We start from the raw sequence: 141,283 nt of genomic DNA on the forward strand, positions 1-141,283 counted from the left end.
AGGCTATGCCTCTTTGTTTTGAAAATATGATTATTTAATTTTCAACTCTAAAAAATTTGCAAGTTGAACTGAAACACATGAGCAAACTGCTTAAAAATGCAAGGCAAATTCCAAGGTCAAGGTGAAAAATAAACAGATCACACTCAGGAGAGTGTGAAGGGAGAGACATTTGCTATAGTCCAGATACCCATCAAAACTCAGAACTCTCTAAGGAAGAGACATTCAAAAATGTAACATGCTGGAAATTGAAACAATGGTTGACACACCCAAAACCTAGAAAGAGATTACAAGTGACACAGATGGTGCCAAGAAAGTCTTCAGGAGAGAAAATAGGCTGTGGGCTGCTCTCACGAACTCTCTCTTTGGAAACAAGTATATCACCTGGTTTGAGGATCCTATTCTACCAGAAAACTACCAGCAAGCCCACTGAGAGCTCCTAATAACTGCAACATCTTCTACATCCGAACGCATCCAAGAAACCAGCTAACCTAAATTGGCTGCATCTTTTAAAATCTACACCTCAAGGATAATCAAAGAACACCTAACTGTATATTCTTTTACCATTTTTTTACTTGGACTCTAACTCCTCTTATTTCTGGTGCCCATACATATGGGCCTGAATCATCATGGAATCCCTACAGTGCAGAAGGATGTCATTTGGCCCATTGAGTCTGCACTGACCACAATCCCACCCAAGCTCTTTTCCCATAACCACATATATTTACCCAGCTAATCCCCTGACACTAGGGTCAATTTAGCATGGCCAATCAACCTAATCCTCACATCTTTGGACTGTGGGAGGAAACCGGAGCACCTGGAAGAAACCCACACAGACACAGGGCGAATGCGCAAACTTCACTCAAACAGTGACCCGAGGCTGGAATTGAACCCGGGTCCCTGGCTCCGTGAGGCAGCAATGCTAACCACTGTGCTCCCATGCCACCCCTGTTTGCATGAATGTTTTATATTGCCTTTTTATTATCTTTCTTGGATTTAGTGGTTAATAAATTTACTCTTTCTTTGACTCAAGAAAAGTTTGTTTGATTGGCTCCTTATTGAACCTTAAAATAGTTAAATATATTCTGATTTGGAAAAGGTGAAAACCTCATGAAAAAGAAACTTAAACCTTTGTGATGACCAATTGAGGAGGTTGAATAGAGGGAAGCCAGTACACCCCTTCTCAATTGGTCATAACAATTGCAATACCAAAGGCAACAAGAGATGAGAGGAGGAAAGTAGAGTCTGATGAGAGAGTAGACGGGATGATAGAGAAGGATTTTATTTTTAAAGTGTTCGAAGGATGTTTTAATCTTTGGCAGACCAGCCTTTATTATCCATTTAATGGCCCTTGAGAAAGTGGTGGTGTATTGCTTTCTTGAACTACTGCAGTCCAAGTAATTTAGACCCCATCTCTATTAAATTGTGGAAACCATTACAGAGATAGAGAGTTTCAATTGAAAGGAATCACAGGTACAATAGCACAGACTTTTGAAAAAGATGGATAGGAGTTTAAAAAGAGACTGTCTCCAAAATTGCAGTTTACATAGGCCCAAATTCAACTGAAATTTCAAGACCACCTTGAATAAACCTGCCTTAGCCATGAACACAGTAAGAAGTTTAATAACACCAGGTTAAAGTCCAACAGGCATCTCCACATCATGATTAGCCATGAACACCAGTAAGGACACATAAACAGTGAACTTTTTTTTGTCTTTTACCATGGAATTTTAATTTGGCTAAAAAGTAACCTCTTCTTCTGCAGAACCTGCAATTTTGCATGCTTGTGATCAAGATGTATGTTTACCTTTCAAAATACGTTTTATTTCTTTATGGGCAACATGGTGGCACAGGGGTTAGCTCTGCTGCCTCACAGCGCCAGGGATCCAAGTTCAATTCCAGCCTTGGGTGATTGTCTGTGTCGGGTTTACACATTCTCCCCGTGTTTGCGAGAGTTTCCTCCAGGTGCTCCAGGTTCCTCCACTGTCCAAAAATGCGCAGGTTAGGTGGATTGACCATGTTAAGTTGCCCCTTAGTATCCAAGGATCTGTAGGTTAGATGGATTATTATTGATATTAAAAAAAGTGCGGGGTTACAGGGAAAGTGTGGAGGAGAGAGGCTGGGTAAAATACTTTGTCAGAGAGTTGGTGCAAACTCAATGGGTCGAATGGCCTCTTCTGAACTGCAAAAGTTCTACGATCTGAGTGGGTTTTTCGCACAATAAAGTGAGCCACTGTGTATTTAAACTCAATAAAGCCTATTGGACTGAGTTCTTTGCAATCAGCACATGAATGGTGAAGGACTGATACTGAATTAATACCTCTACCTTTATAAATTACAAAACCCTAATACAATCAATCATGGAATAGGAGAGAAAGCTTGACTCCGTACACATGTCCTCACTGATCGTGACAGTGCTCTCTGTTACCCTTGCCTTTCTAGATGGTAAAAGTGTAGGGTCTGAGGCTTCTTCTGAAGAAGCCATGGCAAACTGTTGCTTTGCATTCTATTCATGGTACACAATGCAGCCAATGTTTAATGTGATTGATGGGGAGCTGATCAACTAGGCTGCCTTACCCTGAATGCTGTTGAGTTTCTTGAGTGTTGAAGCTACACTCATCAGGCAAGTGGCGAGTATTCCATTTCATTCCTGACTTGTGCCTTGTAGACCGTGGAAAGGCTTTGTGGAGTAAGGAGGTGCATTATTCACTGCAGAATACTCAGCTCTGCAACTACAGTATTTTACTGGCTGTTCCAATTAATTTTCTGCTCAGCAGTAACCCCTCCTCCCAGAATTTTGGTGGGAGATTTAGTAATAGTTGAATGTCAGTACAGGTGGTTGGATTCTCTCTTGTTGGAGGTGGTCATTGTTGCATGCTCGTATGACACAGATGTCAGTTGTCACTTTTCAGCCCAAACCTGGATTTTGCCCAGGTTTGCTGCATACAGATTCAGGCTCATTCTATGAGGAATTGCAAATGTTGAATCAACAATGATCATACTCACTTCTGATCTTGCAATGGAAGGAAGAATAAAGCCGCTGGATGGTAGGGTGAGCAAATTGTTGGAGTTGCGGGCTGTTATGTCCCCGGGTCCTGATGGACTTCATCCTAGGGTCTTAAAAAAAGTACCTAATGAGATATTCGATGCATTAGTTTTAATTTTCCAAAATTCCCCCACCTTAAGAAAGGTCCCATTAGATTGGAAAATTGTCTTTATTCAAAAAGAGGGAGACAGAAAGCAGGAAACTACAGGCCAGTTAGCTTAACATCTGTCACTGGAGTTCTTGGAAGAACTGATGTGCTGTGGATAAAGGGGAGCCAGTCAATTAGCTGTACTTAGATTTCAGAAGGTATTTGATAAGGTGCCACATCAAAGGTTATTGCAGAAAATAGTAGCTGATAATGTAGGGGGTAATATATTGGCATGGACAGAAGATTGGTTAGCTAACAGGAAACAAAGAGTAGACATAAATGGATCGTTTTGTGGTTGGCAGGATGTAAGGAGTGGTGTGCCACAGGGATGAGTGTTGGGGCCTCAACATTTTACAATTTATACAAATTGACTTGGATGAAGGGACTGAAGGTATGGTTGCTAAATTTGCCTATGACACATAGATAGTTCGGAAGGTAGGTTGTGAAGAGGAGATAAGGGGCGGGATTTTCGGGTCTCACTCACCCAGAAATCGGAAAATCCCACCTGAGGTCAATGGACCTTTCCATGGTCCTTCCCTTGCCTGCTCTGATTCCTGTGGTGGGCGGGACGGTAAGATTCGTCCCAAGAAATCTACAAAAGGACATAGATGGGTCACGTGAGTGGGTAATACACTTCTTTTTATTCTTTCTGCCAAAATGATCAATTTCACGTTTTCTCACTATACTATTGAATAAAAAGAAGTGTATTATCTAAATGGTGAGAGATGGTAGAGCTCTGAAATGCAGAAGGATCTGGGTGTCGCAGAGCATGGATCACAAAGGTTTGTATGCAGGTACAGCAAGTCATAAGGAAAACTGATAGAATATTATTTATTGTGTGGGGAACGGAATGCTAAAGTTGGGAGGCAATGCGCCCAGTATACAGGGGTATTATGAAACCACATCTGCCATTCTGTATATAGTATTGGCACTGAAAAAGTTTACTGGACTAATACTAGGAATGGGTGGGTTGTGTTATGAGGAAAGGTTGGACAGGATAGACTTGCATCTGTCGGAGTTTGGAAGAGTAAGAGGCAACTTGATTGAAACATGTAAGATCCTGAGGAGTCTTGACATGGTGGATGTAGAGAGGATGTTTCCACTTGTGGGAGTGTCTAGAATTTGGGGTCACTGTTTAAAAATAAGAGGTTGCCCATTTAAGAGATGAGATTTCTTTATGCAGAGGGCCATGAGTCTTTGGAACTCTTTTCCTCAAAAGGTGGTGGAAATAGAGTCTATGAATTTTTTTTAAGGCAGAGTGGGTGAAAGGTTATCGGGGTAGATGGGGACGTGAGGTTGAAGTTACAATCAGGTCAGCCACGATTTTATTGAATGGCAGAGCAGGCTGGAGGGGCCGAGTGGCCTCCTCCTGCTCCTAATTCATATGTTTGTATATAGATAAAGAGAAGGAGGAGGAAGGTAAAGTGTGAAAAATGTGACAGGTGTCCCAGGACAGGAGGGTAAAGAGATAATTTGGGGGAAAGGGGAGGGAGAGGAAGATTGAAGGAGGAAAAAGAATGAGATGAGAGGAGAAGGAGGGAGTGTGGGGCGATAAAAGTGGGAATGTGAAAGGGGCAGGTGGGAAAGAGAAGGAGGAAAGGGAGAGGTGTAAGCACAGTGAGGTGAAAGGTCAGGTTGGTGACAACAATGATTAAGGGGGAGACTGGTAGGTGATAACATAATAAGTGGGGATTCAGCTGGATGCAAACAAAACAGTGAGTGGGAGGTTCAGATAGGTGACAACACAGTCAGTGGGAGAGGGGGTCTCACGTGGGTGACACTGCAGTAAAGGGGAGGGTTGGTCACCACACTGAAGGGTGTGGGGAATAAACATTTGAGGCAGCAAAGCAGGTGAAGCACAACAGACGTCCCAATAGTGGGAAATAGCAAGACACAGCCAGGGCAGGAGTCCTGGCCTCAGATCCATTATCATAAAAAATTACACTGATTATACAAAACAGCTGTTACATTTTTTAGAAGATTACTGCTGAAATCCATTTGACCATATGATCAAGGAAAGCTCTGGAAGGTCTAAAATGGGGGAAATGTTTTTTAGAAAATGTAAATGACTTAAGATTTCAACAAATTAAAATAGGGCGGCACAGTGGCACAGTGGTTAGCACTGCTGCCTCACAGCGCCAGGGAACAGGGTTCGATTCCTGCTTGAATCAGTGTGTGTGCGGAGTTTGCACGTTCTCCCCGTGTCTGTGTGGGTTTCCTCCGGGTGCTCCGGTTTCCTCCCACACACCAAAGATGTGCGGGTTAGGTTGGTTGATTGGCTATGCTAAAGTGCCTCTTAGTATCAGGATAGATAGGTAGGGTTATGGGGATAGGGGCTGGGTGGGATTGTGGTCAGTGCAGACTTGATGGGCCGAATGGCCTCCTTCTGCGCTGTAGGGATTCTATGATTCTATCCTATGAAGTCAAGATATACTTTGACATAAATTGTATTTTAAAAGTGTAATGGTCCAGAAACTAAGATGACATCTGAGCTGACAAAGAAAGTTAATATTTGCTCCTCAAAGTCACCGGTGGTCAGGTAGTGCCAGTACAAATGATTCCAGTGTCACAGCCTGTCATATCAATGGGAAAATCCTGTAATAATGAGACAAAGCAAGCATCATGTGTTGTAAAATCAATGTGAACACAATTTTGAAACAACACAGGACTGTTCACACAGGAGTTTTTATTGATCCAGATTTTGTAGTCAGCTCGCCAGTCATTGCTTTGACAGGTGGCCACAGATCATTTGGGCATTACGTTGGTTGATGAAAATGGCACAGCATCCTCTACAGGGCGTCTGGAATTCTCCTCCATCTGCTTGAAAACCACTCAGGCACTGAGGACTGGATTTTGATGAGATCATTGGGACCCCTGATATGTTGGGGCTATTTCTGGCTCCCAATCATGTTCGAGGTTGGAGTTCAACACGTGTTATCACTCTGCAAGAGGCTGCCACTTAGTGGATCATCGCCAGGAGATCAGTCCAATTATGGATGGCAGGCATGACCAGGAAGGCGGAAGATAGAAGAGGTGGGCCAATTTAAAGCACGGTTTTCAGCCATCAAAGTAGATGCGGCCGGAGAGCTCCAGCCCTGAAGGAACATGCTTTTTGAGCATTAACATGGCAGTCTGTCATGGTAGGGCAGCCCGTGGATAAGCAACGCATTCCTAGAGGTCAGACTAGAGCTAGTGACAGCCAGGAAGATCAATTTATTTCTGAAGAGAGGCCAGGTAAGCTAAGGAGACATGGCTGGAAGTAATTAGAGAATTCAGCAGGTACAATGGGGTTAGCAGGACAAGGGTTCAGTGCAGGAAGCACATCAACAACCTTCTGCAGTCTGGGAAGGTGGATTTTCGTGTAAAGCCAGGTTGTAAGCCATGAGGATCTTAAAGGGATGGCACGCCTCCTTAGCTAGCAACCTTCAAGGCAGGCAGTGTATATGAATCCTGAGGAGGTGTGTGCCGAGTGGCAATCCGCACTCAATCAAAGCAATGTAGATTGGGAAGGATGATCACTTAAGCTCAAGGATCTGCAATACCAGGATCATCACATCTAAATGGGGATCATGATGGTCAGATGGGAAGATTGACTGTAGCTGAACTCTTAATCCTCACTTCGCTTGTGAGGAGAGTTGTTCAGGGGTTGGGGTGTCCAGTTTAGCAATATTGAAGCCTATGAGGAGGAGGCCTTGACTTTGACACCATGGTAACAATATAAGCTGCCTCTGACCGTGAGATTGATGTTGGTCCGAATGGTGCATGCACTGCCAATCAGAGGTTCTCACACCTGCTCAGAATGGACGTGTAGCTGGGCAATGAAAGGACTGAGGCAGGATGGGACGATGTCAATGGTGCCATTACCTACGGGACTCCATTTTTTTGAAGTTGTCCCCTCTGCCACTCTGACTGAAAGACATGTTAGAAAGTTCAAGGACACTGTCAGCTTGATAGCTACTGACATATGGTGTCCCCCCTTATGGCCTAAGACCATCCTCCAGCAATGCACACAGCTCAGTCACCGTCTCTCTGGAAAAATTGCAGATGTAGAAACATAGAAACATAGAAAACTACAGCACAAAACAGGCCCTTCGGCCCCACAAGTTGTGCCGAACATATCCCTACCTTTTAGGCCTACCTATAACCCTCCATCCTATTAAGTCCCATGTACTCATCCAGGAGTCTCTTAAAAGACCCTATTGAGCTTGCCTCCACCACCACTGACGGCAGCCGATTCCACTCGCCCACCACCCTCTGTGTGAAAAACTTCCCCCTAACATTTCCCCTGTACCTACCCCCCAGCGCCTTAAACCTGTGTCCTCTCGTAGCAGCCATTTCCACCCTGGGAAAAAGCCTCTGAGAGTCCACCCGATCTATGCCTTTCAACATCTTATATACCTCTATTAGGTCTCCTCTCATCCTACGTCTTTCCAAGGAGAAAAGACCGAGCTCCCTCAGCCTATCCTCATAAGGCATACCACTCAATCCAGGCAGCATCCTTGTAAATCTCCTCTGCACCCTTTCAATCTTTTCCACATCCTTCCTGTAATGAGGCGACCAGAACTGAGCACTGTACTCCAAGTGGGGTCTGATGAGGGTCTTATATAGCTGCATCATTATCCCCAGACTCCTAAACTCAATCCCTCGATTGATAAAGGCCAGCACACCATATGCCTTCTTAACCACCTCCTCCACCTGCGGGGCCGATTTTAGAGTCCTATGGACCCGGACCCCAAGGTCCTTCTGATCCTCTACCGTACTAAGAGTCTTTCCCTTTATATTGTACTCCTTCATCCCATTCGACCTGCCAAAATGGACCACTACGCATTTATCTGGGTTGAAGTCCATCTGCCACTTCTCCGCCCAGTCTTGCATCCTATCTATGTCCCTCTGTAACTTCTGACATCCCTGCAGACTATCCACAACCCCACCAACCTTTGTGTCGTCGGCAAACTTACCAACCCATCCCTCCACTTCCTCATCCAGGTCATTTATGAAAATGACAAACAGCAAGGATCCCAGAACAGAACCCTGGGGCACACCACTGGTGACCGACCGCCAATTAGAAAAAGACCCATCTATACCCACTCTCTGCCTCCTTTGAGCAAGCCAGTTCTGGATCCACAGGGCAGCAGCCCTTTGGATCCCATGCCCTCTCACTTTTTCGAGAAGCCTTGCATGGGGGACCTTATCGAACGCCTTGCTAAAATCCATATAAACCACATCTACCGCTTTCCCTTCGTCAATGTGTTTAGTCACATTTTCGAAGAACTCCACCAGGCTCGTAAGGCACGATCTGCCTTTGACAAGGGCATGCTGAGTATTCTTGAGCATACTAAATCTCTCTAAATGCTCATAAATCTTGTCCCTCAGGATCTTCTCCATCAGCTTACCAACCACTGAGGTTAGACTCACTGGTTGGTAATTTCCTGGGCTATCCCTATTCCCCTTCTTGAAAATAGGAACCACATCCGCAATCCTCCAATCCTCCAGCACCTCTCCCGTCTCCATCGACGACGCAAAGATCATCGCCAGAGGCTCTGCAATCTCTTCCCTCGCCTCCCACAGTAACCTGGGGTACATCCCATCCGGACCCAGCGACTTATCTATCTTGATGCCATTCAAAGATTCCAGAAGAACCTCTTTGTTAAAGTCCTCATACTCAATCTTTTCAGCCCACCGCAAGCCCACAGTACATCCACCCATGTCCTTCTCTGTGAAAACCGAGGCAAAACACTCATTAAGCACCTCTGCCATTTCTACTGGTTCCGTACAGATTTTCCCGCCTTCACCTTTTATAGGCCCTATTCCTTCACGTCTCATCCTTTTACTCTTCACATATTTATAGAACGCCTTAGGGTTTTCCTTAATTCTACTTGCCAAGGCCTTCTCGTGACTCCTTCTGGCTCTCCTAATTTCCTTCTTTAGTCCCTTCCTACAAGCCGTATACTCATCTAGATCCCTATCTTCGCCAAGCTCTCTGAACCTTTTGTACGCTGAGGTAATAGACCACTCAATTAGATTAATAAAGAGCCTAAATGATGCTGTAACACATCCCAGCGGGCAGCCCTCCTCCCCAAGATGCTGCCTCTTGGCAGAGAGGTTGTTTGGCAATAATTAAGGCTTATCGCATTAAAGATTCACTTACATCTGAATTCACCACCCTGACATTTTGTGGCAGTTTAGTGGGTTTCTAATGGGTAAGTACTTTGGATTTCTTTCAATACCGGGTCTATCACTGGGATACTGGTGTAACAAGGCCTGTGGAAGAGCAGGGTGAATTGCACAACAGTTTGCTGATTACAATGTTTTACTGTTCATGTGTGGACGCTGGAAGTTGTTGTTCGATTTAGTCCATAACAGGAAGCACTCGTAGCATCAGCATTAATCTTACTGCAAAGTCTAGACCAATGAAAATGATAAAACATACTCATTTAATTTGCGTTTCCTTTTAACTTCATTTGATATCAAGGCCAACTAAAAAAATTTCCTTCTCCCATTATCTGCTCTGTTCTCCTATAGGTGCTGATTCATGCTGGGGTATGGTTCTCGTGGGGTTAACTTCCTTCTGGTACCTCATCCACATGACCATATAAGCTTGAGTTTTGACAGTCTATGTTATTGTAGGGCTGGATGGAGAAGAGACATTGAGTATCTTCTCAGTTAAAATCCAAACACAAATGATTAGATACTGATCAGCAATTTAAACCTTGATTGTTATTATACTGGTTCAACTCAGCCAAATTAGTACAAACACTTCAGAACCGCCCGGACTACTGCACATACCCACTAAGCTACCAGGAGAACAAAATAATTATTTATTAGTGTCACAAGTAGCTTTACATTATCACTGCAATGAAGTTATATGAAGATCCCTGTGTTGCCACACTCCAGCACCTCTTCGGGTACACTGAGGGAGACTTTAGCATGGTCAATGCGCCTAACCAGTTCACCTTTCGGACTGTGGGAGGAAACTGGAGCACCCAGAGGAAACCCATGCAGACACGGGGAGAACGCACAGACTCCACACAGATAGTGACCCAAGCCAGGAATTGTGTCCCTGGCATGTGAGGCAGCAGTGCTAACCACTGCGCCACCGTGCAGAGTGAAAATACAGAATAGTTGAAATTTGGACCAAACACTTGCATTTCCAAAACCAAAAGAGAAAATGCTGGAAAATCTCAACAGGTTTGGCAGCATCTGTAAGGAGAGAAAAGAGCTGACGTTTCGGGTCCAGATGACCCTTTGTCAGCTCTTTTCTCTCCTACAGATGCTGCCAAACTTGCTTAGATTTTCCAGCATTTTCTCTTTTGGTTTCAGATTCCAGCATCCGCAGTAATTTGCTTTTATACTTCCATTTCCAAAATGTGGGCTTATATTTATGTCATTACTAAGCTCCCTGTCAATCCTTCATGTACTTAATGGCAGTGATGGAAGATATAACTTAGGAGAGAGTAGGAATCAACTCTAGGCTGCTGGTCAAACAATCAATTTTCACCAGCTTTGCGTACTTCATGTTGCAGCCTATCAACCATCATTAGAACCTAATTAGCACATTCCTCCTCGATGGGATTCTGGCATTTCAGAGGTTAAAAATAAAACAGGCAAGGTAAAAACAGTTGCAAACCATAACTGTGCTCAGGCCAGCGCCTGCTTGTAATGTCAAGTTAGGTGACAATGACAAGCAGCCAAAAACAGACAAGACCATAAAAAACCTCACACTGCACTGCAATGAAGTTACTTCACCATGGTTTAATTGAAAGGGAGTTTATGAAATATTGATTCATTTGTAACCTATGCATGAAATGTTGTTTGGGGATCGGTGACACAATGTAAGAGGACACTGCTCCTTATTGGCAGGATAATTGACATTAATCCTCAGCCTTGCATTCTGTGATATAGCGTTATGTATATTCTATACAACTGGGACATTGTCCTAACACCGCTACATTGTCCCTGCTAATGAACAATATGCAGTACCATCACTTTATTTTCCAAGCCATCAACAGAAATGACATTTTCGTATCCCAGTTGTACAGTAAGTAAAATGCTAATTTGATGCTGTGCTGGATGTTGGATTCCCTAATCTGCAATTCAGATACCTGAACACTGAATACAAGTACTGTCCCTCCCAGAAGGGAAAAAACAGTTTAACCGGAATGCTTGAAACAGCAGCCAAACGGTACGGGAGATCAGTTGGTGGCAGTTGATCTTGGTCACCGATCCATGGGCCTTTGCCAGTTGGAAACGTTGGTGCTAGTTGCTAGCCGGGTAGCTGTTACCATTGGAAACGCTGGTGCTGGTTGCTAGGCGGTTGGCTGTTACCATTGGAAACGCTGATGCTGGGTTGCTCGGCGGGTGGATGTTACCATTGGAAATGCTGGTGCTGGTTGCTAGGCAATTGGCTGTTACCATTGGAAATGCTGGTGCTGGTTGCTAGGCAGGTGGCTGTTACCATTGGAAACGCTGATGCTGGGTTGCTAGGCGGGTGGATGTTACCATTGGAAATGCTGGTGCTGGTCGCTAGGCAATTGGCTGTTACCATTGGAAATGCTGGTGCTGGTTGCTAGGCGGGTGGCTGTTACCATTGGAAACGCTGGTGCTGGTTGTTAGCCAGGTGGCCGTTACCATTGGAAATGCTGGTGCTGTTGCTAGCCGGGTGGCTGTTACCACTGGAAATGCTGGTGCTGGTTGCTAGGCAGTTGGCTGTTACCATTGGAAACGCTGGTGCTGGTTGATAGGTGTTGATTGTAACCATTGGAAATGCTGATGCTGGTTGCTAGCTGAGTGGCTGTTATCATTGGAAACACTGGTGCTGGTTGCTAGGCGGGTGGATGTTACCATTGGAAATGCTGGTGCTGGTTACTGGCCGGATGGATGTTACCAGTTGGAAACAGTCATTGCCGGCCAGCTTTTCCAGCTGTTAAAAAGTTAAGAAAGGTCATTAGTGAAGCCACCTCCGTAAAGGCCTTGCACATCAGCATGCTGATGTGTGCTATTGTAAAAGCCCTGACCTTTGCACTGACAAATAGGCCACCCCCCCCCAGCAACCCCCCACCATCCTGTCCAAACCCCCACCCCCCAACAGAAATGGTAATCCCCCTGCTGATCAGGGGGATTACTACCAACCCCTTATCACAGAGGGGCATCCTCACTCCACACCAAGCAGGCATGAGGGTGACCTGACCACCCACCCTTCACCAGCAGAGGCCTGTACACCCCTCCCCCTCATGACCCTCCTCATGACCCAGGACACCCAGGACCGCCCCTCACAAGCCCCCCCCCCCCCCCCCCCCCCTCAAGACACTCTCCCTCAGGACCCCTTCCCCTCAGGACCTGGCAACCGCTCAGGACCCGCCCATCCCTCAGGAACCCCCTCCCTCAGGATCCCGCTCCCTCAGGAACCCCCTTCTTCAGGATCCCCATCAGGATGCCTCCTGCCAAGCTTGCACTGGCCCCTGGCACAGTGATGTCCTGACCTGGCACATTGTACTCTGGGGAGGGTGTGAGGGGGGGGGGGGGGGGGGGGGGTCATGGAGGTAGGTGCAGTGCCCATGTGCCCCTCTGTCACTGCCATACTGCAGAATGAGGGTTCCCCAAGGGTCCTAGTGTTTGGGTGAGCTTGAGCTGGGGGCAAGGGGCTGACCTTGGCACTCTCCCCTGGGATAGGAGTCTTGTGGCTAGACTGCCCCTTCTTGCCCTGGGAAACATAAACATCACTCTTGGCGTGGTGCTTTCAGGCATCTCTCTGATAAAAGTCTTCATCATGGCTTGTGGATTGTAAAATCTCTGAAATGGCCTTTAATCTCCATGCTCCTGGACAACTGACAGGCTTTCAAATCCAAGCAGCACTCCATTCTGTAGAAGGGATTCCCTTTCCCCCTTCCCCAGAAGCTGCAAGTATGAGAAGACTCCTTTCAAGTCCTCTGACTGACAGGTGGAATCACTTTCACTGGGGGTGGGGGGTGGCATTCCCTTCTCCACAGCTGCTCACAGCCTCTTTACTAACACTGCATGTACTCCTGTGCCGGTATTTTACAACCTTGCTCGTGCGAGGCTCGTAAAATCCCACCCAAGGCGAACAGAGAATTCCGGTCTGCGAGCCACGCCCACCCCGGTTCCGGAAAATTCACTGAATCTATAGAGCACCCTTATAAATAAAGATAAAAAATTTGTAGTTTAAAAATTGCACCTTAAAATCTTCTATAAAACAAGGTCACAATCCAACAGCAGTCAGCCATGGAATTGGTTAGCAGCAGACTTCAAGTGTTTATGAACAGTTCAGTCTATCTTGGCATTTAATAAGATCAGTGCTCCACTTTCATCCTACAAGAGAGTTCAATTTTCATCCTTCAGTTTGCCTTGAAGTGCATGAAGAGGCAGCTCAATGAGGGAAACTCTCATTGAATCGATTCTGGGGTGGGTGTGGCAGTAAAATTCCGGCATTAGTCTCTGAGCCTTCCTAGACAGTACAAATACTTGGAAATCCTTTGAAGTCTTTTGTTTTCCTTTGAAAACCTTTGCTTTCATTCAATTTGATAGTGCAGCCTAACGAGCCTTTAATTGACAGCCTAATGGTTTTTGAACAGCATGCAGTGTTTATCTTTTCCTTCACGGTTGAATGCATCTGAATTACCCCACACATTCGTTGTGGGATTTCGATCCCACGCAATAATTGTATCTGTAGGTGCAGTCAAGAACAGATCATCCATCTAAAAAATTCATTGCCACGCACTAGTTATATAAACACTGCAGTCAGTGCTGTTGCCTTGATAAACTTCAACACAGAGTGGTTCTTAACACCATAATTCAGGTGATGCAGCACTCAGATGATAATATCCTGAGAATTATTGCCGATTAAGCTCCTTGCTGCTAATTGCAAGATCGTAGCTATGGGCGGAATTTTCCTTTTTTTTTCAAAGTGTTAGAGGCAAGTCCCAACCATCTCTTTGGTGGTGACAACATCGGCCTTCCAGAGATCGGGTGCCCAATCTAACAGAACTCAAAGTTTATACAAATATCCCCCTCACAGAGATGGAGACCACCACAGACAATGGGAAATATTCCCTCACCATGGACCATTCCCCCACCATGGACACAGGGAATACTCTCCCCACCATGGACACTGGGAACCCCGCCCCTACTACAGAGATGAGGAACCCTCACCACAGACTTGGGGAACCCCCACCCCCACCACAGACATGGGAGACCCCCACCCCCACGGACCACCCCCAGAGGAAGCCCCTCAAGCACTTCCCCCTGGCACTTCCCCCTGGCACTCCCCCTGGCACTTCACCCTGGAAGTGCCCCACTTGCTGTGGGTGTAAAAGGTGACAGGGATGTAATATCTTCCCATGTCTCCTAAGTCCAGAAGGAGTTGGGAGCCACTCCGCCTTAGGGATCTGGGTGCTGCTGCTGAAAATGCAATGTTGGAAAATCATCAGTACCATTCTGGGGCCATCACAAATTTATGGATCAGTTTCCCACTCAATGCTGCTTGAGCCACAGAAGCTATTTCTGTTTATTCATTCAAGGGATGTGGGCGTCACTGGCTAGGTCAGCATTTGGTGCTCATTCCTAGTTGCCCTTCAGAAGGTGGTGGTGTGCTGCCTTCTTGAACCAGTGCAGTCCATGTGTAATAGGAACACCCAAAGCACTGATAGGAAAGACGATATAGTTGCAACTCAGGATGATGCATGGTTAGGAGGGGAACTTGCAGGTGGTGGTGTTACTATGCATCTGTTGCCCTTGTCCTTCTAGATGATAGAAGTTGCGGTTTTGGAAAGTGTTGTCAAAAGAGTCTTGTTAGTGCATCTTGTCGATGGTACACACTGCTGTCACTGTGTGTCATTGGTGGAGGGAGTCAATGTTGAAGGTATGAATGGGGTGCCAATCAAGCAGACGGCTTTGTCCTGGATGGTGTCAAGCTTCTTGAGTGTTGTTGGAGCTGCACTCATCCAGGCAAGTGGAGAGTATTCTATCACACTCCTAACTTGTGCCTTGTAGATAGTGGACAGGCTTGGGGAACCAGGAGGTGAGATATTCTCCACAAATTCCCAGCCTCTGTCCTGCTCTTGTAGCCACAGTATTTATATGGCTAATTAATGATGTTGATATACAAATAAACAAGTCACCTGACTCTGAAAGTGCATTTTCAAGCTTCATTTTCTGCACTTTGAGCACCTCTATCCTTTGATGTAGAGCTGCCACATCTTTCTCCATGTTCACCATTTATATAAATGACATTGGTGACTATGTGGGAGGTAGGATTAGTTAGTTTGCGGATGACACAAAGATTGGGCGGGTGATTAACAGTGAGGTTGAGTGTCTTGGGCTACAGGAAGATATAAACGGAAAGGTCAAATGGGCAGGTGAGTGGCAGATGGAATTTAACCCTGCAAATGTGAGGTGATGCACTTTGGAAGGAGTAATTTGACAACAAAGGGTTCAATGAATGGCATGACACAAGGAAGTTCTGTGGAACAAAGGGACCTTGACATTTATGTCCATAAATCTCTGAAGATGGAAGGGCATGTTAGTAAGGTGGTGAAAAAGGGTCATTTGCTTTTATCAATCGAGGCATAGATTATAAAAGCAGGGAAATCACATTGGAAATGTATAGAACTTTGGTGAGGCCACAACTCGAGTACTGTGTGCCACATTATAGAAAGGACGTGATTGCACTGGAGAGGGTGCAGAAGAGATTCACCAAGATGCTGCCTGGGATGAAACATTTAAGTTATGAAGAAAGGTTGGATAGGCTTGGGTTGTTTTCATTGGAGCAGAGAAGACTGAGGGGTGACCTGATTGAGGTGTACAAGATTATGAGGGGTATGGACTGAGTGGATAAGAAGTAGCTGTCCCCCTTAGTTGAAGGGTCAGTCACGGGGGGACACAGGTTCAAGGTCAGGGGCAGGAGGTTAATTTGATTTGAGTTGATTTATTATTGTCACATGTATTGCAGTGGAAAGTATTGTTTCTTGCACGCTATACAGACAAAACACACCATTCATAGAGTACACAGGGGAGAAGGAAAGGAGCGGGTGCAGACTATAGTGTTATAGTCATAGCTAGGGTGTAGAGAAAGATCAACTTAATATAAGGTAGGTCCATTCAAAAGTCTGATGGCAGCAGGGAAGAAGCTGTTCTTGAGTCAGTTGGTACGTGATCTCAGACTTTTGTATCTCTTTCCCGACAGAAGAAAGTGGAAGAGAGTATGTTCAGGGTGCGTGGGGTATGCTGGCTGTTTTTCCGAGACAGTGGGAAGTGTAGACGGAGTCTGTAGATGGGAGGCTGGTTTGCATGATGGACTGGGCTACGTTCACAACCCTTTGTAGTTTCTTGCAGTCTTGGTCAGAGTAGGAGCCATAAAGGATACTTTCTACGGTGCATCTGAAAAAATTGGAGAGAGTCGTAGCGGACATGCCAAATTTCTTTAGCCTCCTGAGAAAGTAGAGGTGGGTTTTCTTAACTATAGTGTCAGTGTGGAGGGACCAGGACAGGTTGTTGGTGATCTGGACATCTAGAAACTCTTGAAGTTCTTGACCATGTACACTTCTTCACGGTTGATGTAGACAGGGGCATGTCCTCCACTATGCTTCCTGAAGTCAATGACTATCTTTCATTTTACTGACATTGAGAGAGAGATTATTGTTGTCGCACCAGTTCACCAGATTCTCTATCTCTTTCTTGTACTCATCTTGTCACTGTCTGAGATCCAACCCACTACTGTGGTGTCATCAGCCAACTTGAAAATTGAGTTGCAGGGCAATTTGGCCACACAATCGTAGGTATATAAGGAATATAGCAAGGGGCTGAGGACACAGCCTTGTGAGGCACCGGTGTTGAGGATGATCGTGGAGGAGGTGCCGTTACCCATCCTGAATGATTGCGGTCTGTGGGTTCAGAAGTTTAGGATCCAGTCACAGAGAGAGCAGCTGAGCCGTAGGCCATGGAGTGTGGCGATGATTTTTGTTGGGATAATGGTGTTGAAGCCTGAGCTGTAGTCAATAAGTGGGAGTCTGACATAAGTGTCCTTGTTATCCAGGTGTTTCAGGGTTGAGTGTAGAACCAGGGAGATGGCATCTGCTGGGGACCTGTTGCGGTGAAAGACAAACCGTAGTGGATTCAGGCAATTCAGAAGTCCAGAGTTGACATGTGTCATGACTAATCTTTCGAAACACTTCATAATAATGGATGTCAGAGCCACTAGGCAGTCATCATTAAGATTCGCTGCCTGTCTTTCCTTTGGTACAAGAATGATGGTCGTCTTCTTGAAGCAGGTAATGTCCCCAGATCAGAGTAAGGAGAGGTTAAAAATACCTGCAAATACCCCCATCAGCTGGTCCGCGCAGGATCTGAGTGCTCGTCCAGGTCCCCTTCTGTGGAAGGGTCGATAACCAGAGGGGACAGATTTAAGATCATTGGCAAAAGATTTGGCAACATGAAAAAAACATTTTATACATTAGTTATACACCAGTGTTGAGGATGATTGTGGAGGAGGTGTCATTACCCATCCTTACTGATTGCAGTCTGTGGATTAGGAAGTCTAGGATTCGGTCGTAGAGGAAGCAGCTGAGCCTGAGGGCACGGAGTTTGGAGATGATTTTTGTTGGGATTTGTTGAAGGCTGAGCTGTAGTAAATAAATAACAGTAGTGGATTCTGAGAGGGGCTCTCAGAGGGCCAACACATTTGTGACAGGTTGAATGGCCTTGTTTTGTGCTGTAATCATTCTCTGATCTCAGCTGCTTGCACTAGGACAGAATGAGACAAGAGCATTAACAACATTAATCACCTCGTTGCACTTGGGTCTCACTGAGTGATATTGATTGCATCATGGTAAAGGTTTTATCCAATAAAAGCAACATTTTTCTTCAGCTAAGGACTCGAGTGCTCATTTCAGCACCACTGGGCTGTCACCAGTGTTGTGAAGGAGGCCAGGAGAAGGTCTGCATCGCATGAGTGTAATGCTGAGTGTACATCTTGTCATCCAGTCATAACAGGTCAACTGAGATGTTCAGGACATTCTCGGAAAGGCCAACAAGTTTGGGGTAGGGAGACAAATGAAATGCGCACAGAGATGTTTAATGTGTGGGATCAGGGGAAATGTTGAGTGATTCACAAGTTTCCCAGACACAAATGCTGCTGTCCATTGACATCCCGTGTGTATTGGCATTGTCTACCTAGTCTGGAGTCCTCTCCAGAGCCTCCTCAGAGGAGGAGGATGGGTGCTCCTGATCCTCATTTTCCAGGCCTATACCTCTCTGGAATGGCAGTTGTTGCAGAGCACAGCGTGCCGAGATATGTGAGACCCTTTGATGGTGCGTGCTGCAGGACTCCACCTGATCCATCCAGGCACAGGAACCTCATTGTTAACAGGCCTATCTATGCCCTGTTCAATGGTTCCCTTGTTATTGTAAGGCACCAGTTGAAGATGCCCTCTGCCTCCGGTGCCACATAGGTGTAAGAAGCCATGTCATCAAAGTGAAGCTTTCGTCACCCAACATCCATCCACAGAGTTGTTTAGGTGGTCTGAGAAGCTACCTGGGACTGTCTAAGGATGTAAGAGTCAGGACAGGTTTCTGGAACCTTGCACACCTCTGCGGGGTCTGTTTATCCAAGCTAGCTGTCTATTCAGAAAGTGGAACACCTTCCTGTTCACAAAGGTTGATAGAGTCATAGAATCCCTACAGTGCAGAAGGAGGCCATTTAGCCCATCGAGTCTGCACCAACCACAATTCCACCAGGCTCTAACTGCATAACCCCATGCATTTACCCTAGCTAGTCCCCCTGACACTAAGGGGTAATTTATCATGGCCAATCCATCTAACCCGCACATCTGATGGCCATGTGCGTGCAGTCGATTATCCCCTGCTCTTGGGATGGGGTTCCAGTGACGGCCCTGAATCCAGTACCTGCGCAGCCTGACTGGCCTGGTCTGTGTGATAACATACGTATTGCCCTAGCTTTGGTATAAGGCCCTGTGACCATCTTGATGCCACAATGGGTCACTGACTAGGAGGAGATCTCCAGAGGATCCCTGGAATGATCTTGATGTGTAAAAGCTGAGGGCCACAGTGCTCAGCACCACACGCAATGGGTGACCCGGAGGCCTCAGATCCTCCTCCTCAAATCTGGCACAAGCTGCCTAGACAGACACTGTCTCGTAGACGCTGATGCTCCAAAATCTCTAAGTAAAAGAGCATTTACCAGTCACTCCTTTGGCAGGGGAAAATACAGCATTCAGTTGCCCTGTGTTTGTTTGTGTGAGTCTGGTTTATCCCGTCCAATGGATAGCAATGTTGTGAAGTAGTTTGGTTGTCCCTTCCGAGTCTGACTTCCACCTCCAGCCACCCATTCACTCACCTGTTACTGAACTCTTGCCTCAAATCGCTGGTGATCCGCTGAAGCTCCATGAATCTAATGTGCTCCAGTAACATTTAAAAGGCAGTTCCAAATTACTGTTCAGCTCTGACGAAGGGTCACCCAGACTCGAAACATTGGCTCTGTTCTCTCTCCACAGATGCTGTCAGACCTGCTGAGTTTCTCCAGCATTTTCAGTTTTTGTTTCAGATTCCAGCATCCGCAGTATTTTGCCTTTATCCAAATTACAGTCAATTGGTTTCTTAACCGATTGAACTGCCTGGTAACTACTGCATGCGCGTTCAATCCCACCACCTGTCCTCCTCCAGTAAAAGTGCCCGAAAGGCTATTCACATCAGGGCTCCATTTGCTTACCATTTTGACACTCCCCACCTCCAATCCCCTCGCCCTGCGGCTGGTAAAATTCTGCCCTAACTTGCTGATCCCGATGCCTCAATCTCAATTCTTAACCTGAAATCTGATGATTGCTGAATATATCATAGAATCATAGTATCCCCAGTGCAGAAGGAGGCCATTCGGGCCATCGAGCCTACACCGACAATAATCCTACCCAGGCCCCACTCCTGTAACCCCATGTATTTACCCTTCTAATCCCCCTGACATTAAGGGGCAATTTAGCATGGCCAATCCACCTAACCCGCACATCTTTGGACTGTGGGAGGAAACTGGAGCACTCAGAGGAAACCCACGCAGACACGGGAAGAACTCCACACAGACAGTGACCCAAGCTGGGAATCGAACCCAGGTCCCTGGCGCTGTGAGGCAGCAGTGCTAACCACTGTGCCACCCTGCCGCCCTAATATCCTTTAATATCCCAGATACCCTTTCTGATCAAAATGATTGTGAGATGGTGAACAGTTTAGTGATCATTTGTTTGAGGCTCTTCAGCATTTGGTGTGCTGAATTTGAGGTTAATAAATATCTGAGTGACGTTAGGAAGAATTGCAGTTTGACAGTATTATAAGCGTCAGAGGCGATCCCTTGGATACCAAAGAACAGCACAGTTGCTGTGTTCTATAATTCAGCAATTAGCAGTGACAGCAAAGTGTGGAGAATAAAACCATCAGCCCGTGGGAAGGAAGAACATCAGGAATCCATACTATTACTGTTGTGCTTAACCTAGAATCAGTTCATACATTTAATCAATTGTACATGATAGTAAGGTCAAACTCAAATAGGCTGCATGCAGTTTTATTTACGTTGTTCCTATGACATCCACTTGCAGGTTGATTGCATTTCTTTGGAGCATAATCTTAGATCAGATTCCCGATTGCAAAAATTGGTGTCCCTGTGGAATCAACCTGGTTTCTCAACGCAACAATCTCCACATAAGCTCATTGTTAGTAATAGTCCAACATCTCTTGGCAATATTCCATTATTTTTGGATGAGATACTTCAATATTCTGAGACAGAATGACATTTTGAGCAGCGCCAAGTCCCAATTTCACCCCAGTGATTGAACAAATACAAATTATTTTTGCCAATTTACAGCAAATGGTCACCTAAAAATGAAAGCAAAATTCTGTGGATGCTGGAAATCTGAAATCAAATCAGAAAATGCTTGAAATACTCAGCGGGTCCTCTGTGGAGAGAGGAACAGAATCAACCTGAAATGTGTCAATGTGCTTAACAACATTCTGCAGATCTTATTTTGATAAATGCAAATATTTTTTGCCTACAAAGCAAGGGTTGGATGAAGAAAGTTGGGAAGTGACTCATGTGGAGCATTAACTCTCCACATGGAAACATTGCGCTGAATTGCCTGTTTCTGTGCTGGAAGACCAATGTAATATATTATAAGAAGTCTCACAACACCAGGTGACTCATCTGATGAAGGGGCAGCGCTCCAAAAGCTCATGATACCAAATAAACCTGTTGAACTTTAATCTGGTGTTGTGAGATTTCTTGCTGTGCCCATCCCAGTCCAATGCTGGCATCATGTAATGTATTATAACTTCTCCAGTCTGGAAATCTATTGTTCAGAAACACCAGTTGTCTGGAGATTCTTTGAGCAGATCCAAACATTGTCTCAATGTCAGAAAAACAGAAAATGCTGGAAAATCTCAGCAGGTCTGATAGCGTCTGTGTAGGCAGAATAGACCCAATGTTGAGCCTGGATGACCCTTCATCAGAGCATCTGATGAAGTCTGGTATTACAGATTCAAAACGTTGGGTCTATTCTCTCTCCACAGATGCTGTCAGATCTGCTGAGGTTTTCCAGCATTTTCTCTTTTTATATCAGATTCCAGCATCCGCAGTAATTTGCTTTTATTTTATTGTCTCAATGCCATTGGCATCATTTTAGTACAGTACTTCTAGAGTGGAAACATGGTCCGGAATTTTACCATCCTGCCCGCCGTGGTAATCAGAGCGGGCGAGGGGCGGACAATGAAAAGGTCCGTTGACCTCGGGCAGGATTTTACGGTTTCGGGATGAGCAAGGCCATAAAATTGGGCCCATGGTTTTTGGATGAGTTAAGTAATTTTTATTACAGCTTTATAATGTTTTATCACTCTTAGGTTTCAGGTAAATATTTCTATCTGTGGTGTTTTCTGGTTCACACACTTATTAGACATTTTTAGACCATTCTATAATCCAGTAAAATTCAAACTTGGGCCCAAGCATTGCAGACTGGAAAGGTCACAGTGTACTTTGTAACATTTTCCATTCCTATAAAATCAAGGTGCATCTTGTTTAAGTTTATTTATTAGTGTCACAAGTAGCTTTACATTAACACTGCAATGAAGTTACTGTGAAACCCCCTAGTCACCACACTCCGGCACCTGAGGGAGAATGTAGCATGGCCAATGCACCTAACCAACACGTCTTTTGGACCGTGGGAGGAAACTGGAGCACCTGGAGGAAACCCACGCAGACACGGGGAGAATGCGCAGACTCCACACAGACAGTGACCCAAGCTGGGAACCAAACCCAGGTCCCTGGTGCTGCGAGGCAGCAGTGCTAACCACTGTGCCACAGTGCCACCCATTCCCCAGGGTCTGTTACTCCAGATCCTCCATTTCATCACTGTCGACTACTCATCCACACTCCTGACCATTGGAACTCCCATACCAGCTCCCGTCCTTTGAAAACACCTCCCCAAACCTCTCATCAATTGCGCTTTTGCTCACCCAACACAAATGTTCCCATTTTCCCTTTTTTTCCTTTTTATCAACACTTTTGAAATGCTTTCCTGCACACAATAAACATTATGAAAAAGCAAGTGTTGTTGTGTACCATCTATATATAATTAAACTTATCAACTTGTTCAACGGTGATTTGTTTGCATGGCTATGGCACAACGATTATCATGCAAAGCCTACTGGTTCTATCCAATACTCACTGCACATTCAGTGCCACATATTGATATTAAAATAGCTTAGCTAAGTACATGAATTAAAATTTTCTCTAACTCAGTGAGTTCTAGGGCTGTGTTGTTTTAAGAACCACTGTGAAGACCAATAAGAAATAATAGCATTCTTGGGGGCACTCTAGTTCCAGAATCTCAGGAACATGGGAATAGGGGAAGCTATTCAGACCATCGAACCTTCCCTACCTTCAGTGAGATCATGGCTGATTTGTATTAGAACTCCATCCACTCACCTTGGTTCAATATCCCTTAATACATCTGGCTAGCAAAATCTATCACTTTCAAACTTGAAATTATGAATCGAGCTAGCATTTAAGTCATTTTGCGAGAGAGAGCTCCACACTTCTACCATCCTTTAGATGAAGAACTGTTTCCTAATTTCTCCCTTAGCCATGATCCTCCTGAATTGGAACCAGGTGCCCAGGCCAGCGGGAAAACTTGAGGGTTTCCCACTAGCGCTGGGAGCGCCTGTCAGGTAGGATTCACCCATCCGATGGATGCAATTCATGCATCCCAAGCAAGCTGCCGGCCAGCCCGGCTGCTCAGAGATCGGGGAGTGCTGGATAAGCTCTGCAGATCTGGCAGAATCTATGAAGAGAGAATCAAGAGTTCAGGCTCCCGAGTCCAACATGACTCTTCTTTGGAACTGAGCTAATTATATACATATCCAGTTTGATCATTTTACTGTCTTTGTGTTAACACTAGCTCGTTCATGCAGCAGATACAAACTTCATTTGAAAATTAAACTGTAAATAATCTAGAAATGCCCACATAACAATTTAAGCAGTAAAATTGTTAAAATAGCTCCACCTGGTGGACATTATACAAGGTATTTGGGTTTTTTTCTCACCACTCTAATGGAATAATAGAATTCAGTTTGACATTTTATAGGTGATGTGTGCAATGTCAGTCATTTTCCTTACCTTTTCACAGGTCTATGTTGAAGCTGATTTTTTTGTTGAAATGTTCCTTAACTTAGAGGGCAAGAGAGTGATCTGTACCTTGGATAACAGTATATTTGACCAATTTGTCACAAAGAATAATACCGATACCCTTCCTTCTTCTTTCTTAAATCTAATTTAGCCCCTCTGTGAAAGCTTTTAATTGATCAAGTTCCTGACCAATTTTTTTGTTTAATCAATCCTACAAAGGCATTTACACCTGAAAGGTCAGCTTGTGTTAGTCCTTTACAAATTTAATGAGTTTACTGATGTTCCCCAAGCCCAAACATCTTCAACTCCTCATCAATGACCTTCCTTTCATCACAAGGTTAGATGTGCGGGTGTTTGCTGATGATTGCAAAATGTTCAGCATCATACGTGACTCCTCAGATACTGAAGCAGCCCATGTCCAAATGCAGCAAGACTTGGACAACATAGGGTTCGGCTGATCATAGAATCATAGAATCCATAGAATCCCTACAGTGCATTGAGTCTGCACCAACAACAACTCCACTCAGGCCCTATCCCCGCAACCCCCACATATTTGGTTAGAGGTAATCCCTCTAACCTACGAATCCTGGGACACTAAGGGGCAATTTAGCGTGGCCAATCAACCTAACCCACATATCTTTGGACTGTGGGAGGAAACTGGAGCACCCGGAGGAAACCCACGCAGGCACGCAGATAAGTGGCAAGTGACATTCAGACCATATAAATGTCAATCAATGACCATCTCTCCCTGTAAAGGGTGTAAAGGAGGGATAAAACTTCTCACAGATAGGCTTCCCTAGCTGTTTGAAGAGGCTGATCCCGTACTGATCCTCACCTTCAGCCAGCTCTCGCCTGTGGCTCCAAGTAGTTTTTAGCAAGCAACAGTGACCACTGCCTTGTAAACTGCTGCAACAGACAGGCCAAACCATCTGAGAGTGGCTGCTGAATCTCCGACTCTCAATGATTTGGAATTTGTCTATCCTGGCACACAAAGACTGATTCCAGTGGATTGGGCAGATGAATCCAATGTAAGGTACAGTGCTGTTAAAGGCTGGACAGTGCCATGTTGTGGAGCATGTAGAGCTCGATAAGACACTAGAGGCATCTCCATCAGCCACTGCATCCAAATCTATCTCCAGCCATCATCACTGCACCAAGACAGGTCAGAATGAGAAGAGTGAAATCATAGAAACCCTACAGTGCAGAAGGAGGCCATTCGGTCCATCGAGTCTGCACCGACCACAATCCCACCCAGGCCCTACCCCCACATATTTACCTGCTATTCCCTCTAACCTACGCATCTCAGGACTCTAAGGAGCAATTTTTAACCTGGCCAATCAACCTAACCCGCGCATCTTTGGACTGTGGGAGGAAACCGGAGCACCCGGAGGAAACCCACGCAGACACGAGGAGAATGTGCAAACTCCACACAGACAGTTACCCGAGCCGGGAATCGAACCTGGGACCCTGGAGCTGTGAAGCAGCAGTGCTAACCACTGTGCTACCGTGAGGCTGATGATGTGTAACTCTCCCTCACTACAATCAAATTCACACACAAATCATCTTCATCGTCTGTCATCCATCATCTATAAGTCCTGTGGTGATGGGTGAGCAGCAGCAGGTGTGGATTCACTGGGAGTTGTAGCCATGAACCTGCACACAGGTGACTCTGACCATAGGGACATTTTTCACTGGGAGAAAGCAGAGACAGAATTAGGCAGCCCCCTGAGTGACTGAGCAGCCCCTTTTCAGGACCACACTGTTCACCTCCCCAGTATGAGGAAGGAGTGAGAAAAGATGCACTAAACATTGTTTCACTTCCCTGAACAGCAGGCCACAGCTGGCAAAGATGCCATCAATGCAGTCAGAAGTCGATTTCAGTAAAGAAGGTGAAGGTGACATGAACCATGTTGTCAGTCAGTTGACTTGCCTTCCCACGAGTGTGAATGGTCAACTAACGGTACTTAAACTCCTCCTGTACTGCAATAGGCAAACAACTCTCATCAACGTGTATGCCATTACCAACCCTGATGAAGTCAAGGGTAAATTCTACGATGACCTCCATTCCTGACTTTGGCATTTTTGCAATCATTCTTGGTGACTTTAACTCACGATCTTTCTCAGAGGAACTAAAGAGTTCACAGCAAAACTGACTATCACTGCTTTGAGGATAACTGGGAAACCTTCAGAGAAACAGTGCACTCCACCTTTCTAGAAGCACTTGGCCTTGCCTCTCATAGGCACCAAGGTTGGTCCAGTGAAAACTATGAGGCAATCCAAACAATACAGGAGGAGAAACATCAATGATACAGGGTTGGCCTCAGTGACAAGTCATCACTATCCAAGCACAATGCTTATCGAACCATCCCACAAGAGTACAAAAATGCTTCCATTGTTCACCTGTAAAACTGGAAAGGAACTCACCAATCTTGTGATAATAATAGAGGAATCTCAGATTTTTTCCATTGCTGGAAAATCTTCACCAGAAACACTCTGAACCATCTAGTGCAACATCTCGACGAGGATCTTTGCAGCGCAGTTTCAGAAAAGGTCGAGAAACCATTGAAATGGTATTTGGAGTGAGGCAGCTCCAGGAGAAATGCCAAGAACAGAACATGGATATCTACACCATGTTTATTGACCTGACCCAAGGCCTTTGACACAGTCAGCCGTGGGGGCCTTTGAAAGATAATGGAGAAAGCTCGTGCTTGTCCTGGATGATGATGGGTCTTCTGATCCATTCCCACTCACTAATGGTGTTAAACAGGGCTATGGGCCAGCAACAACCCTCTTCAGCATGTTTTTCTCCACCAGGCCCTCTGATACTTTCCATGATGGTGATCTGGCATCAAAAACAGATATCGCATGGACGGGAAGCTGCTTAATCTGAGACAACTCACAAGCAAAGACTGATGTCCCCAATTCCCTGTTTTCCAATGTCTGTGCACTAGCTTCCTGTTCAGTGCTGGGAATGTGATGTAACGTAGACTTGTTCTCCAGTGCAGATAACAACTTTGGCTTTCCAACCAGCACAAAGAAAATTGAAGCAATGGACCAGCCTGCTCCAGGGAAGTCCCATCTTTAACTCAGTCCATGACCAGAACCTGTCAGCAGTGGATAAATACAGTTAACTCGGCAACGCACTCTCTCTCAAGTTATCTATATTGAAAATGAGACACACGCAAGAATTACCAAAGCAAGTGCAGTCTTTGGCAGACTTTATGTAGCAGCCTGTAAATAAAGAGCAGTAAGTCTGTCCACCAAACTGAAAATCTATAGAGCAATAATCCTTCTTACTCTGCTATATGCATGCAGGACTTGGATTGTGTACCAGCATCATGCCATGAAGCTCAACCACTTTCACTTGAGCTGTCTCCAGAAGCTTCTGTGAACCAGATCACAGGACAAAATACTCCAGACACTGAGATGTTCACCCGAGCTGGCATGCCAAGTATCTACACCATATTAGGTGGCATGGTGGCACAGTAGTTAGCATTGCTGCCTCACAGCGCTAGGAACCTCCCAATTCTTGGCTTCGATCACAGTCTGTGTGGCGTCTGCACGTTCTCCCCATGTCATGAGTTTCCTCCGGGTGCTCCGGTTTCCTCCCACAGTCCGAAAGCCATGCAGGTTAGGTGCATTGGCTGTGCTAAATTTTCCATCTGTGTACCCGAACAGGTGCCAGAGTGTGGCGAATAGGGGATTTTCACAGTAACTTCATTGCAGTGTTAATGGAAGCCTACTTGTGACTAATAAATAAATTTATTGAGATAATCACAACTGAGGTGGGCTGGTCATGTAGCCAGAATGCCTGCCTCTCGCTTATCAGAGCTAATTTTCGATGAACTTGAGTCTCGGGTGTGCTTACATGGTTGTTAAAGGGAATGCCACAAGGACATTCTGAGGGCTTCACTTAGGAGTTCTAATATTTATTTCAGTTCCTGAGAGAAGCTCATCCAAGATCTCTACACCCAGTGCAACCAAATAAAAAAGTGCGGCCTCCTCCAAAAACAAACGCATGTCAGAGGCAGAGAGCAAACACAATGAGAGGAAATCCCAAGCCAGAAGCTCGTCCACAACTCAACCATCTGCTGTATCCTGTTCCATTAGCAACAGAACCTTCCAGGTGCAGATCATTCTTGGGAGTCACACCTACCTACCAAACACCCCAGATGATGAACATAGTCATCTTCACCTCCAAGAATGTACAAGATCTCCAGAGAGTCTAACCACCTCCCATTGATATTCAACAGCAATACTATTGCTGAAACCTCCACAATCAATATCCGAGGGATCACCACACAATCAAAGTACAGTTACAGCTCAGAAGGAGGCCATTTGGTCCAGTGCATCTGTGCCAGCTCACTGTAAGAGTAACTTAGCTGAGTCCCACTCCCCTGCCAATTATAGGTCATCAGGTGTTTATCCAATTCCCTTTTGAAAACCATGATTGAATCTTCCCTCCAGCAATGCCCGCATCGCATGAATGAACAAAAGGGAGAAAAATTGACCGAGAAAGTGTCAAAGTATCTCATTGTCCTCAGTTAAGTCTATGAGCTTGTTGCAAATCTCAGCAGGTTGCAGGTTTACCATTATTTACTGAGCATCACTTCCGGTGCTGATGGCTCTCAGTGTGTGCATCAAATGTTCAGCCAGTATAAACCACATCTCACCCAAACAGGTAATACTCACATTCTGTGCAGCCAATAGATTAATGTGGGCAATTAAATTATTTCTCGCCATTAAAGAACATCACTTTCATTTTGATCTTTACAGCTGAATGATTGTTGACTGCAAACACGCTAATAATAAATCAAAAGAAATGGACTTAGAGAGTAAGCTTTAATCTATACAGTTGAATGATCGTTTCAAGAGATGATCAATAAAACCAAGTTCTATTGTGTGCCCATATAGGAAAGTATTGACTTATTCCTAATTGCCAAGTACTAAGAATAATTTGTTTCACTGGTTATAAATAGAAGTACCACATAATTATTAACATATCAATACTGTATCTAGTCATAAAATTCTGACTCAGGATTTTAAACAGCTCTACACTCAGCCTTAACGAACCTGAGCTCAAAATGTCCAGCTTGCTGCAAACATTCATGGCTTTTGTGCAGTTCTTGGCAGAACTCAAGTGGTCATAAACTGACCCTGCCAATCTAATCTCCTAATCTTCTTGTTTTGGTTCCATCAGGCACCCCTATGGCAGAGGGACAGGAATACAAAATATCCCTGATACATTCTTATTATCTTATTTCCATGCCAACAGCTTACTTCCCTTTCAAAGACATTAAAGCAAATTGCGGTTTGGAAAGACTAACAGAAAGACAAACTTAAACAGAATCACACAAGTGCCTTTCATAGCCTCAGGATATCCCAAAACACTACACGGGCAATGGAGTACTTTAAGTGTAGCCACTATTGTAATGTATGAACATTGGCAGCCAATTAGTGTCTGGCAAGCTCCCACAACAGCAATGTCATAATGACCATTGAATTGGTTTACTAAAGAAGTTGAATTGGTTTACTAAAGAAGTTGAATCTCTTGTGAAGAGGAAGAAGGAGACTTATGTAAAGATGAGACGTGAAGGCTCAGTTAGGGCACTTGAGAGTTACAAGTTAGCCAGGAAGGACCTAAAGAGAGTGTTAAGAAGAGCCAGGAGGGGACATGAGAAGTCTTTGGCAGGTAGGATCAAGGAAAACCCTAAAGCTTTCTATAGGTATGTCAGGAATAAAAGAATGACTAGGGTAAGATTAGGGCCAGTCAAGGACAGTAGTGGGAAGTTGTGCGTGGAGTCTGAAGAGATAGGAGAGGCGCTAAATGAATATTTTTTGTCAGTATTCACACAGGAAAAAGACAACGTTGTCGAGGAGAATACTGAGATACAGGCTATTGGACTAGACGCGATTGAAGTTAATAAGGAGGAGGTGCTAGCAATTCTGGAAAGTGTGAAAATAGATAAGTCCCCTGGGCCGGATGGGATTTATCCTAGGATTCTCTGTGAGGCCAGGGAGGAGATTGCAGAGCCTTTGGCTTTGATCTTTATGTCGTCATTGTCTACAGGAATAGTGCCAGAAGACTAGAGGATAGGAAATGTTGTCCCCTTGTTCAAGAAGGGGAGTAGAGACAACCCTGGTAATTATAGACCAGTGAACCTTACTTCTGTTGTGGGCAAAGTTTTGGAAAGGATTATAAGAGATAGGATTTATAATCATCGAGAAAGGAATAATTTGATTAGGGATAGTCAACACGGTTTTGTGAAGGATAGGTCGTGCCTCACAAAGCTTATTGAGTTCTTTGAGAAGGTGACCAAAGAGGTGGATGAGGGTAAAGCAGTTGATGTGGTGTATATGGATTTCAGCAAAGCGTTTGATAAGGTTCCCCACGGTAAGCCATTGCAGAAAATATGGACGCATGGGATTGAGGGTGATTTAGCGGTTTGGATCAGGAATTGGCTAGCTGTAAGAAAACAGAGGGTGGTCGTTGATGGGAAATGTTCGTCCTGGAGTTCAGTTACTAGTGGTGTACCGCAAGGATCTGTTTTGGGGCCACTGCTGTTTGTCATTTTTATAAATGATCTGGATGAGGGCGTAGAAGGATGGGTTAGTAAATTTGCAGATGACACTAAAGTTGGTGGAGTTGTGGACAGTGCGGAAGGTTGTTGCAGGTTACAGAGGGACATAGATAAGCTGCAGAGCTGGGCTGAGAGGTGGCAAATGGAGTTTAATGCGGAAAAGTGTGAGGTGATTCACTTTGGAAGGAGTAACAGGATTACAGAGTACTGGGCTAATGGTAAGATACTTGGTAGTGTGGATGAGCAGAGAGATCTCGGTGTCCATGTGCATAGATCCCTGAAAGTTGGCACCCAGGTTGATAGAGTTGTTAAGAAGGCGTACGGAGTGTTAGCTTTTATTGGTAGAGGGATTGAGTTTCGGAGCCAGAAGGTCATGTTGCAGCTGTACAAAACTCTGGTGCGGCCGCACTTGGAGTATTGCATACAGTTCTGGTCACCGCATTATAGGAAGGATGTGGAATCATTGGAACGGGTGCAGAGGAGATTTACCAGGATGTTGCCTGGTATGGTGGGAAGGTCTTATGAGGAAAGGCTGAGGGACTTGAGGTTGTTTTCGTTAGAGAGAAGATGGCTAAGAGGTGACTTAATAGAGGCATACAAGATGATCAGAGGATTAGATAGGGTGGATAGTGAGAACCTTTTTCCTCAGATGGTGATAGCTAGCATGAAGGGACGTAGCTTTAAATTGAGGGGTGATAGATATAGGACAGATGTCACAGGTAGGTTCTCCACTCAGAGAGTAGTAAGGGCATGGAATGCCCTGCCTGCAGCAGTGGTGGACTCACCAACATTAAGGGCACTTAAATGGTCATTGGATAAACATATGGATGATATTGGAATAGTGTAGGTTAGATGGGCTTTAGATTGGTTTCACTGGGTCGTCGCAACATCGAGGGCCGAAGGGCCTGTACTGCGCTGTAATGTTCTATGTTCTATGATGTGGAGCTGCCGGCGTTGGACTGGGGTAAAAACAGTAAGAGTATTAACAACACCAGGTTAAAGTCCAACAGGTTTATTTAGTAGCAAATGCCATTAGCTTTCGAAGCGCTGCTCCTTCGTCAGATGGAGTGGATATTTCTTATCAAGCCAGTGATAGCCAAGTTCCGCACACATCCGTGTGGAACTTGGCTATCACTGACTTGATAAGAGATATTCACTCCATCTGACGAAGGAGGAGTGCTCCGAAAGCTAATGGCATTTGCTACCAAATAAACCTGTTGGATTTTAACCTGGTGTTGTTAATACTCTTACTATGTTCTATGACCAGAGAATCTGTTTTAATGATGTTGGTTAAGAATATAAGGAAAAGGAGCAAGATTAGGCTATTTGGATACTTGAACTTGCTCCGCCACTCAAAGAACAAAGAACAAAGTACAGCACAGGAACGGCCCTCCAAGCCTGTGCTGATCATGATGCCCTAACTAAACTTAAAAAAAACCTTTTGGCCTTACTTGGTCCGTATCCCTCTATTCTCTCCCTATTCATGTACCCATCCAGATTCCTCTTAAATGTTAAAAGCAAATTACTGCAGATGCTGGAATCTGAAACCAAAAGGGGAAATGCTGGAAAATCTCGAGTCCAGATGAGGCTTTGACAAAGGGTTGTCTGGACTCGAAACATCAGCACTTTTCTCTCCTTACAGATGCTGCCAGACCTGCTGAGATTTTCCAACTTTTTCCCTTTTGGCCTCTTAAATGTTGTTAATGTGCCTGCTTCCATCACCTCCTCTGGCAACGCATTTCAGGCACCCATCACTCTCTGCGTGAAAAACTTACCCCGCACATCTCCCTTAAATTTTCCCCTCTCACCTTGAACCTGTGTCCCCTTGTAATTGATACTTCCACCCTGGGAGAGAGCCTCTGACTATTCACCCTGTCTATGCCTCTCATAATTTTGTAGACCTCTATCAGGTCTCCTCTCAGCCTTTGTCTTTCCAGTGAAAACAATCCTAGTTTATTCAACCTCTCCTCATACTCTATGCCCTTGAGACCAGGCAACATCCTGGTGAACTATCTTTGCACTCTCTCCAATGTTTCCATGTCCTACTGGTAGTATGGTGACCAGAACTGCACGCAATACTCCAAATGCGGCCTAACCAAGGTTTTATATAGCTGATTTGATTTGATTTGATTTGATTTATTATTCACATGTATTAGTATACAGTGAAAAGTATTGTTTCTTGTGCGCTATACAGACAAAGCATACCGTTCATAGTGAAAGAAAGGAGAGAATGCAAAATGTAATGATACAGTCATATCTAGGATGCAGAGAAAGACCAACTTAATGCTAAGTAGGTCCATTCAAAGGTCTGACAGCAGCAGGGAAGAAGCTGTTCTTGAGTTGGTTGGTACGTGTCCTCAGACTTTTGTATCTTTTTCCCAACGGAAGAAGATGGAAGAGAGAATGTCTGGGGTTGTGGGGTCCTTAATTATGCTGGCTGTTTTGCCGAGGCAGCGGGAAGTGTAGACAGAGTCAATGGATGTGAAGCTGGTTTGTGTGATGGATTGGGCTACATTCACAACCTTTTGTAGTTTCTTGCTGTCTTGGGCAGAACAGGAGCCATACCAAGCCATACCAGAAAGAAAGCTGCAAAATGATTTCCCAACTCTTGTACTCAATACCCTGGCTGATGAAGGTAAGCATGCTATATGCCTTCTTAATCACTCAGTAAGATCAAGGCTGATCCTCTACAAGCATATCACTTTGCCATCTTCTCTCCATATCCCTTGATTCCCTTAGTGTCCAAAATTTATTGAGGGTCATATATTGGCCAGGCTACCAAGGATAACTACCCTGCCTTCCTTCAAAATAGTGCCATGTGGAATCCTTTATTTCCAGCTGAAGACACAGACAAGACCTCAGTTCATTATCTCATCCAAATGATGACACCTTCGACATTGCAACTCTCCCTTAGCGCTGTGCTGAAGTGTCCAATGAGAATTCTGTACTGAAATCTCTGGAATGAGATTGTTCCCACAGCCTTCTGATTCGGAGGTGAGAATTGTCATAGAAGGATCTGGTACATAAGTAGAGTACTGCCCATACAGTGATGTAAGAAGGCACATAACCTATACCTAGGGTCAGTGTGGTGTTACCCAGAGATGTTTTAAGACTTAGGATGGAACTATAGAAACTTCTACGGTGCAGAAGGAGGACATTTGGCCCATCGAGTCTGCACTAACTTTGCAAAGAGCATCTTACCCAGGCCTAGCAACGTTACCACTGTTCCATGATTCTCTAAAGATGGTGACAGATTAATTCTTCACAATTTCAATTACACCTTGAAAGATTTACATTCCAGCAAATCTTTTCCATTTTCTTTTTCAAATCCAAATGAAATGATGTACAAAAGCATTGATGCACTCCTCAGTCACACTCAGCAACACCTTCCCTTGCCGTGGCAACTTCATATGCAAGCTGTAAGGTAGCCAACATCTGCCCCATTACTTCCTCCCTTCCCACTGATCAAGGCTGCAAACACTTGTTCCACCTGAAACTTATTTGTACACTTCAATTCAGTACACTGTATTCTTTGCATTTTGATGCATTTTCCTCTACAATGGGGTGACCAAAAGTAGATTGTATGGCTGCTTTGCTGAACACCTCCACTTCTGATCTGATATTTTTATTCTTCCTATTCCCACTCTAACCTCTCCATCCTCTTTCCCTTTGTTCTTTCCAACTCTCCCCCTTTCTCTGCCTCTGTACTTGGTTAAAATCTGTTACATTTCTAACATTTTCCAGTTCTGATAGTAGATCATTGATCTGTAACAATAACTCGGATCTCATGGCAGGGATGAAAGTGACATTTTCAACATTCTTTATCATTTAGTGATTCTACATTTCCCATGAGGCATGCTGAAAATTCCCAAACTGCAATCAAGTAGAAATTGAACGGATAAAAACTTGCCATCTTACATCATCAGCCTTATTGTAAAAAACCTTGGAAAAGTTGACTGAGTTACAATTGGATTCTTAATGGCATTTTAATACATAGTTTTTGGTAAACGGTGTCACTAGTCCTGGAAATCTAATTAAACTTGCGGAATGTCAAATTTTCAATTATCATTTTTTTTAAAATATAATTTTTTGAAATTCCTTTATGATATTCTTATTTTTTTAAAGTGTATTTATTAGTGTCACAAGTAGGCTTACATTAACAATGCAATGAAGTTATTGTGTGAATCCCCTAGTCGCCACACTTCGGCACCTGTTCAGGTACAGAGGGAAAATTTAGCATGGTCAATGCACCTAACCAGCACGTCTTTCGGACTGTGGAAGAAAACCGGAGCACCCGGAGGAAACCCACACAGAGACAGGGGGGAGAACGTGCAGATTCTGCACAGACAGTGACCCAAGCCAGGAATCGAACCTGGGTTCCTGTGATGCAGCAGTGCCACTGTGCTGCTCCTGATGCTTGCAGCTCAGTTCACAATACTTTGGACCAAAATAATTTGTGTTTAATTTGGTTCATCTGCCCTTATTTTGTAATCAAGAACAGCTTCAAACTAGTTAACCCTTAGTTTTTCAATTTTGCACTTGTGCTTGACAGCAGCGCTGTGGCATCTTATATGTCATCAACAGTATAATACTACTGATTTTGCAGGGATCAATAAGCTCCAGAAAGGTTGAGCTTCAAACCAATGCAGCAGCGTAACTGGAGACAACAGAAAAACATCTACATTAAACCACACATCAATACTAATACAACTAAGGGAATTACATCATTATGGAAATACAGGCATATGAGTTGGATCACATTTTAAAGGAGTAACAAAAAGGTCCTCACTGTTTTTGCATTGGAAACAATTGGAAACACAGATAAGGTGAATAGCCAAGGTCTTTTCCTCAGGGTAGGGAAGTCCAAAACTGAAGGGCGTAGGTTTAAGGTGAGAGGGGAAAGATTTAACAAGGACCCGAGGGGCATCTTTTTCACACAGAGCGTTGTGCATATATGGAATGAGCTGCCAGAGGAGGTGGTAGAGGCGGATATAATTACATTTGGACAAGTACATGGATGGGAAACGTTTAGAGAGATATGGGCCAAACGCAGGCAAATGGGACTAGTTCAGTTTAGCAAACCTGGTCAGCATGGACGAGTTGGGCTGAAGGGCCTATTTCCATGCTGTAAAGACTCTGACTTACATAGCTTGCTCTGTCTAGTAATTTTATTGCTCATAATTCATCAAATAATGTGACAGATGGGCTCAAGTATTGTCTCCTTGCTGAACTATTTTCAATGCTCATTTTAGTAATTCAATTGTGAAGAACATGAGGTCTAGCATAAGAAAGAGGCCCTGGTCTTTCCAAAATTACAAAGCACCAAAATCAAAGCCTGTTTTCTTTTGATTGAAATAAATCACCTCTGTTTTACTCATGATATCAGTAATTTGTCTATGTTGGATAATAATGTTGTAATTGTGATAGATAAAACTACCTATGGGATTCTAACTGCCTCGCCAATTTAACTGACTAACAGACGACAGCCCCCTTCTGGATGGCAGGCATGTAGGGAATATCCAGTAAGCCAAGTTACTTGGCTCCAAAGACTATCTGGATCTGTAGGTGGGAGAGACTGACATGAAAGTTGATGACTGAAATGATGACAATTGTTGGGACAAGCTTTCAAAAGCAAAACTTTAAAAGGGCTTCTGCTTTTTGTAACTAATCTCATTATTAAATATCTGCTCTGTTGGTTTTCTTTAAAAGATTCATTCAATACTTCTCCCAGTCCTCCCAAGTATCCAGTTCCCCATTGACACTAAACGCACCATGCCAATCTGGGTTCCACTAAACCAAATATTGGCGTTGAAATGGATTCCTGGTGCTGTGCAGCTTTCATTTGACCCTAACCGGAGGCAGCATCTAGAAATCATCTGGAATTCTTTTGTGAGGAGGGATTGGCAGGATCTTCAAGCTGTGATAGGTGCCCGATGCAAAAGCTTTGATAACTATTGCCGATCTTTGCATATTTTATCAATTTTAGGACCAGACAGCCCAGATTTTGTTCTAGTAATGAGGGTAAAACAGCCAGTTTTGACTGTCATTATTTAACTGAAACTTAAAACAACTTCTGTTGTTCAGATATGCTATCAGTGAGTTTACACTCCACCATAGGGTGGACTGTGGAGGTTCCCACAGACAGCCGGATCAGAAAAGCAAATTACTGCAGATACTAGAATCTGAAACAAAAACAGAAAATGCTGGAAAAACTCAACAGGTCTGACAGCATCTGTGGAGAGAGAAGAGAGTTAATGTTTCGAGTCGGGATGACCCTTTGCCAGAGCTGATCGTGATTTGGTGAGAACTTTAACTCTAATCTTATTAGTCTCGCTGTAAAAACGCTTGTAAAAGTTGCACTGTTGAATGATGTGGAATTGGGTTTTTCAGGAATGTTTGCAGAAGGCCTGCACTGCACCGCTGATGCATACGGAACTGATCCAGAAAGCCTTTTGGTCATCGGGCAGCAGGAGAAGTCGGTGCAGTCACCTCCACTGTACAGTGTATAGCTTTAAACCTCTCCAGTGATAAACAAGAGGAAGAGCATTCAGCAGAGGCGGCAGAGGAACATTCTGGGAGAAGTCGGTGCAGTCATCTCGACTATACAGTGGGTAATGGTAGAACCCCTCCAGTGATAAACGGGAGGAAGAGTATCCAGCAGAGGCGCATTCCGGTAGAGGTCACAGCACTGCTAAGTGTGTCCTTTCAAACTTGCATCATAGCAGCGGAAAATTTGTGGCATTGAGGAGAAAATTATTTATTAAAACATATGTTCTGCTTCCGATTTGCAACTTGTATAGGAAACAAGCTGTGCAGCACGAGGTAGCGAAATAAAACTAAATGCTCTTAGTATTAATTCATGAAGTAAACTAGTATTTGAACCAGGGGACAGGTGAGCAGTACTTGCTGCTTTTTGCCTGTGTTTCCTTTTGGTTCATATTCTGACTTCCATGTATTTTTCTGATAACAAGCCTTCTTTCAGCAGGAAAAGTGCAACATTTTTACATTCAATAATAAACAAGCTCTTGATGAGCACTAATAGCAGCAGATGCTATTAGTGCTCATCATTACATCAATGTCCTTAACAGTCTGGCTGCTTAGAGAACTGCCACATGCAGCCTCCTGCTGTGCAGAGTGGGAAAGTAGTCACACACCATATTGACCCAAGTCTTTCCACTTCTGTATTCCGAGTTTCTGTTGAGCCGGCTCAGTTCCTCCATCAGTACGGATTTTGGGAGCTTTATTCATCAGAAATTCTGAACAGTTGGCCTGGTTTCACTTCGAGTAATGACCTCAAATTTCTAATCAAACTCTTCACCTATATTCCCACCAACTTACATTCGATAGCCTGGCACTTGAAAAATTTATTGGATCACATGCATGCTTCTGCTCTTGGATTCTTGAACTATGAATTAAGCACACAATCTGAAGTGAAAGAATACTGATTCCTTTCATTCTTCTCCTGTTTTCAAACATTTCTGTACTATTAAAAAGATAAAATATCATTTTTGCATAACCACCAGAGCACTTTACAGGCTATGAAACACTTAAGTGTAGTCACTATGGTAAATCAGGAAAGTTAATGTACAGTGTTTTACACTAGAAGTGTCCAGGAAATGTAAACAACCTGATCTGCACAAATGATTAGCTTTTTCCTATGTGAATCTTTTCCCACTTATTTCAAAAGTACAAATTCTCAACGTAAAGAACTAACTCACTGTTCAGGAACCGTAAAGTCAAGAAATGGTTTACTTTGATGGCGGAATGAATGCCCTGTTGCAAGCAGGGAGGACACTTACTCTGTCAGTCAAGCAAAGAGTAACTATAAACTTCAAATATCTTGTCAACTCAACAGGCTTAAAGGAACATTAGCTGTGTGGACATGAAAGTGTAGACACGATAGTGACTTTTAAGGGGCGCCTTGACAAATACATGAATAGGATGGGAATAGAGGGATGTGGTCCCCAGAAGGGTAGGGGGTTTTAATTTAGTCAGGCAGCATGGTCGGTACAGACTTGGAGGGCTGAAGGGCCTGTTGCTGTGCTGTAATTTTCTTTGTTCTTTGAAATAGATCAGGGGCAGAAAGCGGTGAAGTTTTTTTAAACTGAAGGGAAACATCAGTCATGTTCTCCAGGGGTCAGTATGATGGCAACTGTTCTTTTGGATATATATTAATGACATGGACTTGGACATTCAGGGGACACTTTCAAAGTTGGCACAAAACTTTGAAATGTAGCGAGCAGTGTTGAGGATAGGAACAGACTTCGGAAGGAGATGGATAGACTGGGGAAATGGGTGGACACATGACTGATGAAAGGTTTGGTAGGAACAACAATAAGAGGCAATATAAACGGCATGGTATCATTTTAAAGGCGGCATGGTGCTCAAAAGCAAGAAACTTATACTAAACCTTCATAAATCACTGTTTAAGCCCCAACTGGACTATTAGGAAAGACGGCAAGATCTTCAAGAAGGTTTCAAGATTTGCCAAGGTGGTATCAGGAATGAAGGACTTCAATTATACGAAGAGACTAGATAAACTGCTTTCCTTCGAGGAAAGAAATTTAAGGGGAGATTGAAGTGTCCAAAATTATGAAGGGTTTAGATGAAGTAAATAAAGATGAACTGCTTCCTGTGGCAGTAGAGTCATAATGGTGAGGATACAGATTTAAAAAACAAAATGCTGGAAATCATAAATAAAACAAGAAACTACTCAGCAAGTAAGGCAGCTTCTTCTGTGAAGAGAAACAAAGTTAATGTTTCAGGTCAATGACCTTTCATCAGAATGCTGTTCTGATGAACGGATACAGATTAAAGGTGATTGGTAAAGGAACAAGTAAGTGTCATGTGGAGAAAAAAAAATTACACAGCGAATTGTTATGATCTGGAATGCATTGCCTGAAAGGGTGGTGGAAGCAGATTCAATGGTAACTTTTAAAAGGGAATTGGATATATACACAGTGGAAAATAATTCCAGGGCTACGGAGAGTGGGACAAACTGGATAGCTCTATCAAAGAGTACCTAAGCCACGATGGGCCGAATGATCTCATGCTGTGCTGTATAATTCAATGAATCTAATACAACAACGTGCATTTGCATAGTGCCTCTAACGTAACAAAATGATAAAGTCCTTCATAAAAGCATTATAAAACAAAACACATCAAGTGTCAGTTAAGGCAATATTATGAAGGTCAAAGAGCTAGTGTCTTTAAAGGATGAAAGAGGTAGAATGGTGAAAAGGTTCAGTGAGTTCCAGAGCTCGGGGCCCATGCAGCTGTAGACACAGCCAGCAATGGTGGAGTGATTAAAATCAGGGTTGCTAAATAGGCCAGAATTAGAGGCGTCCCGATATCTCAAGGCTGTAGAATTAGGGAGGGGCCAGGCAATACAGATTTGAAAACAAGGATGAGAATTTTAAAATTGAGACATTGCTTAACCGTGAGTTAGGTCAGTAAGTACAGAGGTGATGAGTGAATGGGATTTGTTGGCAATTTTGGTCAAGGGCAGAGTTTTGGATGACCTCAAGTTTAGAGGATAAAACATGACAGGCCAGCCAGGAGTCTGGTCGAATCCTGGTCTGGAAGTAACAAATGCATGGATGAGGGTTTCAGCAAAGGAGCGGAGGTAGAAGAGTTGGGTAATGTTAGAGGTGGAAATAGGCAGTCTTAGTTACAAGTAAGGCACGGATGTGTGCTTTAATATGGGGTCAAACATGACACTGATGTTGCATGCAGTCTGGTTTAGCCTCAGTTGCCAGGGTGAGGGAGGGTCATATACTAGGGAGCAGAATTCGAAGACAATGCCTTCAGCCTTCCCCATATTTAATTGGAGAAAGTGCTGCTCAGGATGGTATTTTCGAGACATCATAAGGAGTTGAGAGAGGTGGTGAAGTACAGCTTGGTGTACATGTGGAAATTATAGTGATTTCAGATTATGTTGCTGAGGGGCAACATGTAGATAATTGGAGGCCAAAGATAGATCCTTGGAGGACACCAGAGATAACTGTGTGGGGCTCATCTTAAAATGCCCCTTTACTAGGAGATAATTGCACATTCTACTTCTGAACATCAATAAATTAAGAGCTCTTCTTTGTGCAAATGAGTACATCTCCATTCACACTATTTTCTTTGGCTATTATAAATAGCTCCACAGTACAGAAAGGTCATAAAAGTGAATATAACATCTAATACAGTGTTAAATGTGGGAGTTATTTATTGCCATCAAAATTCAGCAAAAGATTTGCTATGGAAAAATGTACTTTATAAGTACACTTACATACTGCACGGTACAAGATTTAAAAAGTAGAGGCAAACTCTGATAAACAATAGACCTCCACTTCCCTGCCTTTGGAAACTTTACAATTTAAGTCTATTGTAATTGGGACAATTAGAAATGTTGATTGAAGTAGTTTGATATGGTGGAAAAGTGGTTTTATATGGTTTTTAATAAACCATAACCAGGTATAAAATTGACAAATACATCTCAGTTTTATAGTAAGCGGCTACTGCATTATGAATAGGCAAACATTTCTGCCATCTGAAAAGCTACCAGATAGAATAAATTTGAGAGAGAATCATTATGGGCACATTTGAAAAATGTCACATTCCCAAAAGATAAAGTTATTACAATAAAACCTGAAATTGTATTTATAGAGTATCATTTCACAAGCTGGGATTTTGCAGTCATTTTAACTTCTTTGAAAATTCCTATGGAATAAAACAGGAACTATCCTGAGACGGTGCATTCTAACCTGTGAAATGATCATGATAATACTTGGGCATTGGTATGTATCAAAAATATTAAAATCTCTTTTTTTCCCCAATCACAGAATTTCAGACTCTGAAAACCACTTTTCACTTTATTTTACCGCATCTTACAAAGTTACAAACATTGCAATTGCCATTTAACCCTTTCCTGTAGCTTTTGTCCTGCTCATTTGGAGAGAAGTAGCAGGGACAGCAGTGAAATTCAGCAACAATTATTGACTAAATAGAAGTTCAATCATTCAACACAGAAAATGTTATCAATATTGAAAAGTTGCCCAATCTCATTTACCACCCTTAACTCCAGTAAAACTGTATGGCAAAGTAATCACGTTGGTTTACATAAACCCAAGGTCATATTCCATGAAGTGTGCTCTGCTCTCACTCTCCATCTGATGTTTTATACTTGTAAACAGATGAAAGTATGAAATCCATTGTTCAGGGGCCATCTACCCTTCGAGAAAATAAGGCAGATTAAGTGACTTTTGAACCATGTAAAGCAGTACAGTCCCAAGTAGCTCATGTATTTGAGGGTGAAAGCATTCATTAGCTCCAAAGGAAAGAGCTTAGCTGCAGAAGGCATACAGACATTGAACTGAAATTGGGTAATATGCACTTGGAATTTATTCATCTCCTTTAGAAATGGCTTACATATGCACCTGATGGGTGAAGACCCTATAGCCAACCTGCTTGCATACTTAAATGGACAATAAAATGTGTCTCAATCATTTTAAAAATCCAGCCTTTCACAGTTTCCAAGAATTTGAATAGATTTTTGGTTAAAATCATATAAACATAGAATCTACCATTTAAAAATTTCCTCTATTTAAACCAGAAAGGTGCATTATATAGAATCAGCAAAATATGGCTGTGTACAAGGGGACATTAGGAACAGCAGCTACTGGACATTTCTCCAAAATAAAGTCCAATTTCTCTTAAAACATTTACCAGATATCTCCTAAAGCAATAACAGCTTTGCTTTTTGCTGGCGGGAGAAAAAAAATCCTAATCAAAAAAAGTGGAGTCACTCCCAATCAAAATCATAGTTTGAATAAAGGTAAAAAGCATTGTTGCAAGACTGTCTTGAGGAAAAAAAATGCATGCACTCAAACTAGGAATGAGACATTTATGCATATCTACACAGGCACTGGCAGCGCAAAATTATTTTGTTGTTATGCTCTCTCTCAGACACACGCACACAAACACACAGACAAACTCCTAACGTGTTTTCTTCATTCACTGAGGTACCAAGAATTATTAACGGTAAAATTTAATATGAAAAATAAAATCTGAATAACAGAATCAACACCCTTTGAGGAGTTCAGTATTTAATCTGGCAAATTTCTGTTTGAAATGTTGGTGCAGTCCATGAAGAAATCTCAACATACAAGCTTTCTGGAAGCCACAAAACATTTTCCCACCAACAGGTCATTTGAGATGTCGTCTACTGCAAATGACAGGCAACTTTGTTCCTTTCCTCACACTTCACTGAAATGATGCATCTCAGAACAACTTCTCCATCTTTCTGGTACCACAATTCATCCATGAATATTTTGACAATTTTTAAAGAAAAAAAATTTCCTTTTTTATTTAGCACAACTGCGCCATGCCATAGTGCAACAAATGTATGTGACACTCAATGAGACACAGACAGATAAGAGCTGCATGGAAATCGAGAGTCCCATTGCAAAGCAATTCTTTAAAATTGCAGTGCATGCAAAGAGGACTCATCTTGAACTCGTTCTTTATGGTTCTCTAACGTAGCCACAGTTTAAGACGCAGTGCATCAACTCCGTTTAAGTAATATCTGAACAGCCTTTTGTCTCTCACAAACCCAAGATTTTCATAGAGTTTCAGGGCAGATTTGTTTGTAATCTCAGTTTCCAGGACAACCTAGATTAAAAAGAAAAACAAATCAATTAGGAAACGCAGTATCCATTATCTATTTATCCTAAAATTACAAACAACACGAATCTGAACGTCAGTATTTTGTTGAGCACTAGGTTATTATATTTTGTTTATTTTTACAGATGCTGATTAAAACTAAAAACTGAACGTGGCACGGTTTAGGTCTTGTCAATTATTCAGATTCTCATTGTAAAAGATTCACGAATTCAAATCAGCGTATTTTTGTGGATCATCATAGGAACCTATAAACTGGTATTGTTCATTCATCCCTCGAACCTGTTTCACCATTACACTAGATCGTGTTTGATCTGTACTCCCATCATTCATTGCCTACCATTGCTCTACATACCTTGATACCATTTCCTAACAAAATCTATCCATCTCAGTCTTGAAGGTTCCAAATGATCCAGCTTTTGCAGCCTTTTTTTGGGCAGGGACAACACTTCCTGATTTCACTGCAGAATGGTCTAACTTTGATTTTAAGAGTATGCTTCTTTGTTCTGGAATTGCTCAGAGGAAATAGTTTATTTTTATCTATCCTATTGATCAATTTTAAATACTTTGATTAGATCATTATACTCAAAGGAATACAAGTGAATTTTTTGGAGCCTTAAATCATAATTTAACCTCTTTAGCCTTTGCATTCTAGCGAATATGCACTGCATTCCTCCAAAGCAGATCTATCCTTCCAGCAGGGAATTATCCCGGATGTCTCAAATCAATACAGATCATTTGCTCACTATCACATTGCTTTTGGTGAAAGTTTGCTGCGTGCAAATTGGTGCCATGTTTCCTGCATTAAAACAATGTCTACAACTTAAAAAGTACTTCATTGGTTGTAAGGCACTTTGGAATTTCCTGTGGTCACGAAAGGCACTATGTAAATATTGGTCTTTTTTTTCTTTATTCTTTTACTGAGATACAATCCTCAAAACTGAATTTTGTACTCGATAATATCTGAACAAGATTATACAACTTGAAACATAACTTCCTACCCTTTTGTATTCTGGTTCCCGTAAGATAAAGACCAACAGTTCATGAGCCAATTTGATTGCTTTTTATACTGATCCACTAGCTTGGAGTAATCTGCATACACAGACATCCAAATTTGCACTTCAATAGTTCCTAGTTTCTCACCAGTTTTCCCCACGTGGACCTCCATTTGCCAATTTTGTCCACTTACTTGTTGTTCTCATCCTCACTGCTACTGTGCTTCCCAATCTAGTATAAGATGCAAACTTCAATTACACTCCACTCCACTATTCAGGCCATTGATAAATATGAAGGGGTGAAGCCCCCATACAGATTCCTAGAGGACACTACTTGCCTCAGAGTATGTAAACTTTATACCTAATATGCCTCCTATCGCACAATCAATTTCCAATTCATGTTGCAAGATTACCTCAAAATCCGATGAGTCTGTTTTGCCAATATTTTTCTTGTGCAAATCTTACAAGAACATAAGAAATAGGAAGAGATGATGGTTATTCTGCCCTTCAAGACTACTTCAGCTTTAAGATCACAGCTGATTTATCTCAACTATACCTTCCTGTATTATTCTCATGCTATTTGATTTCTTTAGTATCCAATAATCTGTTGATCTTTGTCTTGAGCACAATCAACAGATGACCATCTGTAACTGTCTGAGATTATGATCCCTTGTTCTGGACTCCACAGCCAGATCATTTTTCTGGGGACCTTAATGCCAAGGTTTGCCGTGACTCATAACAGAAGCAGATCCACTGGGAAAAACAGGGTGTCCAAAGCCAATGAAAATGTTGTCTCTGGAAGAATTTCCTCAGCCACAAGTAGTAAGCTGTTCAGAAGAATCCTGATCAAAATTTTCCCTGCTATAGACAAGAGGGAAATATCTGAATAGTTTGTCAGCACGAGTTATCTTTTTGATGTTAGTTACAATTATTGCATTCCTGAACTCTGGGTAATTGGAGGGGGTTCTTTTTCCTCCCCAGGTCCAGAGGATGAGCTAACAGAGTCTTGATGTAAACAAATGGCTGGACCCAATGGTCTGGACACAGGAGTCCAGTAAAGTTGACTTTATTTGGTTCCACTGTTCTAGAACCAAGTTGGATGTGAAATTTTTCCAGATTGGTTGTGAGTTGCACTTGGAATTTCTCTCTTCAGTTGGGCTACTTTAAACTGAGATATCAATCTTTTCCTCATGAACGTTTGGGCCTTGTGATGTCTTGGTGCTAGGTGGAAGTTCATCACCTTTTGAACAAGTCTATATTCTGGTCAGCAGAAACCAGTCCCTTCACGTGTTTCAGACATCACTTAGATTTTTGACCCAAACGATGGAATAATGCAGGAAGTGTTAATCCTTTGATCTAGGCTGTCTTCATGTGGTTTTGTATTTGTTCTTCTGGCGGAAGTGTGTGTTTGCTATAATGAGGAAATGCTAAGCACACTGTCAAGCGGATGTATTTTCATCGGCTTTTCATATGTGCCCTGCTTTTTCCAATAGCTCAATTCCTGATATCAGAGTCACGGCCAACCCTGACAGTGAAATCTCCCATAAGAATGGTCTTTTCTTCTTTTGTGATGGTAGCGAGGACATCATCACGGTCAGAATGGATTTTTAAAAATCATTACTGGGCTCAAGGATCAGAGCATAAGCACTGGTGATGGTAGCATATTGGTTATGGCTTTGCTGTAGGTAAAGGGTCATCAAACTTTCATTAATAGAACTGGGAGGTTCTGGCAGTGCACCCTATTCTGGAAAGCAAAACCAACTCTGTGGGCATAAGAGTCACTGTCAATCTTTCCACTATCTCCCCGCTGGTTCCTTCATCTGCCCCTTCCCAGAAGAAGGGTCGCAGAGGGCACTGATATCAATTTAAAGTCTTGATGGCTCATGTGATACTATTTATTTCTTCTTTCCAAACTGTCACACTCTTGAGATTATCCATGAATGTTCTAACATTCCAAGTTGAAAAACGTATTTTTTCTTTCTGATCACAAATAATGATAGCCTATTTTTAGGGCACCTTTTCTAGCCCTCTCCCAATATGGATTGAGCAGAGTGGACTGCTCAGTCACAGATGATGTTGCCCAAAGACACTTCTGTGCCAAAGGTGTCCAACGACTTTTAAGCATTTGTCACTTGTGTGCAGATTCTTGACAAGGAACTCCCAGGTTCACAGCCCTGTCCTCAATTCGCCAGCACTTGGCAAATGGATCCTGGCAGAAGCCTGCATGTGACTTTACCACGGGGATATTGGAGTGCCACCACTGTCCATACAATCTTGACGGTTTGGTCAGATTTAGTGATGTGTTGAACCAATGAGCAGGACTACCTTGCTGCTGTAGCCTTCTTCCAGCTTTGCAGCTGGTGAAACACAAGGTCTTCCTTCCCCGTTATGGCACTGAGGAGCTTTTGGACCTCATTTGGTCTGGCAGCTCCGTCCAACCTTGCCGCCATGAGTGGCCCTGTCAGGTTCAAGGGGACCCTTTTAGAATCTGAGAAATACTGGAAGATCAAAACCGATGCATACACTATCTCTGCAGCCACCTCTTCAAATGCAGGCCGTCGGATCCAGGGAATTTATCAGCTTTTAAGCCCAGAAATTTTTGCACTATTATTTCTTTACCATTACTAATTTAAGTTTCACATTCTCACTAGAGCTTTAATTCCTCTTTTTTCACAATTTGTGTCTTCTACCATGAAAATACAAAATAATTGTTTTACTACCTCTGCCCTATTCTCTTCTCTCTGCCTATGAATGATCCACACTTACTTTTGCTAATCTCTTTGTTTTCACTTATTTACAGAAGCTTTTACAATGCTTTGTTCTCTTGTCAGTTTATTCTCATGTTCTATTTTCTTTCTTTGTAACATTGGTGTAATATTTAACTCTGAAGTGAGCTCCTGGCCACAGATCCATGTCATGACTGCCCATTTCCACCTCTGGAACTTTGTGCCGTCAGCTACCTAGTCCCAAAGGTCTGGAATTCTCTCTTTACCTTCCTCCGACTTTCTCTCTTCCTTTAAAACTCTCCTTAGATCCGATCTCTTTGACCAACCTTTGATCACCTGTTGTACTATCTCGTGGATCGGTTTGGTTTTGTAATGCTAGGAAAGTGTCTTGATATCTTTAATCATGTTATAACTGCATTATACAAAATAGGGGTGATAGTTTGAGGATAAACCTTTTAGGACTGAGGAAACAAGAAATTACTTCACCCAGAGAGTGGTGAATCTGTGGAATTCACTATCATAGAAAGTAGTTGACGCCAAAATGTCTGATTTCAAGAAAAAATTAGATATAGCTCGTGGGGCTAAAGGACAGGTGGCACGGTGGTTAGCACTGCTGCCTCACAGCACATGGCACCCAGGTTCGATTCCGGCCTTGGGTCACTGTCTGTGTGGAGTTTGCACATTCTCCCCATGTCTGCCTGGGTTTCCTCCAGGTGCTCCGGTTTCCTCCCACAGTCCAAAGATGTACGTTAGGTGGATTGGCCATGCTAAATTGCCCCTTAGTGTCAGGGGGACTAGCAGCGTAAATAGAAAGTAGTTGAGGGTTGAGCTTATGGGGATAGAGCTTGGATGGGATTGTCGTCAGTGCAGATTGATGGGCTGAATGGTCTCCTTCTGCACTGTAGGGATTCTATGAATCAAGGGATATGGGGGGGGGAGAAGGCAGGATCAGGATTTTGAATTTGATGATCAGCCATGATCAAAATGAATGGTGGAACAGAAGGGCTGAATGGCCAATGCCTGCTTTTATTTTCTATGTTTCTGTAAATTATCAATTCCTTGGTCATCCTTTGAATTCTAAAATTTCCCCAATATTCAACCTTTTATACTTGGCAATGACTAATAAATAAACTTTACTTGATGTTTGCATCTCCATTTAATCTAATACAATGTATTACTTCACTTATCAGCCACAGTATGACTACTTTTCCTGATTTTTTAATTTCTGGACAGAATGTTTGTTCATTGTGAATGGTGATGTGTCAAACTTCTTTCTATGTTTATCATTGCTTATCGACCCAGCATATCTTTTTTTTAATAAATTGAATTCAAATGTCATGTCGGGATTCAAACCCGGGTCCCCAGGGCATTACCCTGGGTCACAGGATTACTAGTCCAGCAACAATACCACTATGTCACTGCCTCCCCCTTTTCAAGTGTATGCCCTGCTGAAGGTCAGAGCGGGTGGTAGATGGGGAGCAGGGAAGGATAGAGGAAGATATCCTCACTTCTGATCACAGATCATCAGTGAAAAAGTCAGAAGTCAATCATAAGATCAGCTGAAAGAGGGAGTCAGGGAACAGAGAAAATCCATTGAGGAGAGGAACATATAAGCAATGCAAGGCTAATAACATAAAAGTGAAATAAAGAAATCCAAAGATAGCTTTGCAGAACATTTAATACCGGCCTTGGGTGACTGTGTGGAGTTTGCACATTCTTCCCGTGTCTGCGTGGGTTTCCTCCGGGTGCTCCGGTTTCCTCCCACACTCCAAAGATGTGCTGGTTAGGTTGGTTGGCCATGCTAAGCTGACCCTTAGTGTCAAGGGGATTAGCAGTGTAAATACCTGGGGATACAGGGATAGGGCCTGGGTGGGATTGTTGTCGGTGCAGGCGCGATGGGCCGAATGGCCTCCTTCTGCACTGTAGGGATTCTATGATTCTATGAATATGCAGCATTTTGTACCTCGTCACAGTCGCCTTCTACCATGGCATAAATTGCTTTCTTCACCAGATTTGTGCCTGGAAAACAAAATAGTAACAAAGTGTAGAGTTATTTAACCGGTGCACCTGAAAAGTAACCTTGATCTCCCAAATGAAATATCAATTGCAAGTTGGAATGCACAAGGCACAGAACCAATAAATGGTGTGGTTGGTAGGGCCATTCATGGAAGTAATTATACATTGTTAATACCTGTCATATAGCTATCGAGAAAAAAAGGAGGCCATAAACTTTCCCACAGAGACGGAGCATTACACTTGATAGTTGTTTTCAGGCAGAGGGCAAGAAGCAAGTTACCCATCTACCTTGCTGCAAATACTGGCTGGTATGGACAAAAATATTAATTGACAAACACCACATTCTTAATTAATGCAAGTTAATAAAACCAAGAATCTAAAAAGTATTTGCAGTGTTAAATTCAATACTAATAATACTGTTAAGGATAGCAAAGTAATCTTATTAAAAGTGTGCTAAAGGATATATACTCAGTTAATCAACTTCTGTGGCAAGAGAAACAAGCCAACATACAAATAGCAGCACTTTTGGGACAGGAACTGCCAATCATTTGATTTTAAAATATTTTGTAGGCATGAGATCAGAAAGACACATGGAGGTGGAGGAGTGACTGCCCTTGATATCAAGGTAGCATGTGACTGCGTGGCATCAAGGAGTCCTAAGCAAGACTGGAATTAATGGGAATCAGGGGGAAAACTCTCCACTGGTTGGAATCATACCTAGCCAAAATGAAGATGGTTGTGGTTGTTAGAGATCAATCACTCAGTCTCAGGACACTGCTTCAGGAGTTTCTCTGGGTAGTGTCCGAAGCCAACTATCTTCAGCTGCCACCTTCCCTCCACAAGATCAGAAGTGGGGATGTTCGCTGATGATAGCACAATCTTCAGTACCATTCATAACTCCTCAGACACTGAAGCAATCTGTGTCTGTACGCATCAAGACTTGGACAACATTCAAGCTTGGACTGATAAAGAGGCAAGCAACATTTGCCAGGCAATTATCACTTCCAATGAGAGAATCTAACCATTTCACCTTGAAAGTCAATTGCATTACTATCACTGAATCCCCCACAATTAATGCCCTGGGGTCACTACTGACCAAAAATTGAACTAGACCAGTCTTATAAATATTTTGGCTACCTAAAATAGCTGGAAATCCTGTGGCAAATAACTCAACTCCTGACTCTCCAACTCTACAAGAAAAGTCAGGAGAGTGATGGAATACTCTCCACTTGCCTGGATGAGCTGTCTTGCAGCTCCAACAACCCTCAAGAAGCTTCACACCATCCAAAACAAAGTAACCCGTTTCACTGGCATCCCATCCACCGTGTTAAATGTTCACTCCCTCCACCACAGTGGCTGTAGTGCAAACAAGATGCAGTGCAGGAACTCACCAAGTCTCCTTCAACAGCATCTTCCGAACCCATTAACTCCACCACCTAGGACAAGGGCATTAGAACACCACCACCACCTGCAAGTTCCCCTCCCCTCCAAACACTGACGCTTGGGCTAATTGGGCCAATGCAGCAAGTGTTTCCTCAGCAGCTATGTCATCAACATCAGCTCACTGCACGAACGCAAAACACTGCAGATGCTGAAAATCTGAAACAAAAACAGAAAATGCTTGAAATGCTCAGCAGGTCAGGCATATTCTGTTAAGAATGAAACAGAGTTAATATTTTAGATTGATGAGCATCTGATGCAAGGTCATCAATCTGAAACATTAACTGTTGCTCTCTCTGCAGAAGCTGTCTGACCTGCTCAGCTTCTAACATATAAACACACAGGAGGGAAATGGACCAGATATTTCTTAATAACTGGCAAAGTCTCAGCAGATTTTTACAACCTTCACTGCTAGTCAATCACCAAATGCCCTGTTTTGAAACAAATATACACCTAATATGTACATTTGAGGCTTAAAAGACATACTTATCAATTGATACTGTCAAGCTTTCATTTTGCAATTGCATATAGTGGTAACAAATCCACAAGCATCGACTTTGATTATTTTCCCATTCTACATTTATCACTTAGTGGGATAGATTTTCTAATTAGATACGTTCAACTTACAGATAGAAAACCTGGCAAAACCAACTGGAAAAGTGGACGTAGATCCATTACACTGAATTGCCAACTGTGCAATATATTTATTTAATGAGTAGGGAAAAAACAGGGAAATTGTGCCCACCCAATTAGATATTAGTTTTAAAATGTCACCTTGGGTCAGCTGAAAACATGCTTGCCTGAATCAGAGATGTGGTTGAAGTCCCATAAAGAACTTCAAGCTCACAATCCCAGCTGACATTTCAGTATGGAAGGACTTGCATTGCACGGTGTTTAGTTTCAGTGGAGACATTAATCTACCTGCTGAGGTAGATGCAAAACAAATTCTTGTCACTATTTGAAGAACAATTGCAAGCTCACTCTATACCATTGCAAACATCGCTCCCTCAACCAACAAACCATTCATTCTTCAACTGTAAATCCTGCTTTACTCATTTGCCTGCATTACAGCAATACTTCCAAAGGGTAATCTATTGGATGTAAAGCACTTTGAGACTTCCTGAAGACAGAAAAGTGCAGATATCTACAAGTTAATTCTTCAATTTCTGAGTGGTGATACTTTCCATGTCATGTCATCATTAAGAATTCAGTTTTTAATTATATTTGTGATCTGAATGGCCTGGTAGTATTAAGAATTTAGAAGTTGAATTAAAGGACATATTAACATTAGGATAGTTTTCTTTTCGCTGTTTTTCACTTTTACTTTATTTATTTTCTGACTGGCACTCAGGTTTTCATAAGCCTCGTGTGTTAAGTTTTGCTTCAATTGTTATTTTTTAAATTGCTTCTAATACCATTACTTTCATGAAAGGAGGATTCCCATTTGGAAAATCAGCCATAGTGCAGGACTTATCAGGCATGTTCAACTGCAGGAGATATGCTTGCCTCCCATCTACCAGCATTAACATGACAACTGTGTGCACACATACATACACAATTCAGCATAATTAGTGCAGGCAAAGGCTTCATTTGCAATGGAAGCTCAACACTAAACTGGAATATCTTGGCTCACTGGTAGCACCACTCAATTTCAGAAGGACACAGGGTTAAAACACCGCATTAGAGACTTGAACATGTAATCAAAGCTGATCAGTTATTGTACTATTGAGGAAGTGCTTCACTGCAAGAGGTTTTGTTTTTCAGATGGCACCTTAAAGCATCTGCTTCTCAAGTGAACATGAAAGATCCCACGGCAATATTGAGAGAATTTAGCATGGCCATTGCACCTAACCCGCAGGTCTTTTTGGACAGTGGAAGGAAACTGGAGCACCCGGAGTAAACCCACACAGACACGGGGAGACCATGCAAATTCCACAGACAGTGACCCAAGCTGGGAATCAAACCTAGTCCCTGGTGCTGAGGCAGCAGGGCTAACCACTGTTCCACCGTGCTGCCCTTCATGGAAGGGCAATGGAGCTTTCTTGATGTTGTGACCAAAATTTATTCCTGAAAAAATGCCATAAAAACAGATTTTGTGATCATTTACTTTACTGCTGTTTGTAAGTTCTTGCTGTGAGCAAAATTGGCTACCATGTTTGCACATATTACCACAGTGACTAACTATAGCAATTATTATTGTTCAAAGGTTGAGAAAGGTGCAGCATTAATTGCAAGTTTTCTTTCTTTACCAACCACAATGTTTGAGTTCCCTTGGAAGCATTCTGACCACATTGGGCCATGGCTTCAATTGCACTACATGAAAGCTATGCTATTGTGATCAGCTAGTGTATTCTGGTTGCATTCAGTTAATCACCCAAACTTGCAATGACTATAGGAACTATAAGGTTTGAATAAGTTAAGCCGGTTGGAAAGCTGTGTCATCTGCAGGCATCAGGTAGCATCAACACAGTCAGTGAAAGCGAGAGATAGCTGAAGGCTAAAATTTGGCTTCACCTTCATCCAGCCATATTAATCTATGGTGATGTGCAATGGAACAGTACAAAGGACTATTCTCTTTGCTAGCCTCATATCGTACACGACCTCAACAGTCATTTAACGGAGTCTTGGGTGCTGTGCTGCTCAGTCGGTTATCCAGAGTCATGCGTGCACCTCAACTTTCCTTCTATTACATTTTTGCTGGACATCTTAAATCCTTTCCATCTATAGTCTTAAAAAAGGCTACGACTATATTGATGATTTTTCAGAGTTTTTTCTGAAAGACTTCACTTGGTTCAACCTTTTAAATTTCACTCAGGCAGATTTTAAATATTCTCGGTTATTGTATTTTACAAATTGTATTAAAATATTCATTACCTTGCATTTAGTATAATTTAATGAGAAAATATTAAATCTTTAACTCCTTTTACATAATATCCATGAAAGCAAAAATGTTCAATTTACAAAGGCAAATCTAAGAGCATCTTCAAAAGTGCACTTTTTACATCTTAAATTTTGACTCAGTCTGTTCATTTCTGCGTCGCTTGCATCTGGTCATCCTTCTAATTATTTGTATGTTCCTTAGAGGTCTCTTCATTACCTCACTGGCCATCTTTGGTCATCCAAATGTCTTCTATTAAGCAGTCTGCAGGTCATGAAACTAATATGATTTTTTTTCACAGCTTGTTTTCTCAATTTTACTAAAAATGATTGTCTTTTAGGTTTCAAACTTGATGAAATGTACACTTCTGAAATATTAATCTAGCTTTCCTCTAGACAAATTTGGCTTGTCAAGCAGTCATTTACAAAATTTTCTGCTTTTAATTCAGGAACAATTCACCTGTTTTCAAATGTATTTTTTCCTGTGGCACGGTTAAACTATAACGCCCAAACCGTTATTGAACCACTGACATCCAACTTCTCTTTTGTTAATGTAAATTGAATAACCTGTATGAACTCCTAATTAAATCTTGATCCATTTTGAAAATCGCTGTATGTTATTCATAATTTGTTTAACTCACAGCGCAGGTCAAACTCCGATAAATCAAGAACTTCTTTGCAGAAATGTTGCATTATGTATGTCCTTGGTCACTATGACTGATAGGGTTTTTGGAATTCAACCTTTCGTTTATTATTTAATACAATAATAATTAATTTAATTATTCAAGTAATGAACAATGAAAATAGAAATCATGTTTCAAACAGCTTGCTTCAAGTAATTTAAAAATTTGAGCAAGTGCCACGGAACAAGTTGTGAAAAATGTCAATCAATTTAATTGCTTTTAATACATTTTTTCCACAACTGAATTTTCGCGATTGATATTTTTCAGTGAAAATAAAGGCCCACATTTAAAAATAAAGGCCCACATTTTCTGGTCCGCGTGGGAACCGCTGCGCCAAGTGCAAATCTGTGTGGAAACTGCTGTGCCCACCACCAATCTGCATGGGAATTGCAACACCCCAGCGTCAGTCCACCTAGGAACCATTGTGCCCCTCGCCAGCCCATGTGGGAAGCCCTGCGCCCAACACTAATCAGTCCGGAAACCGTGCATTTAGCTGGTTACATTTAAAAAGGTCAGATTTCTGACGTAGCAGCCAGAAGCCGTCCCTCAGTGCAGAAATCCATGCAGAAACCTGCAAAGAAGCTCAGTGCAGAAGACACAAACCCTTTTTGAGGCAGTAGGTCCAGTTTAAATGTTAGTCAATGGGTGAAGTGGGGGATGAGGCGGGTAGTCAGGTTGGATGGGCATGCGAGGGGAAAGAGGGTAGTTGGTTTTGTAGTTACCCAGATGTTAGAATAGGTTTTAATCACTCTAACATCTCCTGGGTAACCATTCAGACAAGTACCATGGCCCTCATCTAAGTTTCTCTAACTTGGAGAGCCAGACATTTGTGAAAGGTCTTGGGGGACTACGGAATTGCCAATCGCAAGTTGAAACTTTCCAGGTAATTCCCACGGATCTCTGTGCATCAGGACTTGCACAGGGTTCTGAAGCACAACTTCAGCCATACATCCAGTCTCAGACGACCTGGAGACCAGATGATTTGGCCCATGATATGCAGTCACAAAAATGACTTGCTGCTAATCAATAGGAAATGGGTACAAAAATTCAAATAAATTAACTAAAATATGAAAACCATCACGGCTGCTACTTGTAATAAAGCTTATTACTGTTCATTAAACTTATATTACTGATATGCAAAAGTGAATTTATAGCAAATTGCAAGTTGATGGAGGTTCAAGATTAAAGATATTTAGCTACATCATTATCTACAAACTTCTGAGAAGTGGAAGAGGAAAAGGGCAAACAACAGATCTTTAGCATTAAAGAATAATCCAAGGTACTTAAAAGTGCAAGGATAAATGAACAAGCAAAGGAGCATAGTTTAAGAGGGTTAGTCAAAGTGCTTGGTTGCAATGAGTATCTGAACAAGAGAAACTGCTAGGCAAATGTTGCCAGAATGGGGAAATACAGGGAAGGGAACCCAAGCAGTTGAAGGTATGGTTGCTAACAGTGCGACTTTGAGATTGCAAGTGCAAAGAACGCTGCAGTCAAAGAAACAGCATGAGAAAGGGAGCTATAAGAATGGAGATTACAAAGACAGGCACAAACTCAGAGAGAGATTTAAACACAAGGATAAAAAATTTAAATTTCAAGATTCAGGAATAAGGAGCCAAAGCCAGGACAGGGGTAATATCCGAATGGGATAAGTTACAGGCAGCAGAGCTTTGGCTGAGTTGATGATTATAGGTACAGGACTCTCAAGTTGGTAAAGAAAATAAGCCACAGTTTGAGCTATAGTGAAAAACAACACACTTCAACCATAAACCAATCTCTATGTTTTAACTATATTCAAATCATGCTAATGACTGTCATGTTGGCCTTCATGGGAAACAAGAATGTTATATAATTATTTTCAATAAAATATCATTGCTAATTTGAAAATGCAAACCTTACCAATGGATTTCCTTCTGTATTTGGAATCCACAGCTAACATAGCTATGTACCCTCTCCTGAACATCTTCTTGTGCATGTCCAACTTGCAGACAATGGCACCCACACACTCATCTCCAACCATAGCCTAAAGAAAAATCACAAGAATCTTTAACTATATACATAACACAATACATCTCGTAAAGATTACACATTTGAGATATATATATATATATAGAAACATACACATATGTAGATTTAAATTACAATTTATTCCTGTACAGACAATAATAAGGAACAAAAATTTGTGTGTTGTGAAGTGATCATTAATTTGAACCTTAAAATTCAGTACATTTCAGTACCAGATAAATTCCGCAAAATAGAACTCAACATATAAAGTGAATGGACGATTCTTGTGCAGAGTTTGAAGATGATTGTAACACTCCGGTACAAAGTCCCACCACTGCTATTCGACAGAGACATTCACTCCTTCACAAGTGATTAAATCTTTATTGGCATATTCTTTCTGTCTAGTTTTTTATAAAAGGTATAATTTTTGACCAGAAACCTAACTGCACCAGCCACATAAATAGTGGCTGCAAACACAAGCCAGAGGTTGTGTATTCTGTAGCAAGTGACTAATTTTCTAACTCCCCAGTCTTTTCACTATTTGCAAAGTACAAGTCAGGAATGTGATAAATAAACGCAACTGCAACTACAATCAACTCCAACATCATCCAGGGAAATCAGGCTGCTTGGCTTTCACCCCATCTGCCACCTTAAACATTCACTCCCTCCACCACCAGTGCACTGTGATTGCGGTGTGTACCATCTACAAATCACACTGCAGCAATTCTTCAAGGCCTCTCTGACACCTGTTATAAATCAGGTCAGAAACTCCAAAGTGTTTTATGTAGCCCGCCTGGATCATAAGTTTTGCATCTTGAATTTGGTTCGGATAAGCATGATATGTTTCACTTCTGGTACGATTCAAATGACCCACTAGGGAGCTTTTATCAAACAAAGTTTATTGAAGAATATAGTTAACATGTATAGAAAGAAAATTAGCACTAACTTTTATCAATTACAAACAAAAACAAAAAAACCACGATAATGTATAACTCTTAACAAATATACCTAGAATGTTCCATTCAAACAAAACTTCCCATAGACCAAAAAAACCCTTTCAACAGGTTTAACACAGCAAAGACTAATGCTCACGTGATACTGGAATTGAATTCTCTGGTTGGAGAATTGAAACTCTGACTTCTCAGTCTTGTAACTTCTAGCAGCCCTCTGGATACACCCAGAACAGTTTGAAGTCAGAACAGCTTCCCAGAACACCAGGGAGAGAGAAACTCTAGGCAAGCTAATCACCAATTGCAGATTTTCCACTCCAGGAAGGCCAGGAACCGGGAGAAACACTGCTTTCCAGTCTGATGCTCATCCCCTTCTAAACTAAAACAGCAGCTCAAAACTGAAAACAAAAGAGCTCCTGTCACCTGACCTGTCAACTACTCTTCTTCCTATCAATGCACGGTAATAAAATAAATTCCAGAATGCCCAAAAGGCCCAGAGTAAAAATAAACAAAATCTATTTTAAGCCATTGAAGTAGCAATAAAAAAGACTTCTAGCAGACGGCCTGGCAACAATGAAAGCAAAATTGCTTATAGCTGCAGAGAACGTGATGTTTTTAAAAAATTCTTAAAAAGTACACTAACGTCACACACCAATTCCTAAGCTTGCAATCGAGAATGGTAAGGGCGACAAGGCAATGGAAACACCACCTCCAAGTCTATCCAGCTTCCACCTCCATCCCAAATCTCACATAATCGTGAGTTAGGAATATTGATCGTCACCGGGTTAAAATCCTGGAATTCCCTATCTAACAGTATTGTGGGCATATGTTAACCACATGATGGCAGATTACCACCTTCTTGAGAAATCATAGAAACCCTACAGTACAGAAAGAGGCCATTCGGCCCATTGAGTCTGCACCGACCACAAACCCAATTAGGGATGGGCAATAATTGCTCGTCTTTCCAGCGACCCCCACATCCCATAAACAAATAATTTAAAAATTGCTGATGGCATTACTAGCAAGGACTGTACTATAATTTCATTAACTGAATAGGTCAGGGTAGCATATCCATAGAATCCCAACAGTGCAGAAGGAGGCCATTCAGCCCATTGAGTCTGCACCAACCCGTCAAAAGAGCAGTCTACCTAAGCCCACTCCCCCATCCTATCCCTATAACCCTGCGCATTTGCCACGGCTAATCCACCTAAGCCGCACATCTTTGAACATCAAGGGGTAATTTAGCATTGACAATCCACATAACCTGCACATCTCTGGACTATGGAAGGCAACCAGAGCACCCGGAGGAAACCTACACAGACACGGGCAGAATGTGCAAACTCGACATAGTCATCCAAGGCCAAAATCGAACCCGCGTCCCTGGCGCTGTGAGGCAGCAGTGCTAACCACTGTGCCGTCCTATCTACAGTAAGAAGTTTAACAACACCAGGTTAAAGCCCAACAGGTTTATCTGGTAGCAAAAGCCACACAAGCTTTCGGAGCCTTAAGCCCCTTCTTCAGGTGAGTCCTCACCTGAAGAAGGGGCTTAAGGCTCCGAAAGCTTGTGTGGCTTTTGCTACCAAATGAACCTGTTGGGCTTTAACCTGGTGTTGTTAAACTTCTTACTGTGTTTACCCCAGTCCAACGCCGGCATCTCCACATCATGACCGTCCTATCTACACAGAACCTCCTGCTTCTTCACAGTAACAGAACCAGGAAGACTCTACACAATGGAAGTGGCAGTATATATTGTTTTTAAGACCATCTTCTTTCACAGTCACATCATTTCTGGTAAGTAACAAAGGCTTTGCCACCATCCTTTATGCTGACTGGCAGTCTTTATATCCCTTAAACATATTAAATCTCGTTTTCACAACTATAATAATAATGAATTGCCATGTTAACACTCTACTTACCTATAAAGCTCACTAAACAGGAGAATCAATTTATCAAGCAATTTTTAGAAGGCCTGGAAAGCACACAGGATTTAATTTTTATTTGTGTTCCTCAGTATCTGGGTTTCAATCCAGGTCAGACTAAGGAACAAAGTCTCCACCAGAACACCAGCAAGACATCTGGCATCTCACTTCAGTTCCTATTGAGCACAAGTCCACAACTTAGTAAAAAACTGGCAATCTTACTCAAAGGCCATATCGGTGGATAGTAAAGGCAACACTTTTTAAAACAGAGTTTGTTCCTCTTAAAACGCTGATTCAAAGCATGTTAGGGCAGAGAAAAGTGGGCAATCAGTCACCTTAAAAACAGAAAGAAGACCCACAAGGCTCAGAATGGTAAAATACCTTTGTTCTTTCCCCATTGATTTCGTAATTCTGGGGCCAATTAAACAGCCCCAACTTGTTGAAGAAGCCTGTTTCCTCGAATGTTCCAAGATTGAAACAACAAGTAGCAAAAGCATGCTGGCCAACATCATTACATTAGTGTATGAAGTGAAGTTTAGGAAGGATCAAAATCTTGCAGACCTCAAACCAGTGCTTCACCAGCCTACAGAAACAATCCACCCACTACGCAAGGAAACAGCAAAACACAAAGGCCACATCCAGATCGCATCAATGTATAAAAGAATACGCATGAACACATCTAACATCCTTTGCTTAAAAACTATTACTACAATAAGTCCTCAAAGTTGCAGTTGTGCTCCTGAAAAGTGCAACTTTAAGTAAAACAACTTTAAGCGAATCAGTTTTTTGTCATTAAAATCATTGTAAAAGCTGTAGTTCAGTGATCTCCTCCGTTCATGAAGGGAGGGAGGTAGAGAGGCGAGTTAGCTTAACTACTGTGTGGAAAAGGTGCTAGAAGCGATCATAAAGTTAGAGCTGGGCACTTAGAAAAACTCACGGTAATCAGGAAGAGTCAGCATGGTTTTGTGAAAGGGAAATTATGTTCAACCAATTTATTGGAATTCTTTGATGGAGTAACATGTGGATAAAATGGAGCCTACAGATGTACTGTACTTGGATTTCCGGAAGGCATTTGATCAGGTGCCACATCGAAAGTCATGGTGATAATTTAAAGGCAATGAGGTAGGGGGTAACATGGATAAAAGATTGGCTGGCTGGTAGAAAACAGAGCATGCATAAATGGATCTTTTTCTGATTGGCTGGATATGATGTGATGAGTGGAATCCTGCAGTGGTCTGCGCTGGTGCCTCAACCTTTTACAATTGATATCAAGGCTTAGATGAGGGGAGCGAAGGTAGTTAAATTTGCAAATGACATAAAGATAGATAGGAAAGCATGTAATGAAGAAGACATAAGGAAGATTTGGGCAGACTGGGCTTCTTTCCACTGGACTTCAGAAGAATGATTGAAGTATCCAGGATCCTGAATGGTCTTGAGAAGGTGGATGTGGAAAGGATGTTTCCTTTTGTGGGTGGGTCCAGGAGATTCTGTTTTAAAATAAGGATTGTCCTTTTAGGACACAGATGAGAATTTCTTTGAGGGTTGTGTAACTTTGGAATTCTCTGCCTCAGAAGGTGGTGGAAGCGGGGGTCATTGAATATTTTTAAAGCACAGGTAGGAAGATTCAGGCTAGGTGAGTGAATCAAGGGTTATCGAGGGTAGATGGAAATATGGAATTTGAAACATACGGATCAGCCACGATCTTATTGAATGATGCAGCCAGCTTGAGGAATCAAATGGCCTACTTCTGGTCCTAATTCTTATGTTCTATAGGACTGACCACGTCAGAAAAATAAATCAGACTCTGTTAAATTGGAATATTTTACATTGCCAATGAAATAACTTTCAAAATAAAACAAATTTTAAAATACAAGAATGATTAACTTTCTACTTACTTTCCACTGAAGCAGTCTGTGTCCAAATGCTGTAAGACCTGGACAATATTGATGCTTGGGCTGTTAAGTGTCATCTAACATTCGAGCCACACAAGTACCAGGCAATGACCATCTTCAATAAGAAAGAATCTAACCATTACCCCATGGTATTTAATATTATTGAATCCCCCACTATCAACATTTTGGGAGTTACCATTGACTAGAAACTGAACTGGACCAGCCATATAAATACTGTGGCTACAATAGGTCAAAAGCTGGGAATTTGCAGAGAATAACACCTCTCGACTCCGCAAAGCCTGCCACCATCTACAACACACAAGTTAGGAATGTGATGGAATACTCTCCACTTGCCTGGATGAGTGCAGCTCCAACAACCCTTAAGACACTCAATACCACCCAGGCAAAGTAGCTCGCTTGATTGGCACCCCATTCACCACCATCAACATTCACTCCCTCCACTACTAATGCACAGTAGCAGCAGTGTACACCATCTATAAGATGCACTGCAGCAATTCAGCAACTGTCTTCTTAGACAACACCTTCCAAACCCACAACCACTACCGTCTAGAAGGTCAAGGGCAGCAGCCACATGGGAACACCTGGTCTGTTCTTTGGCTATTAGCCTGTTACCCCTCAGTTTGTTTAACTGTCTTCCTTAATGTTTTATCAGGGTGCATGTATGTTTAAGATTGTAAAGGTGTTCAATGGGCTATATGTGGAGAAACTTTTCCATCGTGGGCAAGCCCAGAGCAAAGCAGCGTAAGTACAAAGGTCTATAATTCAACGTCAAGTGTTTCCCGCCTGATAGATGCTGGTGACCTGCTGAATTTTTCCAGTTTCCTCCATTCTTGTTTCAGATTCTAGCATCTGCAGTATTTTGCTTATTTTAATAAAGGACACAAGGAAAAGTATGACACACAAAATTATAAGCGAGACACAGAAGCGGTTAAAGGGAATATGCTCAAGTTCCAAATCTGTGCTAAAATTGTGGAATGTACTCCAGGAATTAAAGCCCTAAACAACTGCAAAGTAATGGTGTAAAGTTTCCTTCAGAAAATCTTTCTCCTCGTTGCTTCAGTGTTAGGTTGGGTCCTTGACCCGAGATTTGAGATTACATTCATGCTATAGCTATAGCTTTGGGGTGAACTGAAAGCAATTCACTAAGTGCAAATCCACTGCCAATGCCCAAGCTGCCAGCAAGAACTCTAGTTTTCTCTTTTGTATGCACCACTACTCTTCCCCTCAGCACAAGTCAGCAAAATCCAAGTCCTTTGTGACAAACAGCACACCCACACCTGAAGATGCTCTTAAAACTTTCTGGCATTCTCGGACAAGACACAAGAGAAAGTTCAGTTATCTTCTCTCAACAATGGCCACCAACCTCTTGATCTGTTCATCACAGCATTACCTCTGCCACTAACAGTAGCGCTCCTGTAGGATTTCCCTATTGTTATGGGGAGAAAAGGGAACTGTTTAATGATAATACCATCATGTCTCATGTCTCCCATTCTACACCAACCTTGCTGGATTTTGTTCTTCAGTTACCTTTCCACTATTCTGCATGAAAAGTTAGTCCAACACACAGATTTCCCCACACATTGCTAATATTGTTCGGTGATGTGCCATTTAATAAATTGAATAACAAAAGCAAATAAGCTAAAATTGTAGGATTCAGAACAAAAGGCCAAGTACAGCTCTGCTGAATATTGTAAAATGTTTTAACTTGAGCCGTGTTTATAGATCTCAGCAACTGGTTCAAGACCATCAGTAAAAAGCCTAGAAGGATTTCCTGGTCAATCAGGGAACAAAGTACACACGAATCTAGAGAACTGGAGATTACAATGACAGAAATGAAAAAAGCCCCTTTTGCAGGCTGCTCACCACAACAGAGGTTACAGAATTATCAATAATCAGTAAGTAACCTGCAGGCAGATGCTTAACTTTAAACCAATAATGATCAGAGTAGAGTTAAAGGAAATCTTAAATCAAAACTCCAACCTAAAACACGTCATGGCTTGAATGAAAAAAATATGGAATATACATTTAAAAACTAAATATTAATCTTGGGGCTGAAAATGATTGCACTTCAGCTCAATGAGCCCTGAGCTGGAGAGATACACAAGATGAACATATCATGCATATATGTTCAGGAGTGGTCATAAACCAAACGCATCATAAACTAAGTATAAAAGTTGGGAATTTGGAGAGTGGAACATGGCGAGGGTACAGGGCGGGTTCCATCCAAATGACATAATTATTTTGACAATTACATTAATGTGGCTAAGAGTAACATGGGCCTCTTGAAAACGGTTAGAAGGGCAGGAATGTTGAATAATTACCTTGCATCAGTAGTTACAGTAAAGAATGTGGGGAGACAACAATACCAGGGAAACTACTATTGAATCGGTGATTGAGGATTCACCTAAACTAAACATCAAAAATAATGGCTCTAAAGTGTGTTAAATGACATCCGACATTCTGCACACACCTTCGGAAGGATATCCTGGCCTTGGAGGAACTCCAGCAAGCATTTACCAGAATGATACCCGACATTCACAGGTTATATCGAGAAGAGATATCACAAAAAGTAGAGCGTATTTTCGCTAGCTGGCAAGTCCAGAACAAGGAGTCATAATCTAAAAATTAGAGTGAAATCTTTCAAGAGTGAAGTTAGGAAATATTTCCACACATAAAGGGTGTTGTTTGGAACTCTTCTGCACATGATACTTGATGTTAGGTCAATTGCTAATTATAGATCTGCGATTGATTGATTTTTGTTATCGAAAGACATTCAGAGACACAGGACAAATGCAAGTATGTGGAGTTATGTCATCTCACTGAATAGTGGAAAAGGCTTTAGGGTTAAATGTCCTCTCTTGTTCCTATCTGTTAAAGAAAGAACTAAACTGCCAGTGCTACTGGATCACTTCTCAACGTAGGAAATACTTCTTTCACAGGTCTGTGATCCTTTGTGGTCAGTTATGGTGCATTGTTTAGTTGTTACATTTTGGACTCTATTAATGTGGAATATCACTGAGATAATAAATAGCACCCTCATCGCAACATCTGACAAATAATTTATTGCTGATAACTGCTCCTGCCATTAAAACTACTTTGAATCACTCCTAAAGATGCAATTTACAACAGGTGATCAGAATGCAGAAGTTGTAACGTATAGTTTTACTGAGTGCATTCACTGAGGGTCAACCAGGCACTTCGGATGGGATTTAAAAAAACTTGTACTGAATTTTAATTTGTAATTTACAGATTCTAGTTTCCACTAGTTCCCAATACATTACATTATAAATGCACAGCTCACCTTTCACTACAAGAACAACTATATTACAAGTGCACCTTCACTCTGAATACCAACAGCATCACCATATGCAAATCAAACATGCCTAACATTTTTAATCCATTTAAGTTTATCCAAAGGTGAATCTGCTCGCTAACATTGAAGGTTTATGTTTGGTCGGAACATTGGTCAGTAGATCTGTTTTGTTTTAATTGATGGAACAAATTGAGTCATATAATTTTGCACAGCTTCCCTCCTCTGGAATTGATGGTTCTGACAAAAGGTCAGCCACCTGAAAGGCTAAACTCTTCTCCCAAAAATACAATGCGATTCAAGTGTTTTCAACATTTTCTGGCACACTTCTGAAAAATCTCTTGCTTCTTCTCCAGTAAAGATACCAGCTCCTTCTGGTCCCTCTTCTAACTCTTCGTTGTACGAGTGACATTCAATCTAGTCCTCAAAGTCCACATGTATCTAATTCCATCAGGCATTCCAGTGTCAGCACTTAGCAAATGAGGCCAATTTTACCTTCTGTATTCCAAGGCTACTTAAACCATCTCCACATTTAGAAATGCCAGCACAGTATATAGACTGAACTTGGATCTTCATAGAATATGAGGAGACAGAAAGGAGGACATCTTGTCCATTAGATCCATGTTGTTTTTCTCCACAAGTCAGCTAATTTAATACCACTTTCTTACTCTTTACATATAACATTCCTCTTTAAAGCAACTACATATCTCAATTTTAAAGGAACTTGTGAACTATGATTCAACAACGCACTGTGGCAGAGAATTCCATATTCTAACTACTTATTGCACAATAATTTTTTTCTGACCTTTAATTTGTGCTCTTTTTATTATCTGGCCAGCTAGTGGAAACAATGTATCACCCCTTGATCTTGGCAGCTTGTGACAACAGCCCTAAATTCTGTCAAACAATAATATAATTCCTCCTTCCTAGCAATATCCTGGTGGAACCCATTGTTTCTATTGTTTTGTATTCTTACTATGAAATCTATAATTGCATTGCCTTATTACAGTCTTATGTACGGTGCTCCCACCTTCCATTTTTACTTTGAAGGGTTGTGGGCGCCGCTGTGAAGGCTGTGTTGATTGTCTATCGCTAGTTGCACTGAGGTATTGTTGGGCTATCTCGAACCACTTCATCCTCCAAGTAATGGCACTGCCAGGATGATGATAGGATTTCCAGAATTTTGACCCAGTGATAATGAAGAAACAGCAATGTTTGTGCAAATCAGAATAACGTGCATCTTTGAGGTGAACCTGGAGCTAATGGTGTTCCCGTGCTGCTCCTGCCATTATTGGGGATAGGTCACAAAGAAGGAGGTATTATCAAAGTAACATGTGAGTTGCCAGACTGTATCTATAGTTTTTGGGTTTTGCAGAAACAGTGCACCAGTGGTGAAGGGTATGCATTGAATCTTCCCTCTCTATAGAACAAAATTCCTCTGGTCCATTAAAATCTTACTATTCAAAATACACTATTAACCCATTTCCTGGTGCGCATGGCTCAGAATACCACTTCTGCATAGCCCAAGATAGTACTTCAGTATGTTGTTTCTTAATTTCTAAATGTGTTTTCCAGAACTCAACAGGATGAGTTGAAAACACTTAATGAGATGCAAATGCTTTTGAGAGCAAAAGTCTTTTTGTTAGATACAGTAAGAATACGCAATGCTAGCACTCGTCTCAGAGTGAAAAAACTGCAAGTTTAAAATCAACTCCAGAATATGGATGAAGTACTGTTCTCTCGGAGGAGTATTCTCGTGTGAAAATTAAACTGATGCAAAAGACCACATGAGGCTTTTTCAAAGATGAGCAAGTTGTTGTCCTGGTCAACATTCGTCCTTCAAAAAAGATCATCAAAATAGATTAACTGACCATGTACTTTAACTTGCTGCGCACAATTGGCTGCCATGTTTTCCTAGAAAACACTACTGGTTGTGAAGTGCTTTGGGGAATCATGTGGATCTAAATGCATATAAAGGGTTTATGTATATAAATGATTTTCTTTTAACAATGTACTTTGTAAACCTTTTAAAAATAATGCACACAATTTTAAAAATCCACCTAATTCTCAACTGTAGAAGTCAGCGTGAATTAAGCTCTACAAATAAGCATGGATGTAAATTTGATGATGCAGTATTTAGAATTCCTATTGTAAAGTTAACAGCACTTGTCCTTTAACAAAAGCATAATACTAAATTAAAACCCAGGGATGGTAGGATGAGTTGAGGTCAAAGCTTAGTGAATAGGACCAGTTAGCCAGATTACATAATATAAAAATTAAGCATCCAAGCATTTCACTCTAGAGACAAGAGGCATTGAAAACAGACCATATGTAGAGGTTTCAGAATTCAATTAGCGCTCAATTTTGATGTATAACTTAGATTTTTAAAAATTGAAAATAAGGCTACAATTAACCTTGCAGTTAGCAGTTTCAGGTACTTCTGCATTTTTGTTGTGGAAAGAGTCCTTAGTAAGACTCTTTCAGTCTAAATTTCTAGTCCAATACTCGAAGAGAACGCCTCTAATTTAAAAAAAGATTGAAAAGTTTCTTTAGCAAAATGATCAAAGATATGTTCTCTATAAAAACCAATATCCTGGGTATTACTGACACATTACACAAGTATTAATTTGTATCATAAAATGTACAGACATGTGTACCTCAATTTACAATCTACCTTTTATTATGTAAAATGGTCTGTATTTATATAGCACCTTCAATATTATAAAAGATCCCATGGCACATTATAAAACAAAAGCTGACACCAACCACATTAAGGTGTATAACTGAAAGCTTGATCAAAGAGGTGGTGTTTAGAGAGCGTCTTAAAGGAGGAAAGTGAGGTAGAAAGGCAGAGTGGTTCAGGAAGGCAATTTTAAAGCATTGGGCCCAGGCAGCCGAAGGGATGACCATCAGTGAAGTAGCAATTAAAATTGTGAATACTCAAGAAGCCAAAATTATAGTGCCGATACTCAAGAGGATTATGGAAGGCCATGGAGAGATTTGGAAACAAGGATGAGAGTTTTGAAATCGAGGTGTTGCTGGACTGCTAAACAACACAGTTCAGCAAGCATGAGGGTGGTGGGTGAACAAGACTTGGTGCAAGTTAGGACAATGGGCAGCAGAGTGGACGGAGCTGAAAGAAGCAGGGTGATGCAGAGCTGGTTTACTGTAATCTTTGGAACCAAGCTAATAGTACTGATTTGTTCAAGACCAAGGTAGTTTATTAAAGCATTAAAATTAGTTCAAGTCTTTGAATAGTTAAATCTGCCCTAGGGTGGCACAATGACTTGGAAACAAGTTAATTTTCCTTTAAGCAGACAAAAAAGGATTGTCCATGAAGCGGTCCTAATGACTACTGACATTACTGAAATTACAGTAGCAATGATGTTGATAATCGCTAACCGTTATGGCTGTTTTTTTGTTAGCTATTCCCTCCTCTCCAATTCTCTTCGTCAATACCCAACAAGTGACAGAGATGTAGGACTGGTTTCAACAGAGGGAAGTTAGAAGAAAACTGGGGAAGCTGGCAGCATAGGCCAACTTCTGGCTTCTCATCAAAGTAACTACACAATGTGCAAGCAGGGTATTTAATTCTGGTGCAGTTGTGGAAGCAGCTAGGAAAAGGGACATGGAAATTATAAGGGATAGGATTTATAGTTATTTGGAGAGTAATGAATTGATAGGTGATAGTCAGCATGGTTTTGTGGCAGGTAGGTCGTGCCTTACTAACCTTATTGAGTTTTTTGAGAAAGTGACCAAGGAGGTGGATGGGGGCAAGGCAGTGGACGTGGTATATATGGATTTTAGTAAGGCGTTTGATAAGGTTCACCATGGTAGGCTTCTGCAGAAAATGCAGATGTATGGGATTGGGGGTGATCTAGGAAATTGGATCAGGAATTGGCTAGCGGATAGGAAACAGAGGGTGGTGGTTGATAGTAAATATTCATCATGGAGTGCGGTTACAAGTGGTGTACCTCAGGGATCTGTTTTGGGGCCACTGCTGTTTGTAATATTTATTAATGATCTGGATGAGGGTATAGTTGGGTGGATTAGCAAATTTGCTGATGACACCAAAGTCGGTGGTGTGGTAGACAGTGAGGAAGGGTGTCGTAGTTTGCAGGAAGACTTAGACAGGTTGCAAAGTTGGGCCGAGAGGTGGCGGATGGAGTTTAATGCGGAGAAGTGTGAGGTAATTCACTTTGGTAGGAATAACAGATGTGTTGAGTATAGGGCTAACGGGAGGACTTTGAATAGTGTGGAGGAGCAGAGGGATCTAGGTGTATGTGTGCATAGATCCCTGAAAGTTGGGAATCAAGTAGATAAGGTTGTTAAGAAGGCATATGGTGTCTTGGCGTTTATTGGTAGGGGGATTGAATTTAGGAGTCGTAGCGTTATGTTGCAACTGTACACAACTCTGGTGCGGCCGCACTTGGAGTACTGTGTGCAGTTCTGGTCCCCACATTACAGGAAGGATGTGGAGGCTTTGGAGAGGGTGCAGAGGAGGTTTACCAGGATGTTGCCTGGTATGGAGGGGAGATCCTATGAGGAGAGGCTGAGGGATTTGGGATTGTTTTCGCTGGAAAGGCGGCGGCTAAGAGGGGATCTTATTGAAACATATAAGATGATTAGAGGTTTAGATAGGGTGGATAGTGATAGCCTTTTTCCTCTGATGGAGAAATCCAGCACGAGGGGGCATGGCTTTAAATTGAGGGGGGGTAGTTATAGAACCGATGTCAGGGGTAGGTTCTTTACCCAGAGGGTGGTGAGGGATTGGAATGCCCTGCCAGCATCAGTAGTAAATGCGCCTAGTTTGGGGGCGTTTAAGAGATCCGTAGATAGGTTCATGGACGAAAAGAAATTGGTTTAGGTTGGAGGGTCACAGTTTTTTTTTAACTGGTCGGTGCAACATCGTGGGCCGAAGGGCCTGTTCTGCGCTGTAATGTTCTATGTTCTATGTTCTATGAAATTGAACCTAACCTGGTGTTAAGTGTACATTTCTCAATGAATGGAAATGGTTGATTTCCCTCCCACCATTTTGAAGAAACAATTACAACTATACTGAGCTTACTATTGCTGAAATCTATCAGATCATGATTGACAAAAGTTCATGTTTTACCAATAATAACTTGAGAAGTTGAATTCACTAGATCCCAATGTGTGGGCTGACACAAGAAAATGGCATGAAAGAAGCTGACCTGTCATCCAAAACTCAGCAGATTCCTTAAACGTGCCATCACTATCTTGTCTAGCCTACATGTGATTCCAGTTCCACATTAACTACTGAATTCAAAAGATTACCAAAAGGGCAAAGATGCTGATTTGTCCTGTTTAAATAGAAAAAGTGGAAGCAATATGAATAGCAAAGATCCACAAGCTGTTCAAGCAAGCAAAATAATGAAGGCAAACAAGAGTCTGGCAGGTACCAGCTAAAATCACTTGTATGCACCAACTAAACAGATTCATTTATTTAATGTGCATGATTGGTAGAACTCAGTCATTATAAATATATTCAGAGAATTTATGCAGGAAGAAAATTTGAATTAGAGAAATGATCAATGGTGAGTGTGTTCCTGGGTACAATGAGATTGGATTGAGGTTTGTGAATTACAGCTGTTTCTGAGCCATGGTTTTGCTTCTGTCCATTAACAAGCATTGCTGTTATTACATAATGCAACTCACATTCAGGTCTTCCTGAGGTATAACGTTAACAGCTGACTTGGTGATTTCCTTTTGGCGACCTGAATCTTAAGCTCTCCAAAGTGGCATAGCTAACCCCTCAGATAGCAAAGACTAATGTATGGGGTAAAAACCCTGGAATTTTACCCACTACAGGAACACCATCACTGCACCAATTCAAGGGAGTCCAAAATGTTCTTAGTCGTGGCCTCCCAAACAGAGCGCAAGTTTTCTAAATAGGATCTTTATGAAATGGGAGATAATAGGCCATTCGGCCCATCGAGATAGCTCTGCCATTCAATAAGATTCTGACTAATCTGTTTCTGTTTTGAATTGCACATTCCCACCTATCCCCGATAATCTCTTGCCCAACAAGAACCTACCAAACTCCACCTTAAAAATATTCAATGACTCCACCTCCTTCTGAGGCAGTGTTCCAAAGTCACACAATGCACACAATGTTTGTTATTTCATCTCAGTCCTAAAAGGGCGATCCCCTAATTTTAAAAACAGTGCCCCCTAATTCTGAACTCACCCACAAGACGAAACATTTGTTCTACATTCAATTTCTGAGACCATTCAGGATCTTATATACTTCAATCAAGCCATCCTTCAATCTTCAAAACTCCAGTGGAAATAAACCCAGCCTGCCCAACATTTCCTCACAAGACAACCTGCTCATTCTGAGTTTCAATCTAGCAAACCCTCTCTAAACTGCCTCCAATGCACACAGTATTCAAGATGCAGTTGCACTAATATCTTTCATAATTGAAGCATAGCACCCTTACTTTTATGGTCAATTCCTCTTGTAATAAAGGATAGCATGCCATTAGCCTTCTTAATTACCAGATGTACCTGCATACTAATGTTTTGTGACTCTCGCACTACAACACATAGATCCCTCTGCACCTCGGAATTTGGGAGTTGTGCTTTGTTTAAGTAATACTCTTCTTTATTCTTCCTGCCACATTTTCCCTACATGTTATACTACATTTGCCAGAATTTTGCCCACTCAGTCACTATCTATATCTGCCTACAACCTGAGGAATCAGTAGCTGCTGACTTTAAAGAAAACATTTAAATGGGCAGTGTCACTTTTGTTAAGTCAAGGAACCAAGAGCAACAGATCGCATTTAGAAATGGATTCTCAAACACATGCAAAAAAGTAAAATTTGGAACAATACAGCCCTGAACAGCAAGAATAAATGTAAATTATAAATGTAATACACACAGCTCTCAGCTTCATACGTGTAGTATTTACATTTTTGACAAATATACAAAAGGAATATTAGTAAGACTGAAATCATTGCCTTTGATCACTGCCACAAAATCCAATTCTCTAAACACTTGATTCCATCTCTCTTTCTGCCAATAGTCTGACGTTTACCTTGGTGTCATTCTTGACACTGAGATAAGCTTCTGACCCTTTTGACCACTTGTGTGCACAATCAAGACTGTCTATTTTCTTCTCTGCACCATCGCTCAATTCAGGCCCTGCCTCAGCTCTTCTGCTGCCAAAACCCTCACCATGACTTTATTGTCTCTTGACACTTCTAATGCAGTCCTGGTTGGCGTGCCATGTTCCACCCTCGATAAACGTGATGTCATCCAAAACTCTGCTCTGTATCTGAAATTGCTGCAGGTTCTTATCACCTCTTTGCTTGCTGACCTACATTGGGCCTTGGTTAAGCAACATTCTAAAATTTTCAATTCGCCCTCACCCCCTTCCTCTTTGTAAGCCTCTCCAAATCTGGCCTCTTGAGCATCCCTGATTTTATCACTGTATCACAGCCATGCCTTCAGCACTAAAGCTCTGGAATTCCTTTATCTCTCCACCTCACATACATCCTTTAAGATGTTCCATAAAACCTACCACTTTGACACTGGAATTAAAGAGTACAGGAAAAAATGTAAATGCTGGAACGTGGACTGCAGTGTTTCAAGAAAGCAGCTCACCACCACCTTCTCAACGGCAACTAGGGATGAGCAATAAATGCTGGCCAGCCAGCAATACACATGGCTCACGTTTGAATTTTTTTTTCAATACTCTGTAGTCAGGCAGCATCTTATCACATTTTAACATTGTAATCTGTTAACATTTCAGGCATTACATTCTTAACTTTTCACAGTTCTGGTGAAATAGTTTCCGAGGTGAAAGGGGGAAGACACAAATAAAAAATGAGGGAGGCTAGAAGACGGGAAACATCAAATGACAAAAGAATTGGTAGGGCAGAATCTAAGGGAATAGTAGTGTCACAAGTAAAGAAACAAAAGATGGGTCCAGTGGAGGTATGAATGGTAGAATAATGAATAGCTGCTGTCTGAAAGAGCAGAGTAAACTTCCAGCCCCATATTTGACAGATCATGCTCTGCCATTTCCACTACCTCCAGCACAATACCATCAAATACATTTTCCCCTCTTTCAATATTCCAAAGAGACCATTCCCTCAGTGACACCCTGGTCCACTCCTCTATCACCCCAACACTGTCCCCTTCTCACGCCAACTTTCCACACAAACACTGGAGATGCAACACCCACCCTTTTATCTCCTCACTGTTCAAGGCTCAAAGCACTCCTTCTAGGTGAAGCAGTGATTTACATGCATTGTTGTCACTTATAAGACCATAAGACATAGGAGCAGATTAGGCTACTCGGCCTATCAAGACTGCTCCGCCATTCAATCATGGCTGATATTTTTCTCATCCCCATTCTCCTGCCTTTTCCCCATAACCCCTGATCCCCTTATTAATCAAGATCCTTCAAACAAGGATGATGTCTAGCCTGAAATGACTCAGCAGGCAAATCGTGCAGGCACAGGTCTTTGGGCAGAGGGCAAGCTGTCAGTAAATGGGGTGGGGGTGCAAGAGAAAGAAAAATCAGGGCAGTTCTCAACCCAGGGTTTTGCTCTCTCTCCTTCTGCTCCCATCACTTCTATGCAGCAGTTACTGCAATAAGTTTCCAACTGTGTTGTGGCTTGTTGGGCGAAGTATTGCCACATGATGCAACCTATGCACATTCCTTCCATTCACCAATATCAATTTGCCCCCCTTTTCAATGAGGCTGTCCGAATGCCATCCTGGAGATTGGGTGCCATGCTTTATTTGTGAAAGAGAACTTGCTTAGGAAATAGATTATTTGGCATGTGGATGTAGTGCCCAGACCAGGGAACAGATTTCACATGCATCACAAATGAATTCCAATACCAGACTGAGGTAGATAGTGAAAAGAGTTGGTGCAATCACACAGTCTTGCTTGACATCTGTCTGAATACAAAAGGGGTCATGCTACATTCCATTGCAAAAGATGATTTCTGTCATACCTTCAGACAGGAGGTGCAGATTAGTAGCAACCTTTGGTGGATATGAGCACCTCTGGAGGACTTTCCAAAGGACTTCACAATTGATGGGAGTCAAAGGCGTTTGACAGGTCATTAAAGGCCACACAGAGCTCTTTGCATTGTTCCAGACAGTTTTCTTGGACTTATCAAAGGACTCATATGAGAATTTTCAATTTATTACACCATATTTGCTGCTCACAATGTACTCTCATTTAAATTGGAGGATCAAACACAGATTAGGTAACCACTTTGGAGAACTCTTCAGTTCAGTCTGCAAGCACAACCCAAGCTTCAACTGGCTTGCCATTTAAAATCTTCCCATTACTTTCATGTCGACATCTCGGTTCTCGGCCTACTGCAGTGTTCTAGTGGAGCACAAGCACATTCAAGGAACAGTACCTCAGCTTTCATCAGAACCCCCCCCCCCCAGTTTTTGTTTCTTCAGTGGTCCCATTACCAATCGCTTGGACTCTGCTCCACCAACACTTGTCATGTAATGTCTTCTGCCTTATGATATACCTTCTCTTTTGTTTTTCCCCCACCCTCTCTCATTTCATCTCCTTAAAAGCTATTATACTTCTCACTTTTCCCAGTACTGATGAAATGTCATGAGCTGAAACATTTCGCTCTCCATAGATCCTGCCAAACCTGAATATTTCCAGCATTTTCTGATTTTATTACATAAATACAAGTGCTACAACTGTTAGGTTTGTAAAGTTATGTTTGAGACTGGAGGGAATTTTCCCATCCCACCCTCCACGGAAATTACTTGGAGACAATAGCAGCAGCCTAACAGAGGACAGACTGAGAGCCTTCCCAAAGTAACAGAATAATGTTCAAAATGTCAGGTTGCAAAAAGTTGAGTGTTAAACTGTACACTTACTTCCTCCATTGGGAGTTGACATCTCAGGGATAGCTAATCAGCATTTCTACTTAGATAAGGGGCCCATGTTATTCATGTTGCCATCAAGATGGGCTTTGAGAGTGAAAGGGTCTCTACAACATTGCTGATAGTTCTCAGACAAGTTGGTCCGCCAGGAACTGAGAGGGAGAGCAGTTATAGGCAGCAAGATGCTGTTGTTCACACAGGGATGCAGGTGAGAGCTTCCATTAGGATTGAAAAGACCTAATACATGAGGAGTTAAAAGTTAGGCTGGGAATTTTGTTTAGCTCGTGCTAAATGAAGAATTTGTGGGGAAATAAATCTCACTGTGAAAGATGGTTCTGAGATTAAATGTTCCCAGACTGAGAGAAAGGAAAGGAACAGAAGTAAACCTCTGGCAGCATTAGTTCCCGGAGATTTGAATATCTACTTCAAGATCAGTGTAACGTACATAAAGTATATTTTTCAGTTGCGCTGAAGAAAAAGGGGAATGTTCTATTTTGTGGATTAAAGTACAAGCAGCCTACAAAGACAGCATTCAGTCAATACTCTTTAGTTACAGTAGTCTTAAAATGCAAAATCTCCTGTCATCCTTTCAGCTATTAATTGGAAGTTTGAATTGGTTTTTTAAAATCTCAATAGAGATTGTAACACAGGTTGTCGTTGAACATTTATTGATGTCCTCCATTTGCTATAACTAGTTACATAAATATGAATATTCCTACAAGAGTATTCTGTGCCAATAGTTCCAAAAACTGCCAATTTCAAGCATCGAGGCACTAGAATCACACCTATGGTTTGCTATACAGAACCAGAAAAGCACCCTTCATTCCTTCACTAATAGTGACTTAAGATTTTAAATATGTATTTACCCTGAACGAAAAACATTCAAACCACCTCCACTGTTTACTGCTGTGTTTCAGGTAAAGGCAGGAATGCTGAAGACTAAAATGATTTTTCACATTGTCAGTTATATCCGCAGTAGCTAGAGGAATTAAAGACATGCTTAGTACATGTGGTACTAATATGATGAGTGTTACCATTAAAGAAAATCTCTCAATGTACCAAATGTAAGTCTAATAAACAACTGTCAGTCCTTTTCACACAACAGGATTTCAACGGATTTTAGAACAAGCCTGTAAGCCTTTGAACTCTTCACTTAGTCTTTCACATTAAATAGAACTGCAAAGTCAAGGTTATCCATCGCATCGAAGTCTATAAATAGCAAGACAAATTCATTATTTTGCAATGCAAGTTCCCAAAGCCTATAGATGGTTACACAAAAATAAAACTGCACTCGTTAGCATGACAATTATTGCTGACAACTGGAAGAGTGGAGTCAGCATACAATACTTTAAAGTGACTTTTTAGGCGTTCATATTTAGTCCTTGCAAAAGTGGTGCTACATTCAAAATGTTACACACGGATTTCTGTATTATTTTAGATACAACTTGCAAATTATATAGCCCTTTCCCCCAACCACACTTACCAGAAAACAAAGCTGCGGCCAGTTGTGAATAAAATATCTATATGTATATATGGAATAAGGTTCAGACAAATCTTTCGTGATCAACCTCATTATATCTGGCATTTGCAACTCTGACTCATAGCCAACATATCGTATCCTGTCGGGCTCTTGTTGGGGGTGCAAACTACAAGCAGCTATCGAGGCGGCCAGGCACTGTTCTTCATCATTTGGGCTGAGACCAATCCGATCGAGTCCATCTCTGGGGTTATGAGTGTCGGGCCCGGCCGCCTCGGCAGTCCTTTGGTTCGCATGGTTCACGTTGGGACCCTCACAATAATTGGCGTCGGCTTTCCTCCTGCCACCTTCGGGCAGTGACAGTCCGGGGTGAAAATCGGCGGCGGCCTCGGTGCAGGACAGGCGGCCTTTGCACTCCGCCTTGTAGTGGAGCTCGGGGTTTATGATAACGCAGCCGTTGAGCAGTCGCTGCTGCTGCTGGTGGTGGTGATGGTGGTGGAGGTGCAAGACGCCCTTCTTGGCTCGGTTGGGCTCCGGGTAGCCCCCAACACTGTTCGCCGGCTGTGGCCCGCCCTCCTCGCCGTGTTGCTGGCCTGTCCCATCCAGAGCAGCAGCAGCTTCCTCCTCCTCCTCCTCCTCGCCGCCCCCTCCTGGCTGCGGCCCCGGGAGCTGGTCGTAAGCGCCCGAGTGGTTGAGGGTTGCGGCGAAGGGAGAGATGTCAGCGGGGGCTGGGGAGAGCACGCTAGGCCCGGGCGGTACATCAGACATCCTAGAGAGCGGAGAAACGCGGCGACAGCATGAGGGCCGAAAGCAGCGAGAGACAGAAAATGATTCCAACCCGGAGAGGGTTGGAGGGGAAGGAGGGAGGGAGGGAGAGAGGGTGGGGGTGGAAGGGAGGGGGGTTGAGGGGGGGGGGGGGGAAGGAGGACTCGCTGCCCGCCCTCAGCACTCACACATCCCGACTGGAGCGACACAGGATCGGGGGGGAGGGAGGGCTGCCAGGCAGAGCCCGACACAGGGGGCGGCCGGGGGAGGGGGGGGAAGAAGAGGTGAAGCTGAGGGGAAGCCGAGCTCAGGCGGCACCGGCCCGCAGCCTGTAACTCGAGGCCGTTTCCACTCTCAACCTAGGCGCTGCCGTAAAGTGAAGCGGGCGCGCGGCCCGGGCGCCCCCGGATACGTCACAACCGTCGTAAAGACGGCTCCGTGCTTCCCCTTCAACTTTTGTTTTACGACGCTGACCTTTGACCGGCTGCGCGCGCGCGCGCGGGGGGGAGGGCGGTTGGTGCGAGACTGAGGGGGAAGGCAACTTGAGGCAAGAAGCGGCGCCTCTCTGTGTCTGTGACCGAGCTCAATGAAACAAATAACCCCTCCCTTCCACACCTCATAGGTGTTTATCAATTTATTTCTGGTTTGTGTGTGAGTTCAGTCGGTGGAAGCTGCTGGAAATTGCCCTTAAACCATTCCCTTGCTGCAAATGCAAGCATTGTGTCTGTTGAGTCTTTCCTTTCTTGGTACTTACTGTTCGTGAGTCGGTGCTGTTTTATCTCTTCATATCTGTCTGAAATCAAGCAGGGTGCTCCAGAGTTAGGATTTATTTGGTTTTAGTGCAGCGACTGTTTATTTTCTTTGATTTTTTAAATGAAGTTTATCATGTGCAAGATGCCTATTTCCAACTATTGCAGATGATAATCGTTGCCCTGGGCTGGACCACTGTCGAGTTACATATAAAGGGACGTTTTTGCCTTTTGGTGTTTGGTTTTATGAGCGATACTTCATGCATTATACACAAAAAGAGTAAATGTTGGAAAAAACTCAGCAGATCTGACAGCACTTGCGCAAGGAGAATAGAGCCAACGTTTCAAGTCAGGATCATCCAGATGCTGTCTGACCTGCTGAATTTTTCCAGCATTTTCTGTTTTTGTTTCAGATTCCAGCATCCACAGTATTTGCCTTTATCCCCATGTATCATAGATTTGTTTTTATCTCTGAAGGTTCATTAGACTTATTCTTGGGATGTCCTATGATGTCCAATTAGAATGGGCCTATTATTTCTGTGTTCATGTATATTCTTTTATTCCTATTTTCATGTTTAGATCACTGAGAGAAGATCTTATTGAAACAATATTCTTAGAGGTTTTGCTGGTTAGATCCTGAGAGGTTGTATCCCCTAGCTGGAGAGTCTTGAACTAAGGTTCATCGTATCAGGACAAGGAGTCAACCTTTTAGAATTGAATGGGAATTGATGAGGAATTTCTTCAGTCAAAGGGTTGTGAATCTTTGGAATTCTCCACCCAGCAGGCTACAGATGTACAGTTGATGAAGATATTCAAGACTGAAATTAGTAGATTTTTGGACACCAAGGGGATCCAGAGATATGTTAAAGTTGGAAAGTGGAGTTGATGCAGAAATTCAGCCATGACCTTATTGAAAGACAGCAGGTTTGAGGAGCTGAGTGGTCTACTCCTATTTTTTATGTTCTCAATGTTATACTTTGTGGACCAAAAAAAATGCTTTTCAAATAAATTATCTAAAATTAAGAATTACCCTTAAGATTGAGGAAAGAATTCCATTCATCTGCTATTGTTATTCTATAATTTTAGGGGATTTCTCAAGGTACTTTCTGTTAAAAGGATGCATGTGGCGGAAAGTGCACAGGTCTCCTGTTAGCAAAACAATTCTGAAAACAAACAACCCACCCTTGGGAAATTAATGGTTTCGTAAAAATGTAGGTCAACAAATATGTAGGTCAACAATTATGGCTACGTGTGGAACCAAAAGATTAGAACTCCCAATGTGATAATTAAAAAGAGCTCTTTAATGTTTCCACTGTACCTACAAAAATGCGCATATTCAAAGAAGGGAATTAAGAATAGCTCAGGATTTCAAATCAGGCATATTGAGAAGCAACTCAAATAACTAAACTTGTTTTCATTACTCAAAAATGATGAGGAAAGTCATGAAATAATTCAAAATGATGAATAATGATTTTTGCAAATAAAAGTTTTATTTATCAGTTAATCACGTTTAGATAATGTATACTAAATATGGTAAATATGTAAGATACATTGTTCCATTTATTTTTACTTTGGTCTAGTTGAAACATAATCAGATGTCAAAATTCGGAAACATTGGGAGTAGACCTGTGATCTGGGAGTCTAAGAATTATAGATCCAGGATTTGTGAGCACTGAAAGGGGACCCTAGAATCTGGAAATGAGAGACGGGTCCTGAGACTGAAGAGGACTAGAGAGAGGTACCGAGTAACTCTTGGGTCAAAATCCGACAGTATTTCAGATTTCATTTGTGCTGGGATCCGCCGAGATTGTAACAAAGGGCGTGGATTTGTGGGCATGGGTTTGCGGAGAAGTTTAGCAGTGTTATGCAGGGATGAAGGCTGGTATAATGGGACCAGAATTGTCTTTGGCTAATTTTGACCCACTGCCTTTTTATTTCTCTTTCCCAAACCATCTGTGGCTCTTTACTTGATGGGAGGCAATCCCTCTATTACTTTCTGCATCAGAAATTTGTTGTCAAATTGTACCCTGAAGTAATTGGTGACCTTTAGTAATATAAGTGCTATCTAAAATTGCAGTACTGTCGAAGCTGATAAAGCCAACTATCCTATTTTACCAATAGGGAAGAAATTATAGAGTTTAGGAACAAATGTTCCCTCAGATGCATGTAACCTAGTGGATGTTGTACAATAATTAGAGATAATGGTAATGAAAAATATTCATCATTAAATGGCAAATTTGTTCAATATCCTTTTATTAGTACTTAAATAGAATATTTTCGTTTCTTGTAAAAATGGACACGCAAGTTGAGGGCAAATGAAAATGGGATAGGTGGGGCCATTGTGATAGTTGTTTCACCTTTAACCAATGCGTGAGTTGAGGAGATCTTGTGGCACAGTAATAGTACCCCTGCCTCGAGAGCAGAAGCTCTGCGTTCAATACCAAGACTTGTTGGCCATGGAAGGAGCATTCATAACATGATTTGATGGGCCGATAATCAGTTCAGGAATTCTTCCACCACTTTCCCACTAATCTCCAACGGGGAAATAAGCGTGAGTGAAGATATGCTAAAGAAACGTATGAGTCGGTAATTAACCCAATTTAAATCTATTGGTTGTTTGGCCCAAAGAATACATTTTGCCTATAAGGATAGATTTTGCTTCAAGACAAATACAGTAAAGATTTTTAATGGAAACAGCAGAAAATTCTATTAATTTGTGTGCATAATTGCCACTGAAACAGCATTAGATTTTGGGATCAAATCAGGCAGCATTTCACTTCACTTTTACATGAGAACACTTAAATACTATGGTGGGGGAAATGCGTAGACAGCTCTGCATAAGAAAACATGTCTTATTTGTTCTGCTGTTGAGTAAATTTCAGAGACACTGTTGAAAATGATGATCCTGATGAAGCAGAATTTGGACTCTAGAGCAGCTTTTATTTTGGTGCTATGCTGCTCAGAAACCAAAATGGCATTCACTGCAGCACACACTTCTGCTTTGAATCATGTTGAATGTCATCTTGGTGGAAGTATTAGTAATTGCCTCGTTGATTTGATGCCAACACTGACATTTGGAACTCAACAGTCTAGATGAGGCCCTCTTTAGCTCACAACTGAATATGTGTTAAGCAGCATAAGGACTTGCCCTCTAGCACTAATTTAAGAGACCGTCAACTATTACAGATTAGTTGCTGGTTATTTCTTCTCGCTGCTAATACAATTTTGCATGTGTTTGGTGTTTTTTCTACTGTTGTTTCAAATTGCAGAAGTCTACCGAAATTGGTATGATGTGGTCCAGAGATGCTAAATGATGTTTTATGGACTTCAAGGTTTCTGCACAAATCAGTTGCTCCTAGACAGGGGTACATTAGTGGATCTTCTCCATGGAATGGAGCATGACTGGGGAAATGACCAGAGGTCATGCAGACTAGGATAAGCTAGCAGAGGAGGGATGCAGACATGGGGAAAAAGGAAACTCAGCAGAGGATCTATTTGGCCAGAGTGTTTACGGTGCAATTCTGCTTTCTGAATCTCGGTGTGGAACAATTTCCAAGACATCTGTGCTTCAATTAGGACCTCCTTGTTCAAATATGCCAACTACTGTAGCCACAGTGCCAACCTCAGGGCCAGGACCTGATTGCCAGTGGCTTTGATGTTGACCATGGCCATGAAATTGTGTATGTCCAGCTCCTTCCAGTCTGGAGGTGGAGATATTAACAGCATCTCATGGTTTACCATTTACTGTTTTATAAGGGAAGTCACTGAGGCTCTATTCAAAGACAATAGCCAGAAATAAACAGAGCAAGCACAAGGGTTTGTTAGGATTGCAGGACAGCGCCTTGTTGGAGCCACATGCCAACTCTGCCATATATCAAAACTGGAACGGATTCTTCCCTCAACTTCCAGCTGTTGTGTGACGTTAGGCAGTGCATCATGAAGGAAAGTGCCCAGTATCCTGACAGCAGTTATGATGTCTTCATTTTGCAGCAATGTGCTATGTCAGCTGCATTCAGCCAGCATGATAAAAAGAGTGGCTACTGTGCAACGAACGCTATCCACTGATAATGAATCCTAACTCCAGTTTGTAACCCATGTGGTGATACTTTGATGCTGCCATAAAACTGGGAGCATACAATTTGCATGCTGAAATAATGGTCCCTCTGCCATGACCACTCTGGAGGAGTTCTACAGTACTCTGCTGAGTGTGACTTAAAACTTATGGTGGTATGCTGTGTGCTGCAGAACCTCACCATCATGAAGGGATTGCCCTTAGTAGCAGCTATCAGACGAGCAGCTGAGGAGAAGAAGCATGAACAGGAGTAAGGGAGGCAGCAACCTAGACAGTTCTGCTTGGGCTGGCTGTGAGTAACAAATTCTAGTGTTATGTCTGCAATTACAACCCCGATTCTCCATTCACCAATAGACCCACACTTCTTACCTATTCTCTATCATTGATCAATACATTGGAGTTGGCCACAATGCAAGAATAAAATTCACCACAAAATAAACATTACAATCAAAATTAATAAGTAAAACCATGTCATATTAAATACTCATCATCCTTCTGCATTCCTTGTGTCTGTCTTATGTGTTTTTGCCTGTGTTATTGCTCCTGGTAAGAGTTTTAACAACTCCAGGTTAAAGTCCAACAGGTTTATTTGGTAGCAAATACCATTAGCTTTCGGAGCGCTGCTCCTTCGTCAGATGGAGTGGATATGTGCTCTCAAACAGGGCACAGGGACACAAAATCAAGTTACAGAATACTGATTAGAATGCGAATCCCTACAGCCAACCAGATCTTAAAGATACAGACAATGTGGGTGGAGGGAGCATTAAGCATAGGTTAAAGAGATGTGTATTGCCTCCAGACAGGACAGCCTGCAAGTCCAGGAGGCAAGCTGTAGGGGTTACTGATAATGTGACATAAATCCAACATCCCGGTTTAGGCCGTCCTCATGTGTGCGGAACTTGACTATCAGTTTCTGCTCAGCGACTCTGCGCTGTCGTGTGTCGTGAAGGCCGCCTTGGAGAACACTTACCTGAAGATCAGAGGCTGAATGCCCGTGACTGCTGAAGTGCTCCCCCACAGGAAGAGAACAGTCTTGCTTGGTGATTGTTGAGCGGTGTTCATTCATCCGTTGTTGTAGCGTCTGCATGGTTTCCCCAATGTCCCATGCCTCGGGACATTCTTTCCTGCTACCAAATTTGCTACCAAATAAACCTGTTGGACTTTAACCTGGTGTTGTTAAAACTCTTACTGTGTTCACCCCAGTCCAACGCCGGCATCTCCACATCATTATTGCTCCTGCGCAGAGTACAAAAACAATAACTTAATATATAGCACCTTTAATACAATGAAATAACCAAGGACGCTTCACAGGAGCATTAAAAAATAGTGATACCGAACCACACGAGATATTAAGTCAGGTGACCAAAAGCTGAGTCAAATAGGTTTTGAGGACGTTCTTAAAAGCAGAAAGTGAGATAAACAGGTAGAGAGTGTAGAGAAGGAACTCCTGAGTTTGGGGCCCAGGCAACTGAAGGCACAGGCACCAATGGTGGAACAATTATAATTGGGACTGCGTAAGAGGCCAGATTTAGAGGAGTGCAGATATTCCAGAGGGTTGTCACTGGAGGAGATTACAGACAGAGTGAGGCAAGGTCATAGAGGGATTTGAAAACCAGGATGAGAATTTTAAAGTCAAGGCATTGACCAATTACCACAGTGACTGTAGCAGAGCCGGTGGCAGAGTGTTGACCTTTAGTGGATGAGACTGTAGATGATGTTGGAAGACGACCTTGAGCAGCTCCAGCTTCAACACTGCACCATTTTGGTATAGGTAGTAGCAGCCTGCGCTGACTAACAACAGCAAAGCTGCTGGCAGAGTGACAGGATGGGAACATGAGTGAGCCCAAACCTCATCTTGAGAGATGAGAGGTTTGGGCTCTATGGAGCCACTGCCATTCGCCTGGGATGGTGTCTCAGCAATCATAGTAATCTGTTGGAGAACAGATTTGTAGGACTGTTGTGACACCCTTGGGCAGCAGTCTGAGTTTGCATGGCACTTCATGCCCGGTGACCAATATAACATTTCTCAGTTCGCTGCCTTATAAGGGATGTGACAGGGATTCTTTATGCCAGGAAAACGGAATACATTTGGACTCGTCAACATTAAGAGCATTCAAATGGTTATTGGATAAACATATGGATGATATTGGAATAGTGTAGGTTAGATGGGCTTTGGATTGGTTTCACTGGTCAGTGCAACATCGAGGGCCGAAGGGCCTGTACTGCGCTGTAATGTTCTATGTTCTATTATGTTCTGTCTGACTAGTTTGGCGGGGGGGTGTGGGGTGGAGCAAGAAGAGAAAGTTGAGGACAGCACAGGAGTTAAAGAGAGCATGTTAAATAGTAAAGGCAGTGCCAGTCATCCTAGTGCTAGACAGGTTAGGCAAGAGCAGGGCAGAGAGCAAAGAAAGTCTAGATTAAACTGCATTTATTTCAATGCAAATGGCCTGATGGGCAAGGCAGATGAACTCAGGGCATGAATGGGTACATGGGACTGGGATATTAGAGCTGTTACTGAAACATGGCTAAGGGAGGGACAGGACTGGCAGCTCAACGTTCCAGGATATAGTTGCTATAGGAAAGTAGAACAGAAGGTAAGAGAGGAGGGGGAGTTTGCATTTTTGATTCAGGAGAACATGATGGCAGTAATGAGAGGGGATATTTCTGAGGGTTTGCCCACTGAGTCTATATGGGTAGAACTGATAGGATTGTACTATAGGCCCCCAGATAGCAGGAAATTGAGGAGCAAATGTGTAAGGAGATTACAGATAGCTCCAAGAAAAATAGGGTGATAATAGTAGGGGACTTTAGCTTTCCCAACATGGACTGGGACAGCCATAGTATTAGGGGCTTGGATGGAGAGAAATTTTGTTGAGTGTATTCAGGAGGAATTTCTCATTCAATATGTGGATGGCCCGACTAGAGCGGCGGCAAAACTTGACTTCCTCTTGGAAAATTTGATTTGATTTATTATTGTCACAAGTATTACATAGAAACATAGAAAAACTACAGCACAAACAGGCCCTTCGGCCCACAAGTTGTGCCGAACACATCCCTACCTTCTAGACCTACCTATAACCCTCCATCCTATTACTCTCCATGTACTCATCCAGGAGTCTCTTAAAAGACCCTATTGAGTTTGCCTCCACCACCACTGACGGCAGCCGATTCCACTCGCCCACCACCCTCTGTGTGAAAAACTTACCCCTAACATCTCCCCTGTACCTACCCCCCAGCACCCTAAACCTGTGTCCTCTCGTAGCAGACATTTCCACCCTGGGAAAAAGCCTCTGAGAGTCCACCTGATCTATGCCTCTCAACATCTTATACATCTCTATTAGGTCTCCTCTCATCCTTCGTCTCTCCAAGGAGAAAAGACCAAGCTCCCTCAGCCTATCCTCATAAGGCATACCACTCAGTCCAGGCAACATCCTTGTAAATGTGTATTAGCATACAGTGAAAAGTATTGTTTCTTGCACGCTATACAGACATTTATTATAATCGGGTTTCCATGTCTATAAAGTGTAAAATGAAAATATTGCTATTTTTGTCCCATAGATCCATGGCAACTACCTCAGCCTGCTTTAACAAAACAGATCTCACAGAAAAATACCACACCCTCAGGCAGGCCATAAATGCATTTTAGTTTCCATAGTTTCCCTTCTGTATCACTTGCCTCTTGAAAGTGCAAAAACTCCTGTCTCAAACATTTCACCCTGCAGAAACATGGCTTATGTTAATTGACCTACACCTCCACAAATATGTGGCCAAAAGTGTGAGGGGTAATTTTCCTGCTTTGGGAAAGTCCACTCTAATATCTATATCACCTAATCTCTCTTCAAAACACCAGGCAAATAGCTTTGCTTTGGTCTTCTAAGTCCCAGAACAGCACATGGGAATGGAAAAATTGAAATAGTATGTGGCAGCATCCTCATGCATTTTGCATATTTCATTTTTTGCACTAATCTTTTCGACGAGCCCTGTCTACTCCTCATCAACCACACCTTCATCCTTTCGCACGATTCTTAATCTTTGACAAGATTGAACAAATTGTCAATGCAGCTTTAAGACAATTTGCTTCATTTTCTCTCTGTTTCTTAGAGCCTGGTGCCATTAATAATTCAGAAACATCAAGTTTTGTTAAGGGGAAATAATAATGCCATGATTGGGTAAACTGCAGATCCACTAACCTTCAAAAACAATTACTTTACCATGCTCCATGTTCAGTTTCATTGGTGCGTTTTTCATGGGAGGCTTACTTAAGAGCAAAGGTATCTCACCAGAAATTACATCAGCACTGATAAAGTGGCTTACTGCAGCTATTTTGCAAGGAACTACCACTCTTTCAGTGACCTCAATGTGTTGTCTTCCCCGAACCTAAAACAAGTGGATATTTCATCCTCTCTGACCTCAATCCTCATTAGTGAGTGCGTCTAGATAACAATTTAGCCAATCTGAACACATGCTATCAAGATGCAATTACTTACTAACATTGTACAGTTAAGCAAACCTGTGACTAATACACTCATCACCAGACTAAAGCTTATAATGAGTATGACTCCTCCAGACTGATCATTATCATCATCTTCAGCCTCTGAATTCTCTGTCTCATGCATCAGTTTGAGAACACTGCTGCTCCTCTTTTGGTAGTTCATCACACAATGATATTTGAGTCACACGTCACGCAGCTGCTAACTTCACCAGGATTCATTCGCCTACCGTTGCTGCTCCAATTCCATTTTCTGCTGTGGTATCCAAATCTGTTAAAGGTGTTTTAATCATTATTACTTCTGCATGTAATTCTTCTTTTGTACTCGTGCCTGTGTTCAGTATTTGGAAGATTTTGAAAAACTAAAATTGAATCCTACATCCTTTCCATTTGTGCCATCAAGGCTGCAGAACATGACTGCTTCCCAGGAACTTTTTCCAAAAATTTTGCATCTGCTCCAATCGGGAATCTCGTTCTGAGAATTGAATCTCAGTTAAGGCAGGAGCCGATCCATATGCAGCATCTTGGCATAATCCAGTAATTTAAATTTGAGCATTGAACAAGGAATCTCCAGATTGAAATTCTGCAATCTCTTCTCCAGTCTTGTCACAGTCCATGATATATTTCTCCACAGAACAACTGTCTTGCCTTTTCAAATCTACTAAAGTCTGGCCAGACTCCATAAGCATCCAATAAAGCATCTTTTCTGGTGAGTTTCATCATGTAATCTAATAGAGGAGACAAACCTTTCTCAGTATCTAACTGATTGACTTCCACCTCAAATTACTTTGCTTCTGATTTTACTTTTCTTAGGAAGCTGTAATGCCTATGCCATACCTTGTTTCCTCTCTGGTAGGGATGTAACCTGTGTTTGCATATCCATTTCATTTTTACAATAAGGTTCAGACTCTGAGAACATTGGCGGTTCATCATACCCTGGTATGTTATACTTGCTTTCAGCCATTCTTCACAACAGCTACTCGGATTGTAATCTTCTATCTTAAAAAAAAATCTTCAGCTTTAGGCCACCATTCTCTGCAGTCATGCTGAAGTTTTTGCAGCCCTGTGGTTGGTGAAGGAAGAGACCAGAAGTCGATTTTCATTCAGTTTTATATTTAAACACAAAGTGAGACATTAAAAATATATAGCTCCTTATTCTACACCCACCACTAGTGTCAATAATTGTCTCTTTATAGGTACACAAATAATTATCTTATGAGTTCCCACTTATAAACACTTTATCTTAATTTATACAATTAGCTTGCACTATCCATTTCTCCTGCCCTGACAATAGGCACAGGGGGGCAAAGCCCTGGAAAGTTGTAGATAACTTACAATGAACCCCTTTCTTATTGTAAGGGAGTTGTTTGTTATTGGTTAAAGGATGGTGCGTTAGCTGTCGGTATTGTGTTTATATTATAGCTTGCTGGTTTATAGTTGTGAGTTGTTTGCAACCTTGGAAGGCCTGTTGTGGATAACTCGCAATGCATACTAGCTGTTTGTTACTGTGCTATGTTGTTTGTGCTATTGTATTAAAAATGGCATGTTTATTGTTGATACTGTGTTATATTGGGTGTTACCTCTATAATTTATTATTGTGAGATGGTATTGTATTTGGTTTATAATTTGAAAGTGTAATGTATTTTGTATTTGTAAACTGTTCGATAAATAAAAAGATTGACAACAGGCACAGGGTGAGATTATGGTGAGGAAAAGAGGCATAAAGCAAGAGGTGCACCCTTAGATCATTAGCTTGTAAATTGGAAGAGACCGGGAGATGAAAGGGTGGATTAAATGCTGTTACCTTCTATGATTTCAGTCCTGTCATTGCCATGGCTTCAGTTGTTCCTGCACCAGTGATTACCAGCACAGTCTCCTCACTGGAGGTGAGAGCTTAACAGTTTCTGCCTGCCATTGTACACCATCTTGTCCTGTAAGCGAGAGGGAATTGTGTCCAAGTGCAGTATGTTTGGGTGATGTGCCTTTCATGGTTGAATACTTAGCAATATATTCATGATATGAAGTGTGAGAGAGAGGTTTGGAACAGTGCTAAGTGTCTGAGGGTGAGGTGAATGCTCATTGTGATTGATAGAAATTGTTGGTAGGTCAGTGGTAGGGGTGTGGTGAATGTCTGAGACTAGTGATGCAATTAGTAGGATATGGCATTTAAAGATCCAGTCATTCACTGATCTTGAGCACTCATGTGAGATCATTAAACTTCTTTCTGTACTGCATCCAGGTCCTCAGGGATAGACTGTTTCCATTGACAATGGTGACTATCAGCTCCCATTAGTTACACAGTGTCTACTTTGAAGGTCAGCTGCAGGTATCTCTTCCACTAATGCCTTTAGTGCTGCATCTGAGGGCGTTGAAGCATGCTGCCTGTTCCTGCTGTGCTATTTCACTGTTCAGAATGTCTTTCCAACTAGTTCCAGCACTTGTTGAATCCAAAAATGCACCTTCCCTTTAAAAGATGCAGGCTGGCTTTATGTGATGCTAACCTGGCATAAGCATGAGCCTTTTATTGAGGTATTAAGCCGCTCAACAGCGCAGTTATCTATTAAAGTAGAAGCAGGACAAAGTTTGCTGCTACCTGTATCAGAATAAACTGGTGGGGATTAATTCCACATCATGATCTCCATACTCATTTTAGGTCTTTCCAATCTATCCAGGATGGCAAACATTCCATTAATATTTTACATTTTTTTTGTACTTCTAGTGATTTTTGTACATGGCCCCCAAATCCCTCTGTTCCTCGCTTCTTATTGTTTAGATCATATCCTGATCTATCATTCTTAGGTCCAAAATAAATGATCTCATACTTTCATTGAATTCCATTTACTGCAGTTTGGCCCTTTCACTTAATCCACCAGTGTTCTTTTGCAAAATACCTCTCGAATCTATATTGTCTATTGTGCAACCCAACAATGTCATCAGACAACAGCTCTGTTTCTTCATCTAAGCCGTTACCAAAACCAGTGGCGTCATTGTGTCTCAATATGAGATGTAACAAAATTGTGTTTAAAGTTTTAAAATGTCACCTTTTGTTTCTTAACCTTGTTCCAGCACTTCTGAAGTTATGGTTTGACACTTAGGTTACACGTTTCTGAAGATGCCAAATCTAATTTCATCATTAATATCTAGACTTTTAAAAAATAGAGCAATTTTGAACATTTCTCTGGAATATTTAATTTGAATCATTTTCTGTTTGCAAAGAACAAAGAACAGTACAGCGCAGGAACAGGCCCACCCCTGTGCCGATCATGATGCCTGCCTAAATTAAAACCGTAATCACTTACGGAGTCCACATCCTTCCATTCCATCCTATTTATGTATTCGTCTAGATAACCCTTAAATGCCGCTATTGTACCAGCTCCCACCACCTCCTCAGGGAGCGCGTTCCAGACATTCACCACCCTCTATGAAAAAACTTGCCACGCACATCTCTAAACTCTCCTCTAAGTGTGAATGAATTGGAACTGATCTGCAGGAAATTTTAATTTTGACAAAAAAGAAAGTTCTTTTCATTCTGTATAATTGGTAAGTTATATTGAGTTCGGATTATAACTTCAGTGTCTTTGAAACAAGGTTTTGAGTGCATCCATTAATAGGTGGATTTATTAAACAAATTGCACCAAAAGCTGAAAATGTTTTATATTCTCGTATATTCCACAAAAATCCATCAGATGTTAGTCCATTTATGCACTCAGCACGATAAGCTTAAGAATTCATGGGAAAAGCTAGAACTCATGAATATAAAATTATTCTTTAAAAATGTTATTAAACAAGAATAGGATTACAACTCGATCGCTTAAATGACTCATACAATTCAAAAGATTAATCTAACCATCTTTCAATCATCAGTGGTGGCAGTCTACTCTCTTGTGAGACAATGATTTGCACTGTGGTGATCAACGCAGTGTTAAGTGTTGCCTAGTGTGTCTCAGGAGCACCCAGTCTCTGCAGAGGAAGATGATGGGCTGCAAGCTTAAGAAACAAAAGGTCAAGATGGGTAACTCTTCTTTCGTCAGGAAAAAGATACAAAAATCTGAGGACATGTGCCAACCGACTGAAGAACAGCTTCTTCCCTGCTGCCACCAGACTTTGGAATGGGCCTACCTCGCATTAAGTTGATCTTTCTCTACACCCTAGTTATGACTGTAACACTACATTCTGCACTCTCTCCTTTCCTTTCCTTCTCTATGTACGGGTATGCTTCATCTGTATAGCGTGCAAGAAACAATACTTTTCACTGTACACTAATACATGTGACAATAATAAAATAAAATCTTAAAACTTTAAACACAATTTTGTTACATCTCATTGGGACACAATGATACCATTGTTTTTGATAATGGCTTAGATGAAGAAACAGTGCTGTTGACTGATACAATTGGGTTGTGCAATAGGTAATATAGATAGTAACATGGACATAGAAACTAGAAGCAGGAGTAGGCCATTCGGCCCTTTGAGCCTGCTTCACCATTCATTGTGATCATGGCTGGTCATCGAATTCAATATCCTGACCCCCCCTTCCCCCCCATATCCCATGATCCCTTTAGCCCAAAGAGCTATATCTAATTTCTTCTTGAAATCAGACAGATTAGAGGGGAAAGTTGCAAAAGGACATTGGTGGATTAAGTGAAGCGGCAAAATTGCATTAAATAGAATTTAATATGAGAAAATGTGAGATTCACTGGTCCCTATTTTCTCTGGATCCTCTTCTCAACCAACTGCATCTTGGGTGGCATGGTGGTTCGCACTGCTGCCTCACAGCACCAGTGACCCAGGTTCGATTCCCAGCTTGGGTCACCGCCTGTGCGGAGTCTGCACATTCTCCCTGTGTCTGCGTGGGTTTCCTCCAGGTGCTCCGGTTTCCTCCCACAGTCTGAAAGATGTGCTGGTTAGGTGCATTGGCCATGCTAAATTCTCCCTCAATGTACCTGAACAGGCGCCGGAATGTGGCAACTAGGGGATTTTCACAGTAACTTCATTGCAGTGTTAACGTAAGCCTACTTGTGACAATAAATAAACATCTGCTTCAGTGGGTGTTTGGATATTGGAGTCTTTACTCAACAAGTGGATGGGATTCATTGCATCAGACAAAAGGAAAGAAAAGGAGGAAAATGCCAACTCTTCGCTTGATCTTCAGGATCATGTGCAAGGGATTGACAGATAATGGGCTGTTAATAGGCAAAAGAAAGCCATGATCAACATGGAACTTGATAGGCTGAACATTGATGTAGCTTCCCTATTAGAGACCAGGCTCACCGAGATCAGATCACTGAAAGAAAAACATTTCACCTTCATCTGGCAGGTAAGAGTTCAATGGAAAAGCGTGAGCAAGGTGTACGCTTCACTGTAAGAAACTCGCTGCTTGTGATGAGAGAAACCTCCACAATGGTTCAGAATGTCTTTTCTTTATCCACCTTTCAACTCAAACAGGACCAGTTAACCTCATGAGTGCGTATGCTGCAAAGCTGAGCTCTAATAGGCGAAGGACCAGTTCTATGGGGATCTTGGCACTGTTATTAGCAGATTCCTAAGACAGCTTTACCTACTGGGGACTGGGCATGGACTGTCTTGGACATCATGACTTGGGAAAGATAAATGAGAATGGACAAAGATTACTTGAGCTCTGTTGCTACCATGATCTTTGTGTAATTAATACATTCTTTCAGAAGGAACCACACTGTAAGGTGTCTTGGAGAAATCCAAGATTAGGGCAGTGGCAGCAGCTGGATCTGATCATCACCATATGTGACTCTGAACAGCAATCTCAACACAGCTACCACAGTGTTGACAATGATGCAGATCACTTCCTGATGTGCACCAGAGTTAGAATGCAACCCTTAAAGATGTTTCATTCACAGTAGAAATGTCATCCTCATATCAATGTCAGCCATTACCCCAATAAAAACCAACAGTTCTTCAACTAGATTGTACAGGTGCTCTCTGGCATTCCCAGACTGAGCGCTGAAGCACAATGGAACTATCTACAATGCTGCACTGCCAACACATGGGAAGCATGAATGGAAAATGCTGACTGGTTCAAGACTAACATCACCATCACGGAACCTGTCATTGAAGCCAAGCCGTCCACTCTCATTAATTACAAGGGAGATCAGAGCAAGAAGATTCCAAATGCACAAAGAGCCACTCAGAGCAATATCTAACAGACTGCTAGGCAATGTGCCAATGACTACTGATTACAACTCTGCCAGAACACCCAGCTGTCCTACACAGGGAGTGCTCGATGCCTGTAGGAAGCAGTAAAAAAAATTGAAACAGGGTCCATTAGCAAAGAAAATGGCTCCATTAAAAACAAAGACAGGGAAGTCATCACAAACTGCAACATACAGTTGGAGCGTTTGGTTGGAACACCACCTTGAATTGCACATTAGGGAAAACATTGTCACCAAGGAAGCTTTGAAAGCCTGCATGTCATGACAGAGCTGGATATTGAACACTGAGTGGAGGATCTAAGTAAAGCTCTTGAATTGCTTGCCATGGGCAAAGCTCCAGGTACTGATGCAATGGCATTCATGCAGCATCTGCCAAACTTCTCTGTCTCGGCTGAAGAAGTGGGGGCTGTACTCTTTTATAAAACTTTATTTTTATGGGATGTGGGTGTCACTGGCTCAGCCAATATTTAATGGCCATCCCTAGTTGCCCTTGAAAAGATGGTAGTGAGCTGCAGCCTTGAACCGCTGCAGTCCCTGATGTGTAGGTACACTCACAGTGCTGTTAGGGAGGGAGTTCCAGGACTTTGACCAGTGACAGTAAGGAACTGTGATATATTTTCAAGTCAAGATGGTCAATGACTTGGAAGGAAACTTCCAGGTGGTGGTGTTAGAAGGATATCTTTGATATATAAAGATTCTGATCCTGTATAAGAGCAAAGGTGACTGCAGCAATTGCAACAACTATTGAGGCATCTCACTGCTGAGCATTGTGGGAAAGGTATTGTCAGTGTTGTCCTTGTCAGCTTGTAGATCCTGGCTGAACCCATCCACCCTGAATCCCAGAACTAAGATCACTAATTGACACATTCTTCTCAAGGCATTAACCATGTGAGCATAGGGGTCCATTTAAGCTGTTAGAGCAAAATAGCCACCTGATTAAGCTGCTCAATGTAGTGTCCTTTTTTCATGGCAATATCATGGGTGAGGTCAGCTATGATGGGGCAAGATCTGCAGTGGGGTCAAACAGGATTGCATTTTGGCACTGACACTCTTTGGCATATTTTTCTATTTACTTTTCTTTCTTCAGATCATCTACACAAACTGTCCACATATAAACCAGACCTGACAAAGCTGCTCAGCCTTGCTCACCTGAGATCAAAGACAAAAATCCTCATCAGAATTGCTCAACTTCGACAATGCCATGGCAGCATTTCATATTAAACATCTTCCCTGACAAACAGACTGACTCTCACACCTAAAAAGAGTTTGGTTTGACCATCAGCACCAGGAAGATAAATGTCATGGTCCGCAATGTTGCCATACCACCATCTGTCAACATTGATCAGGGGTGGCACACGATCACCCCACCCACCTACACAGTCAATGCCAGCACCTGGGCCCCCCTTAGCTCCCCCCCCCCAACCCACACGGTCAATGCCAGCACCTGGGCCCCCTAAGCCTCCCACCCACACGGTCAATGCCAGCACCTGGGCCCCGCACCCACACGGTCAATGCCAATACCTGGGCTCTCCTAACACCCACCCACACGGTCAATGCCAGCACCTGGGCCCCGCACCCACACGGTCAATGCCAGTACCTGGGCTCTCCTAACACCCACCCACACGGTCAATGCCAGCACCTGCGTCTTCGTTAGCCCCCCACCCACATGGTCAATGCCAGCACCTGGGCCCCCTTAGCCCCCCACCCATACAGTCACTGCCAGCATGTCATGGGCGTGAGCCTGATTACATCACTGGTTTGGCTGGCAAAAATCGGAAGTCGTGATCTTGCCGGCGAGTTCCACAACTTCCAGGGTTTCACTGAATCTTGAGCCTCCGTTACCATTCCCATGGACGGCGAGCGTGGTCTCAAGATCAACTCCAATGGCTACCTCAAGGTAAGAGATATGGCTTAAGAAGAGCCATTGTCAGCTAAGACCAATGGGGCTAGCTCTTCGTTATTGAAAAATGATAGATCAATTGGCTATTTCCAACAAACTGGCTAAGGTGGACTTACAACATCTTTTAAGTATAAAATAAAAATCTCGTGAAGCAATTTTTGTTAGTATGTCACCCATGTTTTGGGATTATCACTTCATTTTTTGCTCTGATCAAACGAGGGAGTTGTGAGAAGTCTGTTCAATTGTAAATGTTGTTATCTCCTCTCACTGTGGTTACTCCTGCCAGTTAACTCCTATTAGTGAGTGCTAAATATTATTAATTGACAAATCTTTCTGACTTGTTACTTTTCTATCTTTTAATGGCTAATAAACCTTTTGAATTCACCATTTAAAGTGTTCATTCTTGCCGGATAGTTAAGTCTTGTAGAACCTGATTTGATTTACGACTGAGGAGTTATATCAGTTGTAAATCAAATCAGGTTCTACAAGAACCCCATAAATCAGGTCTATACCTCCCGCCAATGGAGATGGCCGTTGTCTTCTGTCAATGGCTGTAGCACACATTCTCTACACTAATTGGGTTGGACTGTTAAAGCTCTGCAGCAAAACTTGATTGTTCTCTCCAGGGCACAAGACTGGCACAGCTGCCCAAACAATAGGTTCCCCCTCTTGACCTCCCCCGTTGTGTCCAAAGGAATGCAAGACACTATGTTTGCCACTGGCTTGTTGCAGGAGTCGCTGGAAAAATGACATATTTAAACATTAGTCTGCCTTTGGGCTCCACTTCAGATTTTCTACTAGAGGTTACTCCCTTAGCCTTCAGCTCTCTCAAGGCTTCCACAAGGCTTTGGAGCTATTTGTCCATAGCTGGGAATTTTTCAGGGCTTTACACAGGCTTTAGGGCCTGCAAATAACATGTCTGGGGGCCAACCCTCTGAAGCTTTCGCCTGGAACCATGAGAGAGCGTTTCCATGTATTGCCGCAAGGAGGCACAGCTGAAGATTTGTTAACTGAGATTGTAAACTGACGGGGAGAGACTTACACATGTGGCTCTCATTTCTCGCCAGCAACATGGGCTGAAAATGAAAAACAAGCTAGCACACAAAAGCAGAATGCATGCTAACTCTCTTCATCCGCACACCGGATGTATCAGATCGACCTGTTGGACACACTTCATACAAATGCCACAGAAGGGCATCTCCCAACAAAGACAAACAACCTTGGATCTTTTTCAATTGAGTTTGAATAACAGCATGGTGGTGTAAATAATTAAAAGAAATGTAACAGTAATTCAAGGAAAGGTAATTTGCTGGCAATTGTAAATATACATGTGTAACATTTTTTGTATCGGATTCAAGAATTTTATCTTAATCTGTTAAAATGAGAGTAAAACAGTATATGCTATTCATATATTGTAGCAGGGAAAGAGTTGTTGAATGGAGTGGGGGAAACGCAGCAGGAATAGAAGCACAAAAATTATCCAAGACATCTACCCTTTTGCAGGCTCAGCCATTAGGCCTCAAAGCTTATTTCAGGCTACACCCACAGGCAAAAAAATAAATCACGCAGATTGAAAGGGGTTTTGCAACCGATCCCATGACTGTCAAAATCTGAGTCTCCACTCCACAGCTGCTATTGCTGCCCCAGAGCTTACAACGTCAAGAGCTTGTCTTACAATCCTTACAGTTGTGAGAATCCCTTGGCTTAAGGGGATCATCAACTACTTTAGGTATGCTAGACCAATGCGGTGAAATTGGGCTCTGTAATACCTGATCTTTAGGCATTAGGAGATAACTTAGTAAATTAAAATGGCATCTGTGAAATACATGGACACTTACAATGAAAATGTACTTGAGGCATATTTTAAAAGGATGAGCATATACACACACAAGTCTCACCAGCAGCATGCAGGGCAGGAAGACTATGATGTCAATCAGCATTTGACTCCAGTGTTGCCATTTTGGAGGTGCATCCTCTCTTAACTTCCCACAATAGCATGAAGGACTTTCTCACCAGCACTATTTAAAGGGATGGTCAACTACTTACAGGTTGGTTGCTGGATTATTTACTTTGGCTGTTGCTGCAGTTCTAACCTTTCTGAGTGCTTTTCTATACTTGTTTAAAAGTTTCATTAGTCTACAGGAACTGATCTGGCTGGTGCTAAAGGACTTTCTTGGTAACTTAGAAGCTTTATTTTTATTTTTTCCAAGGATGTGAATATCGCAAGCAAGACCAGTATTGGTTGCTTATCCCCAATTGCCCTCAAGAAAATGGTGTAACCTTGTGTAAGTACACCTACACTGCTGTTAGGAAGGGACTTCTAGGATTTTGACCCAGTGCCAGTGAAGGAATGGCAAAATAGTTCACAGAATGACCTGTGGCTTGGAAAGGAACTTACAAGTGGGGTTGATGTTGATGGTGGAGTTTCAGTGATGGTAATGTCGTTGAATAGGCAATGTTTAGATTCTCTCTTATTCAAGATGGTCATTGCTTGGCACTTGTGTGGCATGAATGCTACTTGCCAGTTATCAGCCCAGATGTTCCCATGCGAATGCTGCCCTTGTCCTGAGTGGTCAAGATCATGGATTTGGAAAGTGCTGTTAAAGGAATTGGGGAGTTCCCACATTACCTCTTCTGTATTGTATACATTGCTGCCACAGAATATCAGTGGTGGAGGGAGTGAATGTTTAGGGAGGCGAATGAGGTGCCGATCCAGTGTGCTACTTCTGCTGGTTGGTGTCAAATTTCTTCAGTATTGTTGGAGCTGCACTCATCAAGGCAAGTGAAGAGTATTCCATTACACTTCTGACTTGTTCCTTGTAGATGGCGGACAGATTTTGGGGAATCAGGAGGTGAGTTACTCGTCAGTATTCCCAACCTCTCATCTACTCTTGTAGCCACAGTATTTATCTGGTAGCGTGATTAAGTTTCTCGGCAATGGTAACTCCCAGAATGTTGATGGTGGGGTTTCAGTGATGGAAATGGCATGGAATGGGAGATGATTAGTTTCTCTCTTATTCAAGATGGTCATTGCTTGGCATTTGTGTGGCGTGAATGTTACTTGCTACTTATCAGTCCAAGTTTAAATGTTGCTGCATATGGACACCGACTGTTTGAGTATCTGAGGAGATGCAAATGGAACTGAACACTGCAATCATCAGTGAACATCCCCACTTCTGACCTTATGGAAGAAAGGTCATTGATGAAGCAGCTGAAGATGGTTGGTCCTCGGACACTACCCTGAGGAACTCCTGCAGAGATGCTCTAGGACTGAGAAGATTGACCGCCAATATACACAACCATCTTTCTTAGTCTGAGGTATTACTCCAAGCAGTGGAGAAGCAAATTGCTTTTGGTTGTGGGTACCTGGGTAGGGCCTTTAACAAAATAAAACATCCCAGCATTTCGCAGGAACATGAAGCAAAATCTGATGGTAAATCAAGACGATAACAAGGTGATGGCCAAAAGCTTGGTTTTAAGGAGTGTCTTAAATGAGGAAACGTAAGTAAAACTGTGGAGAGGTTTCTGGTGGGGGGTGGAATTCCAGAGTATAAAGCTCAAGCAGCTGAAGACACAGGCTAATAATGGAGTGATTAAAATCAGGAATGTTCAAGAGGCCAGAATTGGAAGAGTGCTGATATCTCACAGGGTCGTGGAACTAGAGAAGATTTACAGGGACAGGGAGGAGCAAAGCCATGGGAAGATTTGCAATGAAGGGTGTGAATTTAAGAAGTTGAGCTGTTGCTTAACCAGGAATCACTGTAGGTCAGCAAGCACAGGGCGATGGGTGAATAGAATTTGTTTCAAGTTTGGACACAGGCAGCAGGATGACCTGAAGCGTGTGGAGAGTAGTTCTTGGCAGTCTGCTAGGAGTGCGTTGGAATAGTCAAGCCTAGGCATAATAAGGGCATGGATGAAGGTTTCAGCAGCAGGTGAATTAAAACAGGAATTTAGGGCTTCCTCATGAACTCAACACACGCAAGCACAAGATTTCGGAGCAAGAGTAGACTATTCGGTCCTTCAAGCTTCCTCCGCCCTCAATAAGATCATGGTTGATCTGATTCTGGTCTCAGTTTCACTTTCCTGTCTATTGCCCATATCCTTGACCCCCTTGTTGATCAATAATCTATCTAACCCAGGCTTTAATATGTTCAGTGATCCAGTTCCATTGCTTCTGGGTTAGAGAATTCCACAAATTAACAAATTAAAAAATTCTCCTTATCTCAGTCTCAAAGAGGAGATCCTTAATTTTTAAACTATGTCCCCTAGTTCTAGAATTTCCCTCACGAATAGAAACTCCTCAGCATTCACTCTGTCAAGTCCCCTCAGAATCTTATGTGTTTCATTCTCATTCTTCAAAACTCCAATGGACAGAGGCCCAATCTGCTCAATGTTCCCTCATAAGATAACCTCTTCCTCCCAGGAATCAATTGAGTGAACCTTCTCTGAACAGCTTCTAATGCAATTACAGCCTTTCTTAAATAAGGAGCCCAAAACTGTAAACTGAAGGTATTGAGCACGACTGGGAGAATGAGCCAAGACAATGCAGAGAGAACAAGCTTCCAGCAGAAGGTGCAGGAGAAAGAGAAGGATTTCCTGCTGGAGGCCATATCCTCAGAGGGTCTTTAGGGAACTTATCTGTTGGAGAATAGATGGCTGGAGTTTTGTGATAGCTGGAAGCACATTTTCACATTGATAAAAAGTAAAAGTTTATTTATTAGTCACAAGTAGGCTTACATTAACACTGCAATGAAGTTACTGTGAAATTCCCCTGGTCGCCACACTCTGGCGTTTGGGTCAATGCACCTAACCAGCACATCTTTCAGACTGTGGGAGGAAACCGGAGCACCCGGAGGAAACCCACACAAACACGGGGAGAATGTGCAGATTCTACACAGCCAGTGACCCAAGCAGGGAATCAAACCCGGGTCCCTGGCGCTGTGAGGCAGCAGTGCTAACCACTGTGCCACCATGTCGATATTCAGAACTATGATGGCTGTAATCTGAGCTTTCATGGCAGCAAACTGAGAGTGCATAATAGCAGAATGAAGTTCCGCAGTTATACATCGGTAGGACTCATTTGTGCTTCAATGGAAGCAGAGACACCATCTAGTAGGTGCTGCATCACGGTTGGTTCCATAAGTTTGTAGATGGAGTTGGCCACCATTCCATGTTGATAAGATTGAGCTCAAAGCTCTGTGCAAAGCCCGATGCCATGCTCTTTGACATTAACTGCAGGCTTTCCCATTGCACTAAGCATTTCAGTGTGTACACCATCAGCCTTCTTCCGAAGACAAACCCATCAAAGTCCTGAACTGAGTTCTCCAAGGCAAAATAGTGTGCAATCGCCCCTCTGGTGAGCTTCCACCTGTCTTTTCATATAGCCCAATCTTAAGCACACTTTTGCTCAATGTCTCACCAAGTACAGATTCTGCCTCTATAATATCCTCTCAATTAGACTTAGTAACATGGTGATTGCTACTGTGAAATCAAGCCACGGGGTTGTTCAATGTCACCTTCTCCTGGCTCTTCCCCATTGCCTGGGCACATTCTAGGTTTGGAAGTATCTGAAATGAAAAAGCGATAAGTGTTGGGTTGTGGTTTTGGGAGAGGAGAAATTAAGAAGTGTATACTTTCACTATCAGCAGTTTGTAAATTAGAAAAAACTGAGAGATGAGGGAAAAGTGGGATGAGAGAAGGAATATTAGGTTGGCAGATGTCCTCACTTTCAATGGCTTCTACCCTGTTATTGAACACGATCTCAGCAATGGCCTGTTCATAATAAGAAGTCTCACAACACCAGGTTAAAGTCCAACAGGTTTATTTGGTAGCAAATACCATAAGCTTTCGGAGCTTGCTGCTCCTTCGTCAGATGGAGTGGTCTCTGTTCTCCAACAGTGCACAGACACAGAAATCAAGTTACAGAATACTAATTAGAATGCAAATCTCTACAGCCAGCCAGGTCTTAAAAGGGACAGATAATGTGGTTGGAGGGAACATTAAACACAGGTTAAAGAGATGTGTATTGTCTCCAGACAGAACAGCTGGTGAGATTATGCAAGACCAGGGGCAAGCTGTGGGGGTTACTGATAATGTGACATAAATCCAACATCCCGGTTTAGGCCGTCCTCATGTGTGCGGAACTTGGCTATCAGTTTCTGCTCAGCGACTCTGCGCTGTCGTGTGTCGTGAAGGCCGCCTTGGAGAACGCCTACCTGTTCATAATGGCCAGCATCTCCCCTGGTTAAAAGTACAGCCATGGCCCTCCCCCCTGTTAATTCCTGTTGCCTCCTGTTGTCCTCTAAATTGTATTGCAAATAAGAGTGAAATATGTCAGTCTGTGTTCAATATCATTGGCTGATGCTTTTGTTATGGTTTGATAGCTGGCAGTGTGTAAAAACATTCAGATGTGGATGTGTGATTTGCAACAATGCTAAGTGTGGGCTCAGGTAGAGCACATGAATGTTAGGAATGAGTCTTGATTGATAGAGATTATCAATAGGTGGGTGATGGGGGTGTAATGAATTGAGTAGTGGATGAGGCTAGTGGTGCAGCTGGTAGGATATGGCATTTGAAAGTATATTCACTGACCTTGACAGTTTGTGTAAGATCATTAAACTTCTTCCTGCATGACATTCAGGTTCTTGGGAGCACACCCTTGCCATTGACCTCCTCTGCTACCTCACCACTGCCCTCTGAGCATGAGTCAACACAGATTTTAGCCATGTCTGAGGATATAGGACATATCACTTTTCCACCTCTTTCACCAAGGCATTTAGTGCAGCCCTACAGCATCAGAAAGCCTTGGTGTAACTCTCCCATGGTCAAGCATTGTTGATTCTCCCACATCACTCAGAATGAATTCAACAGCACCACAGTTACAGCAAGCCTCTTCTTTTACAATTTTGGCTTTATGTTGTGCTCAGAATTAACAATGACCCCCCCCCCCCCCCCGCCAACCCTGAGCTGTCTACAGCCAATGAATAACACAAGCTTCCAACTGTCCGTACCTTTGCTTGAACCGAGGCAGCATAAAGTTGACACTGTGCTTACACTTCAATCAATCGGTGCGGGTTAATCTCACGCCATGATCCCTGCACCAGTTTGCCCATTTTTTTTACATCAGTGAAAAAGTGCAATAATGTTTATCCTGGGGATGCAAACAATAGCTTGGTCTTTCCAGTGTCGAATTGAAATGAATTGTGCCTCATTCTTGACTTTCTGTTGGACAGGTCATTTTTAAAACCTCTCAACAGGATGAGGTTTTATTGGACTTTGGCAGATAGATGGAACTTCCTTTGGAAGCTGAGGAACTCCCCTAACTGGACGCCAGAGCATGGAGGTGCAAGTGGGCAGAAGACAGCAGCCCATGGTCTCTCACCCATGGAATCTAAAGGACCAATACAAGTGGATCAGAGACCTGGTGGTCTCACTGGGTTTCATCCTAAATTCCAGGTGTGAGTGCAACATGGAAACCAGGCATTCTGTCTTCTCCAGCCTCGAGAACTTCAGGATCATAGAATCAAAGAATCCCTACAGTGCAGAAAGAGGCCATTCAGCCCATTGAACCTGCACCGACCACAATCCCACCCAAGCCCTATTCCCGTAACCCCACATATTTACCCCGCTAATCCCCCTGATACTAATGGATAATTTAACATGGTCAATCAACCTAACCCTCACATCTTTGGACTGTGGGAGGAAACCGAAGCACCCGGAGGAAACCCACGCAGACACGGGGAGAATGTGCAAACTCCACACCGACAGTGACCCAAACTGGGAATCGAACCCGGGTCCCTGGCCCTGTGAGGTAGCAGTGCTAACCACTGTGCCACCGCCCCTATACGAGATAGGGCAATATTGTTACCAAAAGGTCATTATTTTCTATCTTCCACCAAGCTGTAGCGTGCCTTGTGTTATTAATTGTGGGTGGCCAAGGGATCAATACATGATGAAGATTCTGCGGCTCAAGCACTGCACTAGAGGCTTTACTGCATAGATTTCAAAGCCTCTTTATTACTGATAGGTGCAATTTACTAAAGGTCACATGCTGGAAGGGTTTTATTTGAGGTGTCAAAACAATAAAAAAACCTGTTAGTCTATATGATCCGTGAATATACAGAAGGATCACAGGGGAGTACATTTTTTTCTGCAAGAACTAATAGAACTGTGGGGCCTCTATGAGTTGGAAAATAATTTACTACATGTAGTGAACTACAGTGGAAAATTGGTTGAAGGGAGTTTAATAGACTATTGGCCACAGGGCTCCAAGATTTACGGAATTCTTTACTGCACCAAAGAATTGATGTTTTGTACTCTAAATGTTACTGATTTTTCTGAGTTATCACACTTACCTGTAATTTTAAAGGACAGCCAAATACTGTTGGTCAAGTGATTCTTTTCACTAGTCCTCAGTATGGATCATTTTATTGCCAGGTTTGTAAATTATTATAGTGTTAGAATCTGTATTCCACCATACCCCGTTGTCTCGTATGTGCAATAGCTGTTCAGTCTAATACTTAAGGCAAGACAACAGCAGCATCCCATGTTTGCAATGTAGAAATCTTATTAAAATGAGGGGCAATGTTTGAAGAACAGATGAGCATTCTTTGTAATGAAGCCTTTAAATGAATTTAAGCAATATGCTTGTGAGGTCAAATACTGACAGGATACAGCCTGTAATAAGTCTTCAGAGACAGAAGTCCGTTCACCAAAATCCCTTTATTTACAATCCCAACAGCAGTACACAGAGTGCTATCAGTCCGCAGTCTACCTTCAGGAGTGCCAGAGGAACTGACACTCTCAGTTAAATACAAGAAAAAGACTCCCTGATTGGCCCATCAATTGATTTCTTAATCAGAGAGTTCATATTCCAGTAGGCCTCAATGGGCTGATTGAAGTCATTACACAGTCATATGATGCAAAAGCTTAATGAACTCACAAGCACAGGGCCCAATAGTAATTCACATCTTCCATAACTTGCCTCTGGGATAATTTTCCAAGTAGCCAAGAATCTTTCCCACCAAAAGTGTAAATCGAGAAACTAGCGGTAGCAGCAGGTGAGCTTCACTCCTGCCAGTGTGAAAGCAGAAAATGATCCATGAGGTTGATTTGAACTGCCCCTGCTGTTAAAAACCAGGTGATTACTTCTCCTCTTGAAACCTGACTCCCACATGATGCTTCACACTTTGACCTGCAGGTGGAGGCGGTGCCTGCCTTAAATAAGCAAGTGACTTGCGAATTTTTGTAAATTGGGGTCTTGCTACGCCAAAAAGACGCTGATTGCTTGTTCAGGAAAGCTGCGATGGTGATCACTTCAACAGGCTTCACAAGAAAAGTTGCAAATTCCACTCCATGGATTCCCCCCTCTTCCCACCTGAAATCCCCTGTCCGTGACTTGTATGTTTGTTGTTGAGCCTTCCCTTACTGTCAGCTGTTGATCTGTAGCTGCCAACTGTGGGATTTTACGGCCTCGCTCATCCCAAAACCGTAAATTCCCACCCAAGGTCAACGGACCTTTCTATTGTCCGCCCCTCACCTGCTCCGATTTCTGTGGCGGGGGGGGGAGACGGTAAAATTCCAGCTGCTTTTCAATCGGTTTAGTCATGCAGCTGACCGATGGCATGTAGATAAGACCAGAGTGCTTAAATCCCCCTGACCTCTAACTCAGGCCAGCAAGTGCATTTGGTACAACCTCCACGCCTCCTAAAATCTGCTTGGGTTATTTTCAACACCCACAAATCATTCTATAGCTCAATTAGATTTCTCAGGATATTGCAATTCTGACTTTAAAAAAATGGGATTTCTGCTGTGTTCCCTCAGAGAAAAAGAGTGGTTTCCCAATCTCCATCTACAATTTTGTGGAGATGTAAGAGGAAGGCCTTTATGCCATTTTGCTAGAATTCCTATAGAAGGTACAGGTGTAGGTTGAGAAACGCCTGACAGAAATAATGTTGTAGAGCAGTGGTTCCCAAAATGTGGTCTGTGAATCAGTGATGGGTTTGTGAGGGTCCTCCAGGTGATCCATGGTTGTTCCAAAATGCAAGTCTCTGACACGCAACATCGCGGCTGTGGCCATTTGGGAGGCTAGGCCGGAATCCTCACTCCCACTACTGGATTAACACACACAACTTTCCGGCTTCTGCATGCACAGCGTGAATTGTTATTAGTGCTTTCCAACAACAATGTAATTTTATAAACAAGGCATGTTACTGTTGGAACATGCAACTGTAAGATTGGAATTTCGGAATGGGCTGAAAACAAAGAAGAGGAACCGGCTGAATGTGGAGCTTAACTGATGCTCTCCAGCCTGGAACCAGACACCGCCTCATTGGTGTTTCATCAAAAGCAGCATCATTGTTCCCATTAATTCTCTTTTTTTTGTGGCAGTTGCAAATAGAAGCAGGTAGGATTGATATGTCTTTTACTCTACCTGAGTGGTCTATGGATGAAAATGTTTGAGAACCACTGGTGTATGGGTGTAATCAACCCATTTAATTTCTAGCCAGTTTTACACAATCTTATTGACGACATCACTACCGGAGTTTCTCAGGGCAACACCCTAGTCCCAAATATCTTCAATAGCTTTTTATATGAGTGTTTCTCCTTAATTATGTCAGAAGTGGGGCTGTTTGATTGCACAGCTTACAGTTCCATTAGCAGCTCCTCAGATAATAAAACAACCCATGTCCACATGAAGCAAACAGCTGATAAACATTCAGGCTTGGACAAGTAAATGACAAGCACAAAAAATACCAAATAACCACTCCACCAAGAGAGAGATTTAACATCTTCCCTTGACATTCAATGCACTACCAGCTCTGAGTCCTGCACAGTGACCATCCCTCGGGGTGATCACCCTTGACTGGAAACTCAACTGGACCAACTATATAAACTGGAGCAGCAAGCTGAGGCTTCTCTGACCTCGCCCACAGCTGGTATTCTCCTGTCCCACTACAGTGAACAGTGATTTGGCTGAGCGCCAAATTCTCCGTTCTCGCTGGCAGCAGTGGCGGGGTATGAATGGCCGAAGAATTCCACCGGATATTCCAGTGAGTGACTAACCTCCTGACTCCCCCAAAGTCATTTCACCATGTATAGGGCAGAAGTCAGGCTGTGATGGAACATATGTACAACTTAACGACTTAAATTTTATGATGACGAACAATTTAAAGAAAATAGATTTGACATAGCTCTGCTATGTTTCTTATTCTTAATATTCAAGTGTGACAAAACATTAAAAATCTCAATTAACAGCAATCACCATGGTCATTTTAATATTTCTGACTGCAATTTTAAAGAAAAGTTATTGTTAATGTGGAATCCGTAGCCTCACACCAACAGCTCTTCCCCATCTCATGCAGTTTAAGGTAATTACATGATCGTGGTTAAATCCTAACCTTTCTATAATTGTTTTGCAGCATATTTGAAGTAAATTTTATGTAAAAGAGTCATAAATAATCAAATAGATGCTGTGATAAGACAGGCATCACTGTGTAATTACTGGTTACAAATGTGAAAAGGGCACAGGTGCTGGAATCCACAGGGGGATTGTTGGTATGGACAGCCTCAGTTTCTAGTTAACACTGCCTGGTCTAGAAATCTGAACACATACTGTGTTTGTTATCATGTGTAGGAGGCCCGGGGAATCACACCATAACAATCTTGGACATACCTCAGAAGAAATAACTTGGCTGAATTCAGCTTATAGTTGTTCTCTCATTTACCACCAACTGGTCTCAACCTTTAGTATGGTGACAGGAGGTTGCACACTGTGAAGGGCTTCATGTTAATGCTTAGCTTAAATAATTAGGCTAGAGCTACATGGTGAATAAAATGTTTTTTTGCAGGTGTTATGCCTGACGCAAAGGATGGGTTGAAGCACCCTCATTAGCATGGTCTATTTCTACCTCCATAACATTGCCTGACTCATATCCTGCCTCAGCTCATCTGCTGCTGATACCCCCATCCATGCCCTAAGCTTGCTTATTCCAATGAAGCATCTTGGGATGTTTTGTAGCAGTAAAGATGTTGTGTAAATGCAGGCTGTTGTTGTCAATCAAATATCAGGAAGAATTGACGCATGGTCATCAACCTGAACATTAACTCTGTGTTTTCCTCAACAGGTAATGGCCGGGATTCTCCCCCAAAAAATCCCAGTGCCCGACGTGCGGGCAACAGGAATATTTCCTGCCCGGTTTTTGGGCATACTTACCAGTGCAAATCTCTGACATTCTGAGCAATGCAGTGCCTCTGCGGGATTCAATCTGGTAAGCAGGGGGCAGGGGCTATTCACGCCAAGAAGCCGGCAGCATAGCACTGAGCAGGCCAGTTTCAACATGATAATCAGCTCAGTGTCAATTTCCGGTGTGGAACTGACTACACTTTAAAAAACCGCCTGGGAGACTAAGATGCTCTTTTGGAGAGTCAGTGCAGACTGCTGGTGTCTCGCAGAGCACAGGGGGCTGGGAGAATCCCAGCCAATATCTGACTTAATGAGCATTTCCAGAACTTTCTGCTTTTATATGGCTGGCATGGACAAGTTGGGCCGAAGGGCCTGTTTCCATGCTGTAAACCTCTATAAAGTGTGATAAGTATCTAGAATAGTCCCTGGTAAATTCACAACACTAATCTCCTTGGAGGTTCTCTCCAACTCTCATTGTAAGCACAGAGAGATGAAGGCAAATTGTAACTTTTGACAGCGAGTCATTGGGTTGGCAGATTCACATACACCTCACCTCATGGTTCTTTTCACTGGCTTCAATGGAATAGAAATCTGGGCATGATTTATCACTGGTGGTCAATTAATTATTGCTCATTTCCTGCCACTCAGAGTTAAAATCAGCCCTATAGCCTAAGTGTTATCAATGTTGGAGATGCACTTAGATGGTTAGGTAGGGGTGTAGAATATTGGAAGGATGCGCTCTGGCTGATTTCATCGGCTTTCGTTATCCTTGATGCATTTGTGTTCTGATAACTCTGATGCCACCTCAGTCACATTTTCAACTTTTATTATTTCCTTCCATTAATATTGTTCCCCTAAGGTGTTTAAGCGTGAAGTTTTGTACAGAACACAATGTTCCTAGCTACAGTTCAGATAATTACTTTCTATTTGGGTCACAATTAAAATGCACTTTCGCAAATCTCTTTTGCATCTGAAAATTTATGTTTGAATGGACCAGGGATATGTGTAAAAATTACATTCTTATGTTGAATTTTACAAAATAGGAATAGTCCATTTAATTTAACTAGTTCATACTGATGTTCATGCTGTCCATGAGCTTTCTCCGATCTTACGCAATTTCACCATTATCAATGTATCCTAATATTCTCCTCATGTAGTTAGCTAGCTTTCCCTTAAATGCATCTCTGCGAATTGCCTTAAGCACTCCATGAGGTAACGAGTTCCACATTCTCTCCACACAGGGCAGCATGGTGGCAGAGTGGTTTGCACTGCTGCCTCATAGCACCAGGGACCTGGGTTCAAGGTTCAATTCCAGTTTTGGGTGACTGTTTGGAGTTTGCATGTTCTCCCTGTGTCTGTGTGGAGTTCCTCCGGGTGCTCCAGTTTCCTCCCATACTCCAAAGATGTGCAGGTTAGATTAGGTGGATTGGCCATGCTAAATTGCTCCTTAGCGTCCAAAGGTGTGTAGGTTAGATGGATTAGCCATGGTAAATGTGCGGAATTGCAGGGATAGGGCATGGGTTTAGGCCTGGGTAAGATGCTATTTTGGAGAGTCAGTGCAGATTCGATGGGCCGAATGGCGTCTCTCGACACTGTGGGGATTCAATGATTTTCTTAGGTTAAGGAGGAGAAAATCGTCAAAACCTCTTGCTCTTGACTGTTATCCAACAACTCCAATAAGTTTAGATGTTGAGGGAGTAAAGGATTGAGCTTGGCTATGATGACCATTGCAGTTGAATAGGTTGGCATGGTTCACATATGAAGATTGGGCTTTTAAGTAAAATATTTGAGATCCAGTGCCAGTGGTTGGTTGACCCATTAAGGAATCAGCACCTTCGGAAAAGAAGGCAAAGTGGGTGGTAAGGAAAAACAGAAGAATGTTATAATTGGGAATAGCAATTCAACTGATTCAGCTTTCCCTGTTATCAGTTCCTCCTTTAGCAATGATGCTGGCCATTGCTTATTTCTTTTCACCATAAATCTGCATGTCTCCGTTCACTGGAATCTGTCCAGTTTCTTTTTGGATGCCATAAATTAGTAATTGTTGCAGCAGATGGGATTTCATACCATGAGTTACTTGAGCAATGAAAAAGGTACTCTGCATTAAGTTCACTACCGTCAAACAGTTAGTAACAAGATGATACAGGTCACGTTGTAGGGACAAGATAAAGGAGTGGAATGCTAAAGGGCCCTCAGCCTAATATGATTTAACTTCCATCCAAGAGTGTGAACACTTCCGCCCTGTTTTAAAATATTTCCAATATAGAATCATATGGTGTAGAAGGAGGCCATTCGGCCCATCGACTCTGCACCAACCACAATCCCACCCAGGCCCTATCCCCATAACCCCATGCATTTAGCCTAGCTAGTCCCACTATATGATCCAGGCACTTTTGAAATGGCATTGAAATGGAGCTTTATTCATTTCTGTCATATACTGTATTAATATTCTGTTCAAGTACTGCTAAAATTCCTATCTATCGCACTATGCTCAAATGTTTTCCTTTAGACCATAAGACATAGGAGCAGAATTAAGCCACTCGGCCCATTGAGTCTGCTCCGCCATTCAATCATCGCTGATATTTTTCTCATCCCCATTCTCCTGCCTTTTCCCCATAACCCCTGATCCCCTTATTAATCAAGAACCTATCTATCTCTGTCTTAAAGACACTCAATGACCTGGCCTCCACCACCTCCTGCGGCAAAGAGTTCCACAGATTCACCACTCTCTGGCTGAAGAAATTCCTCCTCATCTCTGTTTTAAAGGATCGTCCCTCTAGCCTGAGGTTGTGCCCTCTGGTTCTAATTAGGTTAATATACATCTTTATTTAAACTTAATTTATTAATTACTGTAATTATAACTATGCTTTGATTTTCTAATGTGACATATTCACGGCATTCTACTTATTAAATCTACAAAGCATTTAAGGAGGTATTGTGGTGTGGTGATTGCACCCCTATCTTGGGGTCAGAAGCTCTGGGTTCAGGTCCCACTTCAGGACTTGATGGCCATGGAAGGTGCATTCATAACATGGCCAAACAGGTTGATTATCAGCTTGTAAATCCTTCCAATGTGCCTGATGGCAGGTGGTAAAAGCGGGAAAGCTTCCTGATCAGCCATACTGCAGAAGGCAACGCCAAACCGTTGCCGTACTTTGCCACACATGATCATGGACCAATCCAACGGAAGCCATAGGACATGAAACCTGAACAAGGAGGAAGAAACATCCTCTCTGACCAGAGAGAAACAAATTAAGTAAGCACGTGGTTTTGTGAGGATTGTGGGCTTTCCTTTAGTGCAGGAAGCCATTTTAAAAAAAAATTATTTCATGGGCATGGGCATCGTGGCTGGCCAGCATTTATTGCCCATCCCTAGTTGCCCTTGAACTAAGTGATTTGCTAGGCCATTTCAAAGGGCAGTTGAGAGTCAACCACATTGCTGTGGCTCGGGAGTCACATAAAGGCCAGACCAGGTAAGGGTGGTAGATTTCCTTCCCTAAAGGACATCAGTGAACCAGATGTGTTATTACCACAATTGACAATGGTTTCATGGTCATCAGTGGATTTTGGTTCCATATATTTTTTATGGAATTCAAATTCCACCATCTGCCATGGCGGGATTCTAACCCGGGTTCCCAGAATATTAGCTGAGTTTCCGGATTAATAATCTGGTAATAATATCACTGGGCCATCACCTTTCCTGATTGCACAGGCATTGCTTTGTGTATGCTGTATGTGAATTCTGAAATCTGTTGTAATTGGATGGGATATCACGCCTTCAATATCCAGTTGGTGTGCAACCATACTCAGTATATAACTTAGGTGAATGCAGAAGTCATGATGTCTTCATTCTGTGGCAATCCACTGTAACATTAATAATTGAGCAATCATGGTTCATGACTCCAGTGCCCAATCGAGCACACAAGAACAAAATACGTATAATGAAAACCTTGTTGCTGTGTGAAAAGTGATACATCATTGAGGTTTTTGAACATAGTTTGGGTGGAGCTTGCAGTACCCAACAGGGTGTCAATATTTGTGGTGGTCTGCTGCATGGCGCACAACCCCGCCATCAAGAGGACACATCTCTTGACAGGAGGAGGAGGAAGTAAGGAGGTAAACAATACATTCCCTCTCTGACTGGACTGCCATGATCGACTCATCTGACTGCAGCACCAGTGATCTCATTCACCAACTGTTCCACACTCTTTACCTCTCCTCTTTTACTGACTGTCACAGTATCCTCTTAGCTTCAATGTTTAAATTTAATCAACCACAAAACAAGCATTCCAAATCAATTTATAAATCAAATCATCCAATTACTAACCACCCTTGTGCATTCCTTCATGCCTGTCTTCCATGTGCCTTTGTCAATCCTAGTGCTCCTTTGTACTGTATCCCAGTGGCTAATGGGAGGCTACTGATTTTCATGGACAAGACTCCAGATGGCCTTGTCAGATGACCTTGGGCAGCACCGGGCCTTAACTTCAAACTGCATTATGTCTAGGCATGGGTGGCAGCTGTTCAAGCTTGCTGATAGGCAACAGAAAGGGTGGAGTGCCTGTCATTGGATGACAATGCTGTAATCCTTAAAGAAGACAGCTGATTTGTACTCACTGAAGCAACTGCAAATGCCTGCAAGGGTGCCTCAGCAATTCCAATAATGCATTGGAGGACATTTTGCTGGGCTGCTGTGCGATCCCTTTGAACACTGGTATCCAGAGCCATTATGACAGCAGACTGAGATCTCAATGCAGCAGTCTGATATTGTGTGGCTTCTGCATGTGCTCCAATGGAAGCGGAAACATTGGCCATCAGAGCCTGTGTTATTGTTGGGTCCACAAGTGTTCTCGTGGAGTTGGCCATCACTTCTATACTGGAAAGAACGGGCTCCGAACATTGTACACAACTCTGTGCCAAGTTTCTACTGGACTTTTCCATGCTTCTTGGCGTTGATCACAGGCTTTTTGGTATGTCTTCCAATGCCCAAGCATTTTGATGTACATATCCATAAGCCTTCTTCAGTCAGCCACTTCATCAAAGTCCTCACCTGGAACCTCTATACCTCAGGTTATGTTGTGTCCTTGCGTTCCAGTGAATAGGCACCTACATTGCCTATATCCCCTGCCTTGGTTGCTGTCACTCATACTGTGTTTCATCGCTTGCAGATCCCACCTCTAAGTTACCATCTATCTTGTACAGAGTTTCAGTATCTGAGCTGATGGCTGCCAGTATGAGAGTGAGTAAATGTATCTCCTTCATCACTGTTTTTCCTGCTCTTCCACCACTTGCTGTCCCACCACTGCCTGGTCAGGTTGGAGTCAAGTTTAAGTTTATTTATTTATCAAGTTTATTTATTTATTAGTCACAAGTAAGGCTTCCATTAACACTGCAATGAAGTTCCCCTATGTATCCCTATGTATCTGAAAGGAGAAATGTACAAGAGTAAGGTTTTGATGAAGGAAAGGGGGAAAGTAAGAGGTGGCATGCCTAGAACATCTGCAGCTTGGAAATTAGATGAGTTTGTGGATCAGCAAATCCTTTTATGCCAGCCTGCATGACGTGAAGCCCACAGAAAGCATGGCCTCCCAATGTTTCCTGTCCTCTATCATGGAGATCTTCAAAGACTGTATGCAGGAGATCCTGGACAAACTATTAACTCTGGTAAAGTTCATCAGTTACTTCAAGTTGAATAAAACTCTGGGAAACAATGGTTTACTGGTTATATTTGACTTTGAAGTGTACATGATTATGCTTCTGGCCAGCAGCATGAGGAAAGATGTCATCATCCTCATCTAAAAAAGGAAGGTGGGAAGGAGGAAATCAAAAATTGGCAGCCCAATGCTTGTTAATGTGACAACAAAGTTCTGTCCAAGGTTATTGCCAATTGGGTCAAGTCTGCTTTGGAGTTGGTGATCCATCCTGATCAAATCTGTGCTTTATCTGACAGAAAGATCTCTCATAACCTTGTGTTACTCAGGGTTACAATTCCCTATGTGTGGATACCTGCCTCACTAGCTTAGCTATGATGTGAAAATGCCGGCGTTAGACTGGGGTAAGCACAGTAAGAAGTCTCACAACACCAGGTTAAAGTCCAACAGCTTTATTTGGCAGAAAAAGCTTTCAGAGTCTCGCGCCTTCATCAGGTGAGTGAGGAGTTGTATTCACAAACAGGGCATAGACAGACACAAACTCAATTTATAAGATAATGGTTGAAATGCGAGTCTTTACAGGTAATCAAGTCTGAAAGGTACAGACAATGTGAGTGGAGAGAGGGCCAAACGCAAGTGTATTGTCTCCAGCCCAGGCCTGGGCTTGCAAGATTTCACTAACTGTCCTGGCTGGAGACACCTCTTTAACTTGTGCTTGGCCCTCTCTCCACTCACATTGTCTGTACCTTTAAGACTTGATTACCTGTAAAGACTCGCATTCCAACCATTATCTTGTAAATTGAGTTTGTGTCTGTATCTGCCCTGTTTATGAACACAAGTCCTCACTCACCTGATGAAGGAGCGAGACTCCGAAAGCTTGTGCTGCCAAATAAACCTGTTGGACTTTAACCTGGTGTTGTGAGACTTCTCACTAGCTTAGACCAGGAGAGGATCTGGAGCAGATTATCTCGCACCGACATAAGAACATAAGAACTAGGAGCAGCAGTAGGCCATCTGGACCCTCGAGCCTGCTCCACCATTCAATAAGATCATGCTGATCTTTTTGTGGACTCAGCTCCACTTACCCGCCCGCTCACCATAACCCTTAATTCCTTTACTGTTCAAAAATTTATCTATCTTTGCCTTAAAAACATGCAATGAGGTAGCCTCAACTGCTTCACTGGGCAGGGAATTCCACAGATTTACAAACCTTTGAAGAAGATCCTCCTCAACTCAGTCCTAAATCTGCTTCCCCTTATTTTGAGGCTATGCCCTCTAGTTCTAGTTTCACCCGCCAGTGGAAACAACTTCCCTGCTTCTATCTTTTCTATTCCCTTTATAATTTTATGTGTTTCTATAAGATCTCCCCTCATTTTTCTGAATTCCAATGAGTATAGCCTCAGTCTACTCAGTCTCTCCTCGTAAGCCAATCCTCTCAACTCCAGAATCAACTTAGTGAATCTCCTCTGCACTCCTTCCAGTGTCAGTATATCCAGTACACCTGGAGTGTACACAGTACTCCAGGTGTGGCCTCACCAGCACCTTATACAGCTGCAACGTAACCTCGCTGTTCTTAAACTCCATCCCTCTAGCAATAAAGGACAAAATTCCATTTGCCTTCTTAATTACCTGCTGCATGATGGATATCTCCAGAGGTTTGGCGAGGGAATCCACAATTGGATCCAACAGTCCTGCGAGTTTGCCTGGAAGGCCTCCTGGCCCCATGTGAATAGAGGACATGTCTCCTCCTCCTGTACCAAAGTCTCCAGTGTTGTGCCTGAAAACCTTGGAGCAAGCTCCCTGTCCTGTTGCACCATTAGTTGATATTCTTCCAGCTCAGAAAGTCTTCCCCATCCACTTGCAGCACCTGTCCCAGCCAGAAAGCACTTGGGCTGCCTTTAAATAGTGCAAGCTAGTTTTTAAGTAATGCCAATCTCGAACATGGGCCCCCTGCTGAGACATGCAGCCACTCAACAGCACATTTCACATTGGTCTGCATGCTACTATTGTTTAAGCCAGCAGCAGCATGAAGTTTGTGTGCTGCCTGCATCAGAACAAACTGGTTAATTGCGCATTGTGATCCCCATGCATATTTTGAGTGGCTGTCAATTTTTTTTACCTCTATCAAGGTTTATTACTTAAATTACAGCTTTCAAGCGTAAAAAATAAACTGAATACTGTTGTGAGTCCATATAAAGTTGAGAACATAAAAAAATATGAATTCAAATCAATATAGATAAATAAATGCAAGAAGCATGCAATGCAATTTAGTGAAAAGTCAAATACTGTGGATGCTGGAAATCTGAAACTAAAAATGGAAAATGCTTGTAACATGCAGGCCTGACAGCATAAATGAAGAAAGAAACAGTTAACATTTCAACTTGACGACCTTTCATCAGAACTGGATTAAAGTGTCCCACATTGTCCCAACTGCCATTGAACATGATGCTGTCATGCTCCATGAGAAGGAGAGAGTCATGAGTAACACCAACTTTCCCATGCACAGAGGCTTGGAAACCGACCAAGAGAGTACTTTAAAATCCTGCTGCCCATTCTGGGAAACAGCAGCTAATAGCCACGTAGCTGGTATCTCACAACAATCCAGTAATTTCTCCTCCAGCAAAATCACCAGGAATACAAATGCACCATTCCAGGACAGTGGCAGTGGCTCCCTTGAGCCTGAAACTACAGTTGTCTCTAAGGATGACAGCATTCATCCTCCCACCGTCGCTGTTCTGCCAGTGCTCTTACTATTTCCCGTCACACCCCAAGCTTGAACTGCTGCCACTCATACTGAGAGATTGTGCAGTCGGAAACTGGGCCTTCCATACCCAGAGCTGTCTGAGGTTGTTGTACAGCTGTGTAACCTGAAAGAGTTGAGTAGCCTTGCCAATTACTCCTGTTATGCTCTATAACAGACCCCTGCTCACTTACTGTATCATCTCAATACCAATATCATCAAGCAAATCATTGATGCAATGGCCGGCAGGAGTGTTTGACCAAATTTGCACTTTTTGCCTTTAATTGTTGCTTAAGAGATCTGTAACAAGACAAAAAATATTGTGCATGTAACTCAACATTGTATTGACCACAGAAAAAAATTAGAACAAAAATGAATAAAAACTCAACTGAAATTGAAAATTTGCAATTGAACATTAATAACTGTGTAAAATCATTTACATGAAATCCCTTGGTCCAAGATTTTAACAAAGGTGATAACCTGTTTAAAACAAAATTCCTTTGTTGAAATAAAGGTGCAAGGTTTTTCATGCCTTCAAACCTTTCTGCAGAACATGAAACTCGAGACAGACTGTGCTAAGTTGAAACAAGTGAGCAATTACATGATTTCCAAAATGTCTGCAGAAATAGCATGCAGTAAGTGCAAGCAAATTCCAATAAATTTTAAAGTAAATAATTATTCAGTCTGGTTAGCCTGAATATGTTGTCAGTAACAACACTGATTCTGTGATATGATCTATGCTTTCATGATTCTTATCCCATGAATAAGTTAAAAATTGAAAGCAACTCTTGCTGAATATAAGCCAATGCTTTACAGATTATTGAAGGGATGAAATGCATTAATGCCTACGCTTTAATAAATGTCTTTTATATATTTCTTTTATTTTTGAATAATTTTCCTTATTTTGTACAATTAAAGCTTTCCTGTTCCAGTCCAACAAACCTGGGTTGAGCCTTATTTTGTTATTGCTCAGCAGTTGTGAATTGGAAGTCACCGAAGGATAGCTGGGCTGACTCTTGCCACCTATCAGCTCCGCTGTCTTCACTTCCCGGTACTTCTTTGCTGATGTCAGGAACCCATGTGGTATGCGAATCTGCACTGGGAAAGCCTACATTTGTGCTTACTAATCAGTATGTCATTGTACTGTCTCACAGCTCAACTTAAAAATAATAACCATTCAGAAATAACATTCAAGATCCAAAAATAAAACTTGCAGGATATACTTATTCACTTTTATGAAGATAGTTTGAGCATTCCTGCATTATTTTTAAATGACTGCCAAAGAGGCAGGTATCAAAAGGTATTGTTAATAACACAAAGAGTACTGTCACTGATTCCTTTGGAATGATGTTGTTTTGAAGAATAGATTTTCATGAAAGCTTGTCAAACCTGATGTTTTCACCCCAGAGAAAGTCTCTCCCAGCTACTTTCAGCTGAGCAATCACTGAGTTACTTCCTTGGCAATGTGCCAGGTAGAATTTCTGCTTGAAATTTCATTTGTTAATGTATCCAACAGTTGCATGTTTACTACTGGGAAAGGATCTGTGCACCAGCTTCTATGCATTATTCTTCATATGAGTGTAACATTTCCTCACATTTTTCAATTACTTACAGCAGTCACCAGTCTTTCTGCACCAATCATTGAGTGCAGTCGACAAAGACGGTTAAGCAATCTGCTCCCAAGTCTCTGCCAATGTTGTTTCGAACTGGTAGCCAGGAGATGTGTAAAAAATAACAATCATATTGAATCAACACAATGTTGCTGAATTTGTATCAGCAAAGATATTCAGTGTTATTACAATGATGAGAAGTCTTAGCTGTAAGATTGAACAATGGTACATTCATAACTAATGTAGGTGAAGTTTTAATGTGGATTCATGTCTAAACAAAATGTGATCTCAGATCTATTGAGTATTTCATTTACAATGTTAGCAACCAACAGGGAACAAGTACTGCTTAAATGAGCATCCTTGGTATGCTGTTTGCAAAGGTTACAGCGCAACTTGTGGGCCAAAGGGCCTTTTGTGTTGTAGCTTTTCTATGTTCTATGTTCTCTGTTACAATGGAGATTATGTTTGAGACAGCATTAAGGGGTGATGGGGTGTAAACCATATGGGTGGAATTTTGCACTCTGCACAGATGCTGGCTGAGGTGAGAAAGCCAGCGTGTAGCTCTCCAGTGGCACAGCCAAGTTTTATGGCACTCTGTGCGCAGAAAATCTGGGGGCGTGGTCTTTGCCATCATGATGGCAGGGCGGGGCCTAATAGAGTCACAAACGCTGGCTCCACTGAGATTGGGACACAGTTTTTCAAGGACGCCCCCATGTATGCTGAAAAGAAGACCATCCCCATTGATGCACGACCCTCTTCCACCTGCCACATGTACAGGGGCGATACCTCCGCCACAGATAAGAGGAACATCCTCTTCCACAAGTAGCACAGCAAACCCCCCCCCCCACAATGGATAAGGGGAATTCCCCACCCCCCAAGCATCGGGGCAACCCCCACGGTTATGGGGAAACCCCCACAACAAGCACCAGAGAACCCCCCCCAATGGATAAGGAGAACCCAAAAGCACTGGGGCACCTCCCCCACACACATAAGGGAAGCTGTCCCAATGGAGCGCCCCAGAAGCCTTGCCCCAGCACTGCCAGGATACCAGGGGGTAATGGCAGGGTACTTCCTGGGCATGTTCCTCTCCCTCTTTTCCAAGCGGCTATACTTACCTTTGCATCCCAGGTGGGTTCCCCTCAGCTGGTTCACTTTTTGCAAAAGCAGTTGTAAACATTGCTGGTGTGACATCATCTTGCATGGGGGGGGGGGGGGATTCTTAATGTGGGAGGAATATATGGCAGGGAAGCCTTTTAATTACATGATAATTAATTAAAATGTATTGAAATGAGGTTCCTGCTGATGGTACTCTTATCTAGTGATGTGCGAAAGGCAATGTCAGAGGCACCCTCGTCCATCCTGGGATGTGGTTGCTCACATCTGTAAGCTTCTCTAGAATGCGCTGCAGCTGCAAGGGCTTTGGAGGAGAAGTGTGGAGCTCTTGGCCTGCAAGAGTGAATGTGTGTCCAGTTCAGGACCTTCGACCCTGTGGGGTAATGGTGGGGCAGGTAATTTCCTGTCCATCCTGCTACGAGATTCGCTGAGCTCAATGCAGATGCATAACTAATGAGCCTTGCGCTCAACAAGAGATAAGAGCACCATCGGTGCTATACACATGGTTATATCAATGTTTGGCAGTGTGGTGTTTCATGTTCACTACATTCCTGATGTTATAGAGGCCCTGTTGCCTCTTGCTGCTCAGGCTCTTGCTCCTCATGGTCCTGTGCCAAATAGATTGCATGTAATTACCTATTCCACTGCTCATTAGGAATCACACCACTTTCCCAGAATGGAAAATTCCACCTATAGTCTGAGGTGGCAGTCAGGGAGATTGGAGTCAAAACCAGAAGAATATGAGTGATCAGAGGAACCAAAGAGAATGGCTTTACTTTTTCTCGCATTGATTTGGAGGACATCTTGGCTCATCCTTGTATTATTAACCAACAAATAATTGGACAGTGCGGAACAGCCTCAGGATCAGTGAAGCAGACAGAGAGTTGGGAGTTGAACGGATGGGAGGGTAGAGGCCTACAGAAGCAAAGGATGCTGTGTTGAAAGCCTTAATTTGGAGCATGTGAAAAGTCATGACTTGTTTACATTTAGAGCTGAATTATTGTGGAAGAAGTGGGAGGGTTGAATCGAGAAATTTTCCGACCTGGAAATCACGTTTCCTATGGAAAGGCCCCTGCTTGCCATGTTTGCATTCTGGGGAGACAGGGGTGGGATGGAGTCTGGCCTGCTGCTTCCAGTGACAGGCCCAAGACACCAACAGAGGTGGGCTGATGGTCAGACTGGAAGGCCTCCCATCATTCACTGAAACATCAGTCCAGTTTTAATTAAAAGGCCCTCAAACACTCACCCCCTCATCCCCACCAACCCCATATGCCCTCTCTATTTCCCCTCTTATTTCCCATGCTCCCCCATTCCCCCTCATATTCCACATGCCTCCTCCATATCTCCTGTTCTCCATGCTCCTTTCATATCCCCTTATCTAAACATACTTCTAACAAAACAGAGAAAACTCCTCATTTATAAAACCTATTCAAAAATGTAAATCATCTCAAGTGATCAATCTGTTGGAAAAATAAACAAACATCTATTTCACTAACCACATCAAAGACAGATAATCTTTCAGAACCGATTAAAATTGTCAATCAAAATGTAAATACAAACAATTGCTGAGATAAGTTGTTCTGGACCTTTTGAAAGTCAGCCAAGCATTCACAATGCATTTAGCTATAATAACTAACCATGGGAAGTGTAAACAATGAAGCCTATTGAAAGAAAAACAATGTTTTTTCCCCCTAAGCTTTATCAGATGTAATGTCAAAGCAATCCAGGGGAGTGGGTGGGGTGGGGTTTTTTCACTCATTGAGTGTTGCTTCTTTTTTATTTTGAAAGGACTCTGGGCAATTAAATCACTTTGGATTATTATGCTCGAGATCCCAAGCAGAGTTTTCTTCAGTTTTGAATGCATAACCCGGTTTCCTCCCACAATCCAAAGATGTGCGCGTTGGGTGGGTTGGCCATGCTAAATTGCCCCTTAGTATCAGCAGGAGTAGCTAAGGGGTTAAATGCATGGGGTTATCGGGATAGGGCCTGGGTGGGATTGTGGTTGGTGCAGACTCAATGGGTTGAATGGCCTCCTTCTGCACTGTAGGATTCTATGATTCTATAAGAGCACTTTTCTCAACGGAAAAATGACTAATGTATCTCAACACATACACAATGTTGATCAATGTAATGGTCAATTTACCTTTGTAGAACAGAGTCATATAGTCAATCACTGCAGTAAAAACAAATCTGATTTACAATACAGCACCTCATTGTTGAAATTGAAATTGAAATTTGTTTTGTAATTCAAAAACTTGTCAATAAAAGAATTCAAGGAACAGATGTCTTTTCTTTTAGTTTCCCACTTGGGCCTGGTGTTCTGCCATGTTCACTGCCCCTCCTGAGAGGCTGCAAACCACATCTACCTACTGAAGGTGCCTGACTCCACTAATATTGTGTGGGATGGGGTGGGGTGTTTGGGTGGGTGCGGTTGAACTGGCAATCGTGGGTGTACTGTGTGTGGGTGGGTTACTTGCACCCTTATCCCATGCCAGCGCAAATCCTGTAATCATCATGACTCAGAGACAAAATGGGCCTTAATGTCTAAAGTGAAGATGGAGAGTTTGATGGAACAAAGTTGAAAGAAGGTTAATGATGGAGAAGAAAATTACTTAATGGAGCAGCTTCATCTGCTGTTGCAGTTGTGGGTGGGTCTGGTCATGGGAAAGCAGCAACAGTACAGTTTGTAATAGTTAAATCAGATCTGGTGCTGAATAGCTGTCTATGTGTGAGAATTATATGTAGTATACTGGGAAACTGAAGATAGGAATATCAACACCATAGATAAAACTGGAGGTCAAATTCAATATTACCATTCAGTCACAATTTTGCTACTGACAGAGTCATTGCTTTGCTATTTTGTTCTTTTCAGCTTTCAAAAATCACTTTTTGGTCCTAAATAACAATGAGTACAAAGTTGTCTACATTGTTGGTCAGAGTATGAAGGGCATGGGTTGGCTAAGGCTCTTTTAGGTGCTGGGTAAAGTGTTTCATGAATTTCACAGTTAGATCTGACTGTTCTCTATCACTTGTACAGGCAGCATTCAGCCAATCATATCTCTGCACTTTCAAACACTTGAATAATTGGCTAGAATAAGTCAAGAAACACACTGTAGCTTAATCCAAGCTACAATTCCAACAACCAAATGAATGAAAAATCCCTTGAAAAAGTTACATCTTGTTGAGTGAGATATAACTGAATTTTTAGTATTGTGTTAACATGATTACAGCTAAAAACTCTCACTGTAGCTACAAAGTTAGTTTTATATTTGTAGAATGCCAAATTTCTCCATAATAAATGTTCCATGTTTTTAAAAAGATAAACATTTTTCTATTTTTGTGTGTGTTTGAGTGGGATTTTCCAGTCACGTTCGCCCCAAAGCCGGAAGATCCTCTCCGAGATCATAGTCCACGTCCTGCCCGCTACGATTCCCGTGGCAGGCGAGACGGTAAAATTCCGCCCTTTATCTTTATTTAGCTTTGATCGATTGACTCCGTCTACAATTCCCGCTGCCTCGGAAAAGCAGCCAGCATAATCAAGGACCCCACCCCCCCTGAACATACTCTCTTCCACCTTCTTCTGTTGGGAAAAAGATACAAAAGTCAATTCGCCCCATATCCCAATGTTAATGGATCTTTCAGAAAATCCCAGCATCTGGATATGCATCTTCACCAAAAGCTACTCAGTGCTTTCTTGGACAGAGGGCAGTTAAGAATCAACCACCTTGCCTGGAGTCATATAGAGGCCAGATCAGGTAAGGACAACAGATTTCCTTTCCAAAGGGCATTAGTGAACCAGATGTTATTTTTTAACGGCAATCAATAATGATTTCATGGTCATCATAGAAGCCCTACAGTGCAGAAGGAGGCCATTCGGCCCATCGAGTCTGCACCGACCACAATCCCACCCAGGCCCTACCCCCACATATTTTACCCACTAATCCCTCTAACCTACGCATCCCAGGACTCTTAAGGGGCAATTTTTTTTTTTTAACCTGGCCAATCAACCTAACCTGCACATCTTTGGACTGTGGGAGGAAACCGGAGCTCCCGGAGGAAACCCACGCAGACACGAGGAGAATGTGCAAACTCCACACAGACAGTGACCCGAGCCGGGAATCGAACCCGGGACCCTGGAGCTGTGAAGCAGCAGTGCTAACCACTGTGCTACCGTGCCGCAAAACAGACTAGTTTTCAATTCCAGATTTGTAGTTAACTGAATTTAAATTCCATCAGCTGCCATGGTGGAATTTGAACCCATGTACATAGAGTCAGTGGCACAGGGTGAAAGCCACTGTACCAGAGGGCAGGAGGAGGTATCAAAGACACCTCCACACAGTCCCCCTTGAAAAAGGATGGAAAGTCAATGGAGGGGAACATGGAGCCTCAAGAGTCACCTTTTTGAACACAATATTTAGACAATCAGCAGCTGATGTGGGGACATTTGATGGAGTTCCCTGAGGCATTGGGGGCTCTTGCAATCTGAATGGAAGAGTCTAGCACCATCATGAGCTCCACATTGTCACAGGGGCTCAACTGCATGAGCTCAGACCATGAGAGGTTGTCCAATCTCATGGAGAGACACATGCAGCAGCACTCAGAGTGGATGTAAGAGCCGCTTCTCGACCAGGAAATGGTACAAACTTCCCTCAGTTGGCACAATGCATTGTTTGTATAGCGGTTGCTGGAAAGAACAACTGCTGCAGCCAATGCCATCAACCCCAGCTAAAAGCCAACTCAGGGCTACGCAGGGTACTGAGGAGGGTGAAGGTACTTAGAGCTACTCCCCCTCAGCAGACCTCTTGTCTGGTGCACATGTGCCAGTGATCACAGCTGCTCATGCAGAGATATAGTAGCTGTAGTCTGAAGGAAGTCCCCAACAAGTGCCTGCATGACAAGGCAGCCTACTGTGCTCCTCCTTGCCATTTAGACAGTGAAATGAACAGGCTGTATTCACCTCCTCTGACACAAAATGGGAGGGCACTTTGAAGGAGTGTTCAAGAGCAAAACACACCTCTTGGCTGGAGCACTCATGGCTTTACTGTGGCTACACTTTTCCCTTTGTATATAATACATTTGCGCACTTCTTTAATATATTGATTTACAATTGTACATGACTGTGTATATGTTTGTACACTACACAGCTCAAAAAGAATGGTAACAATATGAAGGCTCTTCTTCGCAGTATTAATGAGAGCAGAATGTTGAGGTCCATCCTGATGTGCTGTAAACAGGGTCAAGGAAATTGTCTGATCTGTGATGCTTTGGAGGGTTTCTTCTTTCTCTGCTGTTTCATATAAGATTCCAACGTTCAAAAGCTCAGGTACTGAGATGCTCCTTGTATCTTTCATTATCCATCCAAACTTGACTTTAAGGGAGACTCATTGATCAGACTCTACGAGGAGATGCTAGGCAGCAGGTACATCTCAAGCATGAGTGCTGGGTGCAAGGCATTCATTCACATTGCAGTGTTACAGATTGGGCTAGGTATAGGCATTGTTATAATCCAGGTCAGAAACTCCACGGTTTTTCATGAAGTCAGCCTCGACCATACGTTTTGCACTTTGAATTTGGTGCCTCAGGAAAGCAGCCAACATATTTAAGGACCACACGCACATACTCTCTTTCACCTTCTTCCATTGGGAAAAAGATACAAAAGTCTGAGGACACGTACCAAACGACTCAAGAACAGCTTCTTCCCTGCCGACATCAGACTTTTGAATGGATCTACCTCGCATTACGTTGATCTTTTTTCTACACCTTAGCTATGACTGTGACACTACATTCTGCATTCTCCTTTCCTTCGCTATGAAGGTATTCCTTGTATAGCACTGTATACTAATACATGTGACAATAATAAATCAAATCAAATCAAATCAAACATCCAGAAAAGAGATATCTGGGTGGAAACACTAGCCAGTTCTCCCTAACCGACGGGTAGGGGCGGTCAACTAATTCGCCACAACTCAAGGATTTAGGACCTACCTGTTCTACACAACTTAGCTACCCCTTGGAACAACTCAGTGAGCAACCTTTTTTGCTTGCCTACATTTATGGCTACACTTCTGATTTAGTATGCATCAGCAATAATCCTTTTTGTGACTCTTACTGGAGATATTCAAAATTGCATGTCTATGAAAAAAAAAGTGGAAACAAATAGACCAAAGGAGTAATTATCTTCCCAAACAGATGTGCATGAAATCTAAAATCTGTGTCTATTCATTCCGCAGAGTTTCCTGCTATTATTATCAGAATTTAAAAGACTTAATTTGCATAGATCCATGGTGTTTTCATCAATCACAGTTTGTTTTCATTTCTTTGTGGCATTAGGTAATTAGTGAGACAGTTGTGAGTCAGAAATTGAAACTGAAGGGAGGTAAGTGCTTTTCTATTTACATAGTAATTAGAATTGAAATAAAAGTTGGCTCTGTTCTTTTATCCAACTAAATTCATGTTTGTTTGACGCCAAAGGGAGAAGGAAAGTGGACAGGAGGTTAATGTCCTTGGCAGGGAGGGATTCCTTTGATCTCAACTTATGTTTCATCAACATGTTCAACCCATCTGCTTACAAACCCACCCATTTGAGTCATGCCGGAGAACCATCTCGGAGAATTGCACTGATGGTGCAGCGCAGGATTGTCAATTGGAAACAGTTTTTAATAGTGTGATTATCCCACAGAGGATAACTGATGGTCTAGCTCACTGCAAAAAATTATAATTACTTCTGTCGGTTCCTTGCTGGAACTTACTGCTACATGTTAATCAGAAAAACCTATATATTCCTACTGCTCTTCTTACAGCCTGGTGTGTCAGACCATTCTGATTGCTATTGATATCTGGTTAGAAGCAAATTAAAACATCATGGGGGAATTTTCCTGTCCCGCTCGCCATGGGAATCATAGCGTGTGGGGGGGCTGGACAATGCAAAAGTCCGTTGACCTCGGGGGATTTTTTGGTTTTGGGGCTCGCATGGCCAGAAAATCCCACCCCATGTTTTCATTCGACAGTTAATTCAGTTCATTCTGCTATAATTCTGGCCTCTTGAGCCTCCCTAATTTTAACTCTCCACCTTTAATGGTCACACCTTCAGTTGCTTAAGCCCTGAGTTCTGGGATACCCTCCCCATACTTCTCCTCCTCTTCATCTCAATCTCCTCCTTCAAGACACTCCTTTAAACTTCCTCTTTGACCAAGCTTTTTTAAGTTTTAAGTTTATTTATTAGTGTCACAAGCAAGCTTACATTAACACTGCAATGAAGTTACTGTGAAAATCCCCTAGTTGCCACACTCCGGCGCCTGTTCGGGTACACCGAGGGAAAATTTAGCATGGCCAATGCACCTAACCAGCACATCTTTCTGTGGGAGGAAACTGGAGCACCTGGAGGAAACCCACGCAGACACAGGGAGAATGAGCAGACACCACACAGTGACCAGCCTAAGATCTCCTCATGTGGCTTCCGTGTCATATCTGGTTTTGTAATGCTCCAGTGAGGCATCTCAAGGTGTTTTATTTTATTAAACATAGGAACAAACATAGACATTAGGAACAGGAATAGGCCACTCAGCCCTTCGAGCCTGCTCCATTATTCAATAAGACCATGGCTGGTCTGATTGTAACCTCAACACCACATTGCTGCCGACCCCCAATAACCTTTCACCTCCTTGTTAATCAATAATCTATCTCACTCTGCCTTAAAACTATCCAAAGGCTCTGCTTTCACTGCCTTTTGAGGGAGAGATTCACGATCCTCTGAGAGAAAAAGTTTCTTCTCATCTCTGTCTTAAATAAACAACCCCTTATTTTTAAATGGTAACCCCTAGTTCTAGAACCTCCAACAAGAGAAAACATCCTCTCCCCTGTCAATACCCCTCAGGATCTTAAAGCTTTAAATCAAGTCACTTCTATATAAATATAAGTTAGTTATTGTGGTTGGATGTAATTGCGTTCAGGCTGTGAGTGTAAAATGTGATAAAAAGGCAAACGAATATTGTGTTGGATGAGAGTCTGATCTATTGTGGTCCTGTGGTGACTAAGCCAAATACATTTTGACATTACAAGCTGGGGCACCTTGTCATGGTGATGAACAGTGAACATGTGGTGCTTCTGTGTTACGCATGTTAAGTGCAATAAATATAAACTGTGATCTTTCACTGTTGTTATGTGTTGTTAGCCTGACATCCAGTCATTGAGGAGTTCCAATTCCTTCCAGTTAAACATTGGGAAGATTGAAGCCACTGTCTTTGGCCCCCACATCTCCCTCTGCATCAACCTATTTTCTCCTAAAATCCTTAACTACACCGTTGCCTTCCCCAGACTTAATTATTTCAATGGTCACCTGAGTAACCTCCCATCAACCCTAAACTTCAGATCATCCAAAACTCTGCTCGCATAGTAACCATTGCCAAGTCCTGTTCACCCCTGTGTTTGCTAATCTGTGCCGAGTGCCCATTCCACAATACCTCCAATTTAAAATTCTTACCTTGGTGATCACACCTCTTCCTGGCCTCCAATTCCAAACTCTGTAATCATCTTGAGGCTGACAACCAACCAAAGACCTTGCTGTCTTCCAACTTTTGCCACCTATATATCCCACTCCATTTAAATTAAAATTGGCAGCTTGAGCTGAAATTGCCATTCTCTCCCTTAAATTCACTGCCTTTCCACATTTCTCTCCTCTTTGGAGAAACTACATCACAATTCCTTCACTGTAGGTGTGACAAAATCCTGAAACTCCTTTTACGTTGGAGCATTGAATGGTTCAAAGACCAGTTTAGATTTTTTTGAAGAGAAAATGATTGGGCAGCACGGTGGCACAGTGGTTAGCACTGCTGCCTCACAGCGCCAAGGAGCTGGGTTCAATTCCGGCCTTGGATCACTGTCTGTGTGGGGTTTGCACATTCTCCCTGTGTCTGCGTGGGTTTCCTCACACAGTCCAAAGATATGCGGGTTAGGTTGATTGGCCATAGTAAATTCCTCCTTAGTGTCAGGGGGACTAGCAAGGTAAGTAAGTGGAGTTATGGGGATAGGGCTTGGGTGGGATTGTGGTCGGTGCAAACTCGATGGGCCAAATGGCCTCCTTCTGCACTGTAGGGATTCTATGATTCTATGGAAGCAGAGGAAGATACAAGATTGATACTTGATGGAAATCACATGAGGTAGTCTTTTTGGAGCAGGATGATTGGAGGACAGTGCAGAGCTGTGTAAATGAGCATCAGAAAGTTATGTCATAAGGAGACTTATGTTAAGATGAGACGTGAAGGCTCAGTTAGGGCGCTTGAGAGTTACAAGTTAGCCAGGAAGGATCTAAAGAAAGAGTTAAGAAGAGCCAGGAGGGGGCATGAGAAGTCTTTGGCAGGTAGGATCAAGGAAAACCCTAAAGCTTTCTATAGGTATGTCAGGAGTAAAAGAATGACTAGGGTAAGATTAGGGCCAGTCAAGGGCAGGAGTGGGAAGTGGTGTGTGGAGTCTGAAGAGATAGGAGAGGCACTAAATTAATATTTTTCGTCGGTATTCACACTGGAGAGGGACAGTGTTGTTGAGGGGAGTACTGAGATGCAGGCTGTTGGACTGGATGGGATTGATGTTCATAAGGAGGAGGTGTTAGCAATTCTGGAAAGGGTAAAAATACATAAGTCCCCTGGGCTGGATGGGATTTATCCTAGGATTCTCTGGGAGGCTAGAGAGGAGATTGCAGAGCCTTTGGCTTTGATCTTTGTGTCGTCAGTGTCTACAGGAACAGTGCCAGAAGACTGGAGGATAGCAAATGTTGTCCCCTTGTTCAAGAAGGGGAATAGGGACAACCCTGGTAATTATAGACCGGTGAGCCTTACTTCTGTTGTGGGCAAAGTATTGGAAAGGATTATAAGAGATAGGATTTATAATCACCTGGAAAGGAATAATTTGATTAGGGATAGTCAGCACAGTTTTGTGAAGGGTAGGTCGTGCCTCACAAAGCTTATTGAGTTCTTTGAGAAGGTGACCAAAGAGGTGGATGAGGGTAAAGCGGTTGATGTGGTGTGTATGGATTTCAGCAAAGCGTTTGATAAGGTTCCCCATGGTAAGCCTTTGCAGAAAATACGGACACATGGAATTGAGGGTGATTTAGTGGTTTGGATCAGGAATTGGCTAGCTGTAAGAAAACAAAGGGTGGTGGTTGATGGGAAATATTCATCCTGGAGTTCAGTTACTAGTGGTGTACCGCAAGGATCTGTTTTGGGGCCACTGCTGTTTGTCATTTTTATTAATGACTTGGATGAGGGCGTGGAAGGATGGATTAGTAAATTTGCGGATGACACTAAAGTTGGTGGAGTTGTAGACAGTGCGGAGGGAAGTGGCAGGTTACAGAGGGACATAGATAAGCTGCAGAGCTGGGCTGAGAGGTGGCAAATGGAGTTTAATGCGGAAAAATGTGAGGTGATTCACTTTGGAAGGAGTAACAGGAATACAGAGTACTGGGCTAATGGTAAGATACTTGGTAGTGTGGATGAACAGAGGGATCTGGGTGTCCATGTGCATAGATCCCTGAAAGTTGGCACCCAGGTTGATAGGGTTGTTAAGAAGGCATACGGTGTGTTAGCTTTTATTGGTAGAGGGATTGAGTTTCGGAGCCAGGAGGCCATGCTGCAACTGTACAAAACTCTGGTGCGGCCGCATTTGGAGTATTGCGTACAGTTCTGGTCGCCGTATTATAGGAAAGATGTGGAAGTGTTGGAAAGGGTGCAGAGGAGATTTACCAGGATGTTGCCTGGTATGGTGGGAAAATCGTATGAGGAAAGGCTGAGAGCCTTTCGTTAGAGAGAAGAAGGTTAAAAGGTGACTTAATAGAGGCATACAAGATGATCAGAGGATTAGATAGGGTGGATAGTGAGAGCCTTTTTCCTCGGATGGTGTTGGCTAGCACGAGAGGACATAGCTTTAAATTGAGGGGTGAGAGATATAGGACAGATGTTAGAGGTAGGTTCTTTACTCAGAGAGTAGTAAGGGCGTGGAATGCCCTGCCTGCAGCAGTGGTGGACTCGTCAACGTTGAGAGCGTTCAAGTGGTTATTGGATAAACATATGGATGATATTGGAATAGTGTAGATTAGAGGGGCTTTAGATTGGTACCACTGGTCGGCGCAACATCGAGGGCCGAAGGGCCTGTACTGCGCTGTACTGTTCTATGTTCTAAAGTTATGTCAGACCTATCTTGGAGGCAGTACAAAGGATGGAGGAACTTTGAAATGTACAAATGCTTCAGCATAAAAGCCCCACACATCAACTGCATGAAAATTATTTGGAAACAAAATAACACAATGCTGCTCTTAGACCAGAGTTACACTAAAACTTTCCAGAAAATGTTGTGGTCTACCATATGGTTTGCATTCATTATAAGATAGACCTCAAAATAATCATGATACAGGGAACTTGATGGGGAAAACATAAATATTACTTATTGTTCAACTCAAGAACATCTTGCAAGTACTTTTCCTAGAATATAATAGCTTCAGGATGTACTGAGGTTAAGAAAGGGACTAATCGATTTATTCTTTCTCTATTTTCAGCCCTAATGAAGACTGAGATAAGAAGTTGGGAGATTGAAGAAAAGAGACAATAGCAAGAAGAATAAGTCAAAGAACTGACACAAGGGAGGATACAGACAAAAAGAAATAAGAAAAACCAAAAGTAAACTGAAGGAGATTCATTTACACCAGGTGTCCTTTCATATTAGCAAGCTGAAGCATACTTTTTATTTTTTCTTTTAAAACCCTTGTACCCAAATTAGTTGATAGTTGATTCTATGGGTGGAATTTAATGTCCTCTCCTTTCCCTGGGAGATGTGGGGAGGGGGAGTAAAATCAAATGGAAAAACATGGGCTAGTGGCCCGATTAAAACAGGGATGGAGAATTCGAGGTAGCCTTCCTACCCCTAGTCATTTGAAGCACCTATGTGGTCACTTAAGGGCTTCGTTTAGCTGTGGCTGGTATTCTGAAAGACCCCCCACTACTGCCTTTCACAATAACCTCCCCGCAACCCTGGCCATGGTGAGCCTGCCCCTCTCTTCCAGTGCCTCCATCGTTGCTGCTGCTCTGGAGACTTGTGCATTACCAGCAGTGGCCTCCACTCAGTCCTCCCACAGTCCAAAGATGTGCGGGTTAGGTTGATTGACCAAGCTAAAATTGCCCTTAGTGTCCTGGGATGCGTAGGTTAGAGGGATTAGTGGGTAAATATGTAGGGATATGGGGGTAGGGCCTGGGTGGGATTGTGGCCGGTGCAGACTCGATGGGCCAAATGGCCTCTTTCTGTGCTGTAGGGTTTCTAAGATTCTAAGATTCTAAGACACTCCTGGTGGCGCTGCTGGGACTGAGAGCTGATGGCCATTTGACTGGCCAGCAGTTCCTGTAGGTGGGGTCTTCACTTTTAAAGCATGGGGACCTGACAGCAGGCAGTTTACTGCCTGTTAGCAATTTAATCCCATTGTGACTCCTGGAAATGGCCGTGGTAGGGTTGCCACCAGGTTTGTGACCAGTGGACAGAGCCACCATCATGGTTACTCATTTTTTCCCATGTATGTTCCCTATAGCAGTTGGGGAAATTAAGGGTCTCTATGCAGCAGATGAAGTTTGAAAAGTAGGTGAGACAGAAAAACAAGTACTGCTTTCTAATCCTTGTGTGTTATGTTGCCTCCTCTAACTACCGGATTGCTGGGCAATATAGCTTTAGAAGTTAACTCATTACAGGTTTTATTTCTGCTCATCATGTCATTGTATTTGTACATTCTTGGTGCTGTTCATAGAATCATAGAATAGTTACAGCACGAAAGGAGGCCATTCGGCCCATCTTGCCTGTGTCTGCCCTCCAAAAGAACCATTCAGTGAACAAAATGTTATGGACTGCTGGAAAATTTAAAATATTTCAACATATTCACTGCTGTATTAATTTGGGAGTGAATTTTCAGCCATATTTTCCCACTCGTTTGCCATTTCCTGGTCACCCACAGTCCCAGAATAGTGAACAAGTGTAACTGAACAGGCGCTGGAGTGTGGCGACTCGGGGATTTTCACAGTAACTTCATTGCAGTGTTAATGTAAGCCTATTTGTGATGCTAATAAATAAACAAAATAACACCACAGGGGTATATTTCTTTGGTGGAAAACCTGCAAAACCACCCAAACAAATGGTGCAAGCCATGTTGATGACACGCCTGTCCCTTGTACAAATTCACCCTCGTGGAATTATTTGGTTCACTGGAGACAGTTGCTGGACAGAAAAAGGCAGAGGGATAAAAATAATTCATTCTTAACTTTTCTCTGACCTCTGCTGGCAATGTAAATCATTGCAGAAAAGTGCAGACATTGTCATCCTTGAGCAGTTTGACAAATGTGTATTTACAAGGCATACACATGAAACAAGAATACGATATTTGGGCAGTCTTCAGGCAGTGTGCTAGGATAATTTCTTAGGACTTTCATATCAATTTAGAGCATTTCAATGTCCCCCCTCCAGTGAATTGAGCACAGTATCCAGGCTGACACTCCTGTGCTGTCCTGAGGGACTGTCGGAGTTGCTTTCTATCAAATGAACCATTAAAACGTTAGATGTTAAAAAACGTTAAACGGCCTTCTCAATGGGATGTAAAAGATCCCATGGTATCCTCGCACATGTTGCCTCCCAAATTTATGCCCACCTTTCCTGTAACTTCAATCAGGTTTCTGTCCCTACCACAATACCGAACTGGCTCCTATGGGAGTTATCATCTTTCTCAACCTGTCTGCAGCCTTTGACGCAATGGACCCCCGGCACCATCCTCCTGCAATGCCTCTCCACCAGCATCTAGCTTGGTGGACTGCATTTGCCTGGTTCCATTCTTAACCTTCTAATTGTAGACAGAGAATCTCTTTCCATTCCTGCAAAGCTATCCCCGGAATCCTCCAAGGATCTATCTGTGATCCCCTCCTATTTGCTATCTACATTCTGCCCCTTGGCGATATCATCCAAAAACACATCCATTTCCACATGTACACAGAAGACACCCAGCTCTATCTCACCATCGCCTTTCTTGACTCCTTCACTGTCTTTAATTGTTAAACTGCTTGTCCAAAATCCAGCAATAGATGGGCAAGAATTTCTTCCAATTTAACTATTGGGAAGATGGAAGCCACTGGGTGGGATTTTCCAGCCGCACTCGCCCCCAAGACTGGAAAATCCCACGCGAGGATCTTTGCATGGTCCTGTCCCGCCTGCTGCGATTCCCATGGTGGGCAGGATGGGAAAATTCCACCCATCGTCTTCGATCCCTATCAAAGATTCCACCCTCTCCATCCCTCTCCCTGTCAACTCTCTGAGATTGAAATTAACTGTCAATAATCTCTGTGTCAGTTTGATCTTAAGATAACATTTTAACCATATGCAAAACATTGCCATGCATATTTCCATCTCTGTAATATTGCCCAAATCTTCCCTTCCTTCAGCTTTTCTGCTGCTAAACAATAGAATCCTACAGGAGGCCATTTGACCTATCGATTCAGCACTGAATCTCCAAAAAAGCATCCCCCCAGACCTACTCCCTCACTCTATCCCCGTAACACCGCACATTTACCATGGCTCATCCATCTTACCTACGTCTTTGGTCTGTGGGAGGAAAACCATGCAGACATAGGGAGAACATGCAAACTCCACACAGTCACCCAAGGCTGGAATTGAACCTAGGTCCCTGGCACTGTCAGACAGCAGTGCTAAACACCATGCCACCATGCCAACCAACCATCACCCATTTTGTTACCTCTGGACTTGATTTTTCTAACACAATTTTGGTGGACCACCCCCCCCCCCCCCATCCAAAACTCTGCTGTGTTCTAACTCACCCCAAATCTCATTCACCCATCACCCTTGTGCAAAGGGTCGTGAACGAAGCCCAGTCCATCACGCAAATCAGTCTCTCATCCATTGACCTGTCTACACTTCCTGTTGCCTCAGAAAAGCAGCCAGCATTATCAAGGACCCCACGCACTCCGGACATTCTCTCTTTCACGTTCTTCTGTCGGGAAAAAGATACAAAAGTCTGAGGACACGTACCAACCGACTCAAGAACATTTTTTTTCCCTGCTGCCATCAGACTTTTGAATGGACCTACCTCGTAATAAGTTGATCTTTCTCTACACCCTAACTATGACTGTTACACTACATTCTGCACTCTCTCCCTTCCTTCTCTATGTACGGTATGCGTTGTCTGTATAACGTGCAAGAAACAATACTTTTCACTGTATGCTAAGACATGTGGCAATAATAAATCAAATCAAACCAAATCACTGACCTTAAATGATTCCAATGAGTCAACCAACATCTTGATTTTCGAATGTTCATGTTTGTTTGCAAATCCGTCCGTGGCCATGCCCATCCCTATCTCCATTATCTCATCCAGCCCTACAAACCCCTGAGATATCTGCACTCTTCTAATTCTGGCATCTTGGGCACCCCCAATTTTAATCACTCTAGGATTGGTGACTGTGTCTCAGTGTCAAGGCCCTAAGCTGTGGAATTCCCTCCTTAAACCTCTCTGCCTTCTGATCTTGCTTTTCTGCTTTAAGATGAATCTTAAAACCTCCCTCGTTAACCAAGCTTTTTGTCAAATACCCGAATAACTCCTCACGTCATATTTGGCTCAATGATAGATTTTGTTTTGTAATGTCTCTGGGAAGTGTCTTGGGATGTTTTATTGTGTTAAAGATGCTGTATAAATAAAAGTTAGTGTTGTGATTCAAAGAAGACCAGCAGGGTTCTCCAGGTGTCTGGAGAAACAATCATAAAATATACTCTCTGGTCATTTGGCCCATTGATATTTGTAGCATCCTGCTGCATACATGTTGACTGCATCTCAGAAGTATTTCATTGGCTTTAAAATGCTTTGTGACATCTGGTGGTTGTGCAAAGCTCTATATAAATAAAAGGTTTTCTTGGGTGAACAATCTTCTCAACTCCCCTCTAATCCTTCTGCCAGTTACTTTAAATTTATGCCCCCTGGTGTTGACCTCTCTCCCATTTCTATTTTGTTCTAATCCTTCCATTTAGGCAATACATGAAATTCCAGTTTTCTCGATCTCAATTTGTTGAATCTCTCCTCCTTCTCTCAACAGTTAAGAGACCATGCTGCTTTTCAATATCAGAAATAAGGTTCAACACTTTCAGTTGCATAAGATCCACCCAGTATGGTTACTCATCGACTTTAATTAAAGGTTGTTTTATTTTCTCCTACTGTAGATATTCTCTTCTGTGGGTAATTTCCTTTATCTGAGCAGCAGGCTTACTGTAGCATTTACAGTGGCACAGTGGCTAGCACTGCTGCCTCACAGCGCCAGGGACCGGGTTCAATTCCTGGCTTGGGTCACTGTCTGTGTCTATGTGAAGTTTGTACGTTCTCCCTATTGTCTGCATGGGTTTCCTCCGGATGCTCCAGTTTCCTCCCACAGTCTGAAAGACGTGCTGGGCATTGACCCGAAATGGTCGGTTTCACAGTAACTTCATTGCAGTATTAATGTAAGCCTTACTTGTGACTAATCAATAAACTTTACTCTTTACTTTACTTTACACAGAACTGCTTTCCTGATTGCTAAAATTGCCAATTTAGTTGCTGTGGATCATGAATCAACTCATTGGGCGGAATTCTCCGACCACGCTAGACTAAAAGCCCAAAATTCCCGCCTGACCGTCAATGGCGTTTCACATTCTCGGCAACCCGCCCGCTAAAATTCCAGTGGCGGGCAGGATGGAGAATTTGCAATTGTATCTCAGCATTGCAGAAACACTGAAGTTTACATTTCCTGAAACGATCATCACAGCAATATGTAAATAACCCATTAATTAACAAAGAAAAATTATGTTTTTTCATGCATTATTAGCAGTGTTATACCCAGTGGTAAAGGTGCAGTGTGAATGTGGCGCCACATTAATGCAGATACAATTAGCTTTAGTGCCTCTGGTTTGGAGGAGTGAAATCAGCCAGGGTTCCTGCTTCCAGTCGTGAAAGTGCACACATATTGATGTTAGCTTGTAGAATTAGGCTTGACTGTGTTATTCCCAACACTCATTGCCTATCTTTCCAATTTAGCAAGGCACCAATGTCACGGTATTCCATCAGAAAAGCAATTAATAGCTTCATCTAAGAGAAAGGGGAAAGAAAAGGGTTCTTCCTTTAATCCTAAATTCCTCAGGTAGAGTGCTGCAGTGACTGCACCCACGTTACAATTCAATCAGTTGCATATAATTAAGTATCCAGATTCAATAGGAATGCTGATTGCTCCATCAAACAGTTTGTGACTACAGAATTAATACCATGCATATTCATGAATGCTGCCCGTGATGCATGCATAAATCATATGTTTCCTACAATGAATGCATCTCTAAACTGTCCCAAAGGCAAAATAGCTTATGAGTTTGGCTCCTTGGAGTCTATCTGGTGAGTTGCGTCTCTGGCTGTTAACATCTTTTTGACATCTCTGTACAACAGTTGATCACAGCTACAGCCAGGCAGATAAACGTGTTTGAATTACAAGCAGACTTTGGCCTGTTCAGGGATTGTGATTGCTCAGGGAAAAGGGGAGGGTGCTACAGTTTGCATCACCTGAAAAATGATTGTGCTGATCTCCACCCTTCACAGTGTAGGTCTCCCTTTAGATCTGGGTGAGTTGCAACACTCATCTGAGAAGATCATGAAGACCAAGAGCTACAGGAAGAACTATGAAGGGGAGAATCAATGACTAACACACATCAGACTTTGGTTGAAATCTTCTTTTCACACTGGTACCTTTATATGACACTGGAAATGTTCAGAGGCCTACACGCATGCCTCATCTGTTGGATACATTAAAGTGCTCCCTTTTTTAAACCTGATTCTGGCATGTAAAGTTCTACTTTTTTTATTTTGATTAGTTTAAGACTGATTCATCGTGATATGTTCAGTGAGATGTGCTGTCCCATATCTGTTAACCTGTATGCCATTCAATGGCTGCTTCTAATACATAGATCACTGAATTGAGGAATAGGTGAGATGGCTGAGCTTAGGGTTTCCTGGACCACTTATTGGGTGAGTGATGACTGAGAATCTCAATAGATAGGGGCCCAGAGGACTGCGTCTGCATCAGGACTTTGCTATCCTGCACTTGCAATGGAATGAGGCACAATTCCAGCAATGTCACCATTCACTGGTGTATGGGGAGGCAGTGAACATAGAACATAGAACATAGAAAGCCACAGCACAAACAGGCCCTTCGGCCCACAAGTTGCGCCGATCACATCCCCACCTCTAGGCCTATCTATAGCCCTCAATCCCATTAAATCCCATGTACTCATCCAGAAGTCTCTTAAAAGACCCCAACGAGTTTGCCTCCACCACCACCGACGTCAGCCGATTCCACTCACCCACCACCCTCTGAGTGAAAAACTTACCCCTGACATCCCCCCTGTACCTACCCCCCAGCACCTTAAACCTGTGTCCTCTCGTAGCAACCATTTCAGCCCTTGGAAATAGCCTCTGAGAGTCCACCCTATCCAGACCCCTCAACATCTTGTAAACCTCTATCAGGTCACCTCTCATCCTTCGTCTCTCCAGGGAGAAGAGACCAAGCTCCCTCAACCTATCCTCATAAGGCATGCCCCCCAATCCAGGCAACATCCTTGTAAATCTCCTCTGCACCCTTTCAATGGCTTCAACATCTTTCCTGTAATGAGGTGACCAGAACTGCGCGCAGTACTCCAAGTGGGGTCTAACCAGGGTCCTATAAAGCTGCAGCATTATCTCCCGACTCCTAAACTCAATCCCTCGATTAATGAAGGCTAGTACGCCATACGCCTTCTTGACCGCATCCTCCACCTGCGAGGCCGATTTAAGAGTCCTATGGACCCGGACCCCAAGGTCCTTCTGATCCTCTACACTGCTAAGAATGGTACCCTTCATTTTATACTGCTGCTCCATCCCATTGGATCTGCCAAAATGGATCACTACACACTTATCCGGGTTGAAGTCCATCTGCCACTTCTCCGCCCAGTCTTGCATTCTATCTATGTCTCGCTGCAACTTCTGACATCCCTCCAAACTATCCACAACACCACCTACCTTGGTGTCGTCAGCAAACTTACCAACCCATCCCTCCACTTCCTCATCCAGGTCATTTATGAAAATGACAAACAGCAAGGGTCCCAGAACAGATCCCTGGGGCACTCCACTGGTCACTGACCTCCATGCAGAGAAAGACCCCTCCACAGCCACTCTCTGCCTTCTGCAGGCAAGCCAGTTCTGGATCCACAAGGCAACAGCCCCTTGGATCCCATGCCCTCTCACTTTCTCAAGAAGTCTTGCATGGGGGACCTTATCGAACGCTTTGCTGAAGTCCATATAGACCACATCCACCGCTCTTCCTTCGTCAATGTGCTTGGTCACATTTTCAAAGAACTCAACCAGGCTCGTAAGGCACGACCTGCCCCTGACAAAGCCGTGCTGACTACCACCACCGACGAGTGAGTAGTGGTATTGTCACTGGACTAGTAGTTTACAGAGCCACGGCATGGACATGGGTTCAAATCCCACCACAGCAGATGGTAAATTTTGAATTCAATAAAAATCTGGAATTAAAACTCTAATGATGACCATTGTCAATTGTTGTGAAAACCCATCTGGTTCACGAATGTCCTTTAGGGAAGGAAATCTGCCATCCTTCCTCAGTCTGGCCTACATGTGACTCCAGATCTACAGCAATGTGGTTGACTCTTAAATGCCCTCTGAAATGGCTGAGCAAGTCACTCAGTTCAATAGCAATTAGGGATGGGCAATAAAAGCCCACATCCTCTGAATGAAATTAAAAAAGGCAAATCTTGGTATGAGGTTGGAGCCAAACCAATATTTAACTATGCTCCTCCACACATGATTGTGCTGGAGGCCAGTTTCCCACGTGGGTCAGTTGTCTGATTAAACATGATTTTTGTATTACAATTTGGTTTCTGCCTCCTCTTTCATGGAACTATCACACTATTATGACTCAAGAGTATGGACCTCAGCACCCTGACATGAGTATTTGTGAGAGATGTTCTGTTTCTGTTTCCTTATTATTGTAACACAGAGATCTTTGCAGCTGTTGCCAGTTGGTCAATAGCAAAGTGCTGGGTAGATAATTGCTCTAACTATGAGTGGAATCTTGCGGTCCTCTCAGTAGGAAGCTTGGCAGGCGGTTTTCAATCAGTTTCCTGACATTGGGATGAATGTTTGGAATTTCGTGCTTGAGGTTTTAAAGGCTCGAGCCTCCTGACTAACAACGTTGGGAAACACTTTTGCAAGCATTAGTATGTCATGCATGCTCATTAAAAGGGTAGCTCACTGAAATTAAGCTACCTCACCACCCGCCCCATTAAGTTCTCCGCCAGCGGGAAATTTGAGCACGCAGTCTTTTGATTGTATGTAAGTATCGCACACCCGGTGACTCCTCCCAGGATTAAAGGTGCATTGTTGCAATTGTCCTGTTTAGGGATCATCTATAAATGCCAGCCTATACTTGAGACTGGGTGGTGGTAGTGCAAGTTGCGTGGAGGGTGCTCAAGGAAGGGTTAGAAGGGAAGGGTGGAGAAGTGGTTGGGCAAAGGTGGAGGGGATTGTGCAGACTGTCTAGGCGTCCTGTAAATATGGCACCTAGATTTTTGACCCCATGAGGGTAATGGTGGGGATGGTACCTTCCTGTCTGTCCCTGCCACCCAGTTTGCCATGCTCTGCACAGATCTCCATAAGATTGCGCATGGTCAGCCATCCCATCTTCCCTTAAAAAATGTAGTTTCAACCACTCCCCAAAGCATTCCACGCTCCTACAATCCTTTGCATAAATAACTTTCTCCAAAACGCGCTCTCCTCACTGTCAGTAAGGATTTTAAATTGATGTCCTCCGATCACTGACTCTACCACCAGAGGAAATAATCTTCCCCAATTCTCTTTACCAACATCCTTCATGATTAAGCTTTTATTAACTTTCCTCGGTCTTCCCTGCTTCAGTGGAAATAATCGCAGTAACTCAAGGTGGTCCTTATAAATAAATGTCCCATTCTTGGCACCATCCTGGTAAGCCTGGTTTGTTCTTTCTAGTTTTAAACTGCTATATGTAATGGGAGCAACAAATTGCCAGTATAGCTATGGTCGAACCAATGCTGTGTAGAAATTCATCATTACTTTTTTACTCATTAATACTAGTCACGGGGCAGCACGGTGGCACAGTGGTTAGCACTGCTGCCTCACAGCGCCAGGGACCTGGGTTCAATTCCGGCCTCGGATCACTGTCTGTTTGGAGTTTACACATTCTCCCTGTGTCTGCGTGGGTTTCCTCCGGGTGTTCCGGTTTCCTCCCACAGTCCAAAGATATGCGGGTTAGGTTGATTGGCCATGCTAAATTGTCCATTAGTGTCAGGGGGATTAGTAGGGTGGGGTTACAGGAATAGGGCCTGGGTGGGATTATGGTCGGTGCAGACTTGATGGGCCGAATGGCCTCATTCTGCACTGCAGGGATTCTACGATCATCTGTTTATAATTCTACAGACCTTTTTATGCCCTGACCTACCTGAACATGGAACCTCAAGGAATTGATTTCAAAAGATTGTTCACAGAGAGACAGGTCAGAATTGACTGGGGCCAGAGCAGGGGGTAAATACTTCATTTGTTTTATTTGATGACCTTTTACAGTTCAGGTGGTATTTTCTATAGAACCTTTCCTTGTAAGATTTATTGGCTATTCCAGAGTAGCTGAAAGTAGATTTTTCATGATTTATGGAGACAGTGAGCTTAATGGGCTGGATGACATCTATTCATTTCATGCCTCCTCGCACTCCCTTTAGCTTCTCAGTACGGTAAGAGGGAAGGTCAACGCGTATATAATCCACGAAGCTGGCTAACAGGACCACATAGAAAAATAACTCTCAAACATCCACTGTGGCACTATGTCGAGGGTGGGACGGGTCGTCACCTAAGACCGAAGAGAGCAGCAGCAGAGTAAGGAAGTCTTTGCTATCCCATTGTGCAGCATGGTTTTAGCTGTAACAGAAATTAATTCTTGCAGATGCCACATCCAACGCGTTGAAAGAATTTGTCAGCACTAATCTGTCTAAGTTACAAGTTTCCTGAAGGGCACCTTAGTGAGACAGCTTGTGCGCCCTCTCATGTGTTCAGCCTATCCCGACATCTGGTTCTTTTTCTCGGATATTAATTTGGTCTCGTGGACGTTTCTATTCTTGTCTCATTCAATTTCTGCCAGTGAAGAGGTAACTGGAGTGAATCAGAGGTAGCACCTGCACACTGTGCTTAGTTCTTTAGTTACACAGCAAACAAACCTCCCCTATCCTGAACAGAAATGGATACAAGGCACCTGCCGGGGGAATCCTGTACATACTGTGAAACTATATTCCCAATATATACGTGGTTAAGGGACTTAACGGAACTTACACTGATAACTCAGAATGTCTATTGTTTTCAATCAGGAATTCAGCTCTCTAATATAAACGGCTTGCTTGGTTAAAATATCACTTCATGGCTTCTTTCAATGAAGTTGCTTTATGAGCTCCCAGTTCAGGAAGTCCGTCAAGCAGAAAGTCAGCAGGGTCTCACCTTGTGTTGAATGATTGCTCTCGGTCTTAGTTCCACTAGGTTTCACTGGGTTTGAATAAGCTGGTGCAAACAGTAAGATAGTGTTGTGGGAAATACATTTCAAAATCAACTTTGAAAAGAGAAATATGAAAAAACAACAGATAACAGAGAGAACTGACAGGATGTTTGGCGTTGTCTGCATTGGCGCAATCGACTGCCACCAAGAAGGTTTGGTAAATAGTTGGAAATATTTTTTAAAATAAACTGGTCTACAATTGCCACGTGAAGAACAGAACTCGTCTTTCCAGCCTGCCCCATTCCTTAGGAGGTGGAAGGTCACAAAAGATCGTTTCTAACACAGTGACACTTGTGAGATCAAGATGTTACCCATAATACAATGTGGAATAGTTGTCTATAAAAAATTTTTGAATTGTTGTAGGAGTCCAAAGCTGTGCGGGTTTTGTGAATTGGCCATGCTAAATTGACCCTAATGTCAGGGGGGCTAGCAGGTAAATGTGTGGGGTTATGGGAATAGGGCCTGGGTGGGATTGTGGTCAGTGCAGACTTGATGGACTGAATTGCCTCCTTCTGCACTGGAGGGATTCTATGATTCCTGCTCAGCTACATTCTAGATTCTCATCTACATTCTATCATTTGAAGGTGCAGTGTTAGTTTTCACAAGTAAGCTAATGACACCCAGGACTATAACTGCCAACCACCTCTCTCAACTCCTCCATCTTTGCTGCATTATCACACTGTTTATCCAACATCTGACAGGAATTTCCTCCCATTAAATATTGGGAAGATTGAAGCCATAGTTTTCGGTCCTCAATTCAAACTCCAATCCCTAGCTATCGACTCCATCCCTCTGCGTGCCAACAGTCTGAGGTTAAGCCAGTATATTTGAAACCTCAGTGTCACATTTGATCCTGAGATGAGTTTTTAACCTCCTATTTGAACCACGGCTAAGACCATCTATTCCCACCTTCGTAACATCGCCCAACTTCACCCTTATCCAGCTCATCAGCTCCATACTCACCTCACTCATGCCTTCATTACCTCCAGATGTGACTATTCCAATGCACTCCTGGCTGGCCTCCCACATTCTACCCTCCATAAACTCAAGGTTATCCGGAACTCAACTGCCTGTGTCTTAACTTGCACCAGATCCCAGCCTCCGATCAGTCTCATGCTCTCTGACTGCCATCAAGCATTGTCTTGATTTTAAAATTTGAACCCTTGTTTTCAAAGGCCTACATGTTCCTCATCTCTGTAATCACTTCCTTTCCCACAAGCCTACAATTGTTTCACCAGTGGTGGCTGTGCTTTCAGTTGCCTAGGCCCCAAGCTCAGGAATTCCCTCCCTACACCCCTCCATCTCTCTACCTCACTTTCCTCCTTTAAGACACTCCTTAAAACCTACCACTTTGACCAAGCTTTTGGTCATCTGACCTAATATCTCCTTACAATAATGGAGTTATTCTGATGAAAGGTCACTGATATGAAATGTTAACCATTTCTCTCCGCAGATGCTGCTAGACCTCCTGAGTATTTCCAGCATTTTTCATTTTTATTTCAGATTTCCAGCTTCTGCTTTTCTAATATCTCCTTTTGTGGTCCAGTGTCGTACCTTCTTTAATAATGCTTGGAATGTTTCATTACATTAAAGCACTATGTAAAGTAAGTTGTTATTGCTGTAGGAATGATCTCGCATTGTCCACTGTTAGGTAGTCTTAATGCCCTCACCTGTTTATGTTTAATTTTTTTCACGTGGCAAATTGCTGAAAGGCAATGTGATAACATCACAGTGAGGGAAAGAGGGTATTGGAATCAGAGTGAATAGAGAAAGCAACTATGCAACTCTTTAACCAGATTGATGAAAATAACAGCACCAGGTCTGAGATGGTAG

General features: G+C 42.7%; 1 protein-coding gene and 1 long non-coding RNA gene across 7 annotated transcripts; one reads left to right on the plus strand and one right to left on the minus strand.

The window, feature by feature from the left end:
* Positions 1-42,533: 42,533 nt before the first annotated feature.
* On the minus strand, positions 42,534-76,525 carry naa30 (N-alpha-acetyltransferase 30, NatC catalytic subunit). Its single transcript, XM_078233859.1, has 4 exons — positions 75,341-76,525; positions 55,758-55,881; positions 48,809-48,864; positions 42,534-43,115 (listed from the first exon to the last, which is right to left on the minus strand). The coding sequence occupies exons 1-4, from the start codon at positions 76,100-76,102 to the stop codon at positions 42,978-42,980; spliced, it is 1,080 nt and encodes a 359-aa protein (XP_078089985.1). The 5' UTR covers positions 76,103-76,525; the 3' UTR covers positions 42,534-42,977.
* Positions 76,526-76,604: 79 nt separating this feature from the next.
* Positions 76,605-108,604, plus strand: LOC144507111 (uncharacterized). Of its 6 annotated transcripts, none has more exons than XR_013500028.1 (6): positions 76,605-76,721; positions 78,429-78,586; positions 85,813-86,118; positions 100,727-100,949; positions 105,620-105,763; positions 108,346-108,604. It is a non-coding gene; the product is annotated as an uncharacterized LOC144507111 (long non-coding RNA). The 6 variants fall into 6 exon arrangements; XR_013500027.1 differs by having other exon boundaries at positions 86,044-86,118; XR_013500030.1 differs by lacking the exon at positions 85,813-86,118.
* The last annotated feature ends 32,679 nt before the right edge of the window (positions 108,605-141,283 follow it).

The sequence above is a fragment of the Mustelus asterias genome, chromosome 18 (assembly GCF_964213995.1).
Source record: "Mustelus asterias chromosome 18, sMusAst1.hap1.1, whole genome shotgun sequence".
NCBI classification, from domain to species: domain Eukaryota; kingdom Metazoa; phylum Chordata; class Chondrichthyes; order Carcharhiniformes; family Triakidae; genus Mustelus; species Mustelus asterias.

Bases quoted from the DNA above. Each gene is read 5' to 3' on its own strand.
- naa30 (XM_078233859.1), bottom strand. From the start codon at position 76,102: ATGTCTGATGTACCGCCCGGGCCTAGCGTGCTCTCCCCAGCCCCCGCT. The intron at 55,882-75,340 runs GTAAGTGTGGTT...ATTTTTCTTTAG, and splicing joins GGCCGCAGCTTTGTTTTCTG to GCTATGGTTGGAGATGAGTG. The intron at 43,116-48,808 runs GTACAAAATGCT...TTTTTAATCTAG, and splicing joins TAGAAGGCGACTGTGACGAG to GTTGTCCTGGAAACTGAGAT.